The sequence below is a fragment of the Salminus brasiliensis genome, chromosome 7 (genome assembly GCF_030463535.1).
Source record: "Salminus brasiliensis chromosome 7, fSalBra1.hap2, whole genome shotgun sequence".
Classification (NCBI taxonomy): Eukaryota; Metazoa; Chordata; class Actinopteri; order Characiformes; family Bryconidae; genus Salminus; species Salminus brasiliensis.
In genome coordinates, this window is record NC_132884.1 from 35048657 (window position 1) to 35192835 (window position 144179).

Genomic DNA, 144179 nt, shown 5'->3' on the forward strand with positions numbered 1-144179 from the left:
AAGCATGTGTCTTCTTTTATATCTAGTTTTGAATATAATGTTGATGATGGTAAAATAGGGGCCCAAGTTCAGGGGACCCCCATGACACTCAGCAGACCAGGATCTCTCTGCAAACGCACTAAAGGTCACGTTTTCACTTCAATGTGCTCCACTAACCTTTAAATCCTGAGGACAGTCATCATTTGCAGCAGTCATGAGCTCTATTACGTCTATGAGCCTCCTGACCTGCAGATCTAACCCTTTTACGCCAAGAAAGAATGAAGTGAGGAAAACACTGAAGTTCACAAGAGGCTTAAAACAGGATAAATAGAATAAACAGATTTAGTTATTTAGAAAATTGTAAAGTGATCTGTACCACAAATGCAGGAGAGAGAGATAAAGAGAGAGAGAGAGAGCGAGAAAGAGAGAGAGAGAGAGAGAATGAATGGGCTCTATTGTGCAGGACAGCTCCAGGCCAGCCATTAAAGACAAGAGGCAATCACCATTTCATCAACAGCCCACCTCTCTCTCTCCCTCTATCTCTCTATAGCTCAATCTGTCTCGCCCCTCTCTTTATACCTCTCCATTCTTTTCACTCCCTGTACAGCGTCTAAGTCTCTATTTCATTTAATCCATCCTCATCTGCCAAATCTGTTCACCTTTTGTTTGAAACGCAGTCAGGTGGTGTGCGGGCATGTGTCAGAAAGTGTATGTGTATGTGTGTGTGTGGGAGGGGGGGGTATTTGGGGGTTATCACTGACCAACCATCACTATAGGCAAATTAATTGCCTATACAACCAAACTACCTCTCTTCATCTGTCTCATACCTAGACACACACATACACACACACACTGCTCTTACCTTGGTTCTAAAGCGAGTCTGACAGTGCCATCCTCTGCTCACTCACACCTTTGTCTCCAGGGCTGACCGCATTATGAAACAATTACCCCTTTAATTGACACTTAATTAATCTAAAGTCAATTTAACCTTGGCTGCATAACCTTGAGATACACTTCCACAGCAGTCACAGTGACTGTGTATGTGTGTGTGTACGAGAGAGAAAGAGAGGTATACAGTAAAATATGGAATCAAACCTTAACTGTATATTCAGCAGTACTAATAGCTTCTAACTGTACTAGTAGGATGCACTGAGCCGTATTTATGACCCCAGTAAAATTCTGACCACATTGTCTAATTACTCTTATTAAAAAATAGTGATTTTACAGGTGTTTACAGGTGTTGATTAGCATTAACATCTTACGTCACTTGTGGGGCTGTATTGTTTATAGAAACATAGAGATTGGTTCAGTCCACAGGCTTCGTTCACTTTCAGTAATGGTTCTGAATCTATCCACTTGTCCAGAAATGCATATAGTTGTGGTGGCTCAAAGCGCAAAATGCACTTTCCAACTGTAGAGGGAGCCGATTCTTGCATAATGCTGCTTTAACTGTAATGCAAGGTAACATAATGTGATTGCACCTCATATACAGTAGGTCTCTTATTATGGTCTCAGTAATAATAACTGATACACCCCAAACTGTTCCTGCAAAGTTGGGAGCATGAAATTGACCAAAATCTCTTGGTATGCTGAAGCATTAAGAGTTCCTTTTACTGGAACTAAGGGGTTGAACCCAACTCCTGAAAAACAACCCATCACCATAATCCCCCCTCAACCAAACTTTACACTTGACACAATGCAGTCAGACAAGTACCGTTCCCCTGTCAAGCGCCAAACCTAGACTTGTCCATCGGATTGCCAGACAGAGAAGCTTGATTCGTCACTCCAGAGAACACGTCTCCACTGCTCTAGAGTCCAGTGGCGGCGTGCTTTACACCACTGCATCCGATGCTTTGCATTGCCCTTTGTGATGTAAGGCTTGGATGCAGCTGCTCAGCCATGGAAACACATTCCATGAAGCTCTCTACGCACTGTTCTTGAGCTAATCTGAAGGCCACATGAAGTTTGGAGGTCTGTAGTGTTTGACTGTGCAGAAAGTTGGCGACCTTTGCGCACAATGCTCTCATTTTATCAGTTGCTGTCTTTCCCAAACGCTTCCACTTTGTTATAATACCACTGACAGTTGACAAGGAAATTTCACCACTGGACTTGTTACACAGGTGGTATCTTATCACGGCACCACGCTGGAATTCACTGAGCTCCTGAGAGCGACCCATTCTTTCACAAATGTTTGTAGAAGCAGTCTGCATAGTCGGAAATCTTATGTTACAATGACTTTCATTCAAAGCTAAGAAATTTTTTTTTCTCCTGTAAAGTCACATTTTTGGTTTTCATTGGACAGTGACGATATATAAACTGCTGTCCTGCAAAAACCTAATATATGTATATAAAGAAACAAGAAAATGATATTGATATATGATATATAATTATATTTTTATTATATATATATACACACATTATATATATATATATATATATATATATATATATATATATAATAAAAATATCATTATATATCATATATCAATATCATTTTCTTGTAAAGCTGACATTTTGGAGGTTTTTGTATGACAGTGATGATATATAAAAATATTAAATTATTGCAGGCAAAGTTATTAAAAGTATTTTGGTGAAAATATTCTAGAGTAATTTCTTGAATCCAGATTGCTCGCAGTGGTGAGGGCAGCAACCAGACATCTAAAGTGATTACAGATGTAAAATCTACATCACAAAGAAACAGGCCTTACTACTATCCTACTATCTGCAATAGTACATATAAGCTCAGCAGACGTGCGTGTGTTCGCTGGTGGCTTTAGATAGTAAATAAAATTGCTAGATTTGTGCTGTAGACGTGTCCTTTGAATCTTATCACTACCACTGTAAAGAAATCAGAGTCTGTAGGTTTCTCTACAGTTAACCAGTTCACACTAAACCCCTCTCTGAATGACTGTTTACACCTAAACAACTGAATTATGCTGGAAATCACTTAATTCCATTAACCTTTAACTTAAACTCACATCACAGCAAACAGAGGAGCAGCAGCCAGTCCAGTGGTAGACTGGACTGAGCTGTTCTCAAAAGTACACTCTCTGTTTACACACACACACACACACACAAACAAACACACACACACACACACACACACACACACACACACACACACACACACACACACACACAGATCACTGTAGTCCAAAAGTTCCAGATTATAAAACACACCTGAGATGGTGTCCAGAAGATACTCTCAAAGCATTGTGGAGTATCTGACCACACTTCACTTACTTTACCACACCTGTCTGTCTTACCCAAACACAATTCAGTCTGTTAGTCAGTCTCTCGCGCCCTCTCTCTCCCTCTAACAGCACCATTTGCCCCGTATCATTTGCTCACTCTGGCTTGTTCAGAAAATAACAAAAAAAAAAAAAAGAAAAACATGAGGAGTGAGGGAGAGAGACAGAGAGAGAGAGAGAGAGACAGAGAGAAAGAGAGAGAGACAGAGAGAAAGAGAGAGAAGGGAGCAAGCAAGAGAGACAGACAGAGAGAGGGAGAGAGAGAGAGAGTTAAGGATAAATTTGTCTCCTGTTTGTGTTTCCATGACGAGACAAAGCTCTGCCTTCACGCCCAGCCGAGTCGCAGTGATTAAAGAGACGACAACCAAAACCATCTGCCTGTCACACACATCCGTCATCCCTCTCTCGCTCGCCATCAGCGTCACCCATCACTCACACACTCACTCTGACAGCAGTCAGGGAGAGACAGAGAGAGAGAGAGAGAGAGAGAGAGAGAACAACAAAAAGAGAGAGACAGACAGAAATAATAGGAGACAGAAAAGAGGGAGAGAAAAAAAAGAAAGCAAGAAAGAAAGAAAGAAAGAAAGAAAAGGCAGAAGAGAGAACGAGAGAGAACAGAGGGAGGATACACAATAGAAGACAGAAAGAGAGAGAGAAGAGAGAGAGAGAGAGAGAGAGAGAGAGAGAGAGAGAAAGAGAGAGAGAGAGAACAGAGGAAGAGAGAGAGAGAGAGAGACATGTCTGACGTGACACACACACACAATAACACTGGGCTGGTCAGGTGGTAAGTAGGTTATGGATCACTAATCTTCAGAACTGGAAGAGGAGATGATGGGTGGTGTAGGAGGCACCACAAAAAGGGCAAGAGACAGTCAGGGAGAGAAAGGTATGGCGGTGTGAGTGATGTGGAGTGTGTGTGTGTGTGTGTGTGTGTGTGTGTGTGTGTGTGTGTACTGAGTTGTCTCATTAATTCCTGATGGATATAATGAGAGGCCATGCTTTACTCTAGACACTGAGCTGAGGAAGTGACGCCACAGTGCTGAAGGAAGCACCGGGGTCATACTAACCATGAGGAGCTCAAATAGTGCTAGGCCAGACACTCCAGCCAATGGCAAGGAAAAAGGAGACTAGAGGAAAAAGCTGAGGTGTGTTGAGTGTGTGTGCTGACCTGGTCGGGAGGAGAGTTCTCTTCTTCGCTCTTTTCTCTCTGGTGATCTAGCGCAGCATCTCTCCTTTGCTTTTCCTTTTTCTTTTCCAGCCCCATTATCTCCTCTCTCTCCCTCACTCTCTCTCTCTCGCGCACACTTTTTCTCCTCTGAAAAACCCCAGTCAGCACTGATATGCAGGGCCCCAGTGTGAGTAAAATAAACCCCACTCTCATTCTTCATCCCCCTATCCCAACCCCTCGGCCCGTCCCACTCGCTCCTCCCCTCTCCCCCATCGGGGCCAGAGTATTGATTAAGCGTACGAAAAGATTGAGTCTCTTAGCTAGAGTTTGGCTCCTGAGGCCTCTCTAGTGCTGAGAATCATGACTTATGCTCTAACCATAGAGTACTTCAGCACCTACTGCACTAACCACCAAGGACACCTAGAGTGCTAATCACACACAGATCATTTCATTACCTATCTAGTGAGCTAACCATAAAGCACTAATCACAGAGGAGGCGTCCTCTCTTTGGGATGTAAAAAAATGTGTTCGCTCATTTCTAAAAGGTGTAAATCGTCCAGGATTTCGCACTGATTTCACATCAGCGTTTGCTTCTACAGTTGCCACACATTTTGTGTACAGATAAAAGCTTGTCATGTAAAAAGGTGGCAAAACTAAAAGTGTTTTTTTTTTGTCTTTTTTATTTTTCTAAGACACATTAGTTGAAATGTAAGGAGATTATTTGGTCATTTAGGCTATTAACTAGTCTTCATAAATGAATAAAGGCCCTTTCACACAGAGTCCAATTTTTACAGATAAAAAAAAAAATTATCATAGTGAAGTCCGAAGCATTTTTGGCCATCTGTGCTCTGCAAACAGGGCTCGAAACTCCCTGTGTACTATTGCTCTTTAATTTCACTCCTCCACACGAGTGCTAATTAGCATGGGAAGCTATAATTCACAGTTCTTTGTGGGTATAAAGAGACTAAGATGCACTTAGAAAAAGAAAAGAAACGTCCACATGAAGTTGCTGTACTCACAGTCATTCACCAGCCTTTGAGCTCAGATCCGCCATGTACTTTCTTTAACCTCAGCATTTTTATGGTCAGCGTGTTGCTGCTCATCATATAAACTTCTGTGTTCTCCTACGAACGACATGAGATGTTCTTCCGTCATCTTGATGCTCATTTCTTTGGTCTGCAACCACAACGACATTTTTGATTGGTTAGCCTGATTTTAACGCATCCGTAAAATGCAGAGAACAGAGCAGGCACATACATGGAAACATTTACAGCACCACAGTCCGTCAGTTCCAGACTCATTAATAAAGACATATCACCAGTGTTAATTTTTTAAAGCATGACGTGTTTTTTTCATCTGTAAAAATCGAACTAAAAGAGCTTGAAATGTGTATGTTCATTAATAAATTTGTTTATTAATATAGCATTTTATTAAATGCTACCATCCTTCGCCTTTCAGACACCAGTTAAATCGTGTCCTTTGCCCATGACAATTGTTCTGCGCTCTGCTACAACTGACTGGAGTGCTCGCCTATTTATACATGCAGCAAACTCTGTCACAAGGCATCTGTGACGCCTATTATTTCAAACCAGGGGAGGTCATAATAGTCTGGTTAATAGCATCTTGGAAACTGCTAAATTTGTGGGATGTTCTAGACCCACCATAGTGAAGAGGTACCAAGACTGGTCTTGTCATCTGAGCCAAGGGAAGCTAAGCGCAGGGAAGGCTGCTCAAGGATGTCACAGATGTAGACTGCTAACAGTTGCTTCTTCTACACACCAGGATTCATTATCTATCGTAACCACTGGGACTGTGTTGGGATATATGATTCAGCATTGTGATTAAAAGATTCACAGATGGGCTCCAAACTTTTCATTCAGATGGTGCACCATTCTGAGGTTCTGTCTGGTCAGCTCCACTGATGATGTGCCCCTGTGTTGAGTCAAACATGCCCTGAAGTGCAGTGTGCAATTCCACGGTTTACTTGACAAATGCTGGAAATGATTTATACATTAATATACAGTAGGTGTGTGTAAGCATTAAGCTTCAGCAGTGTGTGAGAGAGAGATGAGAGATAGCTAAGAGAGAGAGAGAGAGAGAGAGAGAGAGAGAGAGAGAGAGAGAGAGAGAGAGCGAGAGAGCATGAACGTTGTTGTTTGAGATTACTTTATCAAGAGGATGGGCTCTAAAAACATTGCACCTCTTGATTTACGGGATAATATATTTTGGAGTCTTCTCTTATCCTGAGGACTGGACACTGTAAAAGCAAACACTCCAGAGCAGAGAGACACTCAAGGTAAGTACACAGACTGTGTGTGTGTGGGATTGCAGACAGATCATTCAGCTCAGGGCTCCAGCATTCACACACAGACCCTGAAATGCCACGATGAGTTACAACTCATCACACACTACACACACACACACACACACACACACACACACACACACACACACACACACACAAAGCTAAAAAACACAGAATGAAAACAAAGCAAGTTACCTGAATCACTCACTACATGCTTACTGGCCACTTTATTGGAAACCCATGCAGGTCTTCTTTACACACTGCAGCTCTTCTATAGATGCATTAAATTGATGTTAGCTAGGATGACTTTTTTTTAAAGAGGACAGTGGGGACACACAGGAGTCTACCGTGATTAGGATGTTGTGGCCGGACGGCTTTAAGTAAGCCTATATTGTAGGACCATAGAAATGTGTGTGTGTGGGAGGGCGGAAGGGACTTAATACCTTAAAAACATGCAGATAAGTTAGCTAGTACATTAATATAAGGGTTGGGTGTGAAATCTGCTACTGTTACAGTTAAAAGATAAGTAATTAGATTACAGGTGCAAAATAAAAGATGGTAAAATAGGGTGATTACAGCCATTACAGACATTACAGCCTGTACAGGATCATTGCTCTCACCATGTTTCTGTTGAGATGCTGTTGTTGTTGTTGACTCTTTCTTTTTTTTTTTCTGACACACAGAGAGAGCTGAGTGTAACAGCGCCCCTGGTGGAAAATCATGAGCTTGCGTTCCCTGGCGTGCTGTAAAAATGGCACCAACTAATGAAAACTTAATTTTTAAAAGCAAAAAGGAAAGGAATATCACTCCCAAATGTAAATTAAGCCTTTCAGAGGTAAATATTATCTTAGCTTCTAAAAACTCATCAGAAGGTAAGAAAATCTCTATTGTATGATTCCCGGAGTATTGTATGTATTAGTTCATTGACATATACCCATTTACCACAAACAGTAAATAAACTTATAGGCCTAAATGGCCAAATCATTGCTGTTCAGTTTGTATTTTTAATTTTCATGACAATATATAACATTATAAAAACTTCAATAAAACGGTAAGATAATTTTAAACAAGACAAAATCAGGCTATAACTGTGTGACATTGATCTGATTATTGATTTGGACATCAATTGACAGATTTGCGTATTGAATCTGTTGAATCTGGCAGTTGATCTTCATACTGTGGTAGACGTTCATGATAACTGGACCATTAGCAAAGCTAATATTGAAAGTTAAGAAAGTTTTTTCTTCTGCTGTAAAGTTGCAAATTTGGAGAGTCAAGGCTTTTGCATTGCTATGATATTTTACTTTGGTGTTTAGACATTTTTTAGATTGCGGTCGAGTCAATCGTCATCTCCTGCTGTCTCTTTCACAGTGGTTGTATAGACTAGTAATGGTGGAGTGAAGGTGGGATGTAAAAGATAAGTTTTAAACACAAATTCCTGAACATGTAATGCAGGTTAGAATACCCGCCCGGACCCATTTTTAGATCCCGAAAAAAAGAGGACATGTCCAGGAAAAAGAAGACACCTGCTCACCCTGTGTTGGCCATCTTTTAGCCCACAAGTTCCCAACCCTGGCCCTGCAGTGTCTGTTTTGCATATTTTAGTGTTTACCTACTCTATCTTACCAACACACACACACACACACACACATTTCAACTCAGGAAGTGTGTCTAATTTACCTGATTAATAGGATCAGGTGTGCTGGAAACAGGAAAACAGTAAAATGTGCAAGGCAGGAGGTACCCCAGCAGCAGGCTTGGGACCACTGCTCTAGCTCTTAATCACCGTTCAGTCTCTGACCACAGATCTGCCCTTGGCTGGATATTTTTGGGTGATGGATCACTTCCAACCCAGCAGTGACTCTGATGTGTAAAAACTCCAGCAACACAGCTGTGCCAGATACACTCGAACCAGCCACACACACATTACCACACCACTGTCAAAGTTACTGCTGTGCTGAGGATGGTCCACCTTCTCACAATTACTTTGGTCAACAGCAGCCCTGTAGTCAGAAACTGACCAGTAAAGAATGGGGTGGAGGGGGGCTGACAAAATCTTGGGAAATATGCAGCATTAGCGGTGCTACCAAGCCAATTTCGCCCAGCATCGCTACCACAGTGGCCTTTGGCCTCGCTCAGCATCACTACCCGAGCCTGTGCGTGTTCTGTCCGAGCCTGACCAGGCCCGCCCCATGAACTGTGGGCGATATTGTTTTTAGTAAGTAGAGTGCTAAAACTGTCCTTTTTAACTACAATTCTGAATTGAGCCCGACCCAACGGGGCTCGATGGAAGTGGTGAGAAATCTCGGCAAAACATAGGGGCAACACAGGGGCAGCTGTGGCCTAAGGGTTGCAGAAGCAGGTTTGTGACTGGAAGGTTGCCAGCTTGATCCTCTGGACTGGCAGGAAGAGCATGAGTCTACACTACAGGGGGAGTGAAGGAACAGCACTTTCTCCTCCCTCAACGTTCACAGCTGAGGTGCCCTTGAGCAAGGGTGCTGAGGTGGCTGCTCACTGCCCTATTCACTAGTGTGTGTGTGTGTGTGTGTGTGTGTGTGTGTGTGTGTGTGTATGTGTATTCAATGTGGCAGAGGGGTTAAATGTAGAGGTTGAATTTCAGTAAAGTGTCATTGTAATCTGCTGATTTTTGTCTCTTGGATGACCAAAGAGAAGCAGCTATTGAACACACTTGAGTACATCTTTCATACTTTACTTTGGAATTTTCTCGATGAGCACAAAGACGATGTGAAAATGACAACTTCTAGGCTCGGGCCAGGGAGACGATCAGGAAGTCTTTTATCTGTCAACACAAACTGGTACTTTCATTTGTTTTTTATTTGTATGGCAATTTTGAGCAAGTTCAAGTTTAAGGCACCCACATGTGTTGTAAATTTATTTTCTTGGCCTCAGAAGAAGAGAGATTTAGGAGACTGGGATGGAGACTGATGTTCTTCATTGTGCTCGCAGAATGAGAATCCACAAAACCAGTCCAGCGCATTTCTCTGGTCTGGTGTCTTCACCCAATCTGCACCCAGTCTGCATCCAGTCTAAAGGCAAACTAAACATTCAGGTTTTTATGTCTGGTTTTGAATGAAATCAATTTAAAATGTAAGTTTGCTGATGGATGGTGGATTTCTAGGAACAGCACTGGATCTCCAGTTGGCCAACATTCCTTTTTGTTGTCTTTATTTGCTAGTTTGCTGGTGTTCAGCTGGACTCGAAGTATTGAGTGCTATGTTATCATATACCTGAAATGATGTTCTTCTGAATATGGTAAAGCACAATTTTAAGTTATATACAGTTATTTATAGTACAGAAGATGCATAACACAGAGATCAGCACACACCATGGTTCAGACCTCACACTTCAGTACAATTTCAGTACAGCTGGAAAAAAAGCAACAAAGGGGGTTTATTTTTTTATTATTTTTTTTTTTTTCATAATGAGTTTGAGTTCATCTCAGCATGTCGTGTTCTTCACAGCTTACAGCTTTCACAACTTTTTTCATGACAAGACCCATCTGTATCCATTTCCACTTAGTATAGTGTATTTATAAACAATACAATAATGACTTTTATTTCTTTTGTATTAATATTTGATGTATTCAGCTGTAATCCGCAGTATTAACACATTCATACAGTTTAGCCATATTCAGATGTTTTATTGTGAACTTTGGTTGCGCATGTTGTTCACCCATGTTTGTACATGCCTATAAGATACATGTACCGTGTATTCTCGGTGTCTGTGGGACGTCATACCTCAAAGACAGTTTAGTTGAACTTGTTACACCCCTAATATTATAACTACCCACCACCCACTAATAGTGAGAATAACCACCCTTGGCTCAGATGACACTAGCAAGACATTGTGACATGAAGATGACGGAAGAAGTTAACTGATCCACAGTGGCTTCTTAATTGCTCTGTACCACTTGCCACTGGCATCAGTGGCCCAGGGGGCACCGCTGTTATGCCTCACGCTGTTTGGAGGCACTCAATGTGCAAGAAGTCCATTCTTGGTACTCCTTTAGTATGGCAGTTCTACAACATTAAACACTGTTAGTAGTTTCCGAGATGCTACAACCCTTCGCCTGGTACCCTAGTATCACACCTTTTTGGACAGCCAAATCGCAACCTTTTTGGTGGTGGGAGCATTTTGGGTGGTGGGCTCGTGCATTTACATGTGCAGCAAACCCCTCACGTGGCCCCTCATCTGTGACGTAAAATCTTTTACACTGACTTCCATAAAGTTTTGTAAAGTTGCAATTTTGGATTTTTTTGCATGGCAGTGCCAATATATAGGATAGAGGGGCTACAAGGTTGATGGATCTCACACAGTGGCCAGAGAATGGAAGGCTGGTGTTTTTAATAAACTGCATGGTGAGTGTCTATTCCAATGCATTTGTATATTAGAGTGACTCATCATATGAAATATACTGTAATATTAAAAGAGGATAAGAGCATCCATCTCCTGTCAAGACTCCTTAATATCCATGATAACCTCAATGATCCTGAACAAGTATAATATGAAATATTAGTATAATATAATACGGAATTAGAAAAAAGGAAACGACTGAATGCTAAAAGTTGAATCCACCCAGACACAACACCTCACAACTGAAAAAATATTTTACTATGCCACCATTTTTGACAGTCTGAGAAGCACACATATACACACACACACCTACTCACACACACTCATTGTAATTCCTGAATTCTATTAGTCCTGGCCCTGCAGTGAGCCTGTGCTTAGCGAATAAATAATGCTAATGATAACAATCGCTCACACTGTCACACAAACTCTCACCGGCACTCCCCAGGGGCACAAAGCCACATTGTGGGCAGGCGTATGTGTGTGTGCGTTCTGCGATGTGTGTGTTGAGTGAGTGTGTGTGTGTGTGATTCCGATGCTCTTAATTGCTCCCAACCCTGCAGCCTTCTCTCCAGGCCTACATCCCTACAGGCCTCCCAAGCATTAAGTGTGTGTATGTGTGTGAGGTTCTTTCTCTCTTTTTACCCTAACATTCGTGCTGTCTCTCTCTCTTACACGCATACACAATCTGACAGAAACAGGCTGTTACTGTGATAGGGTTGGGATGGTATACATGAGTCAGGTACGTAAGTATTTGGACAGGGACACAGTTGTTGGAATTTTTTCCTCTGTACAAATTCACACTGGATTTGAATGGAAGCAGTTTAAAGCTGATCGGTGGGTAGACGTTCGGCTGTAATTCAAGGGGTTTAACAAAAATGAACAGTTAACAGTGTAGGACCTGCAGCCATTTTTACAAGCTTCTATTTTTTCCAGGCTCAAAAGTAATTGGACAGTTGACTGATAAGCAGTTTCATGGTCAGGTGTGGCCTGACAGATTTTATGGGCACTCCTGTTCTGTCATCAGAAAGAGAGAGAGAGCAGAAACTTCAGGAGTGACCAGAAAGCCTGGAAGACCACAGGACACAGCTAAAGCAGATGATAACAGTATTCCTCCTGAACATCTAGTCAGGTAAAAAACACTAGAGGAGGTAGGCGTATCATTGTCAAGTCTGCATTTGAGAGGGCTCAGAGTGGTCCAGCAGGCTAAGGTGCTTCCACCATGAACCCTTGGTAATGCTGTCAGCCATCAGTGGCCCGAGTCAGAGAGAGCATAATTGGCTTCTCTCGCTCAAGACAACCATATTCACCATTTGTGTTGGACACAGATAGAATTTGACCTCCACCTGTAACCTATCACTGAACACACACATACACACTAGTGAGAAGCACACACAGTGACAGTGAGCACACGTGCCCGGAGTGGCAGGCAGCCATTGCTGCAGCTCCCAGAGTGGGTGAATGGCCTTGCTCAAGGGCCCAACAGTGGCAGCTTGCCGAGAACGGGTATCAAACCCAAAACCCTGTCATCAATAGCCTGGTGCTCTAACCGCTGAGCCACCACTGCCCTTACTGCACCACTGCACTGCACCACTACTCCGGGAGGGTAGATGGCACTCTATCTTCCTACAGCAGCATCGTCAGCGCCTATACCACCTGAGACGACTGAGGGACTTCAGACTGCCCTCCAAGGTACTACGATCCTTCTACTCCTGCACCATCGAGAGCATCCTCACGGGGAACATCACAGTCTGGTTTGGGAACAGCACCAAGCAGGACAGGCAAGCGCTACGACGAGTGAGACGTTCAGCAGAGCGAATCACTAGGATGGAGTTTCCTGACCTGCAGTCCATCTACAAGAAGCGGTGTTGGACCAAGGCCAAGAAGATTGTGAAGGACCCCAGTCATCCCAACAATGGAATGTTTTCTCTGTTGCCCTCGGGGAAATGCTTAAGAACCCTGAAGGCTAACACAGAGAGAATGAGGAGGAGCTTCTTTCCACAAGCCATCCGTGCCTTGAATGGGGACAGGGACTAGGACACTAAATTAAAATATCTACATACACAAACTGGACCCTCACTCACTACAATACACAACCATGGCTCACGGAAAACACATTACGGACAATAACGAAAATTTTTTTTTTTTTAACTCACACATACACTCACATACAGATAAATATGTACATATGTATGCATATATATATATATACACACACACACATGCACTATTTCATCTGTGTATATATATTTGTATATTTGTATTTTGTATTTTTTTTGCTTATATTTCTATATTTTCATATTTTTATATTTTATTTTTTAACTTAAATGTAACTTATTCTATTTTTATTATTTTTTTATTTTTTTTTTCTTTTGCACTTTTGCACTTTACTTCATTAAGTTAAGGTTTAGTTAAGTTTAAATGTAGATTTTTATTGTATAGCTTGATGTGGGCAGACTGTCATAAAAGCATTTCACTGCAAGTTATACTGTGTATGACTATGTATGTGACAAATAAAATTTGATTTGATTTGATTTGATTTGATTTTGATTTGACATCACTTCAGTTTGACGCTAGCCAATGCATCAGCTGCGTACCTGGCACTTTCTTCCGAGAACAGTTCGCAGTTCGAAAAGAGGCGGTGGCTGTGTTGGAGGATGCATGTGTCAGTCCTTACCCTATCATTGTCAGAAGCATTACATGTAATATGGAGAGATTTAGGTCAAACAAACAGAGGGTTTACTTCAAGATGCAAGCCACTGATAACACTCAGAACAGAAAGGTCAGATTAGACTGAAAAAAGGCCGTCCAGTTCTGGAACAAGATTCTTTGGACAGATGAAACCAAGATAAGGAATGGAAGGGTTCAAGACCCAAAGTATACGACATCACCGGTCATGGTGGAGGTAGTGTCATGGCACAGGCATGTATGGGTCACTGGTGTTTATGATATGACTGCTGATAGAAGTAGCAGGATAAATTGGGAAGTGAACCAGTAGAGAGAAAGAGAGGCAGATTTTAGAGGCAGATAGTAGGGCTAGAACTGCTGGTGAGGCCATTCAAAGCCATCCAAAAAGAAGCAGTCAGAGCAACCGAGCCCTGACCATCTCTCTCTCTCTCTCTCTCTCTCTCTCTCTCTCTCTCTCTCTCTCTGGTCATCTAATGAAACTCAATTTCATTACCTCTACTGCACGAAAAACACGGAAATGTTGTTAGCCTGCCTGCATTTGCAAAGCCACTCTGAATCTATGAATAATGAAGATTAATAAGCATACAAATCATATTAGATAATTGAATTCAACCACAGTGAAAAATGAGATGGAATAAGAATAGTTATTCTTCAACAATTTCCCAAAGAGCCGTGTCAGAGATTTAATATTATGCCTCATAGATTCGGCCATTACTGGGCCTGGCAAAGCAGATACAGAAAAGAGTGAGCGTGCTGGAGAAAGCGAGAGAGTGAGAGAGAGAAAGAGACATTGGACCTACACAAAGATAATGCAATATATCATCAACAAGAGAAAAAAGAAACATGTAAAAATAACAGATTCGTTCTCTAATGCTGTAATGTAGTTTGGTGGCTTTGAGGGACTGGGGAAGAGCAACATTAATGGAGCGGACGAGAGTGTCTGAAACAATGTGCTAAAATCAATACCGGCTCGATCCTGCACATCGCCGTGAGAAACACTTTTATTCTATTAGCCTAGTTTCTAAACACATTTGCAGCATTTTTCAAGGTCTAAAAGTAGCTCAAAAGCATAGATGGATGGATTTTCTTTGGGCTCTTAATATGATTTGAAGCAGCAGTGGACGGACAGGGCTCTTGGATGCGGTCAGGTGTTTGAGTAAAAGGACACATTACCCATCATGCACCTGGATGTGACATGAGACTTGGGACAGAGAGTGATGAGCACTGGAAATAACTTAGAAATGGATACAGATCTGTCCCATTAACGTACTGTAGACTCATCTAACTCTAGCCATATCCGGTTTGTTTTTAGCCGTAGCTGCAAGCGGTAACCATTAGCCCTAAACCCAGAAGTTTTTTTGTTTGTTTGTTTGCTTAAGCCTTACTTTTGTATTCTTTCTTTTTAACATATTAATATGATTTGAGGGAGCAGTGGACGGACAGGGTTCTTGGATGTAGTCAGGTGTTTGAGTAAAAGGATGTATTACCCATCATGCACCTGCATGTGGACCCTTTCAAAAACACACAGGTGCACACAGGTGACTATTTACAATGCAATCCTCATGAGTAGTCTGTAAAATTCTGTAGTCTGTAAAATAAAAAAGCTCCTCAGGAAAGCTAGTGGCTCATCTTAAACGTAACCATATCTTGTTTTTTTAGCTGCTAGCTGTTTAAAAATGCTCTCCAGGGTCAAGATTCTTGAAAACTTATTTTTATTGTGAACACTGTACTTAGGTCTGTTTTGGCCTTTATGCTTGCTTCCTGAGAATTTAATAAGAACTTTGTAAAGCATTGGTGCCCCCTGCTTGACATGCTCCTGTGAGCAGTTCAGAGGCGTTTTTGTGTTCTTATGTCAGCCAGGTCTCAAAAGTAATTTTGATATATGTGACTAAAAGATAATTTAAGGATTTGTACAATGTGTAAAAATTATAGTTTGACCGTCGTGCATATACACAAATTACTGATGTTACTCAGACATACAAAAACTAAATAGTTTGAACAGAGAATGTTACAAGTAACCAGTGAAATTGCATTACCTGAATCTACACCTCAACCTAAACCTACACTTAATACACTACACCTAAACCTAAATCTAACCTCCACCTAACCTAAACTAAACCTTTAAGTGGGGTGCACTTTAGTACGAATGTACACATTTCATCAGATCTTGTTGCCTGTGTAGCCAGAGAGAAAGAAACACTGCTAGAGATGGAGAGGAAAACCTACATTTTGAAAAGTAAAATAAACGAATCAAATCCAATAAAGCACAATAATTATTAATTTGATCATATTAATAATTAATGTAATGAAATTTAATTGTGGCACTTTGGATAACTTTTATTGGTCTATATGTTTATATAAAGTAAGAGCAACTTCTGTTTTTAAAGGGTTCTAATAGTGTTATGACATTTTGACATGAGACAAAAATAACAGATTAACTGGTTATCGATAGCCTGTGATAATCCAGTCACATTCGGGCATTCGTAATTTCGTACTTTCTTTAAGTAATTAAACTTTTGAATTGTAGTAAAATCTGATTTTAAAAATCTTGATCCTCTAAATCATTTCCTACTGAATTGTGTTCACAGAATTTATTTTTTTTTCCAGTGGGAACGCACCCGAGAGCATTCTTCAGGACCCTCGGCACAAGGGCAGCTTGTTGCTCAGCTGTGACTCAAACCTGAACCTCAGCAGTAGGCCTCTGTGTTTCTTGGAAGCTTTGACTGGCCGCAGCTCTGTAAGGCCCTGGATGTTTCACTAAAATTAACATGTGTAACTCTGTGGCTCGAGGGAAGGAAAACTTGATTGCACTAATTGGAGGCTCTCAGGTCTGGAGAGAAACATTAGTTAAAGGTACAATCTGTGATTTATAAAGCTGTTTCCATTTATATCTCTTTCCCAAACATGCCCACTAATTACCGAGCATCTTTTTAGATGCCTTGTCTACTGACTGCAATTATCTCACCCTATGGTGAGTGGGAACATGACGTGTTGATCTCTTTGTTTACAAACAATAAACAACTGTTGTTTTTTTGCCCCTAGAGACCACATATTCTAGGTTAGCAGCATGTCGTCTCCTGTGCCGTTCTTGGTCTGTGTGAGTAAATCTGGAGGACTGGTACTTGACATAAGTGATGAGCTGATTTTGTAGCCCAAGAACAACCCTACATGTGGACTAATACTGGTATCCTAAGGGACTTCATAAAACATGCATAAGCACTGAATAGTGTGAATAGTGTGCACTGCAGTAAGCTGTGGAGCAGTGTGTCCACGGAATGATGGCGCTCCATCTGGAATGATGGTGCTCCATCCATTATTTTTGGGATGGGTTGGGGAGTTGGGGATGATTATCTCACATCCTGACCTCAGTATTGTCACAGCAGCACTACCAAATTGTAGTAGAAAGCCTTCCCAGTGCTCTCCCTCCCTAATAGTCTATTCGTAAGTTTAATGTATGGTCCTTTCATAGATTGCATAGATCAAAATACCACAAATGCCAGTACATTGTACTACATTTATAAACAATAAATCTGACTTTTTTATTTCTACTTTTACCTCATGAAGACTAGCATGTCTCCTCTGACACATGTGAAACCACCCTTTCCCCCTTTCTCATCAGCTCCTAAACAAGAGACACCTGGTGTTCCTACATTACACTGGGAGTGATGTGGGGAGGATGTGCCATTAACCCACCACTAAAAGCAAGGCCGATTGTGCTGTCTCGGATACCGGCTGTTGATGGCAGGTCCACTTAGTCCACTGGTCCACAGCCCCAATTCTACTCTTTAAAGTATAGAAATAGAATAGAAATAGAAATATAGGCAAAGGAATTGCCTCTGACATCAGAATGTAGACCAAGACTAGGTTTAATCCAGGAATCCAGCTCACAGTTTACACTTACATCTTCGGTCACTATCAGTCACCAGTTGTCCAGAGATACTTAAATGTCCATTTATTACAAGTCTCATTTCAGAGTCAGAGAGTTTGAGAGAAATCCTTATGAAAGAAATCAGACACAGTGAGAGTGAGTCACACACACACACACACACACACACACACACACACACACACATACCGTCCCGTTCACGTAAAACTCCCATTAATGGCCTTTCACAAGAGCCGAGCAAATAGATTATAGATTTGGTCTCGGAATGGAATAATGGCGGGAGACGTTGTTGTTGGAGGCCAAACAAAAGAGAAAGATAAAGTATTGATGCAGAGAGAGAGAGAGAGAGAGAGAGAGAGAGTACAGAATGAAGAGCAGACTGAGAATGAGGAGCTGTGTGCTGGTGGAAAAAGTGGCAAGAGAGCGACATCCGGTGGTAAAATCTATACACTGAAAGTACATGAAAATATCATTAAAAAAACCCACAAAACTGAAAATTAGGAATCTCTCTGAATTCAATCCGTCTGAAATACCAGACAGGCTCTAACAGAACATTTCACGAGCAGCGCTGGGACGTTTTCGTGATTTCTCTCTCTCTCCCTCTCTCTTTAACTCTGCCCTCTGCCTTCTGTCTTTCTTGGCAGGCCGAGGTCAAAGGTCAAGTATGACACAGCAGCTCTGATGTCACCCTGCCCTGTCCTCGCCATCCCTGCCCGAACGGCGCCAAGCCAGCCATCAACAGGAAGCGACCCGTATCTGACAGGGCTCCTGTCGGCCAATCAGACGACTGCTGAAGCTTAACGGTTACCTGTGCAAGCCTTACACTCACCGCTGACAGCTAGAGGAGCTGTGTCTATGATGTGTGTTTGTGTCTGTGTGTGTGTCTGTGTGTGTGTGTATGTGTGTTTGTGTCTGGATTTTGCATATAATTATGAGTAGAATGGCACACGCACACTTCACATTGGTTGAAGCCTGACACAAATAACGGAGGGGGGTGAGAGTAACAGGGAGTGAGAGAGAATGGTTGGACAGGTACAATAATAACTACCTTCAAACTGGTTAGAAGAAGCAGTGTATTGCCCCCCTTTATTGCCTTCAAAAACATGTTACCCTCGTCCCAGATAAAGCAATTACACTGCTCAGATACACACACTGATCATACACTGATGTTTAGCAGCTGCTTGGATGTGTTTATACGGTTCGATCACTTTTATTTCAGATCAGAAACACAAAAAATGACTGGATACTCCAACAAGACCATTCAAGACGCCACACCCCTCATCAAGTGATGGAGGGGTTTGAAGTGTGAGGAAGCTCAGGAGATATCACAGCAACACAAGTATCAGGTTGAAGTTTTATTGAGAACATGTTATAAAATGTGTCGAGAAGAAAACTGAGAGCGGTGTGTGATCAGCAGTGGAGATGTGAGGGAAGCCAGGCATTAAAATAGCTTTAAAACAACATGGAAATGTGAAAACGCTGAGTGAGGCGGTCATCCAAAACAGAACTGGACCTATACAATGCTGACACACACTCTTATTGGTCTATTGGTTTTATTTGATTTTTGGTGTGTAGCCGTGATCATTACTACATATTACTATATATCTATATATAGTATATTTGTTGTTTCTTATGAAACTAAAGGAATTAAAAATAGTTTATCCTGCTTTTGTTGGATATACCTGTCTCTACTGTCCAGGGAAGAAAGCTTTACACTAGATCTTGAAGCATTGCCATGAGGATTTGATTGCATTCAGCAACAAGAGTGTTAGTGAGGTCAGGATGTTGGAAGATCACCACCCCACCTCATTCCAAACTCCACAGCTTATCCCAGAAGTATTAGCTGGAGCACCAACCATTATTTCAGGGGTGCTTTATACCCCTCTAGCCAACACCTGCCATTTGGCATGGTGCCAATAGGTTCATGTTTATCTGCTCCAAAGAGTCCTATTCTATTGGCAATACTTCTCTACAGGGGCAATACTTCTCTACAGGGGTGTGTGTGCATTTGCACATCTGTATCAGCAATGGGTGCAACTTGAAGTAGAAGAATGCAATCATTAGAAGGGGTGTCCATAAACATTTGGACATATAGATTGTGTGTGAATATATTTATATATCATTATGTGCTAATGTTTAAAATTAGCGTGCACACACAGACACACACACACACACACTCAGATCTCCTGGAGGATATCTGCAGGGAAAAAGCCAAGCTTGCGTCCAGTGCTGACCTTCAGATAGCCATTTACCTCGTCTCCTTTCTTCACCACGATCTGCACAAATACGCAATTTTTAATTAATAAATGAATAAATAAATAAGAAGGTCAAAAATTAAGGGAGGCTGTGACGCCCCCAGAATTTTAACCACATGTAAGCGCATACAGCCAAACACTAAGTATCTCCCTGTCCATATCAGAACGGCTGGGCTGAATGTGACCTATGCAAATGCGTTCCTTCAATTATACAAAGGCCTCGGCCAGAGTCACCAACTCAGGTATAACTGATCATTCTATCAACACTGAAATTCATGGCGAAACTCAGCAGCGTAGACGTGCACTCTTTACATTTGTGGAACGTGTGTGCTCGGCGTGCTTGTGGGCCTGTCTGTGTGTATGTAAGCGGGTTCCAACCTGGTCTTTCTTCAAAGTGATCTGGCCCATCTCTCGGTTCCCCACAAAGGAGCGAGTTACCTTGTACACTCTCTCTCCTGAGCGTACACGGATGATGTAGTTGGCTGGCAAGAAGCCAGATCTCTCGCCAATCTTACCCTGAAACACATCATCATGCAGGGTGTACTCCTTTTCCTTACACCAGCTGCATTTACACAGCGCAATACTTGGTGGCATCAGGCACAGTGATAAATGCATTTGGTTGGCAGTGTTAACACTGATCTATTCCCAAATGGGACTCAGCCCTTAATTTGCCTTGAGTGGACTCCAGAGCAGGTCAGTGCACAGCTCACGTACACTAATAGTGTTTAATGCTGGTAAATACTTACTCTCCACCACTCCTCATTGGAATCATCTATCACTGTAATGCGGTCCCCCGGACTGCAATGGACACACACATACATGTGCACACACACACATACACACACAAACACAGAGTTAAAGACACAAAGGCAGGGATAGACAGACATACAGACACATATTAGGGTTGTACAAGTGCATCAGAATCATGATGGTACTCCACTGACTGTAACAAGGAAAATGGCGTCTCTGTCATTGCCACTCTCAGCTTGTGAAATGCATGTGTACCATTAGGGGGAGCGCAAAGTGCAATTTGTATTTACAGCAAAAAAAAGTGCATTAACTTCTCACCTGTAGGGGGAACCCAGGAGTAAAATCCCTGCATAGTAACAGATACGTCTTACATGAGAAGACCAGTCACTGACTATAATATGAATAGGTGGTCTCGCAACACTCAACACGAAGAGCCAATCTTCAACAAAAGAGCAAATCAGCTTGCTGGTTACGCTGCAAGCAGAGAATGGTTGCCAATATTGTGGCACTAGTGGGGAAAACACCACCTTGATGTGCTGAAGTGCTGTAGCCAGTACGAGCTGACTATTTTGGGCATTATTGAGCCGAACACTGCAAACCACTCGATTTTGGCCTCTCCCCATTCATAGGGATATGAGCCTGGTGGGATTGGAAATAACCGCCTGCCAGCGTTGCAAAGATGGCTTAGTGCATATGGGGTCTCAGCTATATTAATCCTGATCCTTTGTTTTTACAGGCCTATTGATGGCTACATTTTTGTGCACAATACTTCATTCACAGGGTTTTTCACATACTTTACCATCATGCTTCACCATTTCTGGTATAAAACCTGCGTTAAGCTTGGTGTATACTGGACATGCAAAATTTTGTGTCTGTCATGCAAACTATTGTATCCCCATTATTACTGTTATAACTGTTTTTCACTTTTTAGATGTGTCCCAATTCAGGTATACAGTATGTGGTGTACAAAATCGCAGGCTACGGAAGCTGAAGAGAAATTATAATAGCACCGTCTATAATAGCACCGTAATAGCACCTGTTCCGGCCCTTAACGTTAACTTTGCATCACAAACAAGCGATGCACCTGTCATCTAGCAACCTTGATGGCTCACTGGCATGCAATGAATCTCAATCTAGACACACACACACACCTACACACACACACACACTGATTACTCTGATCCTTCCAGTTCATTCACCATATCCACACTGAGCTCCACCAGCTCAGGGACTGTCTGCACCCTGCACTTGAACTGAACTGCTCTCAGGACATAAGCTGTGTACTGTTCTCTCTACCTGACCTCTAGCTGCTATACTGTACACTCTGTTTACGGATGAGATGCTGTTTACAACACCACACTGGTCTACCTCAGCATTCACTCCTGAACTCCCTGTTTAACTCTTCATTTATATGCACAGCACATCCATCACTGCTCTACATATTTATCCCATACTTATTTTGGTGTAGTGACTTTTTGGACCAGTTTGGACTATAATCACCCAGTCTTCATGCACACATTTGCACATGCACATTTTTATATTTGTATATTTTTGTATTCATTGTAATTATTGTCTTTGTACGTACAGTCTATGCACCCTGTCTCAAGTTTTCGTATGTCCTGCCTATTCTGCACCGGAGACTTAGCCTAACAGTGTTTTGTTGTACTTTACAAGCCTGTATTTGAGAAGTGTAGTCCACACCTGCTTGGCTAAGACAAGGAAGGAGAACTCAAGAAATGTGGACGTGAATTCTGGAGGGCTTCGAGCTGATGGGACCCAAGGCCAGACCCCCTGCACCCTTGCCAGGCAGAAGTGAGCATAAATGGACAATCAGGAGAAGCATGGGCGGTAGTGGGGTGCGAACTTTTGCCACGAGAAGGAGAGGGGAGAGGAGCGGTTTTATAGAGCGTAGTAATGTAGAGGAGTTTGGGCGTGGGCCCAATGGATCCAACCATTGGTTCCTTTGTTGCTGTAGAAACGAAGGATGTTTCTCATAATGTGAATCTGGCAGTGTCAATTTGAATGAAACCAATAGCAATTTTAAAAAAATTAAAACATTTTTAATTCCATTAAAAGTTTAGAATGTTTTTTTTTCCTTCTTCTGTAAATTTACCATTTTGGAGAGTTTTTTGCATGGCAGTGAAATTGCAGCACATTCACCTCATTATTGACTGTTTTTTTTTTTTAGAGTGGCTTTAAGAAATAGAATATTAGACAGCTTAGAATATTCAGACATCTGTCTGAATCAATTCCTAGGAGTCATAATTAAAGCACTGTGAAGTCCACCTGGATCACATACACTATATAATAGCATGACAGAGACATATAGATGTATATATAATGTAAAATGTGCACTCTGACACATATTAAATTCATAATAAGCACAAAGACCCAGTAGCTCCACTCACTGCAGGTCCAGGTCGTCTTTCTCAATGGCTTTAAAACGGTACAGGGCCAAGTAGTAGTGTGACTGAGAGAAGACCCCCAGTTTCCCCGGCAGAGGCTTCTTCATCTGCATGAGACCACAATACAGAGACTGAGTCTGAACGTCTGAAATCCTGTCTGCTTTACATTTAGGATCATAAATACATCCATATATTAAATACACGCTCTGGTCAAAGACAGCTGTACCTTGTCTTCTGCTGCTGCTTTGTCTCCTTTCTTTTCCATCTCTTGGTTCGCTGGACAGAGTTGAGGGTGTTATCATCTTTCACTTGGTAACACAGGTTATCTTGTTATCAGATTTTATCAGATTAGTCATTTCTCACCTTCTTCTCCTGCTCCTTCCTCAGCTTTAGGCTGCGATTCCTCTTCTTCCATCATCATCATCATCATCTAGATGAGTAGATATGATTAACTGGCTCAAAAATACAAGCAGATTTCAATCTTTTTTCACATTTTGAAATCTTACATGTTTCTTGTCCTCAGATCCTTTTTTTCTTTCCTTGTTTGCCATGATGACCCCAATACGCAGCGTCTCGAACACAGGGTCAGTGCGGTTAGACTGGGCTAAAGAAAGAATATTGTGTGTTATCATCCAGAGGAAAATCGGAGGGGTTAGATGACTCACTGACTTTAGATGTGGCAATTTCCAACTTACAGAAGGGAAGCAACTCTTTTACAGTGGCATTCTGCTGACTGCTGTAGAGAGGAGAACTGTAGGCCCGTCTAAAACCTGGAGGCTGAGACAGGGAGAGAATTACACCCAAGTATTTTGTTGCTGTCAGACAGAAAAACAACAACTCATACAGCTCTGAAAAAAATTAAAAGACCAATTCATTTTTTCTTAAATTTGAATCTCCACGAGTATGACAGCTATTTTATTCCATCAAAGAAAGCTACCTGAGTTACCTGAATTTGCAGACTATGAATGGCATAAGGTCTCCCAACAGCAATGTGAAAGACTAGTGAACAGCCGGCCAAGACATGAGAGCTGTCATTGGCAGTCAGGGTTATTTCACCATAGAGATTTCTGAATGCTCTCAAAGTTCAAATATTAGTCCTGTGTTGTTTAAATTTGAATAATAACTTCTTTGTTTTTAATTATTATAATAATTTATTTTATTATTTGAGCAGTTGTCATTTCTGCAAATAAATAAATGCTTTAAATAGCAAAATTTTATTTGGAATTTGGGGGAAATGTTGCCCATGGTTTATGAAATAAACTGCAAATGTTAATTTACCTAAACACATTGCCTATAAATAGTAAAACCAGAGAAACTGATGCAGGGGGGTCTCTTCAAACCAGGAATGAAACAAGCGATTATCTGCTCAAGTTAAAGGCAGTTGGACTCAACAGTGAATTATCCAAACTCCTGAAAAGAACCAATAGTCCATGGACATCTATGTGTAGCCAGTAGCCTCATATCTAAGGATATCTGCATATCTGAGGAGTGTTTTACACTGTTTTCAGGCAAATGTACTGGCTTTCACTTTTAATCGAACTTAGCATGTCGCTAAATTAGCAACTACGGTAGGCTTGGTTTTTTCAGAGAGTGACTTCACCAAGCCCTGAGCACCCACACGTTGCGGTGCCTGGATTTCCGCTATTCATTCATTTCTCTTCTCTTTAGCTTTCAGCAGTCTGTAAATCTGTTTGTACAGTCAGTCGCACACGAGCTCTTTCCCGTTTTAACGACATTCACACTGAATGCTAACGCTGCCACTCGGTCAGTCTGTTTGCCACTCAGTGGGCGTGGCTACAGCGACTCCCGCCATCTGTGAGGTCACGTGCATACCTTCTAGTCCAAAGTCATTTTGGAGCATTTCTATTGGTCAATCCATCATGAAATTTGACACAATGTAAAGAACTATCAGTTTCATCATTATGGGAGTGATGATATACACACATAGCAATGCACCGTTCCACAGTTTCAGCTACTTTAACTACTCACGATTTTTCCGAAGCACCTCTGGAACTCCACGTAGTTCTGGCACTGATGATGAATACTCGTCTTGCAGTTTTTACACCTCAGTGCAAATTTATTATTGACTGCAAAAAGACAACAGCAAGCAACATGAGCAGACATAACTGTTAGAGCTGCTTACATGAAGCCAAGGAGCATCACATTGCTGGTCCCTGTCAAACCGGCGCACTTACGAACGATCATGCGGGCACAGACGTCACAGAATTTCGGCTTCTTGCAGTAGTGGTCCCTAAACTTGTGCGGCTTATCATTGACTGGCTTGACCGGCTCAGGAGGAGGGGGCTCCTCTTTCTCTTCCACCTCTACTTCTTCATCGTAGATGAAATAGACCTGAGAGATGGGAGAAGGGTAATGGAAACACATATAGAGGAGTAAAGACACAACCCGATCAAAATGTTACCTTCGGAGGTACAGTGCAAAGCTGAACCCGTCCATACGGCATTAACAGACATTAACAAAAAAAGCTCCCTAGGTATCCGAAGGGGAAAGAAGAAAGCATTCACAGACTAGGCCAGGGGTTGCCAATCTTGCTCAATACAAAACTCACTGTCTGCATAATTTGGTGCTTCAGACAAATCAGCTAATTAACAAACCCTTTGTGAGCTGAAATGGATGTGTTAGTGTAAACACTAAAGCCTGCCTGGTGGAGTTACTTTAAAACGGTTAGATTAGGTCTAAATGCTCCACAATCAGACTTCTGGGGTTTTCAGTGGTGGAATCAAGCATTAGCTAGTAGATTAAGGGTGCATTTACACATATGGTTGGTTTGCTCTGGTTCAAATCAGTCGGATTTGTGAACTTGGGAATGTTTCCCCTTAGGTTTACAATCAAAAAGCACCACAACGAACCATGTGAAATTGTTCTCTCCGCTGATTGGTCAGACCGGTCTGGTCTGAGGCGGGAGCAAAGAGAATGAATGGCATTTGTTCACAGCTGTAGTAATTCTCTGGGTGATATATTAGAGTAAACTACCGTTTAGCTCAATCTTACAGAGAACATCTGATAGTTGGGTCAGATTGAGGTCAGATCACATTATCCCCACAAACAAACCGCTGCTCCTCAGAGGAATGTGATTATTTTATTCACACCTGCCCAAACGAACCCAAAACAGAGTCCGGTTAAGTCGGACTCAACAGTGCAGGTGTGAGAACACCCTAACATTAGACTGTGTATTCAGTAGAGCAAATTCACTGTACTAACTCTTCTTCAACAGTTGCACTGGTATAATCAGACACTTCAGCGTCACTGCTAGACTGAGAACAGTCCACCCACCAGAAATATCCAGCCAACAGCGCCCTGTGGGCAGCGTCCTGTGACCACTGATGGAGGACTAGAGAATGACATAGTAAGTGCACACAGTGTTTAAAAACTCCAGCAGCATTACTGTGTCTACTCCACTCGAACGAGCGCAACACACACTAACATGCCCCCACCCCATCCCCAGTGCAGAGAATGACCCAGCACCAAATAATAGCTGCCCTGTGGTGGTCAGTCCTGTGGGGTCCTGAGCATTGAAGAACAGGGTGAAAGGAGGCCAAGCATGCAGAAAAACAGGTGGATACAGTCTGTAATTATAGAACTACACAGTGCTTCTGTATGGGAAGTGGAGAAAGAGTTCCGGTGAGAAGAGTTCGGATTCTAAATTTGTCCCATCTCTGTGGAGAACTGGATCTACAGCTCTCTGCAGGAATGCTGTTGCGTTGCCATGACTAAAGCTCAACCTGTTCTCCAGAATCCCCCAGGAATCCAGGACTTCAGAGGGCCCTGCTGCTCCGATATGGGTTTGCCTCCCACATATTCCAGCTAGCGTTGCCTGACGGTATATCTCTCTCTCTCTCTCTCTCTCTCTCTCTCTCTGCCTGCTTACCCCAGACCTATCATCTACACACACACGGGAATATGGAAAAAAAAACTCTGAACAGGAGCCATGAACACTCTCAGCAGAGTTTACAGGAAAGGGGCTTGGCATCAGTCCTAAATATACATCAAAGCGAGGACAGACACAAACAGCTGCCATGTCACTATGGCTTTAAAAACAGAAGGATAAATTGGAATAGTCTTGCTTTAAGAATGGAAGGTCTCGACTATTTTTGTAGGCCCATTTTGGAGATCATAGGGGACTGGCCTGTGGCCTGGGGATGCCCGAGGAGCATCATCATGGTGGGCACTGAAGAGTGTGTGTTAGTGACTGAACCCACCGTATTGTTGTCCTCCTTCACCACATTGTCTGGATCAGGAGGGTTATCATGGATGTCCACAGAATCCTTGTCATCCAGTCTATAAAGGAAGTAGAAAGTCGAGCTGGAGTGACATGTAGAACTGGAGAGTGTGACCTGAGATCTGGCTTTGGCAGGAACCAAACCCAGAGTCAACACACCTGTTCTGCCACAGCCAAAGAATGCAGGCCAAGAAGCAATTTGGTTGAAATGGGAGAGAATGAAATTACAGGGAAGGGAAGAGAAGGGAAGATCAGTTATTTGATAGGTGACACTTACTGGTCATACTGTGACATTGCTGACTGTGGATCACCTGTAGAACTTGTCTGTGACCAACGGGGGGTGCTGTAGGCATAGAAAACCTCAATATAAGGCATTTGTTTAGTAAGGTACATGTGCAGGCCTAAGTATGTAACCGTACTCTACTCAGAATACTCAAGAGCTGGTGTCAAGAGCATTTCAACTGGGAGAGACAGTGTTCAGTGTGATGCTCGCTCAAGCCTTTAAGACAGGGTTGCTCAATCCTGGTCCTTGAGATCCACCATCCTGAAGAGTTCAGATCCAACACAGCTGACTCTAATGTTCAGTTGCTCCTAAAGGCCTTCATTATCTGGATCAGGTGTGTTAGATTCAGGGTGAAGCTAAACTCTGCAGGGTGGTAGATCTCCAGGCCCAGGATTGAACACCCTGCTTTAAGAATTCGTTTTGTGCTTCAGGAAAACCAGCCCAGAAGTCTCGAAAGCTACTGAAAGCTGTAGCAATCACATGTAGGGCGTAGAAAACATAGTGTCTAATTTAATCAGACAAACTTCCTTGTTTAAGGCAATCGCTGGGCTAATGAGTGATCCCAAGTCTACTTAAATCAACGACCAAATTAGTTGGCATCTAATGAGAGACCCTAACCCCAATCACAAAGCCCCACTCTTTAGATTAGGGCTGCATCGGCTAATCGATTTATTCTATTAAAATCAACAACCAAATTAGTTGGCAACTAATTTAACAGTCCATTAGTTGGTGGCGTCATCACATTCACATGTTTCACACGCCAACTAGAGCCGGTTCAGGACGCACATGAACCACGAATTAAAAACTAATGGTAAAAATACAGCTTTACTGCCGCTGTCACTGTTTACAGAGCTGCAGTGAAAGCATACAGGCTGAGCAGCTGTCTGTCACATGAACGAAGTATGTGGATAAAACCATTAAGAGAGCCATAAGGCAACAAGGCCACACATCTGCAGCCACATCACTCTGGTGCTGTTAGTGGGGATATGGGGATAGCATCAGGACACGGGATGAGTGTAAAGGGTAACCCCAGAGACTTTATTAATGAGGAGACCGGCCACTGGTTGAATAGGAGAGGAAGTTCTCGTAGGGCTCAACATGGCGTGTGTTTATGCGTACAGTCCCGTCCTTCTACAAAAACAGCCAATCAGCTTGCTGGTTATGCTGCCAGCAGTGGAGGGCTGACATGGCTCCGTCCAGACTGTCAAAATAAAACTGGTCACTAACATGAACGTAGCAGAAACACGAAATATTATCACAGGGAAAGCTAAAATGACTGTTTCACTTCTGTCCCTTTTGTCTTTTTTGCTGATCTAAATCTAAAATTATGGGAAATTATTGCATTACTGCCAATTTGCACATCCTTGATTTTAAATGTTGACAGGAAAAAAGATATTGGAGCTTTATTTATTATATTAGAAGAAAAGTAAGATATTAATCTGTATTGTTTTATTCTTAGTTAGCTAGAAAATAGAACAACTTCAAACTACATTTACATCTACATGAGTTTTTTGAGCAATCCCTAATTAAATAATTGAATATTTGTTTCAATAATCTATAGATTACTCGATTACGAATTTTTTGTTTGTTGCAGTCCTACTTTACATACAGTCCTGAGCTCAATTCTAAGCCATAATCTCACAGCAGATCACAAAACTTTCCATAGAACTACAGTCACACCACACCAGAACACTTTATTAATGACTGAACATTTATGTATCAGCATCAGTAGATATGTACAGAAAACATTAGCCCACATAAGTCCCATGTTGATGCAGCCCTGATATCTATTCTATCTCCAATAAACATCCACCGTGGCAATCCTCAAGAGCAGGACGGTGAGTAAGTGTGGTGCTTGTTCTTCCTCTTACAGAGAAGACTATAGACGAGTTCAAGAAAAGCAAAACTGATTCCAACTCAGAAGCTCTTCTGTCTTACCTTACTGTACAAGTCCTGCTCCGGTTCCACTCTGGCTGGAGCTCTGGGGTGTGTCTGGTCTTCAGAGCTGAACCAAAACCCCCTCACCCACTCCCAACAGGTGGGGGATTCAGAAAGCAATGCCCCCATCCCCTTTGGGTGGTTAGTGTGACCCAAAAAGAGAATTTCAGACAGCTGCACCTGTCAGATGTTTATACCAGACTGAAAGAAATGGGCAAGCCAAATGGGCGAGTTCTTTCACATCCTGTAACTTGCTGACCTTCTGAATACGGAAACAGAGCAGGCTTACAAAAGTCATCATCAAACACAGAACAGAGCTCAGGGGACTTTGTTTCGTCTCCCCCTCAAAATCATTTGAAAGGTTACCAGAGGTCATCATAGGGGATACTATGGTGGCCTTTTCCCGTCTTTTCCTGTGTTTCTTGCTGTGGTGAAACTTTGTTTAGATGAAATGCTAAATAAATAAATAAATAAATGGATAATTTAATGAATGAGTGTCATTATGTGCATTTTTATTATCCATGTACTTTCTCAAAATTAAGTAATTAAGAAATTCTGAGAATTACACAATAATAATATTCAAAAGTGGAGATCAAACCTCATAGCAGATGAAATTACATTATATATATATCGCTTTTTTTATTATTTACTGTAATATTGTAATTAAATAAACATCACAAAAATCCACACCACCACCATGACAATGGAGCCACTGCAGTGCTGAGAATGACCCACCACCCAAACCATACCTGCTCTGTGGTGGTCAGTCCTGTGGGCTCCTGAGCATTGAAGAACAGGGTGAAAGGAAACTAACAGAGTATACAGAGAAACAGATGGATGCAGTCTGTAATTACAGAGCTACTGTATGGGAAGTGGAGCTGATATAATGGACAGTGAGTGTAGAAACAGGGAGGTGGTATTATTGTTATGGCTGATCAGTGTATTGATGCATGTTGTGTGCACCTCTTGACCACAGTAATGATCCACAAATTCTAAAAGGTACCATAGAAAGCATTTACTTAGAGTTTTAATGTATTGTTCCTTGTATAAATATATTGTAAGTAACCTTGGTTGGGGTGTAAATGCTGAAATGCAGCTTAAGATGGATATTTAAAACCCTGCTATTTTGACTCAGCATGAAACATGATTTTCCTTTTATGAAAAAATTGATTAGCTCTGCTTTTGTGCCAGTTTACAGCACAGTGACAACTCACCGAATTCACATAGCATAGCATAACATCTCTGTGTGTTTAGGACTGTTTTTTTTGCAATTATTCGGTGCTCTCGACACAGTGTGTGGTTAGCTGGCTAAGGTGATTGTTATGCTGTGTTCCATTTGAACTGGGTTGTCAGAATTTCTGATTTCCAAGGACATTTCTGCTGGAATGCCCCCACAGGTCGGAATTTCCTACTCAGAAAGTCTGGAGTGCCTCACAAACACAGAGTTCAAAATCCAAGACGGCTGCAACATACATCAACACTAATAAAGGCAGTAGTGTTACACAGCTTATTAGCACTTCTGCTTGTGTCTCATTAAATCAGTCATACACACATTACTGTCCGCCTTCTATCTGTGGACGTTTCCCTGGTGTTTGGTTTGCACACAATACATCAATGTGTTATCAACTGGTATCACTAACCGTGCTAACCTGGGACATATTTAGGTTAAGATTTGTCATAAAACACCAGTAAAGGATCGTCAAACCAGCTGTGGTAAACTCTGACATCTTTAGCTGACCTTTTTTTTTTTGAGAAATGTGGTTAACTGAGATGTAACATCATTCCCAGCTCTAACAACCAACTTTCAAAGTAAATGGAAGGCAGGTTTAACTTTTAGCCTAGCACAGATATCCCCTCGCTCCTGGCTTGAACTTCCTCACTTGCAGAGTTTGAGTTACCCTTCTGCCCACGGGTTACACTGGCACAGAAAATGCAGAGGCCTGGTTTACGTAGCCTCATTTTCTACCCAATGTGGAAAGCCAGTTACCCAATCTCCATTCATGTGAACCCCCCCTATGACTATGACTGGTGAAGACCAGCACGTCCCCTCCAACACTCTTTTTGAACTGTTGCTGATGCAGCTTTGCTAGGAAGCCAGCTAGCTTGCAGGAAAGCACAGTTCCATAGCTCTGCTACAACAGCTAACAGACGCCTGTGCAGACCAACATTACACTAGGAGCAATGACAGCCAATAGAATACAACTCTGGAGCAAATAAACATGAACCTGTTGGCACAATGCCAGGTGTGGGCAAGATGGGTACAATACCCCTTAGCACTGAGCTGCAGAGCAGTGGAACTGTGTTCTGTGGAATGATGGTGCCCCATCCCATAATTTTGGGATGATTTGGGAATACTGTGTGTGTGTGTGTGTGTGTGTGTGTGTGTGTGTGTGTGTGTATATATGTTTTGAATAGAGAAAAAACAAGAGACAGATCCAGGTGTTTTTGGTCATCTTTTATATTTTTAAAAACAAACAAACAAAAGAAAAAGAACAGATTAAATGGAATTTACAATCAATCATTGTGCACTTTTTAAATACCTCAGATAACTTCCTGCACAGCTGTCAACATAAACGCAAAATACAATGAAGGAGAGAGGGTACAAGGGAGTGCAGGGAGAGGGGAAAGGAGAGGGGGAGAAGAGAGGGACAGGGGACGGGTAGTAAAGGAGCTTCAACTTATCCACTGGAAAAAAAAAAATCACTGAATATATAGATTTTTATAATCCTTACATCACTTATATAAATATATCCAACCAAAAAAAAAGAACATTATTTCATCCGAGAGAGAGAGAAAGAAAGAGAGAGACAGCGCGAGAGCGAGAGCGAGAGAGAGTGTGAAAAGAAAACAGCGCGATATAGAAGTCCACAACAGCATTAAGGCAAACAGAAAGCAAGAGAGAGAGAGAGAGAGAGAGAGAGAGAGAGAGAGAGAGAGAGAGAGAGAGAGAGAGAGAGAGAGGCGAGCAGAAGAAAAAGAATCAGTGAGAGGGAGGAGAGGAAGGTGAGCAGAGCGAGAGTGCGCGAGAGCAAAATAGAAAGGGAGAGAGAGAGGGAGAGAGAGAGAGAGAGAGAGAGAGAGAGAGAGAGAGAGAGGAGAGAGAGAGAGAGAGAGTATGAGGAGAACGGAGGGACAGAATGAAAGAGGGATGAAAAGGTGCATGACGGTGCAATAGGGAAGGGGGAGGAGCTTATCCAGGTTCCTCTGTTCAGTGCATCTCTGTGTGCTGCTGCTGCTCTGTTGCCAATATGTGTGTTGTGTGTGTGTGTGTGTGTGTTGTGTGTATGTGTGTGTGATTACATATACAGCAACAGAGTTACACATGCATACATGTCTTATGTGCTCTTGGGAGAATGGTACAAAACAAAACAAAACAAAACAAAACAAAACAAAACAAAAAAAGACTAAGAACACCAGAATGATCTCTTCCCTTTTAGCATCTTCAGTTTCCTCTCATTATCCACCAGAATCCTCCTCTCCTTCTCCCTGCCTCCCGCGCTCTCTCTCTCGCTCCCTCTCTCTCTCTCCCTCCTCACTGGGAGCTGGCTCTCTCCAGCACGCGCAGGTCATAGTTCTTTTTGGCGGCGCGCAGTTTGAACAGGCTGCCTCCGCTGTTGTTCAGCTTGAAGGAGGCGCTCTGGGCGGCCATGGTATTGGGAAAAACGGCCACCACTGTGTAGAGGTGAGCTGGGTCGTGCGCATCGTTCTTGCACACTCCTCCGCCTCCTCCCCCAGGTCCTGGGGCAGTTGTGGGCCCCCGGGGCATCTGGGGGTCCTTCAGCCACTGGATCTTGGCACCGCACAGCGAGAGCTGGTTGAAGAGCTTCTCGGCTTCGGGACGGGAGATGCCTTCAGGTAGGTCGGTCACCTCCAGAACACGGCTGACCACTGCAGAGAAGAATAGTGCTTTTTTTTATATGGTATAGGAACACATACTGTCGCTAAAGGTGTACAAACATATTGATATATCGCGGTATCGCAACATATATGTTCTGCAATACTGTGTTGAAACACACACACACACAAAAAAGAAGAAACCATTTTTAAATACCCTTGATTTAGGAAGAAACAATGAATGAGAAGGTGTCCAAATAATATTGTCCATACAGTGTATGTTTAATGTACATAATTTTTAAGTATTTAACTGCCAATACTGATTCCAATTATCGTGATGACCTCATTTCTAAGACACTGGATAAGGAAAAAACAATAAATAATACATTCACACTACTTAAACAGTGGTTAAGACATGTGTTGGGCCCTAATGTCAGTAGTTCCTGTACCACTGGAGCGCAAGTGTGTGTCTGTATGAGAGTCTTACCCACGTCAGTAGTTCCTAGATCTGTAGAGGCAGATTTAAGTGTCTGTTTCTTCCCCCGGGCTCCATGCTTTATCACTCCAGGGCTCTGTGGATACACACACACACACACACACACACACAGACACACAGACACACACACACACACACACACACACACACACACACACACACACACACACACAAATACACAGTAAAGTGGGCAATCAGCCATCTCAAAATTAGATGAGACCACTGTGCGAGAGTGAGCTATGAACAGCAAGTGGAGAAAATAACTAGAGTGCACAGCAGAAACACAGAGATGATGAAACGTGAAGAACAGTAAAAATCACCTTGTGTGGGTTACAGCTAAACCACAAGAGGCACACTGTTATGGTTGGAGAACACATACAGTACACACACACACACCCACTCCCACACACACCCACTCCCACACACACCCACTCCCACACACACCCACTCCCACACACACCCACACACCCCACTCACCTGGTGGGAGCTATAAGAGGACTGGCTGTGGTTGTGCATGATTTGTGGAGGACACAGGCTATACTGCAGTGGCTGCCCCAGTAAGGAATACCGGCCATCTCCTGCAACACACACATAGAAAAGTGTTTAGTGCTCTTGGAGGAGGGCCAAAAGCAATGAGATCAAGCCACACTACATTAGAAGGGCAGTGGGGGAACCAGATACCGGCAAAGGATATTGTGTGTGTGTGTGTGTGTGTGTGTATATATATATATATATCTGTACAGTAAACTGTAATTGGTACACCATGATCTGTTGGCAGAGTACACCATAATCTGCGATGTGTCGGCAGGCAGGGTGACAGTGACACACACACACACACAACCTGTGTCATGAGTCAACACTGACAACATGCTGGGCATGTGCTGGATGCATGTGTGTTTGTGAGAGAGGCATTAACTGTAATAGAATGCCCATCACTCTCAGTTACTTGTAGACGGTTGTGGAAAAGCGTGTCTCTAGTCAGCTGAAACCAAACAATAAATTCACAACTTGAGAAAAATCAAACCCTCTGACAGCAAGTCCATGAAAATCAAACCTGCGCAGTCTCCTTCAGATGGTAGATTCTGTACTTTGAAAAGAGCTACCTGTAGGACCCATTATGAAGTTTTAGGACCGTTGTGGTCTTGTGGTCTGCTCTTGGGCTAAAGTTGCTAGGATTCTAATTGATACCTTTTCTGTATCTACAACCTTCTTTCTGAAGGCCTCAAAGAGCTCTTTGGGTCTGTCCATGTTGATACTACTCTTCAGCAATCAAGATCAGACCAGACAGACTCCTCCAGAATCCTCTCTAGCAGCTGATGTTCTGCTCCTGATTTTACACATTTTCAGTAGTAACAAATGTGGGAGTGTCCGAACGTCTTATCACAGGAAAATTCAATTTCTATTTTAATCCATTTTATAAATGCATGTTTTAAGTTGTGTTTAGTTATGTTACCTTTATCTCTGAGTATTAATCTCATTAATTATTTTACATGACTGTATCTATCCAGTGCTAGAGACCCTCTGGTAGTGCAATGCAGAACTTCTCCAGAGTAAAGTAGCCCCAGCCAGCAGCACTAGTGTTTCTATGAAAAAAACTCTACACTGCCCTCTGGTGGATTCTAGAGTTCAGACAATTCATCCCCAGTGCCGGTACCTTGTGCAGGCCCTCCAGGCCGAGGAAACTGAGAAATGAGCGGCAGTGGGCCAAGTCCAGGGCACACGCTGTTCCCACTGCTGGATGGAGATGGAGTGGGAGACTGAGTAGGAGATGCCAGAGGACTACTCAACTGAGTGCTGACCTACAGGGAGAGGACAAATAACCATCGACTGTAAAAACACTGGTCAACTGATCAGCAGTTAAACAAGAAACCACTTCCATCTATGCATCATGTTTTCTCAATACAGGCACATTAGTAATTTGATTAAAGGCCCAGTTCAGATTCCACTTCGGTCTCCATGAGCTCAGAATAGCCATGTCCAACCATACGGATCATGCCAAAAAGGATTTCCAAACAGCTAATTTAGCAGATTTGCCAAAATACATATGTACCAACCAAAGTACATTTGGCCCTAAAAAATAAATATATATATATAAAAATCCTCCACCCAGCCAAACAATGCCCTCTGCTGGCTGCTTAGCCGTGGCCTAAAGTTTAAAGAAATGGACTCGGAGCTCGGAAGGCTGCGGATTCGATTTCCAGGCCCACGGCTGAGGTAGATTCGGAGGGGGACTCCGAATTGCTCCCCAAAGTGGCCCACTGCTGAGTGTGTGTGAGTATGTGTGTACAGTGGCATGCATGGGTAAAAACATGGAGGTTAAATTCCACTGTGCAGTGGGGGTTAAGTGTGCTTAATGTTAACCAGTGGAGAACGTGGTTCTGCAGTTCTGCACAGGAGTCAAAAGAACATACTAAAGTAGCGATGTGTTTATGCCCACAAGTGTTTTTTTAATACCTGTGGCTCAGGCTTGCTGGGTCTCTGCTCCACACTGTAATACTTGCAGGGGTTCCACTGCACCATAGGAGGGTTCTGGGTAGACTGTGGCCCATTTGGAACACTCAGCTGCATCACCATGACACCTGGACCAGGGGGCGGCACTCCTACACAGAAACAGACGCACAACCCAACACAAACAGTGATATTCCACGAAACTCCAATTCTGATTCAGAGAAATTCTGGTTCAGGAGTTTATTGCTACATGCCCCCAATTCAATCACACAGGCTGCTTTTACTGTGCACAAAGCATGGCTCTATTCACCTCCTGGGATATTAATGCTCGGTTACGCAGAGGGGTCTACTGCACAGGCCAGTGATCTCAGTGTCATTTCCACCCCCATTACATGCATTACCTGATTAAGGACTGATGATTTAAAGTTCTCACAGGAAAGACCCTGATACCAGTTTCATCAGCCTGAATGGGGTGAAAGGTAAGAGCAGCTATATGTGGCAGAGATCACGCCAATGACCACTATTACTTCATTCACTTTACAGGTCAGCAGGTGTCGTACAAAAGTTCACAGCACGAGGTTATCCAAACTATTTATGTAGGGATTTCAGGCGCCAACTATCAATGTAGATTACTGATTGTTTTTTACTGATTTGAACACAGCTAAAGTGCCTGGTCTTTAGTAGACTTTCTATTATTTAGTAAGTTTCTATTAATATTATTTAGTAAGTTTTATTAATAAAAATGAGATGGGATATATGAGATGGGATATATGATTTTTTTTATTTTATTTCCAAAACCACAGAGATTAATTGAATTTATTTGGTTTTACCATGGATGGTTTCCAGAGTGTAATTCGCATAGGAACATACTAATACATCTCATCTACGTTTGGTGAAAAGCGACTAAGTCTGAAGTATTCAGCAATCACACTTAAACCAAACAAAGAGCTGGTGTGTACAGAATCCACATGAACTGCAAACAACCAAAAGATAAACAGTCAGAGCTAAAAATAGCCTGTCTGCTATATGTGATGATGAGCTACGAGGTATTGTCAGCTGATATAATCTACATTAATTCTTGGGAATAAATTCTTGGGAATAAATAACACACACAAATGGAACAAATAGAACTAATTTATCGTCACTATCACACAAAAACCTTGTCTCTCCAAAAAGGCAACTTTATAGAAGGAAAAAAATCTTCTTAACCTAGAAAGTCAATGTAAAAAAATATTCTATTTCTAGTAATTTTGGGGCATTTCTATTGATCGATTCATAACAACTTTGAAACAACGTAAAAAACTGCTGCCAGATTCACATTATGTCAAAAAGAGAAAAATGAATAAAAATGGAGATAAAAGGTTTAAGACATGGCTATACTGTTTGTTCAGTAACAAATTCCATGTCCTTGAGTTGAAATGTGTGTGTACGGGTTGCGACATTTTGCAATGATGTGTAAAAGTTTGAGAAAATGATGTAAAGCTGTTTGTCTGAGCAGTAAGTGTGGACAAACTGTTAAAATACTGACAGAATAAATGTATGTTAACGTCCTAACCTCTCCTTGAGGAACCCCAGTGTATACCAGCATTGAGTTTATCTAATCAATCCTTCATTAAAGTAAATCAGGTGATTTGCTGGTGGAAATAAACAAATCCATACAGTGACTGGAGTTCAGTTTTCATCAGTGTTCAGTGTTATACAGTGTTTTACAGGCAACAATTACCTGAATACTGCTGCTGAATCTGCTGAGGGCTGCAGGGGGACGGAGACTGTGTCATCTGGTACTGATCTGAACTGGGAGGTTGCAGGTAACCCACAGACGGACTAAAACACACAAACACACACAGAAATAGCAATCAAACAATCTAACCAAAACACTGTGTACCAAATAGCCTCATTACACAGTGATGTTATGAAACTAGGGAACACCATGCAAACATCTGTCCTTTTAAACATATTTAACACACCCTGGTCTTTGTCTAGCTCTTCTGTGGCAAACTCAGTAAGGGGTTCCTCCTTGCACACCTCCAATGAAAATCTTTTTCTGATAGTAGATGCGGGCATTTGACTTTAACTGTGGCAGGAGCTACCTGTAGATCTCGTGATGAAATGCTGGGATAGACTTCTTTACACACCTTGTGGTCTGCTGTTGGACTGAACTTGATAGGACGGCTTGACCTGGCCATGTCGGCAGTTGTTTTGCTTGTAAAATTAGTTGCGGACAGTGGAACGGCTGATTCCTAATTGTTCTATTTAAATCCCTTCCCAGTCTCTACGACTCTCTGAGGGCATCAGAGAGCTCTCTGGATCTGGCCATGGTGATTCCACTCACTTCAACAATCAAGAGCAAAACAGACTAAATGTCTGGGATTTAAATAAGACCGGCTGTTCTAACCTTTTCCTCATAAGAAAACTAAAAAGAATTTCTATTTATATTCTAAATTATAGAATTCTCTATTATATATATATCTCTAATTTTCATTATATTTAACAAACTATGTTTAGACCGTTCCTTCAGTTGTAAGTGTTTAGGTTAGTTTACACCCACATCTCTCAATCTTGTTTAAACTAAGACGACATTTAGATGACAAAAGGTTTTTGAGTGACTTCATTTTTCACGACTATATATATATATATATTATAAACCTGTGCACTGTTGTGTCTTTGGCTACCTTGTGCTGTTCTGTTGTGTAGGGGTCAGGACGCTGTAGTAGACTGGCATGGGTGCAGGGGTTGGCATGGCACCCTGGACAGACTGGCTGACTGGCACCATGACAGGCTGCTGGTACTGCTGCTGCACCACAGGCTGGGTTTCATTAGCTACGGCCACCTGGGGTCAGCAGAGAAGCATTAAACACACTCGCACACAGGTTATTTATAAAAACACAGTGCATTACAATACACATATGCACATGAATGCACATGTGAACTGAGACACAGTACCTGATAGGAGGGCATGGGTGTGTACTGGACCATCATGCCTTGCATCTGTCCGCTCATGCCTGTACGCTGCGAGCTCATTATACTGGCACTCTGCGGCTGCTGAACTCCCATCATGCCCTGATATGCTGGCTGCTGACTGGCCATCATGGGCTGGAGAGGAGCTGACAGTCCAAATAAAAAGGGAGGGAGAAAAATTCAGCTACATGTTGAACCCATGCTGAAATAAGATCTATTGCGATACGATACTGAAACTCTGATATATCAGTCGATATTCATTTTACTCAGATGCAAAATGAGCTTCAGTATCTGATCCAGCATTTTTGATGCCATCAGCTTAATGGCAAACAATTCTGATATGCCATCTTTATATATCTATATAGTATATTATTACATTAGCTATTATGAATGATAATTAGTTTACTTCTGTAGCTTACAATATTATTACAATAATATATTACTTTATATTATCTTTATTTGATCTGATTTGCTATGTAACACTGTCTATACATCTCAACTATATCCTGGGTACTGGTTTTAAATAAATAAATAACCAACCAAACAAACAAATGAAAAGACAAAATAAATAAATAAATAAAATAAATAAAAGGTCAAACTCCAATTAAAGAACACTGCAACATAACACACTTACCCCCACCCCCAAAGGGCAAAGAAATATGACTATTTCATAATTGGGACAATGCACATGTACATCAGTATTTACTGTAGTAAATTTAGGAGCCTTTTTGACCAAATAACTAGGGATGTTCCAATCAATTTTTTTTTCCCCGAGCCGATCCTTAATACCAACTGTCGGCTGACACTTATCTCATCCAGTCTCTGTGTTACTGAAATAAATACATCCCCACAACTTATGTAGGGTGTGTTGTTAATAAACAATAGTAAACAGCAGTAAAATCACTGTATTTACATTTATGCAAATGCTGCACTTCAAATGTACCTAATGTTTGAAGATTTGAAAGTTTTGACTTGACACTGATCATACTGTGTATCTAGAGAATGATATCAGATCAATAGTGACAGGCTGAACAGTGACTAGCAGAGAGAAAAGAATGAAGAGAGTAGAGAATGGGACTGACCGGTGGGCTGCGTTGGTGGGGGGAGGGGCTGAGAGCGCTGAGCAGGGTACGACACCTGGTGGGATATGGACCTGTACTGCTGCCCTGAACTCGGATACTGCCCACCAGCTGAGTAATACTGCACCTGGATCTGAGAGTGAGAGAGAGTGAGTGAGTGAGTGAGTGAGTGAGTGAGAGAGAGAGAGACACAAAAAGAGAGAGACTAGTTGGTTCTTGCTATATACTGAACATCAATATCTCTGCAACCACCCACACTCTTCACACAATGCTGTTCCCGTTCTTAAAGACACACACACACACACACACACACACACACTTCTTACTTTAGACATCTCACCAAGGGTTACAGCACGGTGATGCTTTTTTTGACAGGATACTCCCCCAGTGCCGCAGACATTAGAGCAGCTCTGAGACCTATGCTAGTATGGAGAGTTCACCATCGCTCATTCTGCAGGCCTCAGCTGCTGCCTCAGAAAGCACGACTCGTCTCCAGGACAGAGAAGGAGGAACACCAGCAGCGCATGCGCTCATTTCTGTACACAGTGTCTGGATGCATCTTTGGGTTCCACACAATTCTTTTAGGTTTAACAACACTTTTTTTTGTTTGTTTTCACACAAACAACTCACACTTCTGAGGTAACACCGCTTCTACACTTGGAGTGCGAATCACACACACACACAAACACACACACACACAAACACACACATAGCTCACAGTGATTCTTTCCGACAGGAATTGCACGGTTGATTGTTCTCGCATGCACTTCATTATCTAACCAAACATTTCTAAGACACTGAGAAAATAATTTCTTAAACATTATGTCCTCAGCTCGTCTCCTTCCCTGTTAAAGTATGGGACATTGAGTGTGGACAGCTGCGGGAACGCAGGTAAACCGTGCTGTTCCAAACGGTTTTCCAACAGGAACTGTAATGAAGTTAATATTAATACTGTGGCAACAACATTAAAACACAGCAGCTAGCTTAATTTCTCATTTCTTATGTGTAACCTACCAATCTGACTATTGATCTCTTTTATTCCAATTACATGACCAATTTTCTCCCTCCAATCACTGCTTAGATACTGTTACTATCAACCCGCTTAGAAATCCATTATAGAGGAAACCGAAACTGGCTGCTTATTCCATTGTTGTGTTCCCTCTTAAATGGCGCTGCGGTTACATTCTGGCATCTGGGTACCAAACAAGGTAACATTTAAGGTGGTCCATTAAAATCCAGTCACACAGAATTCCACAGTCACATGTTTTAGATCTTTAGCCAGCTTTTTTTAAAGTCAGATACGATCAGGTCTGAATTTGTCTGTGTAGTTATCATCACCAGAGCACACACCAGAACTGACATAACCTAGGCTTGTGCAACAGTGATTTTTTTTATTTTATTTGCTGTACCATGACATGCGATCTGATATGAAAAGAGATATTTTACTGATTACCAAGTTGTAAAATCTGATTAGTAAGCTTCCCGGACAAAAAAATTGTCCAATTTGTCCATTTGTTTAAGGTGGTAGTAACTTCAGGCCCCTGCAGGTGGCATTGCACAAGGATTGGCTATAATACCTGTGGGGTGTGCGACGGGATTTATAGACTGGGAAGATGTGGTGCAGTGCAATGAATGAAGAATGTGGTGCCAAAGGCCACAGTGTGAAGGGAGTAGCTGAATTTACAGGTGTTTCGAAGTGTACAGTTATATGGATCTACCAACAGTGGCAAAAAACCTAGTCTACAGGAAATTCTCAGCAGAACTGTTGCCGAAGCTGTTGCCGAAGCCAGGACTGCTGGTGGGTTTCACAGGTTGTTAATAAAAATGGCTTTGCTTCCACGCAAGAACTGCTTCTAGAAGTCATTGTAGGTCCTCCTGGAGCAGATAAACACGAACATATTGGCAAATGCCTTCTGCCAGGCGTGGGTAAGAGGGGTATAAAGCCCCCCAGCATTGAGCTGTGGAGCAGTGAAACTGGTCCTTCATCCAACTTTTCTGGAATGAGTTTGAGAGTTGGGGATGAGGTAGGATGATCATTCAACAACCTGCCCTCCCTAATGCTCTTGTTGCTGAACAAACAATCGTATCACAGCAATGCTCCAACATCTAGTAGAAGGTCTTCCCTGGACATTAGAGACAGTTACTTCAACAAAGGCAGGATATACTTTTTTTTTTAAATATCCTTGATTTAGGAAGAAACAATGAATAAGCAGGTGTCCCTATACGTTTGTCTATTTAGTGTATATTCTTAATATTAATGTGTAATGCTAATCACTTCACTGCACGAAAACAGAGAGGTCTAGGTTCTATCTGCATCGCATATTTGATCTCAAATTTGCTGGTTTGTCAGTCTGAATGGAAGCGAATAGCTGTGTAATGAGCCGTGTGCTGTACCTGCTGAGGTGGAGGAGGGGGCTGCATGTAGCCCTGGGCAGGTGGCGCTGTCTGCAGTACAGGCTGGGTAGGGGGCGGAGGGGGTGGAGGGGGGTGTGGGTGTGCCGTGGGTGGCTGGTATCCAGAGGGCGGAGGGGGCATGATGTAGCTTGGCTGCGGTGGGGGGTGCTGGGACAGGACGGCAGGAGGAGGCTGGTAGAGGGTGGTCGGCTCTGGAGCCTCGCTGGAGCCCTGGCGGCTCAAAGACATCTGCCCGAAGCCTGGAGTCAGCTCATCAGCCTGGGATAGACACAGGAGAATTAGAGGAGACTGCAAACCTTAGGAAGGTGTTCAAAGTACCACAGAAACAGTGTGGAAGAAAAAGAATGCTGCACAGAATAAGTGATATTGCTTCTCAACAGTTTACAATGATACTTATCAGTGAATTATCAATTAGTCCGTGCTAATCTCCAGTATCAGTCAAAGATTTGGAGACAACTCAGTTAGGGTGTTTTTATATTCACCATTTTTCTCTACTGCTTTTGGCTTTTCAAAGCTGGAAAAAAAAAACCTGAATCACTCTCCACTGAAGTACATTTGACATTACAGTACAAAATGTAAATACATTTAACAGTTTCATCAGTGTTTTTATGTATGCTGTGCTATTCTCTGACATTCATGTATAGAACTGCGTAGTGCTTGCTTGTACCCTGCGATTGACCGTTAGCAACAAGCCTTACAAAGCTTAGTTCCAAGTGATTGGCGTCTGACTATGGCGAGTGCAGATGGCACACAAGAGCTGAAAGACATGCCTGCTTTGGTCAAATCCGAGGATTTTTTGTGGGGGGGGCAACATCACTCAGTTACCATAGCAATACTCCCAAACCACTACAGTTCCCACAATACAATGCAAATCTAACAGCTTGCAACATGCAACTGCATGCATCGAACCATGACACCCTTTATTGTGATGGGTGGAAACACTGTAAATTGCATGATTTCCATTAAATTTTCCATGAAATCCATCCTTGCACATTTCATTTTTTTTTTACTCCCTGTACTTAACTGTACTGAGAGCTAATAATCTTTAAAGCAAACATTCTGATTTGGTCAACATAAACTCTCATATTTATGATTCACATTTATGATAAGTAGCTTGTCTTTACTGTTTTGTACACCTTTGTCATTCTCTCCAACCTGAAGAGGAGCCACCTGGGATGCTTTTCCATGATGTTCCATATATACTAAACACATGTTTTTTTTTTTTGTTTTTTTTTCAATAGTCACACATTTATTTGTACTTGTCTAACAGAAAAATCCCAGGTGCCTCAAAATATGTATATTTGTACAACAGTCAGTTATACAAACCTTTGACTGGTACATGTCTGTACTCTATGTATGTCTCACTGCTAAGAGGCTTATACGATTCAACGAGAGAGTGGAGATGTGGAGGAAAGCAGGAAAGGGAAGTAGTACCATGTTATACTGCTGAGAAGGAGAAACAGGCAGGATGACCTGAGGGCAGGAGGGGCTGGAGTATGAGACAGGCTGCGGAGAGGGTTGCAGAGAGGCCACCGGCTAAACAGAGAGAGGGGAGGGGTCAGAGAGAGACAGAGAGAGATAGAGATGGAGAGAATAAAAGAAAAGAATGGATCTTAAAAGAGGGAACACCAAAAAGGAAATCCAAAAGGGAGGTTAGAAGATGCAGTTCGGAAAGCTTAGAGCAAAGAATTCAATATTTTATTGGTCATAATCCTACTACCATGCCACTAATACAGCTGAGGACTGACCCACGGCTTTACAGGCATCTACACCCAACTGCAGATAAAACCTTAACGTCCAGAAGAAGCCCACTCACCTGTGGCAGCATGTGGTTGTGGTTGTGGCTGCTGATGGGGTGCTGTGGGTGAGTGAGAGTGTGTGTGTGTGTAGGAGTGGGCAGCAGCGCAGTCTGGGGGGGTGGTGGGGGTGCCTGGTTTTGCGGTGGAGGAGCATTAGAGGGGCAGTTGGAAGGACAGGGCAAGAGACTGCGCCCCTGCTGGGGGGGCTGGGGGCACGTCTCTGTGGTGACGAGAGGAAGACCTAAAGAACAAAAGAGACAAAGGAATTACAAAAGTAGCTTAATTTACTTGGCCAAGAATACTGGCACTCCACACACTCACCAGAAAATCACATCTCCAGGAACACTGTTGCAATTAGAAATGCTTTGGTGTTCATATTTCTTTTGTTTGCTTTTGGAAGAAAACAAAAAAGCTGAAGAACAAAGTAGAATCTGATCTAAATTTACATTTACAGCATTTAGCTGATGCTTTTATCCAGAGTGACTTACAAGGTCACTCATATTACAGAGGTGGACCAATGTAGTGTTAGGAGTCTTGCCCAAGGACTCTTATTGGTGTAGTGTAGCAGAGTCACCCAGACTGGGTGTATTTGTTTTCTAGGTCAATTTAGATAGATAGATACTTTTTTGATTCCAAAGGTAATTTAGCAGCCAGTAGTAATTGCACAATACAGCACAGTAATACAATACAATAATTACAAAAATAACAACAAAAAAAAAGTAAAAAAATATGCGTTTAAAACCAACCAGAGAAGAAAGGCAGCGCAGTTATAAAGAATAAGGAATGAAGCAGACAGATGGCAGTACTGTACTATACTGAATTTGTGTATTTGTTCATTTGAAAAAATACTATTATTATTAATTGATTTTATTATTATTTTTTGTTTGCTGTCACCAAACATAACTCATCTCTCAAACAGCTCTAAACTTAATATTAAATATATATTGTTAGTAATCTTGTTTACCTCTTTACCTCTTATTTATTTGTAAAATACTTTGAAGTGCTATATTCTACAGTTCAAAAGTTTTAGAACACCCCATTTTTTCAGTTACCTATTGCATTTCAACATTGTCATTCAACTCCAATAAATAGCTTGAAATGGTACAAAGGAAGGTGCTGATATAAAATAAATAAAAAATAAATAATAAATAAATAAATGAAAATGGACATTTCAGAATTCTACAGAAATATACATAGTTTGGTTGTTAGAGCGCCCCTTGTGTCTATTTTGCCATTCTGCAGGCAGACATCAGTGAATGCACAAGAACAAGGATTATAAGCCTCCAACCTGTAGCTGCACGCCATTCTCATCAGAGAAAACACTAAGAGTTAAAAGGGAGAAATTCTTACTGTTTACTGGCTTATTTGCAGCCTTATGTATAATGTTAGCAAGCCTTTGATCAGCTTAACTGGCTAGTTAGCTTACGCTAGTATTTGTTACTGGCGGCTCTTTGTAACATATACAGTGTTTACTGTCTGAAGATTTAGAGCGATTCTGTTATTTAGAGAGAAAATGACAAACAATCTTATTTGGAAATGTAATGTTAGCAAGCCTTTGACCAGCTAACTGGCAAGCTAACACTAGCTTACAGGGCTCAAAAAGGGACTGGGTTGGTCAAAAGTGACTGAGTTGGTAGTTATGACCATATTCTGTCATCTAAATATCGACAATGACCATTAAAAGACCTGTATCGGTCGATCGCTAGTTGGAACACACTGTGGTACCATACCCTCGTGAGTATCAGTTGAACAGTATTGTACTGCAGAAAGTAGTGTGTTGCCACAAAAATGGCGAGACAAAAGGCAACTAACAATGGAAGAGAGACATGCAATCAGAACATTTACAAAAGTAGGTCTTTCCTACAGAGAAATGGCCAAAAAAGTCAAGGTGTCAGTGAGTACAGTTTTCTTTACCATTAAAAGAAGCTCTGACAGGAAGAGGCGGCTCACAGGACAACAGCTTTAAGCACAGCTTAATAGTGGTCGTAGTAAGCAAGTCTCAGTTTCAACTGTGAGGAGAAGTCTTCGAGCCGCAGGTTCAACAGAACGAGTTGCAGCAAGAAAGCCATCGCCATGACGTCAGAATAAGAAAAGAGACTAAAAGAAACTTTTAGTCTATAAATTGATTCCATATTTTTTTTTTAGCTCCAATTGCTGATTTGTACTATGCTTTAATTTTAGAGTGTTATGAGACATTATATGAATATATGACCAGGTAGTGTATGTATATACATTGTGTATATTTACTCCGTTGCATCGTGTACACCTGTACGAACATCTGGGCTATAACACTATTTCGACCTATCTGTGGTCATTTGTTACACATTTGATCCAGTTGGTTTATACAGTTACACATATTTTATCTTGTATCAGCCATCCAAATTTCCTACAATTACCATATTGATCCCGGTCTGGTGAAACTACTCCAGCTCAGATATCGTTTGAGAAGTATTCCTAGCTACAACCAGAAGAGGCCTCATACATTATTTCTATTTATACAGAATATTTCATGATCTCAAGCAGAAGACAACATAACAGAAGTACAGAATAGCAAGGTGGAAAGACCAGGGTCAGGAGCAGGACTGGAACGACTGAAAATGAGATCTCTAAATTTTTCCAAAAAAATTTTACCCGCTGATGGCGGGTGCATTTTTGTCCTTTTTGCTGCACCTTTTCTGCATCGCCAGCCATGTTCCTTTCTTTCTATCCATGTTTCGGCATCCAGCGCTAGGTATAGGCTCTATAAAATTCCCACATTTCCCAATGGCCAGTCCACACTTGCTAATGACTGCAGCCCTGACATGTCGCCTAAGTGAGTGTGTACCTGTGCGTGAACCCCTGGCGCTACCCTGCGAGCCCTTGCTGCCCAGGCTGTCGCCGCGTGTGAGGATGGAGATGCCGCTGAAGCTGCTGGCCTTGGTGACGGGTGGTCGCAGCGTGCGGTTGGAACTGTCCGAGTCTGTGCTGCTCCACGGCCGTGGCTCCAGACTCTTCATGTCGCTGTCTGTGCTGCTCTGCCGGCTGCTGGACGCCCTGCTCGAGCTCTCCTTATTCCCCCTGCGGAACGAGACAGCGGGGGAATGGGATGACGAGAGAGAAAAGAAAAAAAAAAAAAAAAGGAAGAGAGAGAGAGAGATAGAGAGATAGAGAGAGAAAGGGGACAAAGACGGGAATGGACCTTATTTTGGAAATATGGATTAATACAGATACAGATCTCTGATCTCAAAAAAAAAAAAAAAAAAATCACTCAGATTACACATTTGAGAACGGAAAATAGAAGAAACGCAAACACACAATATTCACATCATCAGACACACATATGCACATTCACACCACTGACAGAAGACAAAATATTTTAGCAGGGGGTTATGAGAAAAGACACGTCAAAGAAAACTCTGACAACACAAAACAAGCCCCCAATCGCGCAGAACACTTGGAAAAATGCCTGGAGTATTGTTACAGCAAGCAACAGACAACATGGAAAACAATCAGTTACATTTAGAAACTGACACAGAAAACACACAAACAGGGACACGTCTAGAACAGCCTAATAACACACCAACTCATGCCTCGTCAACACTAAAAACAGGAACAGCACAATGCAAACAACCAGACACACTCACAGACAAAACACTACCATTGTGTTAAGCTATTAGCATACACACTCATTTTCTGTGTGCTACGCTGTCCCTCTGGACAGGAGCAGCTGCCATAAGAAAAACAATGATCAATCATGTCATTTCCATCATGCCATTTTCATAATGCAATATTTCACTAAGTGAAACTACCCATTTGGTAGTGCTTACTGCAATCTTGTCTTAAACAAACAAACAAACAAACTTGGGAAGTGTAGATTTACCATTCTTAAACAAATGTAGGACTGCGCACTGCTATGCTGTCCTGCTCTGGATCTTCACACTGGTTTATTCTCACCTCACTGCATAGCTGTGCATATGACTGTTTACCTGCATGGACTTTCACAGTTCACGCACATATGGCTTGAGGTGACCCATTCGCCACAGCTCTTAATTCACTGTTTTTTGGCAATTTTTTATTATTTGCTGTTTTTATCCGGTGTCGACCAGAGGAGGACGGATTCCTCTTTTGAGTCTTGGTTCCTCTCAATCTGAGGGAGTTTTTCCTTGCCACTGTCGCCCTAGGCTTTCTTAAAAGAGGCTCGGACCCAAATCTCTGTAAATCTACACAGTGTTGTGAAAAGCGCTCTAGAAATATAGGTGAACTGAAGACATCATGGCAATATTGGACTTCCAAGAGTTTCTTGGAACTGCTATTTTTACTAGGGTAGAACAAACGTGTGTATACCACAAAAAAAACAAGTTGAGGTTATCTGAAATCAATACAGGATCAATATCTACACACACCGCACACCTAATATTTGGTTAAATGCCCTTTATCAAATTGTACCTTGACCAGATGTTTTGGTAACCCTCAACAAGCTTAAATGTGGTCACCTGGCATGGACCAAACTTTCAAACACTGTCCACATATTTGAGATCAGGACTTTGGGAAGGCCTTTTCAACAATCTAATGTTAGCCTGCTTTACCCATTCTACAATCAAATTTGAAGTGTGACCAAATGTGGGGTCATTGTCCTACTGGAACACCAAACTGAGTCCAAGTGTTACCTTCGATTTGATGGCTTGAGGTCATGCTGAAAAACTGAAGGTTAGTCGTCCTTCGGCCATTTTTCCATCCACAGCTCCAGAGCATGTTGCTACCACCATTATGCTGAACAACTGGTACAGTGTTTTTCCCAGAAGGCTTTTGGAGACTTCTTTGTCCATGTGGTCAGTGGCAAACTTCAGTTGAGCCTGAAGGTATCATTTTAGGAGCAGGGCTTCTTTTTGGGCAGCAGCCTTTCAGTCTATAGTGACGTTAAACTTGCTTGGGAGAAGACAGTCCTACCAGTGTTCCAGCAGCTTCCAGATCATGGCAGGCATGTACCTTGGTGGTTCTTGGGCTGTTCCTGACCATCAGAACCAATTTCCTCACAGCTAAAGGGGTGACAGTTTGCCGCTGACATATCTTGAAACTGATGATCTTGGAATTTGCATTTGTTTAGAAATCTAGCTGGGGTAAATCTATAATCATTCTTCTCCATGGACTTTCTTATTGTACTGTGTGGGTCAATCCGATTAGCGCTGCCAAGCAAACCCCTTTATGTGGGCACAGAGAAGCTACCAGCTGTAGTCCATCTTGATCAGTAACAGGAGGTTCAGAGGCCTTGGCATTTGAAAAGATATCTTGTACCTTTTAGCACAACTGAGTTACTAATCTAAGTGTGTGTATGTGTTTTTGACCCTGTATGTATTATTTGTATCCAATGCTGATTCCTGAAAACCCAGAAACTTAAACATTTTTTAACAGAAAAGTGTGTGGAACACTAATTCTACCATATAAAAGAAAAGTTCAAGAAATCACTGAAAGTCCAAAATTGCCACAGCATTCATAACAATAATGAGTGTATGTACCTTTGTCTACAACTGTAAGTTATTAAAGAACATTTGATCAACTGCATTTTTATTATAAATACATGATAATTAAGCATAATTTATCATAATAAAGGCACAACTAGTGCATTTATCTGTGTGTAAAAGTCCTATAATACATATGGTATTGTAAAAATGTCATCAGCCATCCGTACTACAGATCTAGTGGCTACTGGTCTTCCTCTACTGCTGGATTTTCAGCTTTTATTTGGCTTAGGTTTCCTGGTTACATAAATACTGCAGCCCGGTCACACAGTTTTACATATAAATATCAAATATCACATTTATTAAGAAATTGGCAAACTTCAAAAACCTGACTTCTTATTCTTATCAAAGTGACCGCCAAAACTACACACACTGTCAACTTAATGCATGCCATGTGGAAATCAGTAATAACAGTCATCAGCCCAGAAGTACAGAGATGGACTTGATGTCTAGATGTCAAGTGTTATCCTCAGCAGCCTTATGAAAGAGAAGTGAACGAGAGTACCTTTAAGAGACATGCCAAATCCGAGTATATGTAAGTAGTACTACAGTGGCAGCAACAGAGCGAACCAAGTCCAATAAAACCTGTGTGTGACCTGTGTGTTAGCAGACCCTACTGTGCACCTACTTCACTTCTTACCACTTCTGGCTCAGCTTGGTTTATTACTTCTGTTTCAAAATTTAAATACACATTTGATTTCAGCAAATATCTGCTGATCCTAATATTAATGTAAATCCATAAAGATGCTAATTTCAGCTCCTGCTTTAGAGATTTACAATTTTATACCCTAAATGAGGAGTGTAACAAGCCTCAATTCAACCTCCTTAAAACATTTGAGCCCACAAAGTATTGAGCCCACAAGCACACCCTTATGCCTGAGAAGTGCATGCAGTTCAAGTGACTTTTTTTTCCCAATAAAGGAATCCATAAATCGGATCAATCAGTAGAATCAACGACAGAAGTGGTATTGATTAAACCTCATCAATTCCCATCCCTACAAATATGCTAGCTCTCTGCTCTTGATTTTGATGAACGGTCTTCAATTGCTCTGGTCTAGTGAACACATTGGTGGTCAACGTCTGTCCATTTTGGAAAGATATGGACATTTTGAATAATACATTCCACTGCACTCTAACAGTAAAACTGGCCTTTTCAGCTTTGGATCTGTGTGCTCCGTCGTTACAGTATTACCAAAAACCAGAAGAAAGGGCAAATCTTATTGAGAGCTAATCAAAACTATAGTCACGATATTCTCCAAAAGAATTGTTAGATTTTACCTCTTAACTTTTCACTTAAGAAAAGTTCTAAAAACATTTTTTTTTTCAAAATAATAGTGCTTAAATATTTTCTTAACATTACAATAGCTTTACGCTTGTCTTAAAATGTAAATGTAAGTCCAAAGGTATGCATCTAAAAAGATCAGTTTAAATAGTTGAATTACTAGAATCAATGTCTAATTTAACTGAATTAAAATGAGATAATGTTAAGTACTGTCAGTGTCTACAGAAGGAAATTGACGTCTAATCTTAATCATTAAAACTTTAAGCGAATATTTGAGAATGCCTTGAGATATATAATCTTGAGATACTTCGTAAATACTAAGTTAAATGTATTTAATGGTGGTCTGTTGACTGTAACCCTACAGCTAATCCTAAACCTAACCTTAACATCAACCCTCAATCCTAACCTTAATCTAAACCTTAAATATAACCCTAACCTTAACATCAACCCTCAATCCTAACGCTAACCTTAATCTAAACCTTAAATATAACCCTAACCTTAACATCAACCCTCAATCCTAACCTTAATCTAAACCTTAAATATAACCCTAACCTTAACATCAACCCTCAATCCAAACGCTAACCTTAATCTAAACCTGAAATCTAACCCTACACCTAACCTCAACATCAGCCCTCAAACCTAACCTTAATCTAAACCTTAAATCTAACCCTAGACCTAACCTTAACGTCAGCCCTTAATCCTAACCCTAACCTTAATCTAAACCTTAAATCTAACACTAATCTTAACATCAACCCTCAATCTGAACCCTAACCTTAATCTAAACCTTAAATCTAACCCTACACCTAACCTTAACATCAGCCCTCAATCCTAACCTTAATCTAAACCTTAAATTGAACCCTAACCTTAACATCAACCCTCAATCCTAACCCTAACCTTAATCTAAACCTTAAATATAACATCAACCCTCAATCCTAACGCTAACCTTAATCTAAACCTGAAATCTAACCCTACACCTAACCTTAACATCAGCCCTCAATCCTAACCCTAACTTTAATCCAAACCTTAAATCGAACCCTAAAACAGTTCGGGTAAGGTTTGGTATGGGGTTACAGTCAAGAGAAAGTTCAGTTGCTTTTAATCCATAAAATTTCATGAATGTCAGGACGGAACGTACAACTGACCAACCAAGCAAAGTGACGCCACCTTAAATAATGTGGGAAAGTAAAAGTTACCACAACCTATAAAATCAACTCTATTTCGTTTCTCAGTGAGACTATAGAGGATCCAGATGTCCCAGCAGTGCTCACAAAGCCCAGAATCAGCACTAATTTACTGATGATGTAAGCTCTAAATAGCACCTTTTTAAAAATGGCTTAGCAGACAGTGTGGCACAAAGAAGGTTGTGTGTTTTCAGAGATGATCAGTCTGGGTGCGAGACACAAATGTTTTATTTCAAATGTTGTTTGTCTAAATCATTTATATGTGAGTGTTTTTTTGGGGTTTTTTTTAAGTGGTGGAGTGGAGAGAATATTTGTGCATGCAATTAATGGGGGAGCTATTTTAAGCCTGCTGCCTGCACAGCCAGTTTCTGAGATGCACTTACTGCACACAGACAGAGAGAGAGTGTAGAGTGTGTAAGAGCTTGAGCGAGAGCAATAGCACGCATGAGAGAGAAAGAGAGAAAGAGAATTTTTCATTTTCTGCCATGCTGTCCCTCTCACCAACATAATGAAGTGGGATAGAACACCTCACTGTACCATTTCACAGAAATAAATGATAACAATAATAATAAGAACAATAACAGTTATTATTAACCATAGGATATCATTAGCACACTGCTATGAAGGAGGCAAGAAGACACCCCACAGACTGCAATAACTCCAAACATGCGTCAGGTAGCAGAAGACTGTTGCATCACTGTACAGCAAATGACAATTCCAGAACATTCCCCACTGCAACCATAGCAACCAGTCTCTCTCTCTCTCTCACACACACACACACACACACACACACACACACACACACACACACACACACACACACACAGTGCAGGTGCATATCAGAGAAACAGTGCAAGAATGGTTATGACTTAAGAAGACCCCCTCCACCCACCCCCAAAGAGATTCGGTTCAGATCCACATAGCAGCCATGCACGGGCCCCTAGCAACCCCCACAGTGCACCGAGCCGACGCCAAGCAACACACGGTCACCACGGAGACGCGCATGGTAACACATAGCACACTCAGTACCTAAAGATCTGCCTCCTCTTATGAGAGGATGAGGAGTAGCCTTCAGTGGACAGTCTGTGGGGTCACATTGGGAAGAGAAAGGCTGGACGTTACTGCATGTGCAGGCTGGAGGGGCCGCGTTATGCTGCGTTTACATTGCGGCGATAGATGGATGCTGGATATTCCATATTTCTTGCTTTTTCAAAAAAGCAGTGACGGAGATACCTGCCACGGGAACGTTCTGACAGAAGTTACATTTTTTACTTTTGTCGCCAACTGCATCAGGAATAAATACGAAATCACACAGTTAGATATACTATATGGTCAAAAGTATTGGGACATCTGCTCATTTACTGATTCTTCTGAAATGAGGAGTATATATATGAAATATAAAATAAATGTAATAATATAAATTGTGATTTTGTTGGAATAACTATTTCTGCCAGGGAATGCTTTCCACTAAATTCTAGAGCATTGCAGTGAGGATTTGCATTTAGCAGGATGATGATCACCACCCCACCTCAATCAACTCCCCAACTCATCCCAAAAGTATTGGATGGAGCACCACAAAGTAAGGAGTGTCCACAAACATTTGGACAGAGAATGTAAAATGGTTTATTGGTCCAACTAGAGGGAAACCACAACCAAACGCGGAGGCACGGTCGCCACTGCTTTTTCAGCCAGGTTATCACCACTGCGATGAACACAACAGCGTCTTTCTCAGCGCTACCATGTAAACGCAGCATCAGCGTATATGTTTGACCTGGGAGGGTAGAACACAGAAATGAAGCCCAGAGGCCAACCCCAAGGCCCGGTTCCCCCACGCCAAGGCTGAGCAAACCTTAATTAAAGCTAGGTTTAGAGTGGAGTCTGGATTTGTTCGATCTGGCCCTGGAGCACAGACTTTGACCAGGGAGGGGGAAAAAAGAGAAAGAAATGCAAACAAAGCAGAATTTCCCGTCAGTGTTCATCTCTCTCACAGCACTCCTCCACCTTCTCCTCATCCCACCTCAAAAAGTGAAAAGTGCTAAGCCAATAGAATTAGTGCCCTTAATGAGCTCCAAAGTGCCCTTTAAGACTAAAATGTACCGTCTAGGTTTAAAAGAGCTGATCATCCATTTGAAAGCAATTAATGGAGAAATTAAACCCCAAAGTGATTAGTCGAAAATGATCATTCAACTTTCTTATGTCAGTATTTAGTTGGTATTGAATATAGACATCTGACAGCTTTAGTGGCAAAGAAAAGGAAGCTTAGCTTAAGGATTGTGCGCCACACTTGACAGTGACAGATTTATCCTATTACAGGAACGGAAAGTGGGCAACACATTTGGCCAGTGACACACCAGCAATTTACTGTCAGTGGGAAAGGCTGGTGAGAGGTACTGTCAACCTGAGAAGCATAACATACCACTTGAAATGCATCCATAAAAACAACCCTTCTGTCAGGAATATTTTACCAAGAGGTATAGATATGTATGTTACCAAATAAAAATCATCATGAGCTTAATATAATAGGATAATATAATATGGCAAATAAACACAGAGGCTGTTTACACCTTGCATTAAAGCAACGTTATGTAACATTTTTACCTCAAAAACATTGTGATGGCCCACTGACTTGTAATTAGGAGAACAGGGTCTCTCTTATTGCTACTCTGGGCTAGGTACGCTGCTACTGCACAATGTGAAGTGGGCAGGACGACGCTCAGGAGAACTGCGTAACGATAAGCTTATATATTTATGTCATATCCTGTAATATTACTCTACATGCCTCATCCCACTTGCTTCTCCCAGCTTGTCCAGAAATGCATGTGTATAGTGTGCCCTTTTCACTTTCAGGAAGGTAACATAAGTAATTCTTACTGTTATTGGTTTCTCTCTCTCCCTTGCTCGTTCTGTCACTGGGCTATTGATGACAAGGTTGTGGGTTTAAAACCTGACCTCTGCAAGCGACCCTTGAGCAAGGCCCTTAACCCTCTCTGCTCCCTGGGTGCCACAGTGATGGCTGCCCACCGCCCCGGACACGTGTGCTCACTAGTGTGTACATGTGTGTTCATTGCATGATTCGGTTAAAAGCAGAGGCCGAATTCCATCTGTGTGCAACACAAATAGTGAAAATGTCTTATTATTCATGCATTTCCTTGCATTTTAATTAGTCCTTTGCATTGTCTGATATAGCTGTAAAGGGAATGTGAGAATCATCTATTGTTCCACCTCAGTGTGGAATCTCTCACCTCCCAGAGCCGGTCCTCCTTGGTAAGAAACTGTCACTTAAAGGAAGTTATGTATGGAATATATGTACAGAATGTGTTTATGTGAGAAAGCAAAATCCAACCTCATCTGGTAACAATGGGAACCTATTTTAGTGAAAAGTGTAAACGGAATCCAGCCAAAGTATATCCAGCTACTATATAGATATGAAACGGGTGTTAATGCCAGGTGTCAACAGCCTCGCAGTGACTCAAACCAGCTCTGCTCACCAGTGTAGGTGCAGCTTACCTGTTGTCATTGATGTATCCGTTTTGAGAAGACTGTGAAGAAAAAAACACCTACACATTACGAATAGCTCCAGAGCTGAGCTGAATCCCCAAACACTTAGCAGGTTTTAATTAAACTCTAAAGAGAATCCAGAATTGTATGAAATTCGTGTTAAATCAAAGGAAAATGTCTGCTGTGGTCAAATACACTGGATTTATAACAAGAACGATAGAATAGGGTCATTAAAACTGCTAGAAAACTCCCTTTAAAGGGTTTCCATGTTTCCTTTTAAAGGCTTTACCACATCAGACTCGTGACCTGGCTGCAGGTGGATTCTGTGCTTTTTCAGAGCTCTTAACAAGATGAGTAATTCACTGTACATTATAATCATTAAAAAAATCATATTCTGGAAGCGTTCACGGGCAATACAGAGCTTTTATCGTTCATTGCTACAGGTTGTTGAGCACTCTTAAGTGGAATGGAGATTGGGGTCACTTACTTCCCGAGCAAAGATTCTATCGCGAACGCGCTGATACTCCTCCTCCCTCTCCTCGATGGACTTACTACGTCGACCATCCTGGAGCGGAACCCGGATCTGAGAAACATACAAGCAGGGCCACGAGAAAGCACATTAGGTAAGAAGGTGGTGGAGGATGAAGTGAAAAAACAGCATTCAGCATGATCACATTTTCAGAACTGAAGAAGCTTGGCTAACAATCTAAACAAGACCAATAATATCATATGATAAAAATACGATACTGCTTAGTTATGAAGTATGTCAGCATTACAGAGCCTTTATCCTCTTATCCTCACCTTTTCCTGTGGGTAATATGCTTACTATATCCTTTTCAATTGGGCTTAATTCTAATTTAAAATTTATTTGTACAGCGCTTTTTACAACTGTTGTCGTCACAAAGCAGCTTTACATAATTAGTAATCAGTAAAAGACAGAAAGAAAGAAATAACGTGAGAAGACATTAAGGATTCAAGACCTATTTCTAATAACTATATCATTTGAAAAAACAGAACTACTGTTTCCCAGAATCCAGATCTTATGTATGGGAACTTTACTGATTCATTTGCATGAACCCCAGCCATCTTTGCCACACAATCCAATGTGTTCACAGTGTATATGTGTGTTCTGTCATGTTTTTTATAGCCTGTAATTAAATGCAATCTTTTCCCATGGTAAACTGAAAGGGAAATGTGCAAAGCCAATGGTATATAAAGGTAAAGCAAACAGGGAATGAAACCATTGCTCAAGTACAACACCAGCACTTTCTATAATTCTATCAAATCTGCCCGAGGCATGAACTGAATCCTCACCTGGTTATCATCTTTGTCCATGCTTGCATCATCCCTCTTGAGAATAAATTTCTTTTGGAAATCCATGTTCCTTTCGTCCTTAATGTGCTCAGAAAACCTCTGTTCAGGGCTGAGGAGAGGAGAAGGCACGAGAGAGAAAGAGTGAGAAAATAAGAAAATACAAAAGTGAGTGTGTGATTCGTTATCAGGGCAGAGTGCAGCATTTGCATTTCACCCTAGAAAACACTTCTGAAATTTGGCGGTCATATTTATCATTGCAAAAAAGTGATGAAGTGGTGTTGGGCGCAACAAATTTCTGTCATGTTTGGACTAGCAGGCTTAATACCACAGCACACCTAACTGAGGCTCAAATCACACGTTTAGAAGATAAAGCTTCATATCTGAGAGCACAAAGTTAAGTAAATGGTCTTAGGAGTCTTTTGACTGTTTTAGACACATTTAGCTAGCAGACTAGTTCAGCCAGGTTAGCTTCCTCTCCATTTTAATAGAACGCCGCATGTCGCTAAGCGCACAACAGAGAGCAACAGTGAGCCCACTTGTGGCACTCTTAAATTTAGGGGAATGAGCATATTTGGCCATGAACCAGCCAGAGACTCATCAGACACATCAGACACGTTGCATGTTGTTGAGATCCCACAACAATTTTTTAAATACCACAGTATTATTCTGCCCAACCCTAACGGCACGTGTAGTTCCTTTGTGCTGAGAAGGAAACCCATTCCTACAGTAGACAACACAGATCAGAGCGATATGACTGAACTGCATAAATGTGATGTGATGATTACAGCTGAATCAATCAAATCTAAATATGGAACAAATAATAATTATTATATTAATGGGAGTACATTCCAAATCAGGAGTGTGTGTGTGTGTGTATATATATATTATATATATATATATATATATATATATATATATATATATATATATATATATATATATATATATATATACACACAGTGAGTCCAAGAAGTATTTGATCCCTTGCTGATTTTCTTCGTTGGCCCACTAATAAAGACATGATCATTCTATACTTTTAATGGTAGATGTATTCTTACATGGAGAGACAGAATATTAAAAAGAAAATCCAGAAAATAAATCTAAGGAATATATATTAATTGATTTGTATTTCATGGAGTGAAATAAGTATTTGATCCCTTAGTATTCATTAGCAGTTCTGGCTTTTACAGACCAGTTAGACACTCCCAATCAACTTGTTACCTGACCTGAAGCCACCTGTTCTCACTAATCACTTGTGTGAAAAACACCTGTCCACAGAATCAGACAGATCACACAGATTTCAAGTCTCCAACATGGGTAAAACCAAAGAGCTGTCACAGGACCTCAGAGTCAGAATTGTTGACCTTCACAAAGCTGGAATGGGCTACAAAAAGATTAGTAAGGTGTTGGATGTGAAAGTAACAACTATTGGTGCAATTATCAGAAAGTTTAAAGAGTATAACATGACAATCAACAGACCTCGGCCCGGTGCTCCAAAGAAGATTTCGCCTCGTGGGGTGGCAATGATGCTGAGAACAGTCAGAAATCGTCCTGCAACCACTCGGCAGGAGTTAGCAAATGACCTGAAGGCAGCTGGGACCACAGTTTGCAAGGAAACAATTGGCAACACTTTGCGCAACAATGGATTCACATCCTGCAGTGCCCGAAAGGTACCCCTGCTGAAGAAAGCACATGTGGAGGCGCGCCTCAAGTATGCCAATGATCATTTGAAAGATGAACCAAGTTATTGGGAGAAGGTTTTGTGGTCAGACGAGACCAAAATTGAACTTTTTGGCCTCAACTCCACCCGCCATGTGTGGAGGAAGAAAAATGCTGCCTATGACCCCAAGAACACTGTGCCCACCGTCAAGCATGGAGGTGGAAGCATAATGTTTTGGGGGTGTTTCTCTGCCAAGGGTACAGGGCTACTTCACCGCATCACTGGGAAGATGGATGGAGCCATGTACCGCACAATCCTGAGGGACAACCTCCTCCCCTCTGCCAGGGATCTGAAAATGGGCCGTGGTTGGGTCTTCCAACATGATAACGACCCTAAACATACAGCAAAGGCAACAAAGGATTGGCTCAAGAAAAATCACATTAAGGTCATGGAGTGGCCCAGCCAGTCGCCAGACCTCAATCCGATCGAAAATCTATGGAGGGAGCTGAAGGTCAGAGTTGCCAAGCGACAGCCCACCAACCTTCATGATTTAGAGAGGATCTGCAAAGAAGAGTGGGCCAAAATTCCCCCTGGTGTGTGTGCTAAACTTGTGGTTAACTACAACAAACGTCTCACCGCTGTGCTTGCAAACAAAGGCTTTGCCACTAAGTATTGAGTGTGTTTGGCAAGAGGGATCAAATACTTATTTTCCTCATTGAAATACAAATTAATTAAAATATATTCTTTAAAATTATATTCTGGATTTTTGTCTTGATATTCTGTCTCTCCATGTTAGAATATATCTACCATTAAAAGTGCAGAAGGATAGTGTCTTTATTAGTGGGCAAACAAAGAAAATCAGCAAGGGATCAAATACTTCTTGGACTCACTGTATATATATATATATATATATATACACACACACACACACACACACACACACACACACACACACACACACACACATTCCTGATTTGGAATGTACTCCCATCAGTTCCACTTACCATATAGGAGCACTTTGTAGTTCTATAATGACAGACTGTAAAACTCCAGCAGCGCTGATGTGTCTGATCCACTCATACCAGCGCAACACATACACTATCCACCATGTCAGTGTCACTGCAGAACTGAGAGTGACCCAACACCCAAATACTATTACTACTACTATTCTGTGGTGGTCCTGTGGGGTCCTAACCATTGAAGAACAGGGTGTACACAGAGTGGTCCATGCCTGAGAAAATATATAGACCTATGCAAATACTATATAAAAATTGTCCTTACATGCGCGTGTTGCTCGTCTTGTTGATGATGACTGCTTTGCCAGTTTGGTCCACGTTGTGGTCCATTCCAAAATAAGCTGCCACTCGATGCAGCAGCATGCGATGGTAAGAGGTCATCTGAGGGAACTTCTTATACTGATTACTGGCAAGAAAATGAAAAGAAATAAAGAAAAAGTCAATTGCTTATGCATTACTGTTCAAATGAATGGTTAATTACTAAGGTAAAATCCAAATTTCGTGAGCATTAGGCGTATCTGTAGCTTGAAATATATTCTATAATAACTGGAAAACATGACTGCCCACGGCCTTTATAGGTGTCTTGCTGATAATATTCTTATGTTTGACAAAGCTTCATGCAGCCAACAGGGGGCAATAAGCAACACAATCAAGTGGCCATGAGAGACAGATAGCCAGACGCACTCACAAACTAGACACAGATCTTAGTCATACCCAATCACCTCATGTTTCAAGCACTGTATTATCCAGGATTACTCCCCCCCCCGAGATGTTGCTATTATGCTGTTCATTTACACAGACTTCACAGTCGTGCTTACTGATTCCCACCAGTGAATGGCACGGTTTTGTGAAAATACCTCAGTGTGAAAGTATAATTACAAGTATTTCCCTTTCCGTGAAGACTGAGTGGAGGCTGAGCCCTGCACCTTCATTCTCTTCTGGCAGATACATCAACTTTATTGTTACTGAAATCGCCATGTCAAAATTACTGCTGGTAAAATGATGTTGTACACAATGTACAGTTTGCTTGAGTACACAGAACATCTGAGCATGACTGAGAAAAATAGTACCACTTATTGCTGCGAGTTATTTGACATGATTAAAGCCGTAGTACTGGCAGAGTGATATACAGAGCCCTCTTTGTTCCCTCAAATAAGGCCACAATGAGCAGAACAATATAAATGGTTTGAGTTTGGGATATATATAAACAAATATATACTTCTGCTCATCAATCACAAGAACGTATTTGGGCCTAAACAACAGACAGCGACTTCTCAGCTTGTTTGGTAGCCCAGCACATCACTGGATTTCTTGCCAGTTCATGGGTTTAGAAATTTCTGCTTACCCAGGAGAGACAGCACTAGTGCTATTGGGGCCTGTAAGCGTGTGAGGTTCTAGTTGAAACCTGAAGACCGTGTAAACAAGATAAGACACATTCACTCACACACTCACTCACTTGTCATCATTGATGAACTCCAGTATATCTTGTTCCAGCTTCAGTAGCATCATTCTGTCCCTGTCACATTGAGGGGTAAAAGAAACGTTAAAGAAAAAGTATTGGGACGCTTGTCCAATCATTGTTTCTTCCAAAATCAAGGGCATTACGAAACAGGTTGAGTTTGAGTAACTGTCTCTACTGCCCAGGACAGGCTTTCTGCTAGATTTTGGTGCATTGCTGTAAGGATCTGATTACATTCAGCAACAAGAGCATTAATGAGGTCAGGATGTTGGATGATAACCACCCCACCTCATCATTCCAAACTCCAAAACCCATCCCAAAAGTATTGGATGGAGCACCATCATTCCAGAGAGCACAGTTCCACTGCTCCACAGCTCAATGCCAGAGGGCTTTATTCCTCTCTAGGCCATGTCTGGCATTACATTTACATTACATTTATGGCATTTAGCAGACGCTCTTATCCAGAGCGACTTACAAAGTGCTTTGCTATTTACCTAAGAAAAACCATAGCTAGTTAGAATACACTAATAATTCAAAAGACACCTCTAAGCTTAGACATTACTAAACACAAGACAATAAGGTGGCCATAGTACTCTATTCGCCCAAGTACTCTCGGAAGAGGTGGGTCTTCAGTCTGCATTTGAAGACAGCGAGCGACTCTGCTGTTCGGACACCCAGGGGCATTAGACATGGTGTCAATAGGTTCATGTTTATCTGCTCCAGAGAGTCCTAATCTATTGACAATACTTCTCTACAGGAACCAGACAAGCTGTGTGAAACTTTTATTCGTGTTTATCTAAGCCACTGGCTAAGGTTAATGTTACTGTTTTTATATATATATATATATATATATATATATATATATATATATATATATATATATATATATATAATTTTTTTATTTTTTAAAGTTCCTTCATATTGTTCTGGCCCTAAAGAAGCGTCAGTAAAAAAAAAAAAAAAAAGAACACGTAGGGAGTAAAGTTGCAGTAGCGTAGCCTGAGCCATCGAATGGTGTCCTATGTCACTGTTGTGTATGCAGTGTCATTTGTACCTGGGGTTGTTTTTCAGTGTGTTCACCAAGAACTCATGCACATCAATGCCTGTGGAGTCTGTGTACTCCTGACTGGAGTCTGCAGAAAGAAGCCAAAAAAGCACAGTAAAGCAGAGTAAACCCAGCAATCCCCAGTTCTGGATCCATACAGTATTATGCAAAGGTTTGGGCACCCTTGGTCAAAAGTTATGTTACTAGCTACACTAGTAACAAATATTAAAATTAATATTTTAAGCAAATATCAGTACTTATGTTGTTTTGAAACTGTAAAAGGTGAAAAAACAAAGGGAAAGGGCACATTTTGACTTCATTAGTCCACTGGACTTGTTTCAAAAATGCATCAGATGTTCCTTTAAAACAATCTGTATTGAGGATGTAGGATGAAGATTTTCTTCTGATGATTCCTCCATGAAGGTAATTTTTGTGCACGTGTCTCTGCACAGTAGAACAGTGCACCACCACTCCAGAGTCTAAATCTAAATCTCTATCTCTCTCTTTTACAATCTCTGCAGTCAATAAGGGGTATTGCACTCTAACAAGCCTACAAACTGTTCTGTTGGTAAGATTTATTGGTCTTCCAGACCTCAACTTGATCTGGGATTCTTTGGAGAAGATTTGAGGAGTCAAGAACTTTTATTAAGCTTTGAAATTTGCATCACCTGACTTTTCCTAAAATTGACCCTGAACAAGCCATAAACCTTACAACCTAACATTTTCTTTACTTTGAACTTGTTTTACATCATTTGGTTCATTGCGTGATTACGAGACCAATGCAAGGGGTTTGAAATGATCAATTTTACATTAACAAATATTAAGAACGTTTTTCCTTAATGGCTTCCTGATTCATTTTCTTTTAATTAAACCTGAATAAAGCATCTACTTTTGGTTCTAGTCTGCTGTAGACTTGTCTTTCTACAGTATTTTACACAGTTAAAAATACACAGCAACCTATAAATTCAATCATTTTATACAAACCAGCCCACAATATCCATCAATCCATATTACACCTATTATTAATTCATTAAGCAAACTAAGAGTGCCTGGAAATCAATAGCTCCTAATGGCACAGTGCTGGCACCCCTCTAGCCTGGTCTGTTTCCAAAAGAACATGAACACAAATACGGCTGTCTATCCTCACACCAACGCGTGCTAAAAGTTCCTAGATGAATTCAAGAGGGTGGTCTTTGGTGCAGGAGAGCATGTCTTACCACGAGAGAGCATCTTGCGTGGAGTCTTGTCCTTCTTCTCCCTCTCCTCGCTCTCATACTCGTCTTTCGAGGACTTCTCCTCCTCTTTGTCTGACGGACAGCTGATGTGAAGCTGGATGATGTCCTGGAGAGTTTTAAACGAAATGAACATTAAGATAACCAACTGCAAAGCACCGTTATGTAGAGCCGAGAAAGAGCAATGCTCTCGGTACACACAGAACTAATTCAGATCCCTCAGAGGGAACAGGACGTATACTGCAGTACCTGGGTCTCTGGAGGTCCATCTGTGGAAAATGGGCCTGAAGACTCTTCACATACCGCTAGACTCCGCACCAGCTTGAGCTTGGCATTGGACTGTGAAAGAGAGAGATAGAGAGAAAGATGGGAAAAGAAGACCTCAGCAAATTTGTAAATCAAATCTAATTTCTGTTTAAAGATTTAAAATAAGCCGAGAGTTTCTCAGATATGAAGTATTCTGGGAATATTTCAAAGAAATAGAGAAATTCATAAAACTTAACAGGATTTCCTCAAGTACTGAGTGAGTGATATCATATGAGAAAATATATAAATCCAATCTGGGTAGGGCCAGGATGCTGTGTGTGTGTGTGTGTGTATGTGTACGAGTGAGAGTGAAAGGCTGGGTGAGGCTGTGGTGAAAGGCTGTGTGTCTGAGGACAACAGTCAGGTCTGATGTGACACTGCAGTGAAGCGTTACCTTGGCTCTTTTCCTGGTATGGCCATGGTTTTGACAACGTTTCTAAGACAGATTGGGAAGACAAAAACATGAAAATAAATAAATAAATAAAATCCACTTACAGAACAACTTCCTATTGTTATTGGTATTATTATTGGCAACACCCTAAAAAAAGTTTTCTGTTAAGAGTTCCTTAGTAAAAGTAATGGTTATATACACTATATGGACAAAAGTATCTGCTTACTGACTTCCAAAACCAGGGGTATTAAAAATGGGCTTCTGCTTTTGTTGGAGTAACTGTCTCTTCTGTCCGGAGAAAAAGGCTTTATACTAGATTTTGGAGAAGCATTGCTGTGAGAATCTGAATTAATTCAGCAACAAGAGCGTTAGCGAGGTCAGGATGTTGAATGATCACCACCCCACTTCATCCCCAACTCTGCAACTCATCCCAAAAGTATTGTATTGAGCACCATACATCATTCCAGAGAACGCAGTTCTTCCACTGCACCACAGCTCAACGCTGGGGGGCTTTATAGCCCTCTAGCCCATGACTAGCATTAGACATGGTGGCAACAGGTTAAATGGCAAGGTTTCTCTGTATGAACTAGACAATCTCTATGTGTCAGCAATGGGTGCAATGTAAAGTAGCTGAATGTAATCATTAGAAGGAGTGTCCACAAACATTTGGACGTATAGCGCATCATTGCTGTCACAATGTATCTACAAAAAGGCAACTTTACAGGAGAAGGAAAAAAACCCTACTTAACTTTAAATGGACGTCAATGTAAAAAGATTGTATCCCAAGTCACTTAGGAGCATTTCTATTGGTCCATTCCTCAAATTTTGACACAATGTAACATTTTGTTAAAAAGGGAAAATCATCAAAAATAGAGACAGAAGGTTTTCGAGACAGTGACGATACAGAAGCATGACAACCCAAAGGACCATTCGAATGCTTCTGTCTAGCTTGTTAACCTTTTACCTGTGTGTCTTGTGAGAGGTTGTCGTCAGGTTCTGTGTTGTTGTCAGTGCAGCTGTCTTTGCCGAGTGTGGCGGTGTTTCCTTTGCAGCGGGTGCCAGCGGGGGTCTCAGAAGCCAGTGCATTCTCCCCCTCCCTCACCCCGTCCAGGGGCATCACCACAGACATCTTCCCTCAGGAAGGGGGGCAGAACCCAACTCACACACACACCTTGTGAGTACACACACACACACACACACACACACACACACACACACACACACAAAATGGTAAATCAAAGACATCAATAAGATACTAAATCAGTGTGATAGAAAATTAAAAATGCATGTATGCATTCAGTTATGTATGAGAAGCTCAGTTTTATGACTCTATAATGAATAAATACAAATCTCATATAAATTAAGCTGCTGGTGTTCCCCAGCCAACAGACTGACCACATACATAATATACAGAACATCTCCTAAATGTGGTCATGTTGACTGTTTAATGTGCATATATGTGTGTGTAGACACAAAGGTTGGTCCCTGGACTGCAAAAAACTCATTTTCTTGTTCATCTACACACAACAGTAGTTTTACCCATTGTTAAACACACATATGCCATATAGACATAACTATTGGGACACCTGCAGGAGCTTTTATGACATCCAATTCTAAATACATTGGCATCTACATGGAGTTGGTACCCCTCTGCAGCTCTAACAGCAGGATTGGAGGTCTGCAGTTACGGAGTCAGCAGAGAGTTTGAGATTGTTACATTTGGAGACCCTGCTCTTTAAGTTTGGAGACCCTAACTTTACATAGTCTGCCACTTTGTTGCTGTGCTTCTGCAGGTTTTCCACTGTTTAATAATACCACTCAGAGTTGGAGGGGAAGAAATCGCACCAACTGACTACTTTTTGCAATGATGGCATCCTATTACATTACCATACTGGAATTCAGTGAGCTCTTTAGAACCACCCATAATTACACTAATATGTGTAAAGGCAGACAGCACGGCTAGGCGCTTGATTTTATACACCTGTGGTAATAGGTCTGAACTTCACCTAAATTCAATGATTAAGAGGCATGTCCATATAGTGTATAATAAGCTTTACATATGATGACAGTTGTCCTAAAGTTTGATGATAATAATAATAATAATAATAACAGTAAATTAACGGTAACGGTAAATTTCCTTACAGTACCTTAATACACTGCAGTATGTTGAATCATAACCCTTGTATTGCAATAGAAATCATATTGGCTGGTTGTTGTCAATACACAGCCTTAAAATCTATATAAAGGTTTGTATATAATATCTATAGCCGAAGGTTTGTAGACACCAGCCCATTCAACGCTTCTTCTAAAATCAAGGGTGTTAAGGGGAATTTCCATAATTCAGGGTTTAAGTGTTGGTTTGGTGTGAAATTGACAGATTATTTAAAAATCATCAGCCCCACCCCTTTGCCCCCTGCCCCGCCAATCAAGATTAAAACATAGAGAACAAAAAATCCTTTAACCTCTTATACGCTAAACTGCCTTTTGTCCATATAGTGTATGGACAGTGCCCCAATGCTCTTAAGAGTACACTGCTTTCATGCTGAAACGTACCTGGGACTGTAGTGTGTCGGTGTGTGTGGTGTGGTGCGTGGGGCTCCACTCTGAAGCCCCCGGTGACAAGTTAGAGGGAGGACGGCGCTCTTCTTAAACAGGGGGAGGGGGCGGGGGACACGCCATGGCGAGAGTGTGTGTCCTCACTACTGCTGCATCCTGCACGACCTCCCACACACAATCGCCGTCACACCGCCTTCTGCAGGAGAGAGAGAGGAACATCACTGAGTGAGTCATCCAGGAAAACACAGGACACTGGGTATAAACTCACTCCTGACAGACAGATCAGAATTTTAACCAATACATGAAAGTTGTGTAAAACTGCAAGCGTGACCAATTAATTATGAACACTCGTTTACTCATCGTCCAAAAAAATATGACATATGACGAGGTGATTCGAGGGGAAGTCACCCTCATTTACACACACCCCACCCACACCGTGTCTGTGTGTGTGCATGAGTGTTTGAGGTTGGCTAAGGATCAGTATGAGAGGACAAGATGCCATGGTTGAGTAAAGCGCCATCTGCCAATGAACTGAACTCTATCTGATAGGGGTGTAAGAAGGTATCGATATATCAAAAGTATCATAATCATGTCATGTTCTGCAATACTGTATCAATTCTCAAAAGCACAGTACTGATTTTTAATGAAGAGACATGTGGTTCATTTTGTGTTGTGTTTAAACCCAGACAGGATAGATAGCAGTGTTTACTCCTCAGATATTAGACTCTTTCACTGCAGTGTAAATAAGCTTTACATATGATGACAGTTGCCCTAAAATTTGATAATTATAATAATAATAAAAAGACATGGTAAATTGCTCTACAGTATTGCAATACACAGCATTACTGCAGTATACTAAATCATAACCCTTGTATTGTAATAGAAATCGTATTGCCAGGGTCTTGTAGAGACACAGCCTTAATATCTACGTACATGTCCGAAAGTTTGTAGACACCTGCCCATTCAATGCTTCTTCTAAAATCAAGGGGATTTTCCATAATTCTGGGTTTAAGATTTGGTTTAGTGCGAAATTGACCGATTATTTAAAAATAATTAGGAACCCCCCACCCCTCCAATCAAGATAAAACATGGAGAACAAAAATCCTTTAACCTCTTACACTCTAAACTGCCTTACATTTTAGCATTTCAGAAATCTGTCTGTATTTTTCTGGCGCATGCAGAATCCAACAGCAAATACGCACTTGATTTTGCTTTCTTATTTATGTTGTTTATTATCATTTGTGTAAGTTATTATACGGTATATTATTATTTCTATGTTACGTTTAATAATGAATTATTTCATTATCACAGTGATATGATGTTGCAGAGGTCTCAAAAGCTCAGACGCTCCAAATACAACACACTTGGCTTTAAAGGGTTAAGAGACTATATTGACATTTTAACCATTTACAAATTCCTAAATAAAATTGGTGGAATTCCCCTTCAGCGGAGACGGTTCCATCTTTCTGCTGCAGTAACAGATTCTGATCTTGAGGGAAGACTTGAACTTGAACACTAGATGATTGGCTAGTTCTGGATCACACGCCACTCCAACCCATCCCGAAGATGAAGCTTCATCACTCCCTAGAACGCTGTCCCACTGCTCTACAGCTCACAGCTGGGGAGCATTATAGCCCCCGCTAGCTGATGCCTGAAATTGGGCACGGTGACCTTGGGCTCATGTGAAGCTGCGTCGCATTCTTGGCTGTGCTTTCCTATTGCAATTACACAAGCTGTGTGTGTAAACCTGAACACCTGCGTCATGCTGAATTCAGTTATTACAAAGAGTGTCTGGATACTTTTGGTCATGCACACAGAAAGCAGTGCCCCAAAAACGATTTAGAGCATCCAGATGCAGGTGGGTCATTAAAAATCCTGCGATTCAGAAGTCGCGGCACGCAGGCGGTGAGAGCCTGAGGCGGTTTGAGTGAAGGAAGTAGAACAGCCTGTGCTGCAAGAATGAAGAGAGAGGAACCTCCAACAGTGACGTCATACTGCAGAGAGAGAGAGGGGGAGAGAGAGGTAGGAGGGAGAGGGGGGGGAGAGAGAGCGCGAGAGAGAGAGAGAGAGAGAGAGAGAGAGAGGAGAGAGAGAGAGAGAGAGAGAGACAGTGTGTGGAGCAAGAGACAGCCAGCAATAGAAACACATGCAGAGAGAGCAAGGAAGGGTAGGAGAGAAGCGAGAGAGAGAGAGAGAGAGAGAGTGCGAGAGCGAGCGAGCGCAATTGCAGAAGAGTGAGAGAGTGAGAGAGAGAGAGCAAGAAAGTGTAGGAGAGAGCGAGAGAGCAAAAGAGAGAGAGACAAAGAAAGCATGCACAAGAGTGAGGGAGTGTGCAGGAGAACATTCAGTGTAGGAGAGAGTGCGAGTGATGCTTGCACAAGCGCGAGAGAGAGAACGCGAGAGCAGGAAAGAAAAGAGCAGGGCAGGGATTCCCAACTGCAGAGAAGACGTCATCAGTAATGCATGACACTGTTGACCAGTCACACACACTCAGCCTTACACAACATGATTACTTACACACGCGCGCACACACACACGCACACACGCACACGCACAGTAGAAGTGCCTTAATCAAACGGTAACTAGACAGCTACTGTAAATCTAAAGAGAATTTATCATGAAAGAAGAAAAATGACGATGAATGAGGAAAGCGAATGCTCATGAATGAACACTCTCTCCATCGCTCACTCTACCTCGCTCACTCGCTCCTTTCACAGGACACAGGGTTGCCAAGGCGACGGTAACGTCATTCTCAGCTGCTGCCATTTGTGTTAGTGAGAGAGAAGGGCAAAGCGAGGGATGATATTAAAAATAAATATTAGGGAGGGGAGAGAAAGAGAGAGAGAGAGAGAGAGAGAGAGAGAAAAAAAGGGCAAGAGGGAGAGAGAGAGAGAGAGAGAGAGAGAGAGAGAGCGCGAGAGAGACACTCACTTGTCAAAGACAACCACCACCTCCCACCATGTTAAACAACGTGTTCAGGGCGGACTTTGGTAACCACGGAAACCATGTGTCCTGGTCTATGTTGTCCAGATCACAAACAACTAAACCATATGGGCTTGTGTAAGACCACACACACACACACACACACACACACACACACACACACACACACATACATACACACACATACACACACATACACACACATACACACACACGCAGTGACCTAATTTGCAGTGTTGAACTGGGTTGAAGCAGCCTCTGTTTTCTGGAGCTGATGGGAACAGTAGAGCACGACTGATTCCTGAACAGGTTCACTTTGGCTCAGAACCTCCTCACATGGTTTTTAAGCTCCTACAAGGTCCTGAGGTCCAGCAGAGGTGGAAAGTAACAGTTCAGGACTATGGGTTCAGCAGAATAACAGAGGTACAGCAAATCTGAAAAGCCAATCTGAGGCCATTTGAGGTCTGATCGACTGTCCCAAACGATCTACTGGTTGGACAATAAAATAGGGGGATAGTGACAATACTGATCTTTTCAGCATGTGTGAAACTTTTTTTTTTTTTGGTTGTGGCAATACTGGGACTGAAACTGGCGATTTCCTGGCGATGGGGTGAAAGAGGAGAATGTGACTTCAAAGCCCCCATCAACTGGTGTACCTAAAAAATAGCTGAATACTAAAGCTTTGCCACAGAATAAGTATTTACCAAAGTTATATTCAATATGTATTTCTATATTACGCTCACAGGGGTAGCCATTTAGTGCTGTTAAGCCATTAAGTCTTTACTCCGCCTCCCCTACAAGTGCACATTACTTTTACACATTCAACAAATATGGGAGTTTCAGATCAACACCAGACTGGTGACATTCTATCAGCACTGGCTTTAATGGGGTTCTGCAGCCGTTTGCGAGGTCTGCACTGCAACTACCAGGTGAAAGATTACAGAGCCATACAGATCTCGTGCAACACTGCAGCAACTCTCAAAATATAAATCATATGATCTGATCAGCTCTCAGGACCGGCAAAATTACTGATTACTGATACGTTTTAATATCATCATATCCATATGATGCATAGACAATGGATCTTTACTTACAACAAGTGTGTTACTCTAACACACACACGCATTATGGGATCACACAGTCATGGGTTGGCCAAAATTTTAATTTTGACTGTAAATGGCATGGTCATACTATCTATAGACTGTACATTTAGTGTGAAGTGTGACATGGCTCTACCCTGGTTTTTTTTTATGGAGGATGCCACCTGCTGCCTTGCAAAACTTGCTGATGGAGGATGCCACTAAGCACCCCACAGCAACCACATGGAATACCATAGCAATCACCACATAGCAATAACCAGGCAAATACCAGCAAGAGGGAACCACCTAAGCTGACATTTTCGGCAGGAAATAAATTATGTATATAGGTTTACACACACACACACACACACACACACACACACACACTTTTACATATCTGTGCTCACTGGGCTATGGGAGCATAAATGCCAAGTGTGGACCCGAGGAGCAGGTACAGTTGGTTCCAGCATTGAAAATTTTGCAACATCCATGCTCCATGCATGTCTCCCACATTCCATGTTAGTCAGCGTTTAAAAAGCACAACAATAATAACCCTCACCAAATACTAATTGCACATTTGCCAGCAGCACAGCGGTCTGCTCATATTGTGCAAGCGAGACAGTCTCTCCCAGCAGAGCAACTGTTTCCCCTCTCCTCCTACACTTTGCTAGACTGTGCCTATTTTTGACCGTTTCATTCTGAACTCCCTCCCTTCCCTGTAACAAAAAGTCCTGGCTCCATCACCACACAGCTGAACAGCTTTTCAGACATAACGTTCTCTTAAAAACACGAGTCCAGCATTACCTTCTTCGCATCGCAAATAAACTCTGTCCGCATGGGCTGTTCCAGAAGGATTCACAGGATCATCAAAAAATGAACTTGTACGCAGTACCCAGGAGAGAAGCACCAAACGCCTACGCTGTCCTCACCGAGCACAAAGTGCACCCACTTCGTCTTAATCAGATCTTACTGTGCTTACTATGGTCAATATCTCAGGACAGTGTTAAATTAAACTGCAAATAGACTCTGGCTGGCTTCAGTACGGCCCTCCTACCTGCTTCTCCAGAAGGCTGCACACCGGTATCGGAATCGTATCGGTACGGGCAGAGAACAGCTTAAACTGGGGTGTGCTGGAATCAGATTTGTCTGGGTTTGAGTGATGCAGCATTAATGTGAAACCTGCAACATGAAAATACCTAAAACATCTCAGTAAAGACATCAAGGAATGGCTCCAAAGAAAGAGAGAGTTCTGGAATGGTCAAGTCAAAGCCTGGATCTTAGTCCTATTGATTGATGCCGTAGGATAATCGGACTGTGGATGCAAGAAACCCCTCAAACCTCCCCTGTGTGAAAGAAATCTGCTTGGAGGAGTGGGAAAATGATCTCTTAGTTAATGGCAGGGACTGGAAGACTGTTATATGGGTACATCTAGTTGAGGTTATTTCAGCAAAACAGGGAAGATACCAACCAACTTTTTTCCTCACAAGAAAGCTGCTTTTCTATTCATCACATTTGACAGATAAAAAAAGTATCATTTTTAATACCTCGATCCCTCAACACTATTCAAATTTTCTCAAATTATCCATTAGATCCAGTAGAAAAAGTCTTTACATTAATCAACATGCATCATTTTCCTTGACAGATTTCTGAATGAAACATGGTAGGTAGGTTGGTTGGTCCTCTAAGCATTGCTGATCAATGGAACATGATCTTACTGGTTAATATTTTCTGCTCTAGCTGAACCACCGTGAAGTTATCAAACCTTATGACTTCTCCAAGGTGGGCAAGGTGGGCACAGCACACCTCAAACAAATATGGGTACAGCCGTGGTCTGAAGGTTAGAGAAGCGGCCTTGTGACTGTAATGTAGCCGGTTTGATCCCCTGAACCAACAGGACTGAAGTGTCCTTATGCAAGGCAACTAATCCCCAACTGCTGCCTGGGTGGTGCAGCTATGGCCGTCCACTGCTCCAGACATGTGTGCTTACGAGTTCAGTGTTCCTGCCTAGGGGGTATTCCAGGTCCGGATATATCATGGCCTTGAGCAGAAAGGGGAGGATGAGATGAAGGTCAGGCTGACTTTAATGTACGATTATGTAACGAGACTTCACGCGCAGGTCATTTCAACTGGTCTTTCGATCATAACTGGTTTGGTCTTTCGATCACCGTCCAGAACCTGCAACTGAAATGCCCAACACGTTGAAGGTAGTGTTTAGGAAGTGCTTCAGTCAGGCCTGTTCACAGTCAGCCAGGTTCACTACTGGAGGTCAGTCAGTGGGCAGAGGAGAGAGGATGAAAAGACCCAATCCTTGCTATCCCGGCTTTCTATTGCAGTCTGCTGCACCCATCCCCAGTGGCTCTAATGAGTTTAGGCTGCATCAGAGCTCCAGTCGGATCAGGTGAGCAGGTAATCGCACAGGGGAATGAACGTGGGAATCTATTTTTCAGAATGGGAAAGTGAGATGAACACTCATTCATAATCGAAGCGCTGGAATACGTTTAACAGTAGACAACAGTGTGTCATGAAGAGAGGATTCCCTTGTTTAAGAGCCTGCACACAAACACACAGTCACAGACACGTGGTGCGCATGACTGATTAACACGAAACAGCCTGTCAAACAGATGGAGAACGAAGCAATGAAGAAAATGAAAGAGAGGGACGCAAGGGGGGGGGGCACAAAACTAAATGAATGGCAAAAAGGGAGCCATAGGAGAGAGAGAGAGATGCAGCTGCAGGACTGATAAAAGAACGGGGGTAAAGGAAGAAGACTGAAGGAGGCAAGAGGATAGAAGGAAAGAGAGAGGGAGAGAGAGAGAGAGAGAGAGAGGATGAGTCAGAGTTGGTCCCACTGGACTGAGTGGGCTATGAGGGGGAGGATGGCGTCAGCAGACTTGAAGATTTACGAGAAAAAAGAAGGGAGGAAGAGAGTAAGAGAGAGAGAGTTTGCTTAGAGAGAAGGAGGGGGAAGTATGAGGGCTGCAGAGGGGGATCCTCTCTGACGGAGCAGAGAGTGAGAATGAAAGAGATGGGTGGAGAGCAGGACACAGGCATAAGCAGGAGAGGGCTGGTCATAACTGATGCCAGACAGCTATGAAAATGGTCACTTTAGGTCATCTCTGCAGAGCTGGAACAAAGTAAACAGCTGTGGGGTTGTATAAGCCTGAGTGCAAACACAGGTGTGTGGATGTGTGTGTGTGTGTGCGCGTGTGTGTGTAAGTGTTCGTCAGGATGAGAGGGAGAATGGGTTAAATCTCTCTTCTAGTTCAATGTTCGATTCTCTAACAATAAGTGTGTCAGGTTAAAACCTGTTTTGGCTCCCATTACAAACCTTATGCAATTGCTCCGTTTCCTCCTGTTGGGGAGAGAGAGAGATATAGAGCGCACAAGAGAGAGATAGAGAGAGAGAGAGAAAGCGAGAGAGAGAGAGAGAGAAAATTCTCAATGATGAAACTGTGTGCTACTGTGCCATTGGCTGAGGGCTTCGCCAATGGAAGAAGCAGCTCCATGGCAACAGGCTCTGTCACCAAGAGAGAACAGCGATCTCTCTCAACCCCCATCCGGCTCACATCAACCCTGTCCCCCAATTACACACACACACACACACCTTTCTGAATCACCCCAATTATCCGTGTCTGACAGAGTAGTTCAGTAAACATACTTATTCGTTCATTCTCTCTCAAACACACACACACACAAACACACACACACAGCAGTCTTTTCATTTTCTTCTTCCGGTCAGACAGGTAGTAATGGATTTGAGTGTACACAGAAGCTGGGAGATCTGCACACACTGTACCCATCTGCACACAATGTGGTTAAAGTTTCTCTCACACAATAAAGACACACAGTGGCTAATTACACAACTGTACACACATTGCCGAAACAGTGGTTGTTCCATTCAGAAGGAAAACAATGGCAGCAGTCATACACGCCATATCATACCTGTTGTTCACCAAGACTGAATACTGCATATTCCTCTGAACACTCAACTGTTCTTGCATCTACCAAGTTACAAGCCTAGAACTGTTACTGGCTTAAAGAATCTTTTCTTGACAAATGTCTGTGGACTAGACATGCCTTCTAAAGAATGCCTTCAGCTACTTTAGGTTGGCCTCATCGCTGACACAGATGCCCAAGATGCACCATGCCTAATGTCAGGCTTGGGCTAGAAGCCCCTACTGTGCTCTCTGGAATGATGGTTGGTGCTTCATCCAATACTTTTGGGAGTTGAGGAGTTGGGGATGAGGTGGGGTGGTGATCATCCAACGTCCTGACCTCACTTATCGCTCTTGTGGCTAAATGCAATCAAATCTGCACAGCAAGGCTATCTCAAATCTAGTGGAAAGCCTTCCCTGGACAGTAGAGACAGTTACAGCGGATGTAATGCAGCATACTGTACATACATATAATTGCACTGGGAGTTATTGGTTTTGTTCGGACTGCCAGCCCAAATCAGATTTTTGGCATATCTACACTGTTTCCAGATCGATTTTTTTATTATAATAATAATAATAATAAAATAATAAAAATAAAAAACACAAACGAAGGAAGCCATACACGTGATTTTGATTGCATGGAAAATGCTGAAAAACATACAACAAAAGGTCTGAAGGAAAACCCACTCAAAGCACTAGTATGGCAGATAGGAAAAGTTTTTATGTTCCACTATAAACTGTTCTGTTAGCTGTTCTGTTAGCTGCACACTGCTCAGGTCTGGGGATAATGTCTGTTAATGGTGCCTAGAGGACTCCAAATGACTAGAACTGGATTAGACTTAATATCGCCGATACTCCATCCATTAGAACAAGCCTGGATCCGCCCCATTCTCAGTCCACCTACTCGTACCTAGTAACAACTACCTAATTATTACTGTCAATTAACGATAAGTTAAGAAATTCAGAGCCAGTCAATAACCAAAGTCATGGAAACACCATCACTGTGCTGACTTTTTTACATTCACTGAAAAGAAAAGAAAAAAATCCAGCATAGATTTTCTGTCCTATCTGTGCGAATTTCAAGCTACATGCTGTAGCTCACGTCTCTGTTTTGATAGAGGATCAAAGATCTCTGAAACAGCTTTCATGATAAAGACTGTATTTTTCCTCAAAGCTGGTGTGATGCAGCACCGTCCAACATGAAAAATAAATAGCTGAACATGACCTACATATATACAGTTGCTGCTTCCCACTCAGGTAAGTTATGCAAGAGGTCTTAACAACTTAAACAAAATAAGGACCCCTAAAAAAAAGACATTAGTGAGTCAGTGATCAATATTAAAGCCATGCAACTGTGCCACTGACACTTTTTGCTATTCATGTCTGAGAGCATGTGCAAGCTTTCAGCCCATCAGTGCTGGTGGCATCACATGATGGGTGAGGCAGGGTGTGTGTGTACTGTTGTGAATCTCTGTCTTTTCTATCAAGGCTTTGAGAATCTGTCTGCAGGTGCATAGATGCTTCCCCACACCCTCCAACAAACTGTACCCTGATGTCTGAAGCCATCAACGCCTGCCTTCAGGGAGTTAGCATGCATGACATCACCAACTTCCATAAACACCATCCTGTAACTCCTCCAGCAGCTCAAGGCGTGCAAGACTCTTTACACTCTTCAAGACCAAGCATTACACGACCACCTGCGGTGTTTAAATGCATGCCTCGCTGCTTAAACCCAGGCTAATGATTCAAATCAGTTGATCATGCCTGAATGGCGACTGTGGTTCCATCGTCACTTTTTCTCAGCTCTGTTAAGAAGTTCTTAAAAGGCAGATGCTGGGAGTTAAGAGTTAGAACTACTCATAGAGCTCAGAGAAGCAGATGGCTAGTGTAACACACCCTCCACCACACAAACGCACAGCTGAACACAACTTTAAAAGACAAATCCTTCAAACCCCTCACAAGGCTCTTAGGATTGAGAAAGGGATTGTACAAAATAAATAATACAAATTGAAAAATACTTGAGTAAAGAGAAGCATTTGTTGCGTAACATGAGCCAACTATTTCTCCAACACACTACAATGAAAAGTGTTGTATTGACATTCATAATATCAGTGAAACTGAAAGGATTGGCTAAAAACACCTTACCAAGGTTTAAGACATGAGTCAAGTGAGCAGCAAACTACACAAAAAAAGAAAAAATGAATTGTGTGTGTAATAATATATATATATATATATATATATATATATATATATATATATATATATATATACACACATACATACACACACACACACACACACACACACCTATATATTGTATATATAAATATAAACACACTCAATAGTTTCATGTTTAGGTTCATGTGCCATAGTTCTGTTCATTCCAACATGAGACGTCAGAAAAAAATAAAGATATTGGGACATATCCAGCATAATTCATATTTCTTCAGGTATCTTATATTCATATCATCCAACTCTACTCTCCAACTCCATAATACCATAGTCTATAACAGCTGATTTTAAGGCACTTTTGATTGCTGTATGATAGTCAACAGTAATGAATACAGTGTCATCACCCACCCATACCTTTGTATCTGTTATGTGCCCACCAATACCATTCAGTTTATCATTTTCGGCTTCTCGCTCTGGTGGTCTGTGAGGACCCTCACTGTCGCATTGTCGAGTTGGTGCAGGAGCCTTGGGTGACGTAGGTGACCTGTTAGTGCTGGCACTACCCATATCACACAGAGCCATGCCATCTGCTCAGGTACTACTTTCCTCCAAACACGTACACACACACAAAAACCCTCGCTGTACCCCTCCTCTAGCGGTGCTTTCATTCTCCCTCTCAGACTGTTACCGATCCCCCTCTCTCTTTCCTGCGCAAAAATGTTCCTATTTTCATCCAGCCCCCCCTGCTGCTTCAACTCAAGCTTGCTCTGAAACAGAGAGACAGGAACAGAGCAAAATGACAAAGAAATCTATGCTAGAGCTTCAAAGATTCATCAAACAATATTGACAAAAGTTGATTAAAAGGGAAAAAAAAGGAAATCAATGTGCCAAATACTTCAAATATGCTCTACAGTGTGTTTCTAATAGACTGCAAAACCGTGCAGAAAGCATTGGGGGCTTCTATTGTTCTAAATGAAAATAAATCATTTGCCATACAGATATTGATCTTTTAATTACAGGTTGGCAATATGACAATATTTTAGCATTAAGTGATCATGTCATTTTTTGAGCAGATCAGATATATTGATATATTGTATAATACTATATAAAAATAATACACTTAAGTTCAAGTGTCTTAAGGATTGCATCGTTTATTCATTTTATGTACAATTTGGGGACCTTGGCTATCTAAATGCCTAAAAAAAGAGAAGAGAGGCCACCTAGTCCTAACTTTACTGAAGCATCAGTAGAACTTGTGCGCTGGTAGAGTTAACATGGTAGAGAGGCAGTTTAAGGGGTAGAAAAGACATTGTAGTGTCTTAGATCTAAACGTACGTCACCACCCAAGCCCACACCACTGATGCACTTTGACTGTATGTCACAATATTGTGACACATATTTATTCTTTATATATTGTGCCATTATTTTCAACAGAAATACATATATAATAAAAAGGAGTATGAGGTAAAATGACTTAATTATTGCTGCTCAGTGGGGGTGGAACAAGATACTGGAAGGAATTAGTAAAAAATATATGTGGATGTTGAATATAATTTCTTAATAAATACATGTATATCATATTGAGTGTTTTTTCTGGGCTCCATCTGGGTCTCTTATCCACTATAAGGTTTTGATGTAAGAACTCAATCCAGTGTTAAAGATGTGCACACATTCAGGAATTCTGCGCCACTGTACGAAAGGTACAGTAATTCTGATCACTAAACTATGTAACTTAAACACACAATACACTACTATTCTCCAAATAACTCTCAGGACTGATACAAACTCCTGTTGCATCAGTGCAGAGCTAACGCCGTTCTCCACCCGGAAGCAAGTTTGCTACTGTGACAGAACTCGGACTTCTCCAGAAGCCCATTATGTTCTTAAATTTGACATTTAGGTTCATCCCATAGCCGAACTCGCTTACCGAAAGAGGCGTTTCCTTCAGGGTAGGCGGAATAGCATGATGCATAATGCACACATGAAGCCACGCTTATTCAGGTTCAGACATTTTATCAGGCTTTTATTCAATCGGTGATCTTTTTCTCTTTGATGTTGTGGTTTGGAAATCTGACATTAAACAATAGAAACCGCCTGGACTGAATTGTTAAATGTTCTAGCAGCAACCTAGAGGCTTTGCACACCATTCAGTTAAATCGGATAACTGATGACAACACACACTCTTTATATCCTGAGTTTGTGTTTGTTCTGTCTTGACAAGGTTTATGATCAGCTGTAAAAGGCTGGAGTAACAAGCTGCCTCCATAATTATTTTTATAAGAGAATTTTATAGAAACATTTTTTTTGGAAAACTGCATTCATGAAAATTAGAACAAACTTTTTTTTTTATATATAAAATTCCTTCATAAGCTTATTCTTAGTAAAGCTTTTGTGAATCCAGCCCCTGGTTTGAGACAACAGCTGTTGTAAAAATGCTATTCAAAACAAATCTGAACTGAAATGAACTTTGCGACTTCCTGTGGTTTCTTGCTATAACAGCTATTTCAGTTGCAGCCTATTTTTTGAGCAGCAGACAGGTAAAGAAGTTAGTGAATTCAGAATAAAACAGAATAATAATAAATGGAAGATTTTGTAGGACTAGTGCAAAAAAAGGATGCCATCACGATCTTTCTTCTACACGAATGCATCTGATGCATCAGCCTCTTCCACTGAACACCAGGGAGTCTTGTAATATACATGTTTTAAAAAGAAAGCAGAACTGCTATATATAGTACCGTTTGAAGCTTCAGCTTGCATATCTCTGAACCCTCTGCTGCCCGTTTTATGTGTTTTAAGTTACTGTCCGCATTTTGCTGTTTTTTTTAGTTAGAAATGCATGAACAGTAGGTGGCACTTTATTGTGCGTTTGTATGCGTTTACCATCAGCATCAGTCTGACAGGTTCTGTTTTCCACTCACTGACTCCCCTAGCGTCTGGAGCTCCAGTGGTCATCACAATAGTGCCTATTTGTTTAAGCATATTTATATTCGGCTAACAATAAAAAAAAAAACAGACATAATTCTTCAAATCAGCTTAGTATGAATACAAAATGTAGAAGTTCCGTATTACGACTAGTAGAATAACTCACTGTTCGGATCAGACCATTGTTTTTTAGTCAATGGATCAGATTATTTTTTCAGATTAACAAAGAGATTGCAAAGTGGCATGGCTCGAGATTTAAACCTACGACCCCCAGGCCATAGGGGTTGCACACTAAGCCGCAGAGCCACTCAGAGCCAGTATCTCACATAGTTTATTCAATTTACTTTAGTCGATTACTCCACGGATCACACATCCTGAACAAATGATCCATGATCTATTACACCACTAGTTATGATGCATTACTCCCACCCACAGACGCAGGTAACAGAGTGGTTCCAGATTTTTCCTAGACGGCCCCCTCAAAAAAGTTTTGGGAACTTTGGGAATTTATGAGAATTTATTGGAATTAATAAGAAATATTGGATCATTTAAAGGAATTGATACACTATCATCAATGTACTGATTTTTTTTGTCAAGAGCAGACATGAAGGCATAATAATACAAATAAATTTACTATGGAAATAAACAGGTAATTATAGGAATCAACGGGAAGAAAATAGGAATATTTGAAGCTACAGGTGAGAAACTTACACATAGATAAAAAATATACTGAAGCATAATCTTGGCTTAAATAATTAGATATCATATCCTATGATACCAAAACAGTTGAAAGGTTTCTTACAATTAGCTTCAAATATTTCCATTTTATTCCCATAAATTCCTTTTAATTCCCATGGTAAATTTCCCAACGCCCCAAGTTCCCACAAAACCTCCTCAAATGTTGCAACCCTATGAATGAAGCACACAGAGACAAACCCATCAACAGCAGAAGAAGGTCTGAGGTCAAGATTGAAAAGGACACAAGGGCCCACTTCATGAGAACACATGGTAACCCTAAAAGATCTGCCTCTTAGTGAGAGAGTGTGTGTGTGTGTGTGTGTGTGTGTGTGTGTGTGTGCGCACTACCTCGACTTGATTTCCATTTGGATGAGTGTGTCTGTTTTTGTGCTTTTTGGAGTTCAAACTGCCACACTGTGCTAACCCAGTGATCAGTGCTTCAATACATCAATCAATAATCACTGCAAACTTAATCATCCACCTGAAGGGAGATAAAGACACAATATTGGGCTGTTGAGTTCCAATACAGGCCTCGTCTGGGGTTCGGTTTCTGTAAAGGTATAGATTGGCGTGTGCATGCAGAGCACAGTGATGTGATTTCTGATGAGAAAAGTGTGAACTTGTTGACTTTAAAACCAATTACAGAGCCAGTCACCCCAGAGGTTAGTATTGATTTTCTTTTCCCCACCCACCTCTCTCTCTCTCTGGCTCTTGTGCTTGCTCTCTCGCTCTCCCTCGCTTTCTCTATCACACTTACTGACTTGTGTGCCTCATCCTCTGACTTTTTTCCCACGGTTGGGCACGAGTGATACCGTCTACCTGACTGACACACACACACACACACACACACACACACACACACACACACACACACACACACACACACACACACACACACACACACACAGCAAGACCAGAAGCTCTTTTAACTAAACGTAGAAACGTGAGGCTAATGGGGTATTGGCTGGAAAAGTCAAACACTGTTAATTATACAAGCTAAACATCTCATCAATCACCCTCTCTCATTTTAAACAGCACTTTGGGCCCTTTCAAACAAACAGATGTGGTCCATTTAGAGAAGAAAAAATATATATATAAAAAAAATGGGAAGGAAAAAATCTGAAACAATATGATAACCTCTGGCAATGTGCTTTGTTAATCAGCTCGAAATCCCAAAGTCTGCATTTTATTGAAACCAGTACAGCCCACAATTCCCGGAGGATCACTACAGCACTGGGCAATTCACCGTCTATACCAGTACACGGTGATGCTGTCAGTTAAGTATACTATATACACAAAAGTATACATTACACCTATAGGAGCTCTCTAAATCTATTGGCATTAATATGGAGCTGGTCCCTCTTTGCAGCTCTAACAGCAGCAGGTCTGGAGCTCTGCAGAGCGTTGGAGACTTTTCTGCACTCTGCTCTGAGCTCAGCACTCGGCCCTGACCCCTCTCTGTAGCTTTACGTGGTCTGACACTCGGTGGCTGAGCTGCTCTCTGTGGTTCCTCTTAAACGCTTCCACTGTTCAAAAAATCCACTCACAGCTGATGGAGGAAGATCTGGGAGGGAGGAAATCTTACCAACGGACTTCTTGTTGTAGCGGTGGCTCCTATTATCTCCTATTAATCCTCTTTAGAACCACCTAGTCTTTTACTAATGTGTGTAAAGGCAGACTGCATGGCTAAGGGCTTGATTTTATACACCTGTGGCAATGGGACTTAATGAATCACTTGAACTATTGTGAACTGCTTATACCTAGAAGAGTCACCAGTGGTCCTCTAAACTGTTCACAGTCTTCAGGACCAGGACAATAATGACATGAAACCACTGAAGTCAAATGGAAAAGATTTACGTGTTGGTGTGGATTTTTACACAGGACAGTAAAACCAGATCTAATCTGGTCACACTGGAGACAAACAGATCTGCTCAATTTAGATCCACATACTGTCTGGATAATAAACACAGGGCAGGTGTAAACAGGCTCTTACAATTGAGGATTTATGAAGTGTCAGGAATCCAATCTAATCGAAATTGACTAATGAGGCTTGTAATGTAAATGTAGCCGAAGTAAGGAAATGGGCTCTTGCATTACACCACCGCTGTAAACAGTGATACAGAGATACAGAACCGGCATGAGAGAGGAAAGAAGCAGTGCGAGACGTCTCCTCCAGCTCCACCAAAGTTACACAGTGTAGCAGTAGAGAAACAGCGTTCTGTCCCGGAGTGACGGTGACAGAGACACCACTCTCTCCATTACCCTCAGTAGAGCAGCAACATGATGCTGAAGCTGCTGTTTTAAGGTACAACTGCTACATGATGTAGCTTTAAAACTTCAAAAAAATACTCAAAATGAATATTTCTAATAAAAATGAAGCAATTCTAGATTCAACAGCTAACCCATCAGCGCAACCAAGTCAATGGTATTAAATAAGAGCTATAAGGAAGGCTCTTTGACGAAATCTGAATCAGAGAGCAAAAGGAGGAGAAGAAAAGGCAGCTTGAAAATAAAAAAGGAAACCTGCGAGAGTCGGAGACCGTGAGGACTGCTTGCTATTTATAGCAGCAGATTTTTTTATTCACAGTAGCTTCTCCATTCCTTCCTATTCTCTCGCTCTACAATCCCCCATTTCCTATCCCTACTCTCCATATCTCTCAGTCTCCCTCTCAGACTCCCTGTTCCAGCACACAATGTTTAAAAATAACCCTGTGTGTGTATGTGTGTGTGTGCCTGCATGCATGTGTGTGTGTGCGTGCAGTAGGCTCAGGTGGAGGTGCAGACAGAGTTGTTGATGGCAGAGGCTCTGCAGGGGTAGCGAGAGCGTGAGGAAAGGTGGAGAAAGAGGTGCTGGGTGGATAGAGTGGCTGTGGATGTAGATGTGGATGTGGATGGGGGGGGGCATTATTATCTTTGCTGTGGAGGTGAGCATCAATCAGTTCCCTGATTGGCTCTTTTCACCGCCTCCTCTTATTGCTTTTAATCCATCCAACCTACACCCGCCTTGTTCTCAACTCCCTCACACTGACCCACACACATACACAGCTTGTCCTGCCCTGTGTGTGTGTGTGTGTCAGTGGCAATGTGGGTGACCAGCAGTGTGGCAAGTTGACGTCCCCATCCCACTAGGACTCCACCCCCACCTTCTACCTCCTCGTCCACCCCCAGAGCGAAGGCTGGACGCACTCAGCAAAAGGGAATTCCTCATTACCTCAGCAGAGAACAGGCCTCCCTCCCCCTCGTTTTGCACACGGGTGGGCAGACAGGGACCTCTCTCAATGCCACACTCTCGCTCTTCAACACACACACACACAGTAAATAAATGATCAAAGCAAATAAACCACAGCATACACACATGCACAACTACAGCAGTTACATTTTAGCAGTAGCTAGATGAACAAGATGGACCATAGGCTAAAAAATATCATAATTAGTACTGCGCGCACACACACACACACACACACACACACACACACACACACACACACACACACACACACACAATCATACCACTGCACCCCTGACCCAATTTCTTCCCTCCTTCCTTCTCCAATTTGCTCACAATTTAGCTAATCACTGCATCTTCCAGAAGGCATCTTCCTCTGAGAGGAAGCTACAGTCACAGAAACCACCACTTATCATTATCAGATACATTTTCTTATGATTTTTAAAAGCTACCCTGAGTGGACAAGAAAGAAAAAAAGTCACACTAACTATCACCCTGTCACACTAAGTCCCCTCAAATCACCCTGTAACACTGACAAACATACAGTAGGAGAGACAGAGGACAGGATGTTCAGATGGACAGACTGTAATAGAGAGGAGATGCAATAAATGCACAATAAGGCACCATTAACACTCTGCATCTACCTAGAGCCTATGCAAGCATGAACCCCCCCCCCCCTCCCCCCCACACACACACACACACACACACACACACACACACACACACACACACACACACACACACACACCTTACTGTATTGAGTGTCGTATTCGAGGGGATTCCGGTGAGCGTCAGGTGCTTGAGGCTTGGCGTGCTTTACTGACAGAGACCACAGAGTCCAGAAACAATCACAAAACCTACAGGCACGAAAGCATGTGGAAACAGTCCATGCCTGCAGAACGAGACGGCTCTCCCTCTCCTCCTTCTCTTTCCAGGTTGTCTATTCGCTCTTCCCTCGCTCTCCTCTCTCCTCCGCTGCGCTATCGTTATTTTCCTGTGAACGGAGGACGCTTCGTTTCTGACGCCCCCCTTCTTTTTCTGAATGAAGCGCAGGAGGCAAAGAGCTGCACTCGCGCTCCCTCTCCCTCACTGACATGCGAGCATGCGCTCATTCATCTCTCTCTCTCTGCCATCACACTCTCTTTCAGTCTCTCCTCATCTTTTACTCTCTCCGAAATAGCCGGCATGTAATCGCTCTGGTGAGCAGCCAAATACTCTGCGAGTGGCCAGCTAAAGAAATACACGAACGAACACACACTTATAAGTGGACAGCTTGCAGTAATCCGGACCTCTACTGGTTAAAACCTGAACAAGTCCAAATGTACTTTTCACCTAGATGGCAGTGTTGTACTCAGCCCTAAGATCCCACTGTCCTGATTGCATAAAAAGTAAACGTTTCTTTTAATCAGAGTTTATACATATGATGTTTTTTATACTGTAACAGTTTTTCCCTAAATTGATGAAAAACTGGGCCTTTTTTAATGGCAATATATATATATATATATATATCGCTTTGCTTACAGTAGCATAATGTATCGCACTTTATTGAATCACAACCGCTCTATCGTTCCTACCAATCCAGACGGGCCTTGAATGTACAATTCCACGCCTGCTAACATCCTCATCCAAGTAATGTTGGATGATCACAACCCCACACATTACATCCCCAACTTATCCCAAAAGTACTGGATGGAGCACCATCGTCCCATTGCTCCACAGTTCAATGCCTGGCCATAGGCAAAAACACACACACACACACACACACACACACACACTTCACGCAATCCCCATCACCACAATTTCATCCCTCCTTCCTTCTCCAATTCGCTCACAATTTAGCTAATCACTGCATCTTCCAGACGGAATTTTAAAAGCTTCCCTGAGTGGACAAGAAAGAAAAAAGTCACACTAACTATCACCCTGTCACACTTAGTCCCCTCAAATCACCCTGTAACACTGACAAACATACAGTAGGACAGGGGACAGAGGACAGGATGTTCTGATGGATAAACTGTAATAGAGAGGAGATGCAATAAATGCCGATAAGGCACCATTAACTACTTCTCTACAGGGAAGTGTGTTAATTTGAGCACCTGTCTCAGCAACGGGTGCAACTGAAAGTAGCTGAATGCATTCATTACAAGGGGTGTCCACAAACATTTGGACATAGTGTCCTACTCAGCCCCAGGACTTTAAAACTGACCTATGCCTACAAGTGCACATCTGTGAACACTTACTCCACATATTATGAATGTAAATCTCGGATTCAGATCTTACTTCTGATGAAAACTCACAGCTTACAATGCCCCAACCTTTTCACCAGCATTATGCTCCTCAAAGCCTTGACAAGTTCCAGTCATGAGCCCTACGTCAATGGCGTCTGCATTCTGGACAGTCTCACTCTGGGATTGAGGAGGGCAAGGTTTCGTGTCTCTGGCTTATTGGATTCAAATAATACCCTCTCAAAAGTGCTCGGCAAGTTGGTAGACTAGGGTTTCAGGAGAAAAATGTGCTGCCAGTAAGATGAAAAAAGGGCTCTGAGCGGCTCAGCAGACTAAAATACCGACACCATGGCCTGAGGATCGCTAGGTCGAATCCTGGAAAACGCAGCTTTGTCATCAGTCACAATTCGTCACAAATGGCCGTGCTCTCTCTGGGTGGGGAGATGGCGCCCTTGCCACTCATCACTCACATTTTGAAAGAGTGCCTGTTGGCTGATGCATCAGAGCAGGGGATCCGGTGCTTTCCTCAGAGCACACTGGCTGCCTAATGATGCTGCACTGGCGGCAGTTCGAAAAGAGGTGGTGGCTGACCCCATGTATGGAAGGAGGCATGTGCTTGTCCTCAGCCTCCTAGTGTCCGGAGCATTGCAGGTGCTACTGTAAGTTCTAGTAAGTGAGTGGGTTAATTAAAAACAAACAAAAAACATACTGAATTATTCTGCACACACACAACAGCGGCTGTGGCCAAATTCAGTCTTGGCTTCACTGTTCAACAATTTCTACTCAGAAATTTCTTTTTTTTTATTATTATTTCCACCAGGAGCATGATGGGAAACAATCTCAGAAAAGAATCCAGTTGCAGTCTTGCAAGATTCTCAGTCTCTGCAAAATCATCTGTGAGTAATGACAAATTGTCTTTAGACAAGAGTGTCAGACTTTAGTCTTTTAAGGCATTTAAGGGACCAAAGGTCTACTGCATGATGGAACTAAACACTGTAAACACTATTGCACAAACATTTGAAGGGACTCAATGTTCACCGTCTTTGATTTCTGTGTAGAAATAAAGGAATATTTTGATATCTGATTATTCACTTAAATGAAATCAACAAATAATTAATTGGCTCAGTTGATTACTCGTACTCCTTAAGTACAAGTCCTTACTCTGTTTCTCCCATGAGGCGCGTTAGTCTTACACAGTCTATAAATTAGGGCTGGGCAATTAATTAAAAATGAACCCATATTCATATATAATTGGCATAATCTCATTACTGGCGATTATTCTGACCTTTTTAAAAACTGTGCTCATGTACTGTCCCCTTAAAAACATACTACTGTATGTGTAGCCAAGTGACTCCGCCCCGTCCAGTCTGCGACATGGAAGCAACACCAGGCCAACTGAACAACACGAGCAGCTTCTATAATCGTTCATTATTCATAATCGAGGTAAAATGTTTAATTAATCGTGATACTGACTTGCGGTCATATCGCGCAGCACAAACACAAATATATAAGTTAGATACTGGATAAAAAAGAAAAAGAAAAACACGCCAGACTGGCAACATTCGCTCACACATCGGGCATTTCAACACTGGATTTAAAGGGTTCCTCCAGCCGTACGTGAAGCTGAAGAATCAGCTGATTACTTGCTAAACGATCCTCCATCTCTAATATTTTCTATATTTTGTCAAATCTAATGTATATTATCCATAATGAGCTGGAAAACATCTTATCTTATCAAACAGCAAACTTGTGGTGGCCACATCCCCACTGCAGCACAGATTTCTGGGTGTGCTGCGAGTACAGAGCACTCGGAGTAACAGATCGTAACGATAAAGTAAACCAAGCTGCTACATTAGGAACGCTCCACATTCATTTCAGTGCAGTCACGAGAACAGTTCATCTGAGTCGTGCCGACTACTACCGCACTTTGCAACACGGCACCACTGTTCCTCTGAGATCGATAGCAACTGGAGACCTGCGTGTGTTTGTGCTGTCTGCTTTGGTAGGCTCTGCTGTCCATCTTCCAGAAGCCACGGGAAACAAGCGTGGGGTCTTCCATCACATACTAACAGCTGGGAAAATGTTTTCTTGGGAAGTTGATGAATTGGGTAGACCATGGTGTGCACTTTGGGTAGACCGCGTGCGCTTACTCTACCACACACTGCTTTCCCTCGCAGGGTTATGAGGGATGACCCTTCGTCTGTCTGGACCACCAAGTTCAGTTTATGTGGAACTGTTGGCATCGAGCCCTCGGCAATCGGTCTGCAATGCAGACGCTTCTTGGGAAACAGGAAAGCAAGGCGTGATGATTCCAACCTTTGGGTGGGGAAGTCTTTTTCTTGGCCGTTGGATTATCCAGCTCTTATTTTTAGTGTAAATGTGTGAAGCCTGAAAAGGCTTACATATCCAATCAGAAACAAGACTCTATGCTTGCCATGCCAGCAGTCCCCACCCTCCAGCAACTATCAATAATTCACATTCAGCAACCCAGAGAGAGAAAAAGAAAGGGGAGGGGGGGGGGGTGGAGAGAAAGGGTGGAGGTGCAGAAAGAGAAAGAAGCAGAGAGGAGAAAATGAGGCAACAACACAGAATAAGAGCGGAAGCATCGCGAAAAGAGGGCAAGATGGGGGGGGTGCGCAGAGACAGCGATGAAAAGACATAAAGGATAAAAAAAAGGGAAGGAATTAAAGAAAGCAATAGGAAGGTGTAAGAGATGACAGAGACGGAAACAAGCCTATCAGGACGGTGTACATGGGGAAAGTGAGAAAGCGTGCATGTGAGAGAGTGAGAGAGAGGGGGAGAGAAGCAGCAGCACCATACGCTTGGTGCTCCAGTAGGCATCTATAAATAGCTCTTCAAATCTCTGAAGAAAAAAAAGCTATTCTGCTTCTGCTGCAAACCCGGCATAAGACACGGAAAATAGGCAGAGAGAGAACACACACACACACACACTATGCTTGCTTTCATTTGCATTTCCATCATCTGCTGCAGTGTGTAATGAACAGCATCACTGAACATCAAAACGACCACCATGTTCGACGGAGTTAAGAGACGTTTCAAGCCAAAAATATTCTGCGTGCAAAACCGCACCGAGACGTAATATGGTGGATTCTCCCTCATCAATATTCCAGCAGCGCTTCCTGCTAAACATCAGCCAGAATCACCGGCATCTATGACTCACCGCCATACGTGGGAGGACCACATCAAATAAAGCTTCACATTATTATAAGTGACTCCAAGATATCACGGCCAAATCGGAGAGACCAAATAGCTCTCCAACAGCTGTGAAGAGAGGGAAGGTGAGACGCACAGATGAAGACTATGATTCCTGCTCCAAATTAAGCCCGGAATTAAACTCCAATCTTTTTCCCATTAAAATACTCGCAATCCAGAACCAGGCTGAATCACGGAGTGGAAATGATTCATGGAGGGAATTTCACAAACTGAAACCAGACATTTGCCACGTTACACTCTCACAAATAAAGGTGCTTTAAATGGTTCTTTGAGTGACGTACAAGATCAATGTACAGATTGTGGGATGCGCGTGAACCGTGGAGTTACTGCCAAAGTTTAACCTCCACTTAACCACCACATCACATACAGGCCGTGTCAAAATAAGAGTCACCAATACAAACTAACAAATAACCAGTCTCAAAACAAAAGTCACTAATACAAACCAACAGACAGTCAAAATAAGACAGTAATAAAAAATTATGAACCATGTCCAAAACAAAGTCACTAATACAAACGAACAAATCAGCATCAGAAATACTTTATTGATCCCAGGAGGGAAATTGCACTTGTTACAGTTGCAACTGTTCGTGTAAGAATAAAACACACTATAATGAAAATAAACTTTAAAACTTGAAATATGTGTGTGTGTGTATATATATATATATATATATATATATATATATATATATATATATATATATATATATATATAAAGTGGCATAGTCACATAACAGTGATAATAAATATGGAAAATTATTGCACTCGAGTTCTTGAACATATTAAATTGAATTACACTACTGCTATTATTGCGACAAACAGCCCCCCTCAAAAGTCACTAATATAAATATAATAAAATAAATACCTTCAAACCGAATGCTAAAATGTGACTCAAAAACCATGGTCTGATCTCTACAGATTGTTTTGTAAATGTTACTCCACTACTAATAAACCATGTCTGTAATAGAGGTGTGAGTGCGAATAGCCTTTAAATTGCTAATCTTCCACATCAAGCAAACGTTCTTGTAAAGGTGCACGTATTTGTCACTGTACAGCGAAATGTGTACTCTGCATTTAACCCATCTGTGGTAGTGAACACACACACACACACACACACACACACACACACACACACACACACACGTGAACTACGGGCAGTGAGTACACACACACACCCAGAGTGGTGGGCAGCCAACTCCAGCGCCCAGGGAGCAGAGAGGGTAAAGGGCCTTGCTCAAGGGTCCAACAGTGGCAGCTTGCCAAGTCTGGGAATCAAACCCACAACCCTGTTATCGATAGCCCGGCGCTCTAACCACTGAACCACCACTGCCAAAGACTTTGGTTTTAAGCGTAAATGCCCTCAAATAACCTTAAAATGTTTAGCTGATATTACTACAAACACCTTTTCTACAGAATGACCCAAAGATGGAATGAAGGAAAGCAGTTGATTAAAGCTTATTTGTTGAGTTTGAGTCACAATTCAACAATCAGTGTTTAGTCATTATTCTGGAATTCCACATGGATAAAAACAACGGGAAAGGATGTTTATCAGCATTGGTACTGATGTCTGACCCCACCTATCAAAATCCTATCATACTATATGCTTGCAAACCATGGATAATAATGCAGCACTATTCCTTAATAGTCTGATAGTATTATACTGAACATGGTTACATACTCTGACCATGTCCCTATATTTAGTTCAATCCTAACCACAATCCTGTAGATCTGACCACAAGCAAACAACACAGCAAGCACACCTGAAACACAAGGCAACCAGCTACTGTCAGCATAATTTGCTATGTGAAACGATAAAGATGGTCAGCCACTCATTACTTCTTGATTTATTTATAGATTTTATAAATCTTCCTAAAAAGTCAGTGCCGAGTAGGCACACTGCACGTCCTTCTAATGAATGCACTCAGCTATTCTAAGTTGCACCCACTGCTGACACACGTGCAAATGCACATATTTCAGCCTGTCTAGTTCCTGCTGAGTACCGCCAATAGAATAGGACTCTCTGGAGCAGATAAACATGAACCTATTGGGACCGTGCCTAATGCTAGCCATGGGCTAGAGGGGTATAACCCCCCCCCCCTTTAATTGAGCTGTGTTCCACTTTTGGGATTAGTTAGGGGGGGTTATGGTGGGGATGGTGATCATGGAACATCCTGACTTCACGAACGGTAAAATTCTCACTGTCCAGATCTCTTCCCTTCTTCCCTGGTTAGTAGAGAAAGTAACTAGAACAAAAGCAGGATGAACACCTTTTTGATACCGTTGATCTCACCAGAAAACTTTTCAAGTGAATCTCCAACGGTTAATGAAGTTCTCTCAGTCTGGGACCCATACCTACTGGTAGGCCACAGTTCAGGTGTTTACACATGAAGCATTCTCACCTGTCAGAATGAACCACGGTTAGGAAAAAGTTCAATAAGGGCACATAAAAAAAAGAGGTCTCAGCCATCACTGCAGCACCAGTACAGCATGATCACCACTGTTACAGCAGTGTTACCACTTTGTGCACATGCCTGGTCCATCAATTTCAGAACCATCCAGTGAAGACTACAGCAGGCCTTCTCAGGAAACAACGAAGCTCACCAATCATAATTTCCTTCGAGAGCACAGATAAATCTCAGACGCTCTCTGCAAGCGCCCTGATTAACGACTGGCACTCACATGGGCTGTAAAATGCATCATTTTGTCAGAATGGTGCGAGCCAGCCTTCAAACCATGTCACAGGGAACCACGTGTTCACAATGTGTTTGTCAAATGAAGTGAAATTCTGGCATTTGTCACGACAACGGATTTGTGATATGATGTTTGTCTTGGTCGGGCAGCCTCAGGTCCAAGGTTGCACGGCAAGCAGAACTCGTGTGTTTGGTGCAAAAGTGTCGGCAGATCAGACAGGGACAGGCTGTTTTAACACACGAGCGGAAATATATGGGAAAATCAATGTTTCCTAAATGATTCAGGACTGTGGTACTCGTAAGTACAGAAAGACTTCATTACCAGCATGTTCTATTCATCTGGACAATATGGGGCAGCGCTTGCTCCTTCTGCGTACATCACGGCTGACTGAGTTCTTAACTGAGTTCATAACTGGATGGACTTCATACATGCAGGAGGAGAGTCCTGTTTTACTTCAGCTTCCAAATTTGTGGTAGGAAAGAAGTAGATATTTGGTTAATATAGCCACGCAACATATTTAAACATGGACATTTGATCTTCATTTGAACAACATTGAGAGATGGAGGTTACAGCAAGAAATGTAAAACTGAAGAAATGCTTTTGAAATCGCGAAAATTTAATTAACAAAATTACAGTTATTTATTACTATTTTAAAAAGTCCAGAATCAGGTGCAGTCTGTCAGCTTAGAGAGGATTTTGGAGGAGCCCGTCTTATTTGAACCTCAAGCATTTAGGGTGTGTCCCAACTGCATACCATTTACTAATACCAACTAGTTTTTAAGTATATAACATACATAAAAGTGCCAAAGTAGAGCTGGGCAATATGATATTTTATTGTATTGTGATAAATTGTTATCGTGATAACCAATACTTTTCTAAGCATATGGAGGAGACTGTTAGTGCTTCATAAACCCTGATTAGCTGCAGGTTTCATTTTGAACAGTGTATTTAGACTGGTTTAATTAGATGACGAGCAGCAGATGTTGAGTATAAATCACTGTATTCACTACGAGAGAGTATCGGAAAAGCAGTTTATAAGAATCTGTCGTTACTGCCGTTTTTAATCTGTGATTACACGCATCGTGATAAATATTGTGTATCATGAAAAAAAGTTTTTAAATATCGTGATATAGTATTTTTACCGTATCGCCCAGCCCTATGTCAAAGTTGGGCATATTCAAATATCCAGGATGCATTCCAGAACCGGTCAGTTTCTGGTCAGTTTTTGTGAGTGTGGTTACGATGGATATTTTTATCTCACAATGCAAAGCGAAATCAAAAGGGAGGAGCTACAAACATCTGAAACAATTTGAAAAGAAAACGCAGGTGCTGATGAAAGTGCAGTGACTATGGTGGCAGGAAAACATGCAGTGACGTAAGCTGGCATAGCAAGGCTTGATCATTTCCTGTAAGTAGAAACAGGTAATTATGTTACTATTGTGTGAACTAACCTGCCCAGTCGTACACTATTAAGATTAGTTTGCTCTCACTATGGTAGGATCACCATGGCCAGATCCAAAGAGCTCTCTGAGGGCTCCAGAAAGAAGGTTCTAGATGCAGATAAGTCTGGGAAGGAGGTTAAAAAGATCTCAGAACAGTTAGAAATCAGTTGTTCCACTTGGGGAACATTTAACAGCTGCCAACATGGACAGGTCAGATTGTTCTAGCAGGTTCAGAACAAGAAACACAAGGACCACAAGAAGCTCCAACTATCCTAAAATGTAATCAAGGGACCTATAGGTCACTCTTGCCATAGTTGATGTCAAAGTACAGCTGTGATTTTTATGGACTAAACTTTGTAAGGCAGCACCTAGACAAAGACGCAATGTGCTTTAATGAATCTTTAGTCTTACCCTGGTCTTTTTCTTTTTGTTTGATGAGGAAAGAAAATGGGCAGAGCTACAGCACGTGTGTTTCAATTCTTGTTAATAATATAAGTGAATCGGCATCGAACAACACAGCTGTTTTTAAGACATTTAGGTTTGTGTGTTTACATACATTTATCACAGACTGCACTTAAAACTGAATGGGTTTTAAATCTTTGTAAAAAAGTATTTACTTATGAAGGCGTTTCCTGTTTATCTGTACAGGACCATGGTGTTTAAAGATGAAAATGAACAGGACCAGGGCACCCAGGGTAACCTAGCAACCTGGGTGCCGTTTTGTGTCCAGTTCAGCATCGTTTTAGCCAGGCAGTGGCAGTCTGGCCCATCATCCTCTTAGGAGTGTCTGCTCGACAGTGTATGAAACCAAGACGCCATGAGAGAGAGTGGCTTCCATTATTATAGATTTGGTCTTCAAATATGACCCTTCAAACCAAATCACAGCACTATATTAAACACCACTGCTCCTGTCACAAGTCTGCAGAACAGGGGTGGTAATAATAATAATAAAAAAAAATTATGATACACTATATGGAGAAAAGTATTGGGACACTTGCTCATTCATTGCTTCTTCCAAAAATCAAGGGTATTAAAAAATAAAATTAAAAGAAGAGTGTATTCAGCTTTTATTGGAGTACCTATCTCTACTGTCCAGGGAAGAAGGCTTTTTACTACATTCTGAATCACTGTGGTGAGGATCGTATGGCATTCAGTGACAAGAGTGATGTCAGGATGATCACCACCCCACCTCATCCACAACTCTGCCCATAAACACTGGATGGAGCACAAACCATCATTCCAGAGAGCACAGCTCCACGGCTCAATGCTGGGGGACTTTATACCCTTCTAGCCCACACCTGACATTAGACATGGTGCCAACAGGTTCATGGTTATCTGCTCCAGAGAGTCCTTTTCTATTGGCAATAATTACTCACTTGGACTAGCTATGTTGTGTGTCTGTGCACACATTTGGCTCCCTATCCAGCACAATTTGTCCACATTTCTTTAGAAAGCCCTTTCAGGTTTAGCTAAAGAGGCAAGACAACCCTAAGAGAGAAAGAGACCCACAATGCAGTCCTTCACCTGTCCATCAGGACAGGAAGCGTAAACATGAACATACTCTTTGTGACTCTGTCCAAAAGAATTTAGCCCATTAAACCAGCGAGGGATTCAGGTTCATTCAGACACAATAAAAAAAAAACACAATCTAAATAATAAATTAAAAAACGCTGGATACCCGGACTGCATCTTTTCCCCATCGTCTGCTAACTGGAGAAAACTAGAGAAAACTAGGCTAAACACACATCAGAGACAAAATACTGGCTTAGTTTTTTTCCCTGGAAAGACCGGAGAAAGGCCAAACCCAGGGAAGCCAGTGAAGGCAAGGCTGAAAGCTACCCCAGCTACAATCTCTTTCGTTTTGCCAACAGTACATCACACTGAGAGGACACAACCAGAGGACAGCAGCACTATCCGGTAAGACCTGGTAATAATTACAGTGTTGTTTGTTTTAATGACAGTGTTAAGACTATAATATGCTCTGCAGCTTCTGTGAGCCACCGCCGGTGCTGTAAACCAGCCAATAACAGCAGAGCTTCTAGGTGTTGTTTATTCGTTAGCCTACTATAAAAGGAAGATTCAGCTAGTTAAATTGAGGCTAAATAACAGGGTGGTAAACAGGCTTGTAAAACCACATCTGCACACTTTTCCCACCAACCAAAACCACACACTTACTATTTATTAATCAAACAATAACTTACAATACTCAATACATGCACTCTATAGCAGCTTTAAAAGACACCACATGTTAACAGATGTTCGGCACTGTACGTGTTACATGGTCTAAACCTCACTGTGTGTGTGTGTGTGTGTGTGTGTGTGTGTGTGTGTGTGTGTGTGTGTGTGTGTGTAAGGCAGATGCAGCTTAAACTGAGCCAGGAGCTTTTCTATTTTTGTGTATTTGCACATGAACAATCAGGACTGAGAGTTAAAAACTGTAAACAGAGATGACATCAGTACCAAAGGGTATCAGTATTGGGTTTCCATCAGCAGAAGACACAGAATCCAATATCAAAGGGAAAAAATAAGGGGTCTGATCCGATCCCAAAACAAATCTAGCCTAAAAGAGCACACCCTCACACTGTTGATAGCTGTGTGATTTTGTTCCTGTGGGGTAGTAGAGTAGTTTGTCAATGATAGCTCATCCTAAGTGTTTCTAGGACTGCTGCGTTTCTAGGACTGCTGCGTTTCTAGGACTGCTGCGTTTCTAGGACTGCTGCGTTTCTAGGACTGCTGCTGGAAAATAACACTAACTGGGGAAAAAATAAACAACAAAAAAAAGTTGTCACATTTATCACATAAGCTGCATAAAAAACTTTATCTGTAACTGTGAGATGCCAAAAAGGAAAGCTAGAGCCTCTAAAGTATAAAGGTAGAGAAATAATTAAATGTAATAAATCATTCTTTTAATTTATTAAATCACCAATTTACCAATATGTTCCCTCACTGTAAGAAATCGTCCCCCCAGTTTAAAAAAACGTCTCGTCCCCCAGTTTAGGAAATCGTTCCATCACCAAGTTTAGGAAACCATCCCGTCCCCCAGTTTAGGAATTCATTGCCTTGATTTAACAATAACATTCCCTCGATTTAATAAATCACTCCTTAAAGAAATCGTTCCTTCTAATAATAAATCATCCCCTAAATTTAAAACACTGTTCCCAGGATTTAATAAATCGTTCCCCCAATGTAATAAATCGTTCCACTGATTTAATCATTTTACCTCAATTTATTAAATCATTCGTTCAGTTTAACAACCTGTTCCCACAATTTATTAAAACTATTTTTTAGTTTAAAGAAAGCCGGCGCTCTAAACCCGAGAGAACCAATGAATAAATCGAGGAGATGTTTTATGTATCTCTAAACATCATTACTAAACATCTCCACCTCGACACTTTAGGGGCTCGGCAGAAAGCAGCTCTCTCTCGCTCTCCATCACAGATGAAACCCTGATCACTGTGGAACCAAACACAGCTAAACATCTGCCCTGATTATTAGTGAGCCTGACTGACTGGAGCTGACTGACTGGAGCTGACTGACTGGAGCTGACTGACTGGAGCTGACTGAAGTAAGGTCACATACTACTGAACATTCACCAACCCATAAACCTTAATCAGACAGATGTCGAGTTAAGAAACACAAACCCTAATAGATCCTAATAAATCTAATAGAAAGCCCAAACAATAAACTCTTTTTAACACCCTTAATTTCGGAAGGAACACTGAATTAACAGGTGTCCCAATACTTCTGTCCATTTAGTGTATACGACACCAATGCAGGCAGCCAGCTTGCACCGCTGCTGAGAGGCGAATCCAGATCCAGGTCCAGAAAGTGAGAATCCACTCCAGGACTTCGTTCCACCCGCCGGTGTGACGGAGCTGCACCGGAGCCATCCGCGCAGCTGGAACCAAAACCTGGAGCGGATTTTCACTTTATGGACCTGGACTCGTCACATTTGGCAACCAGCTAACGTAAGGTAGCTTTAGCCACGGCTCCAGTAGCTAAGCAAGCTATTACTATAGCTATCTACATTACAAACGATTAGTCAGCTGGTTTATGCGATTAATGCCTTGTTAACGTACGTTAACACACATATCAACAGGACACGCACATGAGGGTGCGGGGTGGACTTACCGTAGATCTACGCGTTCATTCAAAGCAGAAACAACGCCAAAGTCCACTGCTGTGTCTCTGTCTATTTAAGAAGCCTCTAAGGTTGGCTTTCTGTATTTGCAGTGCCCGTCTAGCTTGGTTGCAGCACGGCTAACGTTAGGTCACGAATTTGTCGCACAACCGATAGCTAGCTATGTCAACGCTGAGAAATGGACGTTAGCCTCCTGCAGCTACTGAGCTAGCCTTCATCATAACACACGGCTGGTGTGCGGCTCGCGCGTGTTAGTTAGCTATTAAATGCACCTTTTTCTTTCTACACGTCTTCCCAACACCACCCGACAGCTCCCCCGCCTGCACGCGTTACACCTAGCTTGCAGCTGTTAGTTAATGCTGTGAAATTAGGAGGCTAACATCCCGCTAGCCCCCCTCTCGCTTCCCACCGAGCGACCGAGCGACCCCTCAGCCTGTCAGCTGCGCCGTGTGGAGAGAGCAGCGCTGCCTGGGGGACGGACCGGAGCACAGGGGGACCACAGTAAACCCTACCGGCTGCTGGACGCTTTAAAATTAATATAAGGACCACCTAACGCGTGTGGAGCAACATCAGATGAGCTCATCATGGTTGAAAACACTGAAATTAAAATAGAAAAATCATCTTCTGAGAGCTCGGAGCTCTTTAATCCTCCATCATACCGAGTTTGGCGTTTCTACGGAGCCCCTAAAGTATCAAGATAGACACATTTTACAGACGTTCCCACGATTTAATACACATTTCCTTCATTCATTAAGACGTTCCCACGATTTAATACATATTTCCTTCATTCATTAAGACGTTCCCTCGATTTAATACACATTTCCTTCATTCATTAAGACGTTCCCACGATTTAATACACATTTCCTTCATTCATTAAGACGTTCCCACGATTTAATACACATTTCCTTCATTCATTAAGACGTTCCCTCGATTTAATACACATTTCCTTCATTCATTAAGACGTTCCCTCGATTTAATACACATTTCCTTCATTCATTAAGACGTTCCCTCGATTTAATACACATTTCCTTCATTCATTAAGACGTTCCCTCGATTTAATACACATTTCCTTCATTCATTAAGACGTTCCCTCGATTTAATACACATTTCCTTCATTCATTAAGACGTTCCCACGATTTAATACATATTTCCTTCATTCATTAAGACGTTCCCACGATTTAATGCACATTTCCTTCATTCATTAAGACGTTCCCACGATTTAATACACATTTCCTTCATTCATTAAGACGTTCCCTCGATTTAATACACATTTCCTTCATTCATTAAGACGTTCCCACGATTTAATACACATTTCCTTCATTCATTAAGACGTTCCCTCGATTTAATACACATTTCCTTCATTCATTAAGACGTTCCCACGATTTAATACACATTTCCTTCATTCATTAAGACGTTCCCACGATTTAATACACATTTCCTTCATTCATTAAGACGTTCCCTCGATTTAATACACATTTCCTTCATTCATTAAGACGTTCCCACGATTTAATACACATTTCCTTCATTCATTAAGACGTTCCCTCGATTTAATACACATTTCCTTCATTCATTAAGACGTTCCCACGATTTAATGCACATTTCCTTCATTCATTAAGACGTTCCCACGATTTAATACACATTTCCTTCATTCATTAAGACGTTCCCTCGATTTAATACACATTTCCTTCATTCATTAAGACGTTCCCACGATTTAATACACATTTCCTTCATTCATTAAGACGTTCCCTCGATTTAATACACATTTCCTTCATTCATTAAGACGTTCCCACGATTTAATACACATTTCCTTCATTCATTAAGACGTTCCCACGATTTAATACACATTTCCTTCATTCATTAAGACGTTCCCTCGATTTAATACACATTTCCTTCATTCATTAAGACGTTCCCACGATTTAATACACATTTCCTTCATTCATTAAGTCGTTTCCACGATTTAATACATATTTCCTTCATTCATTAAGACGTTCCCTCGATTTAATACACATTTCCTTCATTCATTAAGACGTTCCCACGATTTAATACACATTTCCTTCATCCATTAAGACGTTCCCACGATTTAATACACATTTAATACACATTTCCTTCATCCATTAAGACGTTCCCACGATTTAATACACATTTCCTTCATTCATTAAGACGTTCCCACGATTTCCTTCATTCATTAAGATGTTCCCATGATTTCCTTCATTCATTAAGATGTTCCCATGATTTCCTTCATTCATTAAGACGTTCCCACGATTTAATACACATTTCCTTCATCCATTAAGACGTTCCCACGATTTAATACACATTTAATACACATTTCCTTCATCCATTAAGACGTTCCCACGATTTAATACACATTTCCTTCATTCATTAAGACGTTCCCACGATTTCCTTCATTCATTAAGACGTTCCCTCGATTTCCTTCATTCATTAAGACGTTCCCTCGATTTAATACACATTTCCTTCATCCATTAAGACGTTCCCACGATTTAATACACATTTCCTTCATTCATTAAGATGTTCCCTCGATTTAATACACATTTCCTTCATTCATTAAGACGTTCCCTCGATTTAATACACATTTCCTTCATTCATTAAGTCGTTTCCACGATTTAATACACATTTCCTTCATTCATTAAGACGTTCCCTCGATTTAATACACATTTCCTTCATTCATTAAGACGTTCCCTCGATTTAATACACATTTCCTTCATTCATTAAGACGTTCCCACGATTTAATACACATGTCCTTCATTCATTAAGACGTTCCCACGATTTAATGCACATTTCCCTCATTCATTAAGTCGTTCCCACGATTTAATACACATTTCCTTCATTCATTAAGACGTTCCCTCGATTTAATACACATTTCCTTCATTCATTAAGACGTTCCCACGATTTAATACACATGTCCTTCATTCATTAAGACGTTCCCACGATTTAATGCACATTTCCTTCATTCATTAAGACGTTCCCACGATTTAATACATATTTCCTTCATTCATTAAGACGTTCCCTCGATTTAATACACATTTCCTTCATTCATTAAGACGTTCCCATGATTTAATACACATTTCCTTCATTCATTAAGACGTTCCCTCGATTTAATACATATTTCCTTCATTCATTAAGACGTTCCCTCGATTTAATACATATTTCCTTCATTCATTAAGACGTTCCCTCGATTTAATACACATTTCCTTCATTCATTAAGACGTTCCCTCGATTTAATACACATTTCCTTCATTCATTAAGACGTTCCCACGATTTAATACACATTTCCTTCATTCATTAAGACGTTCCCTCGCTTTCCTTCATTCATTAAGACGTTCCCACGATTTCCTTCATTCATTAAGATGTTCCCATGATTTAATACACATTTCCTTCATTCATTAAGACGTTCCCTCGCTTTCCTTCATTCATTAAGACGTTCCCTCGATTTCCTTCATTCATTAAGACGTTCCCACGATTTCCTTCATTCATTAAGACGTTCCCTCGATTTAATACACATTTCCTTCATTCATTAAGACGTTCCCTCGATTTAATACACATTTCCTTCATTCATTAAGACGTTCCCTCGATTTAATACATATTTCCCTTAATTCAATAAATCGTTCCCTCAATTGAATAAATTGTTCTCTCAATTTAATAACTTGTTTCCTCGATTTAATAAATATTTCCCTTAATTTATTAAGTTGTTCCACTATTTAATAATTATTTCTCTTTATTCATTAAGTCGTTTCCTCAATTGAATAAATTTTTCCCTCAATTGAATAAATATTTCCTATAATTCAAACAATCTTTCCCTAGATAATAAATTGTTCTCTTAATTTAACAGAAGTGTTTACCCTAAACTGAGGAAAAATATTTTTGTATCTTGATACTCTAGGGGCTCCTTAATATTGGTAATTTATCATGGTTAGGAAATGAACAATAAAATAAAGAATCTATAAAAGCATCTTTTGTGTTGTCAAATCAACTCTTTCACAAGTGCTGGGTAATATCAGGAACGGGCAGATCGATACTAAAATATTAATACTATACCAATCCACAAATATGTTATATATATATAGTTGAAAATTGAAAAAATATATGATATATATTTTTATATTCTTCTATAATATAATATAAGATATGCCTTTACTTACATTCTCTCCCTTCACACACACAGCCACATAAGATGCAGTAAACTCTTCATCATAGCAGGAAAATTCACTGAACATTTATATATGTTTATTTACCACTATTGCAAAGGCTTTCAGATATATTTTAATGTTTGTCACTGTAGAAATGACTAAAAAGCTAAACTATTGATTGTGAGGTTAATTTGGTGTTGATTTATTATGTACTGTATTGAGTGAAGCATTGCAGAGAGTTATGCTGCTGTTACAGTGTAACCACTGTTAGCACAGAGCTAATTATTTCATTATTTCACATGTGAATGCAAACTATGTATTAATATTTACTGGATTTTGTATGCATATACTAGTTAGTTAAGGTTAATCTAGCAGTGGAAAGAAACTCTTATTTTGCAGATTTGCTGTATTGTGTTGTATGGATTGTTGGTCCACATGTTGTATCTCACAGTTTTGTCTAATTGCAGAATTTGTAGTCTATGACTGTCTGGCCTGTACTGTGTGGTCCTGTAAATGTGGTTCATGGGATCTGTGTATGCTGAACTGAGGCCCTGGAGGCCTGGCAGTATATAGTATAATTTTGGGATGCTTTCTGGATGTTCTTCTTGATCTTTATCGACAGCCCTGAGCTTTATCTACTGCTTTAGTGACATTGCACTGACTGTGTTCTGAGTTTCAGCATTATTCTCGCTTGCTTTACTGGCATTGACCTACTGTGGCCTTTGACAACTCTCCTGTACTGAACTAATGATGCGTGGACAATGTTGGTAACAGTGTAAATGAGTGTGAAGAACCTGTAAATTCATAAGAACGAACATCCACTGAGGGCTTTGTAGACGGAACCAGAAATTGCTTCTCAAAAAAACATTTGAAGCTCATCTATTTTTTAAGGCCGTGATTGGCTAAGAAACATGCAGCTCCGTGAAGTGGAGGTACTGTGGAACCCCATTCCCACCCCCAAACCCACATTTTTGATTTTCCAATGCATTCAGATGTGTGACATCAAATGCTGTGAGCTATTAATTCATTTTTAATTGATATGTAAATACATGCATACATTCCACTTATTCAGTTTAGACCTTGCCCAGGGTTGATAATTAGCTTCAAACTAATTTGTTTAACACAGGTCAGCCTCCATGATAATTCTTCCAAGGCAACTGCCCCAAGGGCTGCGCCAAGACTTGGCTCTGTTTAAAAAGGGGAAGAAAGCACTATTTATTGTTCTGCTTGGTATTTGTTTGGATGATGCAAGGATTGCTGTACTGATTAAAGGTACACTCTGTGATGTGACTCAGTTGCCTGGTCACCTGATGTGCTGTTGGGTGTTTGGCTAAAGTGATGCTGTTTCCCTCACATCTATGAGCAGAGCATGCAAGAAAGCAGTCTTTTACCTAATGTTATCCTGGATTCTTGATGTATTTGAAGGTCATTTTCTACAGAAATGATTCTTAAATGGAAGAAAGTGAATTGTAATTAAATGGCTTTCTAAACTGCACCATCACTTTAAAGCAGCATAATGTAAGAAGGCTCCCCTTACAGTCAGGAAGTGGAATTTGCACTTTGAGCCCTTAAAAAGGACATATTTTACACATGCATTTCTGGACCTCTGAACAGAACAGTGTACATATACAGAGCACTTACTATTTCTCACTATTTCACTATAAGTGAATGAAGCATGTGAATATGACTGGGGTTACACAGAGTTATGCAGTCCGTGCAAGTGTTTTTTTTCTCTATTGCAAGTCAGTGGAGAATCAACATGATTTTGAAACTAGTATTTTAAAGTAAACATTTTACATACCGTTGCTTTAAATAACAAGCTAGGCACAATGTATGAGTTATAATGGCCTACTGATGGTAAATTATGAATAGGCCTAGTACTAGACCTAGAACTAGGACCGTCTAATCAGGTCTAAATAGTATAAAAAGTACATTGTGTGCTTGTGATAATTATAAATGATAAAAAACTTAAAAAGCTACTTACAGTATAAATAAGCTACAGTTCCAGTAAGAATGAACACCTTATTTTCATATGCATAGTTGTGTCTTTTATTATTGCTGTCACACAAAGCTCCACTGAGTTTTTGTCCAACAGATGGTGCTGTAGCTCTTAGTCACTAAGAGTGCTACAGCTAAGATGCAGCCCTTGGTGCCAAGCACCTTTCAAGAGATGGCACAAGAGAGATTTATATATACATTAATATATATATATATATATATATATATATATATATATATATATATATATATATATATATATATATATTCCATTATTTATAAAAATTATTTTATTTTAACCCTTTTATTAAACCAAATCATCATGGGCTGACTCTATGGCATGTATGTGAAGCATGTGTGTGGATTTGACCCTCACTCCGGTCACTGTCTGTAAGGAGTATGCCGTCTTCTCCCTGTGTCCATGTGGGTTTCCTTTGGGGGCACCATTTTCTCAGTGATTCTGGGTAGGCTCCAAACCCACCGCAACCGAGTCCAGGAACAAGCAGTTGAGGAGATGGATGGATGGATGTCTCACCAGGACAAGACGTTCTAAGATCTGGAGCTTAAATCATTTAAAATTAAATGACCTGAAAAGTTATTTGCATTAATGATAAGTCATTCTATGTCATATCTGATCATCCGGTCCTGGGGTTATGGGTGCCCAAGGATCACTGTTTGATGTGATCCATGGAGGCCCAAGCTCACAACTTACAGGAATTTAAGTATCTGCTTCTGAAGTCTTGATGCCAGATACCGCAGGAAGCCTTCAGAGGTCTTGTGGAGTCCACGCTTCAATGGGTCAGAGCTGGTTAGGCAGCACAAATGGGAGGTTGCTGGTGGTTTTAATGTTATGACTAATCAATGTATCTATTTATTAGTCTTTATTAAGATTTTAAGTGTGCAGGAGATTTACCTGTAGCTATGGTTGCCAGATCAAAACTTTTTTATTGTCAAAAAGGAGATAAAACAATACTGTATTTTACTCAGACTTATTTTCTTTGATTTGTTTGTATTTAAAATACTAAAATGTCTAGACTTTGTTTCATCCCAAAACTCTGCCAAGTCCTTAAGTCTCAAGGCTGCACATTGGCAACCCTACCTATGGCCTGTGTGGCAGAAAATGCTTATGTGGCAGAAGTGTTTCAGAACTGAACCTTGGAGCACACTCGGGAGCAGAAGTAGCATAGGCAGTGAACTGTGGCCGCTGGGTTGTTCTAGCGTAGGCGTGATTTCAGGATTTTAATTCAATCTGATCTGATTAGACTCAGTCAGGTTTAGCTGTGTCATAATACATAGACTGCTGATCTGTGCAGTGCTGTGGGTCTCCAGAATGCCACAGAATAATACAACTGTAAATTGTAGCAATATACAGTCATATCAGAATATTACGACCACCTACCTAAAAGTAGGCACAACTACCCTTGGCTCGCATGACACTAGTGAGAAGGCGTGGCAGAGACTGTATCAGGTGATGGAAGGTGTTCTTTATAGAGGTTAACTGCTCCGTAGTGGCACATCGATTGTTCTGTACCACTATATGCTGGAGTCACCATCTTTACTGGCATCAGAAACCCATGAGGCACCAATGTTATGCCTTTGGAAGGCACTTAAAGTCAATTTTCGGTACACCTTCACTACAGCTATAGGACACCCCATAAAGTTAGCAGTTTTAAAGATGCTAACCCACGCCTGGTACCCTATTATGGTGCCCTTTTGGACATCAGTCAGGTTGCATCCTTTGCCAATGACAATCATTTTGCCCTCTGCTACAGCTGACTGGTGTGCTTGCTTATTTATACGTGCAGCAACGGCCACTGATGTCAGATGGTTGCAACGACTCCAGCGAGTGGTACAGAGCAATCGACATGCCACGATGGACCACTGAACCTCTATAACGAACACCTTCAGTTCCAATGCCACGACATCTCGCTAGTGTCACCTGAGCCAAGGGTGGTTATTCCAACTTTCCCATTTTCTGATAAGACTGTGTATTTAAATGTATCAATATAATATAAATAATTGTTCACTGTTAATTCTTTAGCCATCCTTTTATCATTGGTATTTATGGGCCTCTAAGAACAGTATAATCATCCAAGTGCGGTTGTAAATCTACTGTAAGTTATATTACCTACAGTACTTCACAGTACAATGTTTCAAAATCCTATAACTGACCAGTCATCAACATGTCATTATGACAGTGACATCACTGAGCTGATTAATGCCTGACGGTACATGTGAAGGCTAATGGCAGTCTTAGTTGGAAGGTTCATGTGACCTTTGTTCTGTAGTCAGCAGTGTATTGGGCCACCTGTAAAAGCGAATGTGTTCTATTGTTACACAGTCCAAGGTACAGGTTCACCTGCCGTGGCGTGGAAGCATGACGCAACTGTGTTTATATACAGTCCCAGCAAAGTAATGTTGGCAGCAGACATTAAAAATAATCAGCAGTAAAAAAAACTAAGTCATTATGATTCCAAACAATAGTGTTAAAATACTCTTAGAGAATGTGCAGTGTTAAGCCACAATCTGAATATATGCTGCTTCTCTCTTTCTTTAGTTTTGTAGGCTTAGCTGAAAGGGTGTAAAACCAATGTTTATTGTGAATGGGTTTTTTTTTACATTTTACGGGGGGGTTACCGTAAAATGTAAAAAAAAAAAAAGTCCTTCTAATAGCAGGTTCTGATGCAACAAGGTGCAGGGTTTGTGCAATATTAATTCGTAGTCAAAGAGCTCTGGAGTTTCCTCGGCCCCTTTGCGCAATGTGATGATAACAGGCCTGCAGAGGGCGACTGAGTTGTGTAGGGCCCTTTATTGGATTCATTTAGAACAGCTCAGGCTATATGCACCCATTAATATAAGCCTACTACATATATCACTGCTACCATTTTACAATACTGTTTACTTTTGTACATGCACTTTACACATGCACATCCATACTGTAATCTTTTACTTTACTTTACTTTCTATACTTTACTTTCTTTACTTTACTTACTTTACTTTACTTTCTATACTTTTTAAAACTTTTTTCTATACTATAATTTAGTGTACTTAGTATATATATATATATATATATATATATATATATATACTAAGTACACTAAATTATAGTATAAGTATATAAAGTATATATATACTGTATTATACTTATTCTGTTTCGCTCTTTTTATTTTTACTCTTTTTTTACTTCTTTTTATTTTTACTCTGCAAAGTAAGAGGAACTGCAAAGTAAAAAATTAATTGTACAGTATAACTGCTTGTTTCTGCTGTGCACATGACAATAAACTCTTAAATCTTGAATCAAGATCCTCAGAAGTAACTCTCTAGCTAGCAGTGTTTCCTCTAACCAATACAGATGTGCAGTTTTTTTCATTTTAGGTACCAACTGATGAACTCAAAAGATCTGCTCACCCCTTCCTGCAGTTTCAAGCATTTCCTGCCCCAACACACCAGATTCAACAAATAAAAGACTTAATATAGTCTATACACTGATCAGCCATAACATTAGTACCTGTGACAGGTGAGGTGAAGAATGGTCAGGTCTGTGGTGGCAGCTCAATATTAGGCAGGTGGTACTATTGTTATGTGTATAGCTTTAAAGGTCTAAGACCACTGGTAGGAAGATGAACGCTGCTATTGTGTGCATTTGAGGTGCATGGGCCGTACAGGTTTGTGTGAAAGCCTCTGATGGGCAGATTAGAGCCACATCATTTGGCTTAAAATGAATTATCTACCCAGAAATGGTGCAGAATTTGAGAAATAAGGCTAATCATAACTTCTATAGTTCCATATTATTATTTGCATTTTTGAATCCCACTGTATGTAGAAGTGGAGAGTTCTCAAACCTTAGCAGAGCAGCATGTCCCAGGACTGGAGTTAGGAACCACTGACATAATCATTTTAATAAAAGCAGAAAGCCCTGCAGCAACTACTCGCCCAGCTCAGGCCTTCTGTGCCCCAGATTTGTTGCACTTCCAGCATATGGCTGCTAGACGGCGACTTCAAGCTGTGAAGACTGCTAGGCCATCGTTAAGCTGTGAAAGTGTCCATCAGCTCACAATGTCTGAGGTGTCTTAGACATATCAGTTTAATGAACCACCTTAAAGCTAAATCACATATACACTTGCACGAGCTGGGTTAACATACAGCTCGATAATTATGCAGGTAAAAGGTGTCATTTATGCTAATTAAAATGCAAACAGTCAGATATTTCAATGTAATTTTTATTTTAAATAATGACTGAAATAAATCTGTTGTTTATTTACTTACTTGCTTACGCAGCATTTCTCTGCACGGGCACTGTGCAGGTGACCCTTTCATCAAAAGCAGCAATGTGAAAAACCTTCAAAACGTCCCACAGACAAACTCAACATGTGGATAACGATGACCTGCATTCCCTAAACCAGCAGGCTATAGCTCATTTTCCCATGGAAATGAGGAGCCTGGATTGCATCATGTTTACCATACACGTGTTGCCTTATGCGTTCCTGAAGCTCCCGTGTTTGGTTTGGATGTGTTGTACGATGGAGGTCACTGGGATAAAGGTTAGGCGCTGGACTTAGCTCTCCCACTGCCAGGTCTTATTTTATTTATTTATTTTTCTTACCTATATTCCAACTAGTCCCACTTCTTCTGCTACGAATGACTGGTAGTTAATACAACTTGCTATGACTGAATAGTTCATATTTGTACCCTTGCACGCTGGTTGGCTTGTAGCTAGTTTAGTTATATTTGGTTCGTGTCTCATAATCCTTCCCGAGGAGCAGCCCATTGTAGAATTCCTGTGTTACTAGTTACTAGTGGGCCTTTTGTCTTACTCTAGTAGTTAATATCCTATGGTTGGCTAGTAGTCCACACACTTAATCAAGGGTAGATTTGTAATAGTTAATCTTGCTTGCTCTACAAGCCTTCTAGAAGTTCATACCCCTCAGGTAAAACTGGCTAGTTACTGCCCTTACTCTTGCTGTAGGATTTACTAGTAGTTCAGAAGCTAAGATTGACTAGTTGTTCGTATTCCTGACCTAAGACTGGTTCATTCAGATCCCGAAGCCTTGACTAGTCCCCAATACAGTTCATGCACAGCATGGAATGGGTAGTACACTTAAGATGGGATCGGCTCATAGTCGTTACTCTCGTTACACTAGATTAGCTGACCATTCTCCTGCTGTATGATTGGCTGGAAGTTAGACCTGGCTTGTAGTAGTTATTCTAGCATTACCACTGGCTAGCTGTCTGCTCCCTTGCTCTACAAATCACTAATAGTAATTATTTAATAATATAATAATTCATAATTTAATTCATAATTATACTCACAAGCTAGGACGGTCTGAGATTAGACTGGGTAGATCACATAATCTTGTCATTTATGATCTTGCACTGCTAGTTATTCTAGCCTACCCTTAGCTTGCTATTGACAGTACTGCACTATGATTGGCTAGTCATTTATTCCCCTGTTCTATAGGACTGACTTGCACTAGGAAATTCATACTGCTCAACTAGATATCGGCCTAGCTGGTGCTTCATACTCCCATTGCCATTGCCATTAGCAAGGACAGGGCACAGGATGAACCACTAGCCAAAGCACTGACCAAGGAGATGAACTAAGAGGTAGCCAGCTCGTTTACAGGGGCCAGGTGGGCGGGGCTTGTTAAAAAATGGTTAAGAAAAAGAATTAGGCCGCTGCTAAAGATGAGGTGCCTCCAGGTCCAGGTAGCACCTGGGCTTTCTGTGGCTTTCTGTGGCTTCTAGGCACGTACTCCTCCTGTCCTGTGTTTATTTTCTCGTAAAAACGGACGATCTTTTTCTCGGATTAGTGCTGTTTTATTTAGATACACTCACTTGGCCAAGTAAGCACACAAGAGAGTACATTAGCCTATCAACTTTACGCACTTCACGTATTGCTCGCGTGCACCCCCCTCCCGGCCGTTTGTGTGTGTGTGTGTTTGTGTGTGTGTGTGTGTGCGTGCACGCGCGTCCGTGACACTGGCTGCGTTCATTGGCGCGTCCCTCAAGCGTGTCACAACTTTTGGTGGATTACCCCACTTCTCCCGCACCTCGGACACCAGTCTCCAGCCACAGCGTCCAGCCGTCTCTCCTGCTCCACTGCGCTCCACCTGCTCCTCCGCGCTCCTCCAACTTCCCGAGGCGGCGACATGCTCTCCATATCGCTCCCGGACCTGCCTCTCGCCGGGGACCGGACACACCACGGCGGCACGGTGTCCGCGCTCTTCTCCGCGCTGCTGTTGCTCAGCGCGCTCTTGCTTTTCCAGGGGCTCGGGGGGGCGTCCGCCGCGTGCACAACGTGCTCCGCAGGCAGTTTGGACGAGAGCGCCCTCATCGAGGCGGCCAAGAGGCAGATCCTGAACAAGCTGCACCTGCGCGAGAGACCCAACATCACCCACACCGTGCCACGCGCCGCGCTCGCCACCGCGCTGCGCAAACTGCACGCGGGACGCGTGCGTCCGGACGGCACCATCGAGCTGGAGAACGGCGGGGCCAGCGCGCGCCTGAACGACCAAGCGTACGAGATCGTCAGCTTTGCAGACATGGGTAAGAAAGCAGCACTTCTCCAGCTCCTGGAGCTTTCAGAGTTTCACAGCTTCCTCCAGCACACCTGACCCTCTTCCTACAGTCCTCGAGATGGATGAGGTGTGCTGGGTTGGTACCTGAAGCTGTGTAGGACAGTAGATCCACCAGGACTTCTAGGGCCAGAAGCTCTCTGGTCCACTGGATTTAGATGTTTTCAGGTCTAGTTTAGATGTTTCTACAGATTTCTTGGCAACATTGTTATAAACCCAAACTGGTCACTTAAAAAAAATAAAAGATTTTTATAATCGATTAAACTGATCAAATTTAAGCTTAATTTTGGGTAAAAAAAAACCTTTCAGTGGTTCCTAACCATGGTCGTAGGACTCCAAGCTTCCATCTCCACAGTTAAAAAGATAAGCCATTTTCTCCATATGCTTTTAGAATCAGCTCTGGAGACCAAAACATGTGTCAGAAGACCTACAGGACTCTTTACAGTAGTCTAAATAGAAACCTGCCCAACAGATGTAAACAGTGTGTTTATATTTACACTGTTTGTAAACAACAGAACCCAGAATTCACTGAAACACTGTCTACATGATCTGCACTACTTATCTTAACTCACTATTTACTGAGTTATTACAGTGTAACAGTGTGACTACAGTGTGTATAATTGACTTTACTTGATTTAAATGTTAAATAAATATAATATTTACATGTAAACATTATATCCTCAGGAATAGAATATCTTACCGCCACTGATATAACAAAAACAAATAGTGTCAACTTCTACAGAAGGAAACAACTTCTTAGCTTACATTTGAAGTCAATGAAAAATATATTATTATACATTATCATATAAAATATTTATATATTTTATGTATAATTATATATGGAGCATTTCTATTGGTCTATTCCTCATTCAATCTTGACACAATGCAAAGAACAGCTGCCAGATCAACCTAAATATTTACAAAAGTGAAAAATAGAGAAACGGCAAAAACAGACATACATGACTTTGTGTGACAGTGACTGTGTATAAACAATAGGCACATCTGAATTAAGTGAATTCAGCCCATCACTTTTTATGTCTATGTAGATGTAAACGCCAAGAGCTAACAGGTATCTCTCATGGATCCGAAGAAAAATGCATACCGCCACTGTCCAAAGAAAAACATGCAAATGTCTAAAACAGCAACTTTACAGCAAAGGGAACAATCTTCTTAACTTTCAATGAATGTCAGTGTAAAAATATTTGATTCCAAGGAATTTTGATGCCTTAGCATTTCTGTTGGTCCCTTCATCCAGAATTATTTACACAGGGTAGGGGGCAGCTACAGGGTTCAAAGGATGGAGAAATGGATAAAAATGAAAATGGAGAAAAATGGAAATACATGTTTTTCATTGGACAGCAGCGATATTCAACATTACATTTTCACTAAGTATGAAGGTTTCCAGTGTTTTACAGGGCCTTTTTTTCCAGAACTTGTATAACTAAGAAGTTCATTCGTTTTATAACTAAGGAGTGACCTGTTCTGTTTGTGCTACACAGCACAACACTACTATTAACACCTACTGTGTTTATTTAACCCCTTAAACCTCAGCCTTATTTCTCAGGTTATTCATTTGAGGGCCTCTTATCTTGTAGCCATGAACTATTCAATAATGACTATGAAACTAAGTATTAACACTTTGTACATTAAAATCTGTAAAGCCAAAGGTTTTACCCTGTTTCTCCTTCACCAAGCATCTCCCTCTGTCCCACCCGTCCTCTAAAAGGCTCCTTCTTGTTTCTCACCAGACGACTTGGACTCCAGTGGCATTGACCCCAGCCTGTCCTTCCAGTTCCTTCAAGAGCGTGGTCAGAGCGTGCAGGTGCTGCAGTCCTCGCTGTGGCTGTACGTGCGTCCAGCAGATGGCCTGCGTCCCGCCGCCCGCGTCTCTGCCCAGGTCTACCTGTCCGGCACGGAAGAGGCTGGCAACCGCACGCTGCTCCTCCAACGAAACGTAGAGGTGGCGCGAGGCGGCTGGCACACCTTCCCTGTCACCAGCACCCTGCAGGCCTTCCTGGATGGCGGGCAGCGGCGCCTGCGGCTGGAAGTGCACTGCGAAGACGGGGGCCAGAACCTGTGCAGCCGGCGTGGCGCAGACACCTCGCAGCAGCCCTTCCTGGTGGCGCAGGTACGTCTCCGCGAAGATGAGTCCAAGCACGCCCTGAGCAAGCGCTCGCTGCGCTGCGGCGACGACGTCAGCGTGTGCTGCAAGAAGGACTTCTACATCAAGTTCCGGGACATCCAGTGGCAGGACTGGATCATCGCGCCCGAGGGCTACCACATGAACTACTGCATGGGCCAGTGTCCGCAGCACCTGGCCGGCTCGCCGGGCATCGCCTCCTCCTTCCACGCCACCGTCTTCAGCCAGCTGAAGGCTAACGGCATCCACACGGCCGTCTCGTCGTGCTGCGTGCCCATTCAGAGACGCCCGCTCTCCATGGTGTACTTCAACTCGCAGCACAGCATCGTAAAGACCGACGTCCCAGACATGATCGTAGAGTCCTGCGGGTGCACGTAAAACAGGACACGGGACATCAGAGACAAGTTCCTGTTGCAGAAGGCACTTTTACCGTGAAGATATTGTTTGAGATTTTCTACATTTCTTTGAGATTTATCCATTTTATATGCAGAAACAGTGTGAAGTAATCCTATTTATCAACTTAATGTGTTTGGAACCAAGTTTAGAACAAACCCCTTCAGGCAGGCAGACAGGCAGGCAGGCAGGTGTCCTGTTCTTTAGCCAATGCAAAGGAAGGATCATGAATGTTTTAAAGGGATCAAAGCAGTGCTCAGGTGAATCAAAGCCACTGTAGCGATTATGTGATACTCTGGGCCTTTTCACTGTACTGTTTGATTAGTTTTCAGCTAAGGCCGCTGGCCTGACCTCTGCCTGGTTACCCAATGAGATGGGTAAACATTTAGTTATTGCCACATGTACAAGCGAAAGTCTAAAAAGGCAAGACGGTGAACGGACATATGTGACATGCTGATTGCTGTTTGATTTTAAGGATCTCGGGGAGGTGTAAATCAGATGACGCCTGAGCCTGCAAATTTTCTGCTGTACGAAAGTTCTCAAGGCTTTGTGTGTACTGTTTTGTTTACGTGGAGAAACATTAGTTTTGTTAATGCTGTTGACTTGTGTTGTTCAGGACTATGTGTTAAGTTAAGACTTCTATTTTAGACATGTTCGTTTATTTAGAGATGTGTTTATTTGTTGGGCAAATGCAGTTGGGGCTGGAATTTCTGCACAATCCAACCGAGAAGCTTTTCATCATTACTAAAGACAAAGAGAAAACAATGAGACCCGACCAGATATATGTTGTTAAGGCACTTCCTCTCCTGAAATACACAAACAGAGGGATGAGATACTGATGCAGGAGACAGAGGAATTAATGTGCTGGTCTCGGGGATATGGCTTTATAGCTTGCTTCATTTTCTATGTTTACAGTTCTATTGATTACAGGGTCAGACTCACAAAGAACAAAGTCTTTCTAGTGATGGACGTCTACAATGCTTCCAGATTTACCATTGCATGATTGGCCTACATGCATGTAGCACTTCTAGGAACCGATCTCACATCTCACGTTTGTGAATGCACTTTTTTCTACCTGTTATAATTTAATGATTTACATTCAGTTTTTGGTTTTGTTTTTCTTTTCAATTGGGTCATGTCTGAGTTCTGCATGTGTTTGTACATTATTTTGGTTTTCCTGTAGTTCAGGGATGTAAGTTAAATATACTGTAAGTTATGACCAAATATCAGCAAAGTTCTAATTATTTTTTTATGTAATCTGTTTGATTTTATAACAATATTTTCCTACAGTATAATAGTTTATAAATTATGTAATCTTGCACTGTGCTTTTGGTGAAAGTATTTTTAATATAAAATACAAATAAAAGAAATAAATATTTTACATATTAAGGCATGTGCTTCACTGTATTCTTTATCAACACAGTATATCACAGCATTTCACATAAAGTGACATACGGCACTAACTGTTCTTTTGATTACAGAAGACATTAAAGTACATTGATCTTTCAGATGACAATCAAGTTTCATAATTAATATTATCAGTTCTCAAATTGATTGCCCCATTGGTATCTCTATATGCCCCATCATTGATTTTGAGGACTCAAAATCAATAACGTCTGAAAGGCAAAGAGCGTGTTTGCCTGGGCAAACACTTGAATTGGCTTTTTTATGGACCGTCTATATTTGCCAAGTAAACATTCGTCAACTTTTTCTGGCAATGCCTAAACCCTCTGTGTTCCATACGAACAAAGGATTGACACTGGAAGCTTGAGCATAGCCATCACTGTTTTTCTACGGTATTAAATAATGCAAAAGCAAAGAGTGTAGCATGTTTTGTCACCAACTTCCCTGACCATTAAAGCCTAAAGTGCCTAAAGTACTCTATAGTACTTTGCACCTTCCCCAAACCTCTACCACGCTGAAATGAGCCTCAAAACATTTAGCCCCAGGGGTCGGGAATCATAAAACTGTGAGTTAGCACTGGTGCTGGACCGTAAAGCTTCTTCCTTCAAGCCCCCAGTGCTTTAGCATGTCAACAACACTTTCCCCAAACAAACACGTTCCACATAATACAAATAAAGGAAAACATTTCCTAGTAAATGGTGACTTATAGTCATTGTTTCTTCACTACATACAAAAACGATTTGTAGTATTCTATATTATTAACTACGTTCAGGATCTTTCTCAGTACCTGCGACTTTGCATATGCACAAAACAGCAAATCATAAACAAGCAAACTGTCTCACAACACAAAACCAAAAAAATACTGACTCTTGATCCCGAAGCACAGTTGGAAAAAGAGCTCTATGTGAGCTATTACTCAATGTGAGAATCGGAGATATGGGCTGGACTCTGGCAGCTCGCTGCTCGCTTGTCCCTGTGACTGTAGGCAAGATGCAAAATTGACTCTACAGCCAGATCAACCTAATCTAAATAGGGTCTATGTAACCTTTATAAATCCACTGATTTTCCGGTTGGAATGTTTTCATCAGTCAACATCCTGTCATGGGTGCATCCTTGAAAGCATGTAGGCAATACTTCACTGCCCTGTTAACTAATACCTAACACCTAACTAATGCCTTGTTGTCCACTCTCAAAGTCTTGATAGATCTTGATCCTTCTACCTTGATTTTTTGGGGTCATTACTGGCCATCTTTGTTTGATTTCATCTGTGTGAGCCCTTTTGTCACAGACGGCCTTCCCTTCAATGGAGATACAGCAGAAGTAAAGCCAAGCATGCGGGAAGTCAACATAGAGGGCTCCAGAAGCTTCTGGAACAGCAGTAAGATCAGATCAGAGATAAGATCAGAGGCTATCAAAAAACTGGAACCACAGCTGACCATATTTTCTTCATCTCCAGCTCGTATAGGGGAGAGGAGCCCAGTGCCAACTACTGACATATATACACAGTGATGCAAATGAATCCTGCAATGGACTCCTGTTACAGCGACCTTTATATCTGGTAGAGAACACCACAGCTGTCCTGTTCGACTGTGCTGAAGTTATGGAGCACCAGGATGAGGAAATCTCTGATAGACCTATTTCCGTCTTCTATTCTGTGTTGTTTCATCTTGCAGAACATAGGGGGGGTTGGCTCAAAGCTTCTAATTATTTCCCAAGATGCTAGATTGGACTCTGAGTATGTGTTTACCTTCTGAACAATCACAGCAAACAAAAAGAGAATGCCTTAATTTGTCAAAGACTATGGAAGGAAGTGCAAACTGAGCTGAACTGACAACTTTGTCCCTGGTCCAGTTGATGACCTAAGATATCTGACTAGATAACCTCCTGTGGGAGCTTTCTACAGAGGAAGGACAGGAGCTTCAAGCTTCAAGTTGATGCCTCTCTATAATGAAGAGGATGGACCACAGTTGAGCAGACTGCTAGGTCAACTCTAACTTCAACAAATTCACATTTCAGTAAACGCTGCAGAGTGGCAGGACACTCTGCATAGTGTACCTGGTCCACGTTTTCCAGGTCTCAGAGCAACCTTCCCCTTCAACTTCTCCTGCTGCATTCACATCCTTGCTGGGAGTCCCCTTGACCTGTTCATATGTTCAGATTAAGCGTTTCTAACTTATGCAGCATCCTACATTCACATTCAAATCCTCAGATCCTTTCCCTCTCCGTCTCAGAAACCTGTCAAGTACCTGGCACATACCATGCTGATAAAATGGACACATGCAGCAGGTACAACTTTATCGAAATCATGAGTCCTTCACCAAAATCAGGCCAACAGACTGGCCAATGCCTCAACAATGTCCCAGGCCTTTATCATTGAGATGACATGCTCAACCAGTCCAGTATACACAGAAAACATCCCTACCTATCTTGAGAAGCACATCAGTCACCTTCAGCACAGGTTAATGGAACTCAAAGTCTCTGTCTTTGCAGTTGGTCTTAAACATCTAGTAAAAATCAATCTGTGTGCTTGCACTTGCAGAGAGAACCTACAAAACTGGAGACAGTTCACTGAAGCCTTTTATTTCAGTGGCTCTGCTAGGCACTGCTATCCATCCTGAGCTATCAACTCAAACAATACCAAGCTACAGTTTTCACAGCCAAATGTCACTCAGATAAAACAAAAAAAAAGTTAATAATGTTATTGGAGATAAAGAGAATTAAATCTATGATTGTCATGGTAACACAAATTAAATAACTCAACATGTTTGATAATGGTTTTAGTAAAATTCAGGGATGAGTCTGTTCAGGGGGATGAGGAGGTTGGAAAGAGTGCAATTAGTGATTAAGGCAGGTCTAGCTATAACAGTCTAGCAAAGGAAAGAATGAGTCAGAAGGAAACACAGACATGAAGGCTACCTGAGACAACCTCTGCTACCACCTTTGACATATCTGAGCGAGAGGGCCAGGACAAAAGCACCATCTCAGATCTGCACTTTTTTAAACAGAAAGGGTTGACTAAACTAGTTGGTTCTCAGCCATGACTTTAAGACTGAAACTGTGCCTGAGTTTCAAACACTGACTGGCTGTGCATGAAAAAGCTCTTCCTCCTCCAGCAGTTAGTCATAATTCTAGGTACAAATAAGAAGGTTTATAATGAGAGATGACGTCACTAAGATACTGAGGGCAAGGACATTTAGAGCTTTGTATGTCAACAGCAAATTTTTTGTAATCAATACGAAATTTGACTAGCAGCCAATATAGTGCTGATAATACTGGAATTCCCGTAAGGCTTCTGGCTGCAGTCTGAACTAACTGGGGCCTGCTTAGGCCCATAGTAGAACAGCACAGCATTACAGTAGTTAATCCATAATAATACTTCTGATAATATAACACACACACACACAAACACACACACACACACACACACACACATACACACATATATATATATATATATATATATATATATATATATATATATATATATATATATACTGCTCAAAAAAATAAAGGTAACACTCAAATAACACATCCTAGATCTAAATGAATGAATTATTCTCATTGAATACTTTGTTCTGTACAAAGTTGAATGTGCTGACAACAAAATCACACAAAAATCATCAATGGAAATCATCATAATCATAATCAAATTTATTAACCAACGGAGGCCTGGATTTGGAGTCACACACAAAATTAAAGTGGAAAAACACACTACAGGCTGATCCAACTTTGATGTAATGTCCTTAAAACAAGTCAAAATGAGGCTCAGTATTGTGTGTGGCCTCCACGTGCCTGTATGACCTCTCTACAACGCCCGGGCATGCTCCTGATGAGGTGGTGGATGGTCTCCTGAGGGATCTCCTTCCAGACCTGGTCTAAAGCATCCGCCAACTCTTGGACAGTCTGTGGTGCAATGTGACGTTGGTGGATGGAGCGAGACATGATGTCCCAGATGTGCTCAATCAGATTCAGGTCTGGGGAATGGGCCGGCCAGTCCATAGCTTTAATGCCTTCATCTTGCAGGAACTGCTGACACACTCCAGCCACATGAGGTCTAGCATTGTCCTGCATTAAGAGGAGGGGCCATCCGCACCAGCATATGGTCTCACAAGGGGTCTGAGGATCTCATCTCGGTACCTAATGGCAGTCAGGCTACCTCTGGCTGTGCGGCCCTCCAAAGAAATGCCACCCCACACCATTACTGACCCACTGCCAAACCGGTCATGCTGAAGGATATTGCAGGCAGCAGATCACTCTCCATGGTGTCTCCAGACTCTGTCACGTCTGTCACATGTGCTCAGTGTGAACCTGCTTTCATTTTTGAATAGCACAGGGCGCCAGTGGCGAATTTGCCAATCCTGGTGTTCTCTGGCAAATGCTAAGCATCCTGCACGGTGTTGGGCTGTGAGCACAACCCCCATCTGTGGGCGTCGGGCCCTCATACCATCCTCATGGAGTCGGTTTCTAACCATTTGTGCAGACATATGCACATTTGTGGCCTGCTGGAGGTCATTTTGCAGGGCTCTGGCAGTGCTCCTCCTGTTCCTCCTTGCACAAAGGCAGAGGTAGCGGTCCTGCTGCTGGGTTGTTGCCCTCCTACGTCTTCTGGTGTACTGGCCTGTCTCCTGGTAGCGCCTCCAGCCTCTGGACACTACGCTGACAGACACAGCAAACCTTCTTGTCACAGCTCGCATTGATGTGCCATCCTGGATGAGCTGCACTACCTGAGCCACTTGTTTGGGCTGTAGAGTCCGCCTCATGCTAAAAAAATTCAAAAGTGATCAAAACATTAGCCAGAAAGCATAGGTACTGAGAAGTGGTCTGTGGTCCCCACCTGCAGAACCTGCTCTTTTATTGAGTATTTAGTCAGTCACCAATTGTGCAAGTTCTACTACTTAAAAAAATGAGAGAGGCCTGTAATTGACATCATAGGTAGACCTCAACTATAAGAGACAAAATGAGAAAAAAAATTCAGAAAATCACATTGTCTGATTTTTTAAGAATTTATTACCAAAGAATAGTGGAAAATAAGTAGAGATTTCTGAGATTTCTGGCTGTCACAGACCTGTAACTTCTTATTTAAGAGGCTTCTCTGTCCTCCACTCATTATCTGTATTAACGGCACCTGTTTGAACTCGTTAACAGTATAAAAGACACCTGCCCACAACCTCAAACAGTCACACTCCAAACTCCACTATGGTGAAGACCAAAGAGCTGTCGAAGGACACCAGAAACAAAATTGTAGACCTGCACCAGGCTGGGAAGACTGAATCTGCAATAGGCAAGCAGCTTGGTGTGAAGAAATCTACTGTGGGAGCAATAATCAGAAAATGGGAGACCTACAAGACCACTGCTAATCTCCCTCGATCAGGGGCTCCACGCAAGATCTCAGCCCGTGGGGTCAAAATGATCACAAGAACGGTGAGCAAAAATCCCAGAACCACACAGGGGGACCTAGTGAATGACCTGCAGAAAGCTGGGACCAACGTTACAAAGGCTACCGTCAGTAACACACTACGCTGCCAGGGACTCAGATCTTGCAGTGCCAGACGTGTTCCCCTGCTTAAGCCAGTACATATCCGGACGTGTCTGAAGTTTGCTGGAGAGCAAATGTTCCGGGTGTTCCGGAAGAGTATTGGGAGAATGTCTTATGGTCAGATGAAACCAAAGTAGAACTGTTTGGTACAAACACAACTCGTTGTGTTTGGAGGAGAGTGAATGCTGAGTTGCATCCAAAGAACACCATACCAACTGTGAAGCATGGGGGTGGCAACATCATGCTTTGGGGCTGTTTCTCTGCAAAGGGACTAGATGAAAGAATGAATGGGGTCATGTATTGTGAGATTTTGAGTGCAAACCTCCCTCCATCAGCAAGGGCATTGACGATGAAACGTGGCTGAGTCTTTCAGCATGACAAAGGAGTGGCCTAGGAGCATTTCAAGGTCCTGGAGTGGCCTAGCCAGTCTCCAGATCTCAACCCCATAGAAAACCTTTGGAGGGAGTTGAAAGTCTGTGTTGCCCGCCGACAGCCCCAAAACATCACTGCTCTAGAGGAAATCTGCATGGAGGAATGGGCCAACATACCAGCAACGGTGTGTGCCAACCTTGACTTACAGAAAACGTTTGACCTCTGTCATTGCCAACAAAGGATATATAACAAAGTATTGAGATGAACTTTTGTTATTGACCAAATACTTATTTTCCACCATTATTTGCAAATAAATTCTTTAAAAATCAGACAATGTGATTTTCAGAATTTTTTTCTCATTTTGTCTCTTATAGTTGAGGTCTACCTATGATGTCAATTACAGGCCTCTCCCATCTTTTTAAGTGGGAGAACTTGCCCAATTGGTTACTGACTAAATACTTTCCCCCCACTATATATATATATATATATATATATATATATAGATAGATAAAACCCACAATCAATAGAAAACAACCACAGCATCCACATACACAGTTTCCCCAGTAGACAATAGAGGAGGATCCAAAGGCCAAGCTTAGAGTCCCTACGAGCAAGGGAAATGTCCCACTCAGCCTGCGAAGCCTCCCTTAGAACTGTGAAGTACATTCACTCCAGCGATATGACAGGGCTCCTTGTACAGACAAAAAACCTGGGAAACCTGGGAAACACTCCAGCCATAATGCAGAGCCATGATAGTCACACAGGAAGGTGGAATTATCCATGCTTCCTAAAAAAATGTTTTGCTAGTTGTGATGTCAAAACACTTTTAGAGCCATGTGAAAAAATCCCTCATATGGGGAAGTCATATGGGGGGTCTGATGCTTGATTTGACCAGCTCATGAGCAGTTCTCTCTGAGTTTTCTTGGTCTTCCAGATGTCCTCTTGACCTTCACAATTCCACAATTCCCCTGAACCGCCACTTCTTAATAACCTTCCTGTAGAAATCACAAGCTGAAAACAACTGTCTGTCTTTTCTTAGCCTTCCCCTGTCCTGTGGGCATCAATTACTTTACTTACTCATTTTCAGGTCTTTAGAAAGTTGTTTATAGGAGCCCATGTTTAAAAAGTGTTAGTACAAGTTTTAAAGAGTTTGATTCAGCTGACAGCTCCTAAATGCAGTTGTTTGACATGCGGCCTGATTTGCTAATCATGATCTGAGATCTTGTCAACATATCTGTCTGATTGATGACTTCAAGTCATTTGGTCAGGGCTGCTCAAACTTTTGCCTAAGACTGTATCTGTACATAATATGAACCTAATGTGTACACATTGTCAAGCCCGTTCATTTATAATATTTGCAAGTAAGTTGTGTGAACTGCGCTGGCTTAGAATGGACTGGTGTGTGTGTGTGTGTGTGTGTGTATTTGAGTGCATTTGAAGGGACATGCGTAAGTGTTTGAATGTGTACACGCAAACTCGGAAGTGTCTGCTTTGTGTGTTAATGAAAAGACGTTTGTCTTCCGGGGAAACCTAGTGACTCACTGATACACTGACACACTAACCCACAGACCCACTGATTTATCCTAATCCCACACACATGAGGCCTCACACACACACACACACACACACACACAATCTTCAATCCTGTTAATCCTCACACAGTGTGAGGTGTGAGACGTGTCCTCGCAGCTGGGTTATGTGCCACACTGAACTATAGAAAGTCTCCTTACTCCGGAACACAGACAGGCTCACACAGGAGCTTGACCCTTAAGCTTCTGGATAGGTTGCATGAGACTGTTATCTACAAGCTAGTTTGATCATTATAACTGAAATGTTTTGTTTCCGCTATGCCCTTAATTACTCAGCTAGCAGGATCTAGTCTGTGATCAGCTCATGACATTGAGAACCTGTTCACTCCAGCTAGTATATCCACAAACCCCCTTCAAGAGATCTGACCTGGATTCTCTCCAGTAAAGTAAGAACTTCTGAGGCACCTGATGTCACATGACCTCACAAGAACACAACAACACTGGCCTGCATAGTAAACTGCACCTATCCAGAACAATCTGGCATTTTCTCAGTTGGAGTAACTCAGTGTCATGAAGAGCAACAGGCTTGGGAATGCTGGTCATTTTAACAACAACACTCTATTCAGGGTGTAGTACTGACTATGGACTAGTTTTTAATTAGTTATCATGGCTTAACCCCTTAAAAAGCCTACGGACCGCAGACAGGCCAAAAGTGTTCATATAAACTTCTAGCCCCAAGGAATGGCCTCACTAGTTTGTACAGAAGTCCCTGTAGTTACTGAGTAATACGCCTTAGCATGTAATAAGCCTTTCTGCGTTAAGAGGTTAACTAAAGCAGAAGTATATAAAAAGGTTTTAACTATCAAGTAATGAACATATGTGGCATAATATCAATCCGATATTATCCAAAAATCTCTGAAATATCTGTATTTGTCAGCATTTATGACTGATAAGTGTGCTAGAACAGTGTAAAACCCTAGTTGCACTGCACTGTACATCCTTTACAGCTTTTATCATTTGTTGGAAATGCTGTTGGAAAAATCAGGATTTTAAAAGCATATGTTTCCAGACGTCCTACACTCTCACCTCTTTATTGAAGAACATTGAAGAATATGGCACAACCATCAACAATCTAAAACATGTGTCATAAGACCTCAGCAGCTCTGTGTACTGTTTGTATTAGTTTCTACCCACAATGCAAAGCGCAAGCCACTTCAAATAACTCACAAAGCCTTGCGCTGATCCCATTACTCTAGACCCACTTTCCTGATATATCCACTCAGTTACATCACAGTCACTTTGCAAGCCCAACTACTCTCTGACATTCTCAATGGCCAGGGAAGAGGCTACTACACTACCTTAGTCATATACGTTCTGCAAATGCAATCCTAAATAACGACAGCATTCATTAGACACACCTTGTGCCCAAATATGATTGAGCATAATTATATCCCACACAGAAGCATGAGTTTTCAAATTCCTGCATACTGGGTTTATATGACAAAATTAATCAGTTTGCCTAAGTATTTTATTCTTGTGCTGTAGAACTGGCCTCTAGCTGTGAAACATTCAAAAAATCCTCTTTTCTAAGCAAAGATGTACAAATGCACAAATGCAAATGTTGAGAAGTCCTGCCATTAAAATAGGACTTTAGAGCAGGTAAACATGAACCTGTTGGCACCATGCCTAATGTCCGGTGTGGTCTAGAGGGGTATAAAGCCCCCCAGCATTGAGCTGTGGGGCAGTAGAATCATGTTCTCTAAAAATGATGGGTGGTTCTCCATCAAGTACTTTTGGGATGAGTTGGGGAGTTAGGGATGAGGTGCAGTGGTGATCATCCAACATCCTGACTTTACTAATGCTCTTCAAATCTAATCAAAGCTAATAAAATCTTCAGCAATGCACCAATAAATGTAGTATAAAGTCTTCCCTACTCTGGAGATACAGTTTCCCACAGGTTTAATACCCTTAACTTCAAAAGAAACAATGACTGAGTAGGCATCCCAATACTTTTGCCCATATAATTTACCATGGGTTAGAATTTTAATCTGAAGGAAAGCTTTAAAAATGGGAAGGCAGCAGCATGCTGTGTTGATGCTTTTCATCAGAGGGGTGTTGAAAAGATACTGGGCACCTTGTCACAATAAGTGGACAGACAGACAGAGAGAAACTGCAAGACCACCTGCTATAGTTTGCTAAAAGGAGAAATTTCACCATTCATCAGGACAGTGCTCTCAAGCACAAGGCCAGAGCAACACAGAAAGGGCTGAACAAAAGGTGAAAAGGTGAATGATCTATCATTGCCAAACCATAGTCCAGATCTCAACCCGATCCAGAATCTTAGGCACTATTTAAATACTGTGGTCCACAAACGTCATCCAACCAACCTGAACCTAAGGGGAATCTGCCAGAAAGAAAGGGCAAACATTACTCTCAAACAGTGAGCAAATAATGACATTTGACTTAGATTTGCTTTAAGAGCATATTTGTTTGCAATAAAACTGTGGAGGTCAAGGCGATATTTGGAAGAATCAAGAAAGTTCTTAGATAGTACTGACCAGAAAGGCAAAGTAAACCACCATAGGACCACATAGGACAAGAATGGTGGTGCACCATTGTACTGTGCAGCATTGCTTGCACAAACAAGATTGGATTGGCATGGAAATGTTATCAGATGTTCTGTGACTATCGGTTAACTTAAGGATGAAGTATGCAAGCCAATATCTAGTCAGAAGTGTTTTGTTAAATTGTCCCCTTAAAGGTAAAAGCATTTGGGGGGGGGGGGGGGGGGGGCTGTCCTACTGTTAAGTATGAAGATTGTGTGGCAGTCAGTGACAGTCAAGAAACTGACTCTGTAAACAGGCTGGCTTCTACAACAGTATAATTATCTAAAAATCCACTCCAATAAGGTAAAGGTGCACATATTTGTCACTTTATGTCAAAATGTTTCCTCCGCATTTTACCCATGTGTGGTAGTGAACACACACACACACACACACACACACACACACACACACTAGTGAACTAGGGGCAGTGAGCACACACACACCCAAAGCGGTCGGCAGCCAACTCCAGCGCCCTGGGAGTAGAGAGGGTGCAGGGCCTTGCTCAAGGGCCCAACAGTGGCAGCTTGTCGAGTCTAGGTATCGAACCCACAACCCTGACCCCTAACTGCTGAGCCACCACTGCTATACCTATATGATCTATTCCTCATCTATACACAATGATCTATACCTCAAAATCTCAAGAACCACAAGCTAAACCAGTTGCACAAAAAACACTGTAATCATGTTAATCATGATAAATCATTGATAACTTATTTACCAAAAACTGAGGTGTGTCCGCTTCCAGACAAAATCTAGAAGAAGACCCAAACTGTCTACCTAAGCTTAAAAGAAAACAATTTGGATCGTCAGGAACAACCCAAGATCCACCAAGGCACAGTCAAGCACATTTTAGGCTACATCACTAAGGACTGACAGGGTGCTGTCCAAGAAAGATGCTCCTGTTTCAAAATCGACACCTTCAAGCTTAACTAAAGTTTGCAGCTGACCACTTAGACAAAGTGAATAGCCTGCTGGAGGAAGGTCAGAGACCACATGTTTAAGATTAAATGAGTAAAGGTGAGGTATTCAACCCCAAGAGCACGGTACCAACCAATGCTTCCACCAACACATTAACTGGAACTCTATTAATTCTGCCAGAAAGAGAGGTCAAACATCCTGAATTCAAAAAGTGTCTAGTAAAGGTGTAGCTTGCTAAGGGACATTTCCCCGAATTGTAGGTGTGCTTCTCATCCATTTAACCCAGTTCAGGATAGCAGTGGCAATAGGGCAAGCACAGAAGCCCAGGTATCCCTGTCCCCAGCATGTTCCATGCAAGCCAGCCAGGATACATAATCCCCCCCCCCCCCCCCCCCTTGTGTGTTCTGGATCTTTCTCTGGGTCTCCACACTGTTGCTTGTGCCCCGGTCGTGCCCTATCAGGAGGCGACCGAGGGGCATCCTTTTCAGATGCCCAAACCTCCTCAACTGACTCCTCTCAACATGAAGGAGCAGCAACTCTATTCCGGACCTCTCCTGGATATTGAAGCTCCCTATTCTCACATGATGAGTGAGCCCAGTCACCTGACTGAGAAAACGCATTTCAGCCACTTGTATCTTGATCTTTTGGTCAGTACCCAAACTTCCTTTAAATTGATGAGGGTGGGGGGGGGGGGTAGATTGGCCAGTAAATCAAGACTTTTACATTATGTCTCAGCTCTCCCGTCACTGTTGTCTGGTACATTGACTGCCTTACTGCAGCTGCTCCACCTAAGTAATGGGAAGAGGAATCCTGAGAATGATGGTAGGGTTACAATCATTCTCAGGATTCCTCTTCCCATTACTTGTGAGCAAGACCCCAATATGCTTAAACTCCTTCACTTAAGGGAAGTTCACACCATTTACCTGGAGGGCACATGCTATCCTTTGCTGGGATACTACCATGGCCTCAGACTTAGAGCGGCTGATTCTCATTCCGAACAAGTGTGTATTAAAGATGTGTGTTGTACCGCATTCTGCCTCAGGAAAAGAACAGTTCTAATAAATCACAAAAAATCCTAATATTGCCATGACACCATGTCCATGATGAGTGTATAGGGACTTCTGATCACCACTGTGTATAGCTGAAACAAAGGGTATTCAAATTAAAAGACACCAAACGAGAAACTCATAATTGTTGGCTATTTTATCAGATACACAGACCATGTAGGCTGGTAAATTACAATTACCCCCTCAAAGAAATAGCTCTCATAGTCCTATACTTAGAACAAAAGGTAAGGAAATTTGTGTTTGGTTGATTATTTCATTGTTGTAACAATGCTTTTTGGCAATAAATCTTATACTGTTGGAAAGCCTGTTAATTTCCCTTTTAAATGGTGCCACACTTGTAAGGAACATGCGTTTGTGGGATGAGCTGCAGAGCCGAGTATGGGTGTTGCGCCCATTAAAAATTTGCCAAATCCTCTCTGCCAGGGCCAAACAGTTTATTCTGCCGTTGACTTGGATGGGTTGGATGACTGAAGTTTAAAGAAAAAAGTCATTTTGGCAATTTAACTATTTTATTTATTCATTTAACAAACAGGAGCCTCAGTAGTGTGTGGAAGAACCATACACAGCCACAACAGCCTGGCACCTCCTCCTCATGCTGGTCACCAGCCTAGTCACACACTGCTGTGGGATGGCATCCCATTCTTTAACCAGAAGTTGTCGCAAGTCAGCAAACGTGGTTGTGTTGGTCACTCTGGCATGAACAGCACACCCAAGCTGATCCCACAAGTGTTCAATGGGGTTGAGGTCAGGACTGCTGGTAGGCCATTCCATCCTCTCCTCTCCCAAATTCTTGAGGTAGTCTCCCCAGATAGTGATAAACCCCGCTCTGTGGGGACAGGCACTGTCATCTTGGAGGATAGAGTTTGATCCTAGACTGTGGAGATATGGGATTGCCACTTGTTGCAGAATTTCATCACAATATCTCTCTGCATTGAAATTGAGCCTCCAGTGATAACAAGTCTCATTTTTCAAGCGGGGGAGATGCTGCCCTACACCATCACACTGCTTCCACCAAAAGATGTTACTCGATCAGTGCAGGGTTCAGCATAGCATCCTCCGTGTCTTCTCCACACTGAAGATAGCGCTTCCCCACATGTTCAGGTTCCAGTGCACGTGTTGCTGACACCAGAACAAACAGGCCTGGCGGTGAAGGGCAAAGCCTCATGGCAGCACAATGAGACCATAGATTGGCTGCGTGCAGTCTTTTCCGGATTATCCGGGCAGAGAGCTGTCGACCATATCGTTCTGCAAACCTTGATCTGTAGAAGACAGTCTACGGTACCTGAGTGCTGACAGGGTGTCGTCTTCTTGGGATGCCCATTTTGCAGCCTGTCTCTGACATCCCCTGTTATATGGAACTTGGCCTTCAATTTGGAGATGGTACTAGGGCTCACTCCAAATAATGCCGCAACTTGTTTTTGCGGAACACCAGCTTGAAGCTGCCCTATTGCATGGGCCCAATCCCGATCAGAAATGCTGGAGGTACAAACCATCTATTCCTTTGGTGGTGATGGGGAACATAAACCCTCTGTCCAACAAGACGGACGAACTGGCAGTGCTGGTTCATAATCAGTGGCTGTATCGGGAATGTAGTCTTTTATGCTTCACGGAAATGTGCTCCTGATACTAATGTGGACATTCCCGGCTTAACCACCGTGAGAGTGGAAAGGGATGGGAAACGGAGCGGCAAAACTAAAGGTGGGGGGCTTGTGCTCTTTGTGAACATCAGATGGTGCAACCCAGGACATGTGAAGGAGATCCCGTCCACTGTCGGGATATTGAACTGCAGATGGTGCGTCTCCAACCCTATTACACGCCTAGAGAGCTCTCTCATACCATTGTTGTTTGTGTTTACGTTCCTCCTTGCATGGACGCTGAGATTACTTGTGACGTCACTCACGCAACCACTGCGAGACTCCAGACCCAGCATCCTGAAGCTTTCATAGCTATCTCTGGAGATTTTAACAACATCACACTGAACTCAGTGCTCACTGCTTTTCACCAGTATGTGGGCTGTCCCACCAGGAAGAACAGGACAATTGATCTCCTTCACTCCAATGTAAAGGATGCATACGCCGCCACACTCCTGCTCCCTCTGGGAAAATCTGACCACAACCTGGTCTACCTGCAGTAAACCAGATTGCCTACAGTACAAGCCCCAGGTCTGTAGGCAATCTGTAACTCTGCGCTCCTTCAGGAAATGGTCTCCTGGTGCTGAAGCAGCTCTCAGGGACTCCTTTGCTGATGGAGTGTATTGCAGGAGCCATATGGGGAAGAACGTTAAGGGGATTACACACTGCATGATGGACTACATGAACTTTTGCATGGACATTGTTGTTCCTGTGAAAACTGTGCGCTGCTTTGCCAACAACAAGCCCTGAATACCCAGCAGTGTTAAAGGCCTTCTGAACAAGACGAGGGCCTTTAAAGACAACAACCAGGAGGAGCTTAGGAAAGTACTGAGGGAGCTCAAAGTCCATTTGCGGGAGGCCAAGGAGTCCTACAGGAAGAAGGTGGAGCAGAAGTTGAGGGGGACTCTCATGAGGGAGGTATGAAACGGTATGAAGACCACCACAGGCTGTTAGCAGAGGATAGTGCCAAAGACAGTGATGTAGTGAGAGCTAAAAAGTTTAACAACTTCTACAATCGGTTTGACTCTCCTGCTCAAGTCTGAGGGCTCCCCTACAGCACATCTTCAATCTGAGTCTGCACTTGGGGAGGGTCTCCAAATTGTGAAATACATCATGCATGGTCCCAGTACCAAAGAAGGGGCGACCCAGTGAACTCAATGACTTCAGGCTGGCCGCTCTAGCATCACATGTCATGAAAACACTGGAACACCTGCTTCTACACCACCTCAGACCCTAGTACAACATGCAATGGACCCCCTGCAGTTCGCCTACAGGAGAAAAGTGGGAGTGGAGGATGCCATGCTGTACTTTCTCCATCGTACATCAGAGACTGTGGTCATCAGCTGACTGAGATTGTATGACATCAGAGACTGTACTTTCCCCTTTCCTCTTCACACTGTACACCTCAGACTTCAAGTACAACACCTGAGATGTGACAAATGCAGAGGTTTTCGGACTATACTGCCATTGTGTAAGGGGAGGGCAGGAGGCGAAGTACAGACACCTTGTGGGCAACTTTGTGACATGGTGCCGTAGGAACAACCTGCTACTAAACACCTCCAAGACCAAGGAGATGGTGGTGGACTTTCGCAGGGCTAGGCCACTCACACAGCCTGTCTCTATTAAGCGGTTGACGGTTAAGACCTATAGGTATCTCGGACTGCAACTGGATGATAGGTTGGACTGGTCAGCCAACACAGACAACCTGTACAGAAAGGGCCAGAGCCGGCTCTATTTTCTGAGGAGGCTGGGGACACCTCTAGGAAGCTCCTGCAGATGTTCTATCAGACTGTGGTGTCCAGCTGTCTTTTCTATGCTGTGGTGTGCTGGGGAGGAAGCATAGAAAAGAAAGACGAGATGCGACTCGTCAGGCTGCTCAGACTTGCTGGGTCAGTTGTTGGTGTGAAACTGGACTATGTGGTTAAGGTGGCAGAGAGGAGGACACTGCACAAACTGCTCTCCATCATGGACGATGATGGTCACCCACTGCACACCATCACCATCACCATCACCATGGTCGCCTGGATTACTGACTACTTCACTGACAGACCTCAGTACGTCAGGCTGAGGGACTGTCCATCAGAGACTGTGGTCATCAGCACAGTAGCACCACAGGGGACTGTACAGGGGACCTTTCCTCTTCACACTGTACACCTCAGACTTCAAGTACAACACCTGAGATGTGACAAATGCAGACGTTTTCGGACTATACTGCCATTGTGTAAGGGGAGGGCATGAGGTGGAGCAGGTTCAGTGACAGACTCAGGAGATCCTTTGTTCCGAGAGCCATCAGGTCAGAAGAGGAAGGATTTTCATTTACACTTACGACATTTAGCTGACGTTCTTATCCAGAGTGACTTACAAGGTTATTGGTATTACAGAGGTGGGCCAATGTAGTGTTAGGAGTCTTGCCCAATGGTGTAGCACTGCATAGTCACCCAGTCCTGGAATCAAACCCCAGTCTCCCACATGGTGTTGCAGCCTACTGGCAGGGAGTTGGGTTATCTGTTGCACCACACCAACCATGAGGACTGAGTCTCTTATGTTTAATCATAGGTTTATTTATCTGCACAATTAACACTTTACTGTACCTCCTGTACATCTGCACTCCTGGACACTACTGACACTTACTGATACTTAAATACCAATATATGCACATATTTATTCAGTATTGTCATATCTGCTGATACACTCAGACATGTCTGTCTGTCTATCTATCTATCTGACATCTGATTGGCAGCTGGGGGTACCAGAGGCTCAAAACAAGTGTATATTGACCACAATAGCAACAGCTGAGCAATAAGCTGTTTGGCAATGGGTGCAACTGGTGCAACTGACATACTCAGCTCTGCGGCTCATCCCACAAATGCATGCTCCTTACAAATGTGACACCATTTAAAATGGAAGGAAAGACGTATTGTTACAACAAAAAAATAATCAACCAAACACAAAGTTCCTTGCTTTTTGTGCTAAGTTTATTAGGTAGAAGCACGGTTGGAAAACTGGGTAGGGCTATCCGGTACAGTCCTATAGTTCATTTTTAGAAGGCCAAAGTTTCTTTGTAGTTATTAGTAGTTAAGAATATGATAGAATGACACGTGGAATCCCCCGGGGATCAATTCTTGGACCTTAACTATTCAATTTATATTTGCTCCTTTCGTGCCAAATTCTAATGGAATCCTAAAACACACAGGAACACATAAATCACCCCTTGTGTTCGACAACACAGAGGAATGACTCACAGTATCTGCACACTTTGAGTCCAGGACTCTAAACATTAAAGACTAAGTCCAGGATTTCTGCGTTCAAACAGACTTTGATCTCACCTTTGCCGGCCACATCAAAACAGCCACCAACAAGATCTAGAGAAACTCATTCATGCTTTTATCTCTGCCATTATTGAACACTGGAATGCTGTTTCAATGCTGTAGACTTCATAGTAAGAGCTTTAAACAACTACAGCTGATTCAAATCACTGCTACTGGAACTAGAAGTGACCAAGAAGTCACTCTGTAGTTTGGGTCCAGAAAATAATTTGTGATCTTAAGAATACAGACCCAGTAGATCATTTAGATCTTAGCATACAGGTCAGCTAGGAGAGCCCAAACCTCGGTTGAACCTCAGATGCCGTACAATGCAGTTTCCAACCTAGCTGTGGAACAGTGGACCAGCTCTTTACACTCTCTCAGATAGCTGAGGGGGGCATGGAATTTCACCACTCCATATACACTCCATAACACTCGCATAGTCATGGGCAGGAGGACTTCTGGCTGGGCTCAGTCTTTGTGATAGAATGAGGAGCTCTGTTATCCAAAAGAGGCTCAGAGTAAAGCCGCTACTGAGGTTTTTAGTCATCTTATGAGAACGCCCCCCCATGCCTCCCATTATAGGTGTACCGGGTGCAACCAACTGGGAGGAGACCTCGAAGAGGACCCAGGACTGGCTAGAGGAATTACATTTCCCGGCTGTCCTGGGAGCGTCTTGGGATCCCCCAGTTGGAACTTGCTAGAGACAGGGATGCCTGAGCTTTCTTGCTTGCCCTATTCCCACCGAGACACTGAACTGGATGAGGGGATAAGAAGAAGATGATGATGATAGTGATGATGATGATATCAGAGCCCAGAATAAGAACTTAACATAGGCAAGCAGCATTTAGCTTCTGTGCTACACACCACTGGAGGTTTGTACAGATCTCTGTCTTACTGCTGTGCTGAAAATAGTCCACCAGTCAAAAGCATCCAGTCAGAAGTGGTTCTGAGCTTTCAGGACAGAGGTTCTGAGGATGGTGGGCAAGCTAGATGACTGACACCAACTATGCATGGAAAAAGACATAAGAACAGTCCACAACCCAAATAATACCTGATGAATGGGGTTAAAGGGGCAGATAACTTGTGCTTAAACAGATAAGCTATAGTCACTAATTATCAATCAACCACATATAGGGTACATTATATAGACACTAGTATTGGGACACCTACTTCTGAAATTAAAGGTATAAAAGGAGTTGTGTTTTGTTGGAGTAACTGTCTCTATTGCCCAAGGAAGAATGCTTTCTTACTAGATTTACTAGATTTCAGGGCATTAAGATGAGGATTTGATCCCCAAAGCATGTTACGAAGCATCATCATTCCAAAGAACATAGCTCCACTGCTCCACAAATCAATGCTGGGGGTCTTTATTGGGGGGAGTCCTATTCTATTCCATTGACAATCAGTTATAATTAAATATTTAAAATTGTATATTAGCATTGCATTTATTACTTGACATTATGTAGATTCCTGCATGTGACATAACAAATTAATTAAACAAAATAATAACTTCCAGAAAAACTGATTATAAAATCACACAGATGAAATTTGGAAATTGGTCAGAGCACACACATTTGGTAAATGTGCTGACATTAGATTTTCCCTATTCTATGGTCAGGAGAGGACAAGGAAGAATGAATGGTCTTAATAATAATAACTAATAAGGATATTAGATATTAACTTGACTTTCTTGAGTTTTTTAATTGAGGTTTGGCACTGGAACTGGTTTAAATTTAACAAGGACATTTTTGTCCTTAGATCACTAGAAAAGCCTCCCCCAAAACATTCGACAAGAATGTTTGTTATCTGTCAGTGAGCTCAGTCCTGTTGCAGGAAAGGTAAGGCTTCAGGAATTTCTGACTCAGGGTTTATTACTCCTGAAATTGACCAACTTTAGTTCTAGTCTCCACCTGATGGCAGTATGAATAAACTTAGTAGTTGTAACTGCTGTATTTGGCCACTAGAGGAACACCATCCTTTTAATGTTGTAAGATTAACATGCTAATTAATATTAGTACCAAGCAAAATAAACTAACACAAGGCCAGCATGCACTCCTCTTGTTGTAGAGGAGTTCATTTGTAGTTCCTTTGGGTCATATCATTGTTAAGGGGTTATCTTATGAATCAAGTGCACCAGACACATAAAGCCTGTTTGAACTAGTAAATGTAACTTCCTCATTTGGCCACTAGAGGTACACAGTTCTTCTCATAGTATCTCAAGTGAAAGTAAGTTCATAAGCACCTTGTAATATGAGCTAACTAGGACAAGACCATTAAGCATACTTCTTGCTCCGGGGAATAGACCTTCTTCTAAGCCAAAAGCACTTCATGTCATATAAGTGTTTAACTGGTCTTAATGTCGTAAGAGAGTAAAGTATTTATAAATGCATCTTCATATTTAGACATGAACAAGTCTGTAAGTGGCAAGTCAAGTAAAACCTAAGGCCCCAGTTGAATGGCAAGGAAAACAAAGTAGTTCATTAACTGTAGGTTACCTGAGGGGTATACTTCCATTTCTGATACATGGACTATGGTGACTAAGTGATTCAGTCAAAGTAAAGCAAGAGAGATGCTTAGTCAACTCACAAGATCCCTATCTTGGACCACCAATAGAAAACAATGGCAAGCAAAAGGAAAACGGTCTTCTGACAGCACTGACAATGGCACTTTGCGTGCATCCCTTTATGAACAGTACATGGCTCAATGCTGGTCCTTGTCACTCTAAGATACTCTACAATTCTTAAAATGTGCTAACTAATGAAGCAACAAAGACATATACAGCTGTAGACAGAAGACCTTGATACCTCTATCAGCAATTAAGGTTACCTCTACCTCTAAGGTGGCAACTATCCTGACTATGCTGATTATGCTCCAAACTATGCAAAACCAGACAACCATGCTGTAATCTTGCACACTATCTTGCCTGACAGAATCACAAACCTTCTGTGAAATGCTGTTCCCGGTATTGTTCCTGATTAAGAACTGACAAGCCAAACAAACCAGTGAGAGTGGAAGAGGACGCTCCTGAACAGTGCAAATGGAGGAGAAGATCTCTGGAACTGTGTGAAATAGGGGAGAGCATTCAAGAGCAGGGCTGTCCATTCTTCTCCGCAAAAAGAGCCGGTAAGGCTGCAGGTCTTGATTCTGAACAAGCCGGAGAACACCTAGTTCCACTTGTTCAATGAGTTGCTCTCAATCTGTGAACAACTGGTTAGGGATGCTCCTGCTTTGCTGGGATGAAAACCTGCAGCCACACACTTTGAGGATAAAACTGGGCACTCCTCTTACAGTGCCCAGGGGTGCCCAACCATTTACAGAGATCCATGTCCAAGCCAACGGTGACAGTGGCAAGAAAATAGTCCCTCAAGTCAAGAGGAAGAAACCTTGTGAGGAACCAAGGTTCAAAAAGGGAACCCATCCTCTGGTCTACACATTAATCTAGGGGGAACACTGCCACAAGTCAGTTGTGTAACTTGCACAAGATCCATCTAGGCATTAAGATCTATCTATTATTGACTCCAGGTTTTTACCAAACATACCTCTTAGATTTGATGTGAATGTAAGAACGTTCATCAAGTGAGACCCTACAGAGCAGGGACACCAAACCAAGGTTCTAGAGGGTGACATGATGTCAACATTAAGAGGTTTTCCTGCTCTAATAACCTGACTCGATACAAGAATATAGTGGATCACTTGTTCAATCAAGCAAAGCTGAATTCTAATGACACCCATGAGATAAAGGTCACTTCTAATGACCATGACCAGGAAATTGTAGGTTACTTTTTAATCATTGAGACTGATACCCGACGATAATAGCAGACTGCATTTCAGTCACATTCTTTAAATATATTTATATATAATAATGCTATAATAATGTAGTGTCTTGTATTGCCTACAGACCTGTTATAGGCACTTCCCTTGGAGGATCTTCTTCCCAGAACTTCCCAGAACTGTCGGCTGTCAGTTTCTTTTAGGACAGCAGCAATATGCCCTTCTGGAGAGAAAGAACAGAACAGGGAATAAGAAAGAAAGTTTTCTTTGCTGCTACTAAAAAAATTGCATCTATTTTAGATGCCTACCAATGCCAACAGGTGGCGCCAAAAGATACAAATATGCATTGTATTGCTACATAAACCTAGAATAAACATTCACTTCATTCATCTTTTTCTTCCTGGTCAGGGTGGCAGTGGGTCCAGAACCTACCCGGAATCCTTGAGTGCAAGGTAGGAATACCGTTAGACAGGGTGCCAGTCCATCATAGGGTCCCTCTTTACCCCTTCCTGGGATTTAAAGTTACATTTACTCACATGCTCATTCATGGTCCTGCAGATCTACCACCCAGGAGAGTTCAGATCTACCACTTACACCTAGGGACAACTTCCTATAGCCAATTCACTTACCACATGGCTTTGGGAAGTGCAAGGAAACCGCAGTACTCGAAGGAAACTCACGTGGACACAGGAAGAACCCACCAAACTCCTCAAAAACAAAGGGCCAAATGCACACAAACCCACAACCCAGGCCCCGGGAGCTGTGCAGCACACACACTACCCACTGTGCCACCGTACCACCTAGAAGAAACCCCAAAGAAAGATTTGGGGAAATGTTACAAGGCGAGGAGTACAGGGTAATCGCACAAATAAAAAATAATCCATCTTCTTCGTCCTGGTCAGGGTTGCAGTAGGTCCCGAATCTACCTGGGATCCCTGGGTGCAAGGCAGGAATACCCCTGGACAGGGTTCCAGTCCATCGCAGGGCACCATACACACCCAACCTGGAAATCAAAGTTGCTGGGATTCCTTAGTGCTTGAGAAACCTCTGGAATACGCCATTCAATAATTCTGGTGCTATGTAGACTAATCAGACTCTCACCTGCAAATCAAGGTTACATGTATTCATGTGCTCATTCATGGTCCTGAAGCTCTACAATCTTGAAGAGGTCACCTCGATCAGGCATGGCAGGTTTGAAGTTGAACTCTGCAGGGTGATAGATCACCAGCATCAACTAATTCTAGCTACAGACTCCCGAATTTTAGAGCAACAAAGGTTTCACAACTTTGTACCTTCTAGTAAGATTGGTGAGGTCTGTAAAATTGAGAGGAGAAAACTGGAAACTAGTATCCTAACTTCCATCAAGAATACTTGGCACTGGAGTCTTCAAGAAGCCATTGTAACATCAGTCCAATATTGGAAATTGCTTAGAAGAGAATTTCACTACACTTACCGAGCAGTTTAGTAGGAAGACCTGTACCTGTTCTACTTTATGCAATAATTTGATCTGCCAATTGTCCAAATCTCAGTGATTTTGAGAGTGGCACGATTGTTGGTGCCAGACAGGCTGGTTTGAGCAGTTCTAGAACTGCTGATTTCCTTGAGTTTCAGCGCAACAGAGTTTACTCAAAGTCATGCAATAAAGAAACACATCTACTGAACTGCCTTGTTGATGAGAGAAGTCAACTGGCCAGACTTGTTCAAGCTACAGTAGATAGCCTACAGTAACTCAGATAACCATTGTGCCATTGCGGTGAGCAGAAAAGCAGAATGCATAACAGGTCAAACCTTGAGACAGATTAGATGGGCAGAAGACCATGCCAGGTTCCACTTCTTTCAGTCAAGCCCAGAAAGCTGAGGCTGCAGTGAGTACAAGCTCACAAAAACTGGACTGTTGAAGACTGGTAAAAATGAGACTGGTCTAATGAAGCAAATTTCTGCTTAGGCACATAGATGGTAAGGTCAAAATTTGACATCAACAGCATGAAACCATTGAACCAACCTGGACAGCTGACAAAAGTCAGGCTGGGTCCATGGATTCATGCTGGTGATGCCAAATTGATTCGATTGAATGCCACAGCCTTTTTGAGCATTGTTGCTGACCATGTGCTTCCCTTCTTGACCACAATTTACACATCATCGATTTACAGCATGATACTACACCATGTCACAAAGAAAAGGTCCTCCCTAATTGATTTCGGGAACATGACAGTTCAGTGTTCCTTAGTGGCCTTCACTGTCACAGTCAACATGGACTGCTCACGTCTTTTGATATTTATCTGGACTGTATCCTGATAAGATTTTAGCCACATGCATTTACACTTGGTCGTCAAATGGGTCTCTGGTTAGTCAGACTGAAATCCAATTGCTGGGTGGGGCGGGACATGCAGATTTGCTTGTTGCGCTTCATTAGAGTTTTGGTTGAACTGGGAGGGATTTTGGTTGTCAAATTCATCTTGGAGAGAAGGATGTGTTTACACTGCTATAACATGTGGCTCAAATGCGTCTCAGACCTTCTCCTGAAGTGGGATTTGTATCTTGGGTGCGTTTACACTTACAGCATAGGTAACATAGGTAACAAAGAAAGTTGCCAAAGAGTCACATCTGGCATAGTTTGATACATAGCAAGATACATTTAGAGAAGATATCATTTAAGAAAATCCAAAATTGTTAAAATACCACCTTTCAATGCCTTGCAGGTGAAATACCACCAATTAACAGGTCATCTTGCTCATCTTCAAGGAATCTTTGGTAACAGTCAGGATGTATCCTGTAAGGAAAGACAAAGAAACACACGAAAATGTTTTTTGTTTTTTTTCTTCACTAGAACAATTGCACTACACGAGAAACAGTGTTTTCCTCATATGGAAAACTGTTAATTCCTAAATCAAAGGTTTTATGTGGTTACATGAACCTGATTTAGGGAGCCACAAGAATTTTTTGTCTGCTGGGAGTGATTCCTGAACATGATTGAAATCCTCTGAAAAAACAGAGGATTTCAGGAGGACGTTTTGTGGACCCGCAAAATCTTCTTCCTCTGAAACACTTGATTCAGTTCATGAGGTGCTTGAAAATGATCTGGTTAGGATCAGGTAGGGGGATACGTGAAACTGTGCAGGCTATCCAATGGGTCACCAGGACTGGAGAGCTTCTGGAGGAACATTCAGGTTTCCGACCTACAGGTTTCACATGTGGTGTGAGAGGCAGCTTGAAAAGATGGAAGCATGTGTTAACTTACACTATCCCAGGTCAACATAGTGTCAGAACAAGCTTATCTAAAGTGGTGGCGCAACAGATAACACCACTACTTGCCAATAAACTACCACACCATGTGGGAGGCTGGGGTTCGATTCCTGGTCTGGATAGCTGTGTGGGGCTACACCAGTAAGGGTCCTTGGAAAAGACTATGAATGCTACATTAGAGAGGAGCGTCAGCTAAATCTCGCAATTTGCAAAGCTGAGAATGGCTGAAGTTAGGGACAGGTGGATTTGCATCTTGCTTGTGAGATCCTGATGTGGGTTTCTTGACAATTCTTTACCTTTCAATGATGGACACAAAAACTTTCCTCGTCCAGAGACTTTAGTCTGCTAAACGTGAGCGTGTGTGTGTGTGTTTATATGTGGGTTCTATCTCTTTTTGTGTAGAATCAAGGTTCCACTTGCTGCCCCTTTTGAATGTGCTATACAAATAAAGGTCACACTTTAAGCAGGAGACCTAAGCTTAGAAGCACTTTTGTTGCCTTTGTCAGATTCTAAATATGAATATCTGTAGAAATGTCCTTCCTAGTCAAATTTGATTCATGTTACTAACCATATTGTGAGTGTGGCTACACTTTTAAAACTACAAAACAATACTGAAAGCTAAGTATAATGATATAAGAAAATCCTGTTTAAGGAAACTGCAGAACTCAAGTGCAAATGCACATATCATATACGGACAAAAGTATTGGGACACCTGCTCATTCATTACTTCTTCTGAAATCAAGGCTATTAAAAAGAGTTTATACTGCTCTTGTTGGACTGTCTCTATTCTCCAGGGAAGAAGGCTTTCTACTACACTCTGAAACATTGCTGGGAGGATTTGATTGCAATCAGCGACAAGAGTCTTAGTAAAATCAGAATGTTGGATGATCACCATCCCACCTCATCTCCAACTCCCCAGCTCGTCCCAAAGTATTGGATGGCAAACCAGAGAACATAGTTCCACTGCTCCACACCTTGACACTTTCTACCCCTCTTGCCCATGCCTGGCATAAGACTAGGTACTAATAGGTTCATGTTTATCTGCTCCAGAGAGTCTTATTCTGTTGGAAAAACTTCATATATATATATATATATGTCATTCCATAAATATGGAATATATCATTCCAAATTAAAAAAATCTTTCTATATAAAGAATGTATAAATATCATTATATATTATAAATATATAATTTAAAATAATAATATACATAATTTATAATGTAATTATTTTAACTTTTAGATTTTTTTTTTTGCTACAATTGGATGTGCAGCACTTGGATGTTGCTGCAACTTCCATGTCATATTACTCAATAAGGGAATAAACTCCAAAGTCTACCAATGTCTGTTTTAACTGCATCATCTAGGTCCAACAAAATCATGTTGGATCTAGACTTATGATTTGGCCTCTTGGAACAGCGACCTAGAAGCGTTGCCTTGTACTTTGACACAGCAAAATGTTGATTAGGTAAGATGGTATAGTAGTTATGTTGCCCAAAGAACTGGCATATCTGTCTGCCTAAGGAAGTTTTTAAAAATTGGCTAGTTCCAATAAGGTTAAACAGGTTCCTTACGTACCGTGAACATTACTGCTACTGCTTTGCTACCATTTGCATAGTTAAGCACATGAGGAATCAGCAGCAGCACAAGAGGAGTTAGTATAGAGTTCTCACAATGAGGACAAAGACTGGTAGATTTATCTAGTGAGTGATCCAGTGTGAGCTTGCCTTGAGTACAGCTCAAGGAATTAATGTCACAGGCGATGTTGTTCTCTCTAAACCCCCTCTGGCTCAAAGCTTCCAACTCACATAATTTCCTAAGGAGACCTAATTCTTTAAGGTTCAAGTGGATGGAAACTACTAGGCTGCCTCGGGAGGTGCTTAAGCCGTGGTGAACGTTAGTTTCACTGACCAGAGAAGGTCTGCAAGTATTAGGCTACCTGGTCAGAGGGGAGAGTGATAGGTCACACAAAGGACAAAGCTAATGCTTGTACATTAAATTAATGAAAATGTATTTGCTGCCTGTTTAATAAAGGACTTTACCTGATGTTTAATTTTTGTACTGTAACCCTTCCTCTAAAGCAACACATACTGTTTGAAAACAGAGTCCTTAGATAATTACAATAGGAATACTGATTTAACTGTGTAATTTTTAAGGTTGTCAACTGCAAAACTGATATACAAAGTCCTTGTAGACTGAGAGAATTTAGCATTTGGTTTCTGGTCCTGTGTAGCGCTGCCCTCTGGTGGATGGGAGCTGTAGTGAAGGCTGCAGGCCTTTAGGAAAAAGAATTTAATGGTGCTTTTCGAAACAGTCATTGTCAACATTTCATTGCAATACAAATAATATCATATGAATTCCATGTTATTATTTTAGTTATTTGCATTTTTCTATTTAATTTTTGTATATTTACTGGACATAAGTATAAACAAATAATAATATAAATAAATAATATAAATAATATTTTCATATTTAACTCCAGTTCAAATAGCATTATTTTGTTATTACTGTTTTTTTACCCAATATATCCATATATCCCCCTAATTTAGCCTGACACTAGGAGGGTGAGGACAAGCACATGCCTCCTCCCATACATGTGAAGTCAGTCACCGCCTCTTTTCGAACTGCAGCCAATGCAGTATCACAATGCAGCCGACAAGCTTGGAGGAAAGCACCAGATCCCCAGCACCAGACGCCTGCATCGGCCAGCATCACAATAGGAGTGATGGGGAAGAGAGCGCCATCTACCGACTTAAGGATTTCTCAGGATCCAGCTGCAAAGAAGCTTGACCTGGGGCTCGACCTTGCGATCCTCGGGCCACAGTGTCACAGGTCTTAAATGTTGGACACTTTTTGCATATTTTGCACAATAAAGTTTGCACTCAGCCATGCTCACATCTGTGCTGCACACCAGCCGTGCTCTTATATCCAATGTCTAGTTTTATATTGTGCACATTTTCTATATTGTGTATTTATTTTTTTATTATATACATATATCTTTTATTACCTTCTCTTATTGCTTAATGTTACCTTATCACACCTTATCAAAGCACTTTACTACTAGTTATATTGTGTATGACCAGGAATGTGATAAAGGATCTTGATTTGATTTGAATTCTGAATGTGAAGGAGAGATTATACCACAATTTAATTTCTGCATAATTATTTACCTAAATCTTCCCCATAAATGACCAGCTTATTGTTATTTGTGTATGTAGTATATTATTAAACATGCAATAACCAAAGTACTGTGAAAAGGGTTTAGGCACCTGTGAATTTGATAAGCATTAAAAAGCTTATCTGGGCAGTAAATGTTTAATTACTCAGTTAAACACTAATATTGTAATTAATACAAATATTCCTGCAGAATGTCCATCACTGTGCTCATTAAAACATCTCCAAAGTTCTCCTCATGGAGTCTAGTATTATTTATAGTCATCATCCAACACCTGGTTTGGTAAATCAGAGCTTAAAAATGATAAATCGAACACATGCATGCTGTGCAGTTCTGGCTGGGATGGGGGCGTCCAGGACAAACCTGGAACCAAGCTTTGTTCTTCAGACTAGCTCACAAGAACCCCACTACTTTATTCAGAATGAGAAGCTCTTGTTCTTTTTTACTGGATTTATGTTTACCTGCATTTATTCTAATGTGATCTGGAGCTTCTGCAGGAAAACTCTCTTACTGTTGATAGAAATGCTTTAAAATAATGTGCTTAGGTGCCTAGGGGCAGTGGTGGCTCAGTGGTTAGAGCGCCGGGATATTGATAACATGGTTGTGGGTTCGGTTCCCGGGCTCGGCAAGCTGCCACTGTTGGGCCCTTGAGCAAGGCCCTTTACCCTTTCTGCTCCCCGGGTGCTGGAGTTGGCTGCCCACCGCTCTGGGTGTGTGTGTGTTCACTACCAGATGGGTTAAATGCGGAGGACACATTTCGCTGTACAGTGACAAATACGTGCACTTTTACCTTTAAAACCTCTGCACAGCACTATAGTACTATATTATGATTATAGGAGAACAATTTAAATAGGACTATGTCCTCTTTACAGTGTTTAAAATACTTTAACATCACATTTAATATGCATATAACTAAAGATTAAGACACCTCACAATCTAGTATTACATTATTTAATGAATTATTGTATTGACTAATTATAATAAGACAGTAAATAATGCAAAACTTAAATAAAATTAAATCATTTATTAGGTAAATGTGCAAAACCAAACCCAGTAACACAACCTGTGGTCAGCAGCACAACACGGGCTACTGAAATTGCATGTCCTCGCAATGTTACCTTATCACACCTTATCAAAGCACTTCACTACTAGTTATATTGTGTATAACCAGGAATGTGATAAAGGATCTTGATTTGATTTGAATTCTGAATGTGAAGGAGAGATTATACCACAATTTCAATTCTGCTTAATTATTCACCAAATCTTTCCCATAAATGACCAGCTTACTGTTATTTGTGTATGTAGTATATTATTAAACATGCAATAACCACAGTACTGTAAAAAGGGTTTAGGCACCTGTGAATTTGAATTAGCATTAAAAAGCTTATCTGGGCAGTAAGTGTTTAATTACTCAGTTAAACACTAATATTAGAATAAATAAATAACTAATAGCATTCCTGCAGAAAGTCGTGGTTTTCCTTCACTGTGTTCATTAAAACATCTCCAAAGTTCTCCTCATGGAGTCTAGTATTATTTATAGTCATCGTCCAACACCTGGTTTGGTAAATCAGAGCTTAAAAATGATAAATCGAACACATGCATGCTGTGCAGTGCTGGCTGGGATGGGGGCGTCCAGGACAAACCTGGAACCAAGCTTTGTTCTTCAGACTAGCTCACAAGAACCCCAATACTTTATTCAGAATGAGAAGCTCTTGTTCTTTTTTACTGGATTTATGTGATGATTTATTTATGTTTACCTGCATCTATTCTAATGTGATCTGGAGCTTCTGCAAGCAAACTCTCTTACTGTTGATAGAAATGCTCTAAATGTAATGCTTAGATGCCTGAAACCTCTGCACAGCACTATAGGACTATATTATGATTATAGGAGAACAATTTAAATAGGACGATGTCCTCTTTACAGTGTTTAAAACCCTTTAACATCACATTTAAGATGCATATAACCACCTCACAATCTAGTATTACATTACTTTATGAATTATTGTATTGACTAATTATAAGACAGTAAGTAATGCAAAACTGAAATGAATTATTAAGTAAAATGCAAAACCAAACCCAGTAACACAATCTGTGGTCAGCAGCACAACACGGGCTACTGACATTGCATGTGCTGGTCCATGCATTTGAACATATTTAGTATGTAGCAGCATCATTTTGCATTAGCAGATATGTTTAATTTCAGTGTTGGATCTAAAATAATATTAAGGAAAGCTCTTTTAGCTATCGTTGAAAATGCATGCATTATAAGACAAATGTAGTAAATGAAGAAGTGCTTCATTGCTTACCTGTATTCATGGTTCTGCAGGTCTGCGTTCATGCTCAGTGCACCCCTGCACAACTGACTGCGCTCATCTTCCTCTCTGATTTCTCCCGGATGCTGCTTCCCTGCTCTCCTCTCAGTTCTGCAGGGGTGGAAGAGAGTGAAGGAGAAGCTGCCTTTTATGCAGAGCTGTGTGTGGTGTATCAGTAGCAGCTCTGGATCTCGAGCCAATGGGAGGAAAACATGTGCATGAGACCATCTGCAATGGAAAAACAAATCCGGTAAAGAAGGTGTGGATTTTGCAGTGCAGGGGAGTATCGTCCAGATGCTTGAGGCCCAGGCAACAGATGCACACGTGCTTTACCT

At 41.8% G+C, this 144179-nt stretch overlaps 3 protein-coding genes and 1 long non-coding RNA gene across 9 annotated transcripts in view; 1 reads left to right on the plus strand and 3 right to left on the minus strand.

The window, feature by feature from the left end:
• Positions 1 to 19825: 19825 nt before the first annotated feature.
• Positions 19826 to 27592, minus strand: LOC140559606 (SH3 and cysteine-rich domain-containing protein 3-like). The gene is made up of 12 exons (XM_072683151.1): positions 27576 to 27592; positions 27279 to 27357; positions 25254 to 25410; positions 25048 to 25145; positions 23776 to 23835; positions 23565 to 23657; positions 23422 to 23488; positions 23285 to 23334; positions 23062 to 23165; positions 20650 to 20701; positions 20282 to 20419; positions 19826 to 19924 (listed from the first exon to the last, which is right to left on the minus strand). Exons 1-12 carry the CDS (start codon positions 27590 to 27592, stop codon positions 19826 to 19828), a joined length of 1014 nt encoding a protein of 337 aa, XP_072539252.1.
• A 4885-nt stretch (positions 27593 to 32477) lies between these two features.
• On the minus strand, positions 32478 to 98378 carry r3hdm2 (R3H domain containing 2). 6 transcript variants are annotated; one of them, XM_072684744.1, is made up of 26 exons: positions 97716 to 98378; positions 66981 to 67179; positions 65392 to 65598; positions 64431 to 64472; positions 63980 to 64069; positions 63716 to 63839; positions 62508 to 62586; positions 61451 to 61510; positions 60260 to 60400; positions 57319 to 57427; positions 56492 to 56587; positions 56014 to 56045; positions 53536 to 53589; positions 47373 to 47605; positions 44566 to 44789; positions 44184 to 44285; positions 42729 to 43007; positions 40338 to 40467; positions 39241 to 39401; positions 38970 to 39127; positions 38021 to 38121; positions 36304 to 36449; positions 35504 to 35648; positions 34327 to 34427; positions 33841 to 33925; positions 32478 to 33407 (listed from the first exon to the last, which is right to left on the minus strand). In XM_072684744.1, the coding sequence occupies exons 3-26, from the start codon at positions 65554 to 65556 to the stop codon at positions 33052 to 33054; spliced, it is 3213 nt and encodes a 1070-aa protein (XP_072540845.1). In that variant the 5' UTR covers positions 65557 to 65598; positions 66981 to 67179; positions 97716 to 98378; the 3' UTR covers positions 32478 to 33051. The 6 variants fall into 6 exon arrangements, with proteins under 6 accessions (XP_072540845.1, XP_072540847.1, XP_072540848.1 ...); XM_072684746.1 differs by lacking the exon at positions 97716 to 98378 and adding an exon at positions 84752 to 85279; XM_072684747.1 differs by lacking the exon at positions 97716 to 98378 and adding an exon at positions 84747 to 85279.
• Positions 98379 to 109961: 11583 nt separating this feature from the next.
• LOC140560356 (inhibin beta B chain) lies at positions 109962 to 112961 on the plus strand. Its single transcript, XM_072684765.1, has 2 exons — positions 109962 to 110414; positions 112192 to 112961. Exons 1-2 carry the CDS (start codon positions 110018 to 110020, stop codon positions 112959 to 112961), a joined length of 1167 nt encoding a protein of 388 aa, XP_072540866.1. The 5' UTR covers positions 109962 to 110017.
• Positions 112962 to 137811: 24850 nt separating this feature from the next.
• The window catches only part of LOC140560357 (uncharacterized), a 12713-nt gene continuing 6345 nt past the window's right edge, over positions 137812 to 144179 (minus strand). The window contains exons 2-3 of the long non-coding RNA XR_011979959.1: positions 143839 to 144072; positions 137812 to 137888 (exon numbers count right to left, since the gene is read on the minus strand). This is a non-coding gene — a long non-coding RNA (uncharacterized lncRNA). The remainder of the gene's footprint in view (positions 137889 to 143838; positions 144073 to 144179) is intronic.

Excerpts from the sequence above, each read along its gene's own strand:
- LOC140559606 (XM_072683151.1), bottom strand. Across the intron at positions 25,146-25,253 it reads CTGTGCCCGCATGATCGTTC|TCAATAATAAATTTGCACTG; the intron begins GTAAGTGCGCCG and ends GTCTTTTTGCAG. Across the intron at positions 23,335-23,421 it reads GGAAGGAGCAGGAGAAGAAG|CGAACCAAGAGATGGAAAAG; the intron begins GTGAGAAATGAC and ends AACTCTGTCCAG.
- r3hdm2 (XM_072684744.1), bottom strand. The coding sequence starts at position 65,556 with ATGTCTGTGGTGATGCCCCTGGACGGGGTGAGGGAGGGGGAGAATGCA. Across the intron at positions 39,402-40,337 it reads CCCACCAACGCAGCCCACCG|CTCCTCTCCAGCCCATGATG; the intron begins GTCAGTCCCATT and ends TTGGACTGTCAG. Across the intron at positions 38,122-38,969 it reads ACACAACAGAACAGCACAAG|TCCGTCTGTGGGTTACCTGC; the intron begins GTAGCCAAAGAC and ends TGTGTGTTTTAG.
- LOC140560356 (XM_072684765.1), top strand. The coding sequence starts at position 110,018 with ATGCTCTCCATATCGCTCCCGGACCTGCCTCTCGCCGGGGACCGGACA. Across the intron at positions 110,415-112,191 it reads CGTCAGCTTTGCAGACATGG|ACGACTTGGACTCCAGTGGC; the intron begins GTAAGAAAGCAG and ends GTTTCTCACCAG.